This window comes from Theropithecus gelada, chromosome 6 (genome assembly GCF_003255815.1).
Source record: "Theropithecus gelada isolate Dixy chromosome 6, Tgel_1.0, whole genome shotgun sequence".
NCBI classification, from domain to species: domain Eukaryota; kingdom Metazoa; phylum Chordata; class Mammalia; order Primates; family Cercopithecidae; genus Theropithecus; species Theropithecus gelada.
In genome coordinates, this window is record NC_037673.1 from 176,698,914 (window position 1) to 176,828,379 (window position 129,466).

Here is a 129,466-nt window from a genome sequence, read left to right on the forward strand (position 1 = left end):
TTGGGAGGCCGAAGCAGGCATATCACCTGAGGTCAGAGGTTCAAGACCAGCCTGGCCTAGATGGCGAAACCCTGTCTCTACCAAAAATACAAAACTTAGCTAGACATGGTAGCGGGTGCCTGTAATCCAGCTACTTGGGAAGCTGAGGCAGAGAATTGCTTGGACCCGGGAGGAAGAGTTTGCAGTGAGTCGAGATTGTGCTACTGCATTCCAGCTTGGGTGACAGAGTGAGACTCTGTCTCAAAATAATAAATAAATAAAATTAAAACTTAGCTGGGTGTGGTGGTGCACACCTGTAGTCCCAGTGATTCAGGAGGCTGAGGTGGGAGGGCCACTTGAGCCTGGGAGGTCAAGGCTACAGTGAGCCATGACTGCAGCCACTGTACTCCAGTCTGGGTGTGAGACCCTGAAAAAAAAAGGAAAGAAAGAAAGAAATACAAAAGTAGCATCCATAAATGAGTGCTTTCTAAAATGCCAACAAAATACACCAGCAAAATACTCATGTTAAGGAAAGCTCTGGCTGGGCACGGTGGCGCACACCTGTAATCCTGGCACTTTGGGAGGCTGAGGTGGGAGGATTACTTGAGGCCAGGAGTTCAGGACCAACCTGGCCAACACAGCGAGACCTCGTCTCCATTAAAAAAAACAAAAATTTAAGAGATAAGAATTTTTTAAAGCTATTTAAAAGGATATAGTAACATAGACAAAACTCCGCCAAGTCTAACTTTAAGGGGAAAAATAAGCAACAGATATGGGCAATGTTAGGAATGAGGAAAGAGATATAACCACAGATATACAAGAAATTAAAAACTGTAAGAAAGAACTGTTTAATATGACATATTATCTATAGCCTCTCATCCCGAAAACTCCACGAAAACTACAGTAAAGGAGTGGGGATGCGCAAAGAAACCCACAAAACAAACTAGGGAGAACAGAGAGAGGGAATGACAATAAAGTTTTGGAAGATTTGAAAAGTGGATATTTGAGTCATAACTGACTTAGAGTTCAGACAACGTAAACTAATCCAGAAGAGAGGAAAGCTGAGAAACAGGATGAAAATCTCAAAACCCAGCCCCTGCCCCACAGCGTGGGCCCTACGATCCATCAGGATCAGCAAAGCAGCAGTCCTGGCCACCCAGCCCTCACCCCACACACAGTCCCGGCCACCCAGCCCTCACCCCACACACAGTCCCGGCCACCCCGCCCTCACCCCACACACAGGCCCTGGCCACCCGGCCCTCACTCCACACACCCTAGCACGGTGCCACCTGCCCTGGGCAGCAGCAAATCCTGGGAGAGTCCCACACCCTGCTTTACCACCAAAGCTCTGGTGGGCTGTGCAGTGGCAGCATGTGCAAAGCCTCATGTGTCCCTGCCCCTATCCAGTGGCGTCTGCCCCTTTTTCCCATGCAAGTCATCTAGCAACACCAGGCCAACCAGCAGGGACCGAAAGGGTACCCCAGTGGCACCAGAACAAAGCACAGGAGACTAACATTGCGAGGGCTCAGAAAACTAAACTGCCGTCAGAACTGAAGCCCACAAGTAGACAGAACCTACATGCTAACCCGGGCAACTGCCCACTGGAACAGAAGACTGAAACAGGATTGAGGATCCCAGATCCCGCACAGTGGCTCAGGCCTGTAGTCCCAGCGCTTTAGAAGGCCAAGGCGGGCAGATCATGTGAGCCCAGGAATTTGAGACCAGCTTGGGTCACATAGCAAAAACCCCATCTCTACAAAAAAATACAAAAACAGGCTGGGCATTGTGGCCTGCGCCTGTAGTCCCAGCTACTTGGGAGGCTGAGGTGGGAGAATCCCTTGAGCTTGGGAGGCAAAGGTTGCAGTGAGCCAAGATCATGCTACTGCACTCCAGCCTGGGCAAGAGAGCCAGACCCTGTCTCAAAAACAAAAACGAAAACAAACAAACAAGAAAACGAACAAACAAAAAAACCAGCCATGCGCGGTGGCTCACTCCTGCAATCCCAGCACTTTGGGAGGCCAAGGCGGGTGGATTACAAGGTCAGAAATTCGAGACCAGCCTGGCCAACATGGTGAAACCCTGTCTCTACTCAAGATACAAAAATTAGCTGGGCGTGGTGGGGTGCACCTGTATTCCAGCTACTCAGGAGTCTGAGGCAGGAGAATCGCTTGAACCCAGAGGTGGAGGTTGCGGTGAGCCAAGATCGCACCACTGCACTCCAGCCTGGCGACAGAGTGAGGCTCCGTCTCAAAAAAAAAAAAAAGAAAAAAAAAAAACGTATTCAAAGAAATCGTGGCTGAAAATTTTTCGTACCTGGCAAAAGACATAAACCTACAGATTCCAAAATTGGGGCGACCACAAAGATATTATTATTAATTGTTATTACTATATTATTATAGTTTTCAGAAGTTTAATTATGATGTGTCTTGGCGTGGATTTCTTTGGAGAAAGGATCCCACAGTGCTGGGATTACAGATGTGAGCCACCATGCCCAGCTGGTTTTTTTTGTTGTTGTCTGTTTGTTTTTGAGATGGATTCTCACCTTGTCGCCCAGGCTGGAGTGCAGTGGTGCGATCTCAGCTCACTGCAATCTCCACCTCCTGCGATTCTCCTTCCTCAGCCTCCTGAGTAACTGAGATTACAGGCGTGTGCCACTATGACTGGCTAATTTTTTGTATCTTTAGTAGAGACAGGGTTTCAACATGTCGGCCAGGCTGGTCTTGAACTCCTGACCTCGTGATCCACCTGCTTTGGCCTCCCAGAGTGCTGGGATTACAGGCGTGAGCCACCGCACCTGGCCGCTTGTATCTTTTTGAGAGTGGCTCAGCATAATGTTCTTGCAGTTCGTCCCCGTTGCTGTGTGTCTTGATAGCTCCTTTCTCTTTACTTGCTGAGTGTGCTTCACGGTTTGGATGCATCACAGTCTGTTTAAACATTTGTCTGTTGAAAGATATCTGAGTAGTTTCTAGTTTAGGGATATTATGAATGAAACTGCTATAAACATTCATGTACAATTTTCTCCACGAAAATAAGTTTTCATTTCTCTGTGACAAAGGCCAAAGAATATAATTACTGAGTTTTATGGTAACTCCATTCTTAGTTTCGAAAGCAATTGCCAACCTGTTTTCCAGATTGGCTGTATCCTTTTACATTCTCACTGGCAATGTATGAGTTAAACTGTTTCTTTGCATCCTTGCCAGCATTTGGTGTCATCGCTATTGTTTATTTTGGTCATCCTAATAGGTATATAGTGATACCTCATTGTGTTTTTTTTGTTGTTGTTGAGACGGAGTGTCGCTCTGTCGCCCAGGCTGGAGTGCTGTGGCTGGATCTCAGCTCACTGCAAGCTCCGCCTCCCGGGTTTACGCCATTCTCCTGCCTCAGCCTCCCAAGCAGCTGGGACTACAGGCACCCGCCACCTCGCCCGGCTAGTTTTTTTTTTTTTGTATGTTTTTAGTAGAGACAGGGTTTCAATGTGTTTGCCAGGATGGTCTCGATCTCCTGACCTCGTGATCCGCCCATCTCGGCCTCCCAAAGTGCTGGGATTACAGGCTTGAGCCACCGCGCCCGGCCCATTGTGGTTTTAATTGGTATTTTTCTACTGACTAATGATGCTGAACCTTTTTTTTTTTTTGAGACGGAGTCTCGCTCTGTCGCCCAGGCTGGAGTGCAGTGGCGCGATCTCAGCTCACTGTAAGCTCCGCCTCCCGGGTTCCCGCCATTCTCCTGCCTCAGCCTCCCGAGTAGCTGGGACTACAGGCGTCCGCCACATCGCCCGGCTAATTTTTTGTATTTTTAGTAGAGACGGGGTTTCACCGGGTTAGCCAGGATGGTCTCGATCTCCTGACCTTGTGATCCGCCTGCCTTGGCCTCCCAAAGTGCTGGGATTACAGACGTGAACCACTGTGCCCGGCTGACGCTGAATTTCTTTTCTTTATTCTTTTTTTTTTCCTTTAAGAGAGTCACCAACCTCTGCCTCCCAGGTTCAAGCGATTCTCCTGCCTCAGCCTCCCAAGTAGCTGGGACTACAGGTGCATGCCAAAAAAAAATTTTTGTGTGTGTGTATTTTTAGTAGAGACAGGGTTCCACCATGTTGGCCAGGATGGTCTCCATCTCTTGACCTCATGATCTACCTGCCTCGGCCTCCCAAAGTGCTGGGATTACAGGCGTGAGCCACTGTGCCCAGCCAACATCAAACTTTTTTTAGGTGTTTATTTGGCATCTGTATGCCCTCTTTGATGAAATTCCTGTACATACCTTTTGCATATTTTCTGATTAGATTGTTGGTGTTTTTAATGCTGAGGTCGAGGTCTAAGAGTTCTTTATTTTATTTATTTGAAATGGAGTCTCGCTCTGTTGCCCAGGCTGGAATGCAGTGGCACGATCTTGGTTCTCTGCAACCTCCGCCTCCCGGGTTCAAGCAATTCTCCCTCCTCAGCCTCCTGAGTAGCTGGGATGATAGGCACGCACCACTATACCTGGATAATTTTTGTATTTTTAGTAGAGATGGAGTTTCGCCATGTTGGCCAGGCTGGTGTTAAACTCCCAACCTCAGGCGATCCGCCCACCACAGCTTCACAAAGCATTGGGATTACAGAGTCGTTTATATATTTTAGATACAATTCCTTTGTCAGATATGTGACTTGCAAACATCAACTCCCAGTCTATAATTTGTCTTTTCAGACTCCTAACAGTCTTTCATTGAGCAAAAGTTAATTTTGATGAAGTCCAATTAATTGACGTTTCCTTTTATGGATGGTGCTTCTGGTGTCAAGTCTAAGAACTCTGCCTAGACTGGGTCCTCAAGATTTTCTCCTATTTTTTTTTTCTAGATGTCCTGTAATTTTACATTTAAGTCCAAGGTCCATTATAAGTTAAAAACTGTAGAAGATGGGAAGATTAGTTCAGGATTTTTTTTGTGGGATTTTTGCAAGATGAATGTATAATTGCTCCAGCACCATCTATCGAAAAGGTGACCCCTTTCTCCATTGAATTACTTTCTCCCTTCATCAAAAATTAATTGAGTAGGCCGGGTGAGGTGGGTTATGCCTGTAATCCGAGCACTTTGGGAGGTTGAGGCAAGACAATTGCTTGAGGCCACGAGTTTGAGACCAGCCTGGCCCACATGGCAAAACTCCATCCCTACTAAAAACACAAATTAGCTGGGCATGGTGGCACGTGCTGGTAGTCCCAGCTACTGCAGCTGGGGAAGGGAGGCTGAGGTGGGAGGTTCGCTTGAGCTTCCCCAGAAGGTGGAGGTTGTAGTGAGCCAAGACTGCACTCCAGCCTGGGCGACAGAGCGATATCCTGTCTCAACAACAACAAAAAATGAATTGGGTATATTTGTATAAATCTGTTTCTGGGTTCTCTGTCTCACTGATCAATGTGACGCATCTCTCCTCCAGTACCACACTGTTTTAATTACCGCGGCTAACAGTAAAGACTTGGCATCTGCAAGAGTGATGACCCCCACTTTATTCTGTTTAAATATTGTTTGGCTATTCTAGAGCCTTTCCTTTCCCATAGAAATTTTGGAACAAGCTTTTATCTATTTAGAAAATCTTGCTGAGATTTTAATAGAAATTTTGGTACATCTATAGACCAATTTTGGGGAGAATTTACGTCTTTACTATGTTAAGTGTTTAGTCTTTCAAATTTTGTTGCTGCTGTTGTTGAGACGAGGTCTCCCTATGTTGCTCAGGCTGGCCTCGAACTCCTGGGCTCAGGCAATCATCCTGCCTTAGCCTCCTGAGTAGCAGGGTTACAGGTGCGCACCACCTTGCCCCAAATCTTTGCTTAAGCCCAATAGTTTGGGACCAGCCTGGGCAACATAGCAAGACTTCACCTCTACAAAAAAATAAAAATAGGCTGGGCGCAGTGGCTCATGCCCATAATCCCAGCACTTTGGGAAGCTGAGGCGGGCGGATCATGAGGTCAGGAGTTCGAGACCAGCCTGACCAATATGGTGAAACCCCGTCTTTACTAAAATACAAACATTAGCTGGGAGTGGTGGCATGTGCCTGTAGACCCAGCTACTCGGGAGGCTGAGGTGGGAGAATCGCTTGAACCCAGGAGGCAGAGGTTGCAATGAGCCAAGATTGCACCACTGCGCTCCAGACTGGGCGACAGAGGGAGACTCTGTCTAAAAATAAGTAAATAAAAATATAAAAATAAATTAGGTGGATGTGGTGGTGCACACCTTTAGTCCCAGCTACTTAGGAGGCTGAGGGGGGAAGATCGCTTGAACCTGGGAGGTGGAGGCTGCAGTAAGCCATAATTGCACCACTGCATTCCAGCCAAGGCAACAGAGCGAGACCCTGTCTCAAACAAACAAACAAAAAAAACCGTTGTTATGTTGTTAAATAAATAAAGTTTAATGAAAAAAAATAAATGAAAGAAATTTAAAGAGCAATTGACCAGAGCTAGAGATGGGTGGGGGAGGGGTGGGTGTGGCTATAAACGTTGGGGTGATGACACAGGTATCTTTTCTTTCTTTTTGAGGCAGTGTCTCGCTCTGTCACCCAGGCTGGAGTGCAGTGGCGTGATCATGGGTCACTGCAGCCTCAACCTCATGGGCTCAAGTGATTCTCCCACCTCAGCCTTCCGAGTAACTGGGACTGTCGGTGCCACCGCACCCAGCTAGTCCTCAGCCTCCCGAGTGACTGGGACTGTCGGTGCCACCGCGCTCAGCTAGTCCTCAGCCTCCCGAGTAACCGGGACTGTCGGTGCCACCGCGCCCAGCTTGTCCTCAGCCTCCCGAATAACTGGGACTACAGGTGCCACCGCGCCCAGCTTGTCCTCAGCCTCCCGAGTAACTGGGACTATCGGTGCCACCATGCTCAGCCAGTCCTCAGCCTCCCGAGTAACTGGGACTAGCCCTCGGCCTCCTGAGTAACTGGGACTACCGGTGCCACCGCGCTCAGCTAGTCCTCGGCCTCCCAAGTAACTGGGACTGTTGGTGCCACCGCGCTCAGCTAGTATTTTTTATAGTGATAGGGACTCACTGTGATGCCCAGGTTGGTCTTCAACTCCCAGGCTCAAGTGATCCTCCTGTCTCCGCCTCCAAAGTGTTGGAATTACAGGTGTGAGTCACTGTGTCCGGCCCAGGGAAGTATCTTTTTTTTTTGAGATAGAGTTTCGCTCTGTCGCCCAGGCTGGAGTGCAGTGGCGCGATCTCGGCTCACTGCAAGCTCTGCCTCCTGAGTTCACGTCATTCTCCTGCCTCAGCCTCCCGAGTAGTTGGGATTACAGGCGCCCGCCACCACGCCCGGCTAATTTTTTTTTTTTTTTGTATTTTTACAAATACAAACAGTTTTGGCCTCCACTAAATTTGTATTTTTAGTAGAGATGTGTTAGCCAGGATGGTCTCGATTTCCTAATCTTGTGATCCACCCGCCTCGGCCTCCCAAAATGCTGGGATTACAGGCATGAGCCACTGCGCCCGGCCCCAGGGAAGTATCTTGATTGTGGTGGTGGACACCTGAAGCTACATGTAACAAAGTTGCACAGAGAGCCCCTCTCCCCCACACACATGAATGAGTGCATGTGTAACTGGTAAAATCTGAATAAACTCTCTGACTTGAACCAATGTCAACTTTCTGGGTTTGAGATTGTATTATAGTGGCCAAGTGCAGTGGTTCATGCCTGTAATCCCAGCACCTTTGGGGGCTGAGGCTGGTGGATCACTTGAGCTCGGGAGTTCAAGACTAGCCTGGGCAACACAGTGAAACCCCACCTATACAAAAAAAAGAAAAACCAAGAGGCCATGCGTGGTGGCTCACACCTGTAATCCCAACACTTTGGGAGGCCAAGGCCAGTGGATCACCTAAGGTCAGGAGTTTGAGACCAGTTTGGCCAACATGGTGAAACCCTGTCTGAACTAAAAATACAAAAATTAGCTGGGTGTAGTGGTGTGTGCCTGTAGACCCAGCAACTCGGGAGGTTGAGGCAGGAGAATAGCTTGAACCTGGGAGGCAAAAATTGCAGTGAGCCGAGATCGCGCTACTGCACTCCAGCCTGGGCGGCAGAGCAAGACTTTGTCTCAAAAAGAAAAAAAAAAAGAGAGAGAGAGAGATTGTATTATAGTTATGTAAGATGTTAATTTTGAGCGAGGCACACCCTTTTTTCATATATTATCCCATTCTCACACTTTCTCCAAGGGGGTAACCCGAAGGCCTACATCCCAGTATGGCTTCTGTGGTCTAGAGCCTATGAACTAAAAGACTGATTCGTGTGGGGAATAGAACAGTTGCAGCAAACAAATAAGCAACGTAAACTCAGAAGGCGGGAGGATGGTGGAGTCACAGCGGGGCTGCTCCCTGCCCGTCTGCTTTTCCTCTCCTCGGCAGCCCCTCTGCTCTGGAGGTAGAGTGAGTTACAGCTCAGCCCATCTGGGAACCCTCTGCCCACTGACCGAAAATGATCTTGTCCCTGCTTTCTAGGTTTATTTTCTTTCATGGTCACGCTGCACTTGGGAATTTCAGCACCTGCTTCTTGCTGGTGTAGGCTTAGGGGGTTGGGTGTTGCCTTTGAGGTTAATTATGTAATTACAGGCCATATTTGTGGTTTCTTTGGCAATACCTTTCCCTCCCAAACCTAGTAGGTGTCTGGTCTGTTCTCAACCTATTAGTTCCACGTGAAAGTACTCATTGCTGGCTGGGTGCGGTGGCTCACGCCTGTAATCCCAGCACTTTGGGAGGCTGAGGTGGGTGAATCACCTGAGGTTGGGAGTTCGAGACCAGCCTAACCAACGTGGAGAAACTCTGTCTCTACTGAAAATACAAAATTAGCCGGGTGTGGTGCCGCGCGCCTGTAATACCAGCTACTCCGAAGGCTGAGACAGGACAATCGCTTGAACCCGGGAGGTGGAGGTTGTGGTGAGCCAAGATGGCACCATTGCACTCCAGCCTGGGTAACAAGAGCGAAACTCCTATGCAACAACAAAAAAGAAAGCACTCACTGCCAAAGATCTTGTCTGGACACAGCTTTTAAACGTTAAGACTCAAGTCCTTTACCTATTTGCTTTTGTGTTCTGCTTGGTTTTTTTTTTGGTTTTTTTTTTTGTTTTTTTGAGCCGGAGTCTCACTCTGTAGCCCAGGCTGGAGTGCGGTTACCGGATCTCAGCTCACTGCAAGCTCCGCCTCCCGAGTTCAGGCCATTCTCCTGCCTCAGCTTCCCGAGTAGCTGGGAATACAGGCGCCCACCACCTCGCCCGGCTAGTTTTTTGTATTTTTTTTTTTTTAGTAGAGATGGGGTTTCACCGTGTTAGCCAGGATGGTCTCGATCTCCTGACCTCGTGATCCGCCCATCTCGGCCTCCCAAAGTGCTGGGATTACAGGCGTGAGCCACTGCGCCTGGCCTGTGTTCTGCTTGTTATCCAGTTTCACAATTTAACGAATCTGAGGCCATTTTTGAAATCATCCACTTGGTTTAGAAGCCAACACCCTCAGTCCACTTTTGGCCAGCAGGCTCTGTCTCTGTCTCTGCACGGCAGAGCATCAGCCTTGTCTTCCGTCACACATCCACCACTGGATTCTGGTGGCATCAGCCTACAGCTACTGTGCCATCCCTGCTTCACAAGACGCTCAGGACCCCACCAGCCTTCCTGCAGCTCCCGTTCTTTTTTTTTTTTTTTGAGACGGAGTCTCGCTCTGTCGCCCAGGCTGGAGTGCAGTGGCGCGATCTCAGCTCACTGCAAGCTCCGCCTCCCAGGTTCAAGCCATTCTCCTGCCTCAGCCTCCTGAGCAGCTGGGACTACAGGCGCCGCCACCACGCCCGGCTAGTTTTTTGTATTTTTTAGTGGAGACGGGGTTTCACCATGTTAGCCCATGTTGGGATGGTCTCGATCTCCTGACCTCGTGATCCGCCCGTCTCGGCCTCCCAAAGTGCTGGGATTACAGGCTTGAGCCACCGCGCCCGGCCGCAGCTCCCGTTCTTACTCTGACCTCGTGGCCCTCATTCTCATGGTCCCAGATGCCAGCTCCCCGCTCCAAGCAGCAGGGTGGAAGACAGGCTCAGGAGGAGGCGGCAGTAAGTGTGGCCTCCCTTGGGTATGGGAAGAGTAGGTTCCACTCATCGGAAGAGGTGTGAACGTGGATATCTGGCGATCAGGTATTTGGACCGTGTCAGAAATGTTTGTCTGTTCAACAAAATTCATGCCCTCTCTTCCACCGTACAGATTTATTGCCGGAAGCAGGTGCTCAGACAGAATTGAGCACGTGATTTCCAGGCTTGTGGAAATCTTCCCAAATCTTCTTTGCTTTTGGCGGGGAGGTATGACTGGTTTTTGCGAATGGGCCGGGAGACGAAGTGATGTGGGTGGCTTCGGGCTGAGCTGGTTAGGAAGCACTTAGGCTTTCTTTTTTTTTTTTTGAGACGGAGTCTCCCTGTCACCCAGGGTGGAGTGCAGTGGTGGGATCTTGGCTTACTCCAAGCTCTGCCTCCTGGGTTTATGCCATTCTCCCTGCCTCAGCCTCTCTAGTAGCTGGGAATACAGGTGCCCGCCACCACGTCCGGCTAATTTCTTTGTCTATATAGTAGAGATGGGGTTTCACCGTGTTAGTGAGGATGGTCTCGATCTCCTGACCTTGTGATCCACCTGCCTCAGCCTCCCAAAGTGCTGCGATTTCAGGAGTGAGCCACTGCACCTGGCCCATATTTCAGGATACCCCAACATTTTTTTTTATACGGTGTCTCGCTCTGTCGCCGACTGGAGTGCAGTGGCGCGATCTCAGCTCACTGCAAGCTCTGCCTCCAGGGTTCACGCCATTCTCCTGCCTCAGCCTCCCGAGTAGCTGGGACTATAGGCGCCCGCCACCACGCCCAGCTAATGTTTTGTATTTTTAGTAGAGATGGGGTTTCACCATGTTAACCAGGATCGTCTCGATCTCCTGACCTCGTGATCCACCCGCCTCGGCCTCCCAAAGTGCTGGGATTACAGGCGTGAGCCACTGCACCCGGCCCCCAACATTTTTTTAGGGTGATGAAAATGTTTTAGAGCTAGAGAGAGGTGGTGGTTGCACGCCATTGTGAGTGTACTAAATAGTACTGAATAGTATACTTTACAATGGTTCATTTTATATAATGTGAATTTCATCTCAAAAAAAGGAACTGGGGGTGGGGAGATCTTCCCACAACTGTGATAGGGTACAGAAGTATCTGGCTGGGGCTTCTACTAGTGATAGACAAGGGGACTGCTCATCCCACTGGGATCTGTTACCTATACTCAAAATGACAGTGCTAAATTTCTTCTCAATTGAGTTCACAGGTCCCTTTGCCTGAATTCTATCCACAGATTCCTTGGTGGTACATGGACCCCAGAGTAAGAATCCCTGCCTTAGGGGATGACAGGACCATAAGAGGAAGGGATCTGGGTCCCTGAATCACACAGGGGAAGTCACCTGCGGAATCGGAACGCCTCAATGGATAGCTAGCCCAGAAATAAACTGAGAGTGTAGCAACCCACAGATTTTGTTTGTATCTGTTTATTAGAGCAGCTAGCATTACCCTGAGCCAATAAATTCTCATTTCTGCTTAAATCACTTTAAATCAGTTTCTACTATAGAAACTGAGTGAGTCCTAATAAATTCAGACAGTGGCCTATGAATCAAGTTCTGCATGAAGAAACCTGGGACTCCTGTCCCCGGGCTCCCAGATAAAACCCTGTGGCCCCCTCCATCTCTGGGGGCACCCACATCCTCTGCATCTCTTCAGATTTTTGCCTTCGGCTCCGCTGATGTTCCTCTTGGAGACCCCGCACAGGGGTTCTAGACTAACCCACTGCCTGCAGAGGCAGGGGAGTAGATGTGGGGCCACCGTTCAGTGCACAATACCCCTTTGGGTATCCTTGAGACAAACACCATTCCTCAGCTGGCATGTTGTGGCGTCCTGGGGACAGTCAGATCAGTTTTGGGAAACTTTGTGTTAACTTTTGGAAGCCTTGTATTAACCTGCCAGGAACAAAAGTCAAGTCACCATGCCCTCAACTTTCCAAGGGCAATATCCATAATAAATGCCTGTCCAGGCCAGGTACGGTGGTGCACATCTGTAATCCCAGCACTTTGGGAGGCCAAGGCGGGCAAATCATCTGAGGTCAGGAGTTCAAGAGCAGCCTGGCCAACATGGCAAAACCAAAAAACACAAAAAATTTATCTGGGTATGGTAGCGCGTGCCTGTAATCCCAGCTACTTGGGAGGCTGAGGCGGGAGAATCACCTGAACCCAGGCAGCAGAGGTTGCAATGAGCTGAGATTGCACCACTGCACTCCAGCCTGGGTGACAGAGCAAAACTCCATCTAAAATAAATAAATAATAAAAAACAAACAAAAAAGGCCAGGCATGGTGGCTCATGCCTGTGATCCCAGCACTTTGGGAGGCTGAGGCTGGTGGATCACGAGGTCACGGAGATCGAGACCATCCTGGCTAACACGGTGAAACGGTCTCTACTAAAAATACAAAAAATTAGCCGGGCGTGGTGGGGGGCGCCTGTAGTCCCAGCTACTCGGGAGGCTGAGGCAGGAGAATGGCGTCAACCTGGGAGGCGGAGCTTGCAGTGAGCCAAGTTCGTGCCACTGCACTCCAGCCTGGGTGACAGAGCGAGATTCTGTCTCAAAAAAAAAAAAAGCCTGTCCTAGGTCAGGCTTCTGCTCTCAGGCCAATACGTCATATCCCATAATAAGTAGCAGGGCAACTCAAAATGTTTTTCTCCCAGGGGAGTATCAGTGATTAATCTGCCGGCAGGCGTTGGCATCTTGGGACATCTCCCTGGAACTCCACCCTGGCCAGGCGCTGCAGCCAAACAGACCCACCCTCCAGCCCTCAGGCCCAAGTCCGGTGGTGCCCAGCGCCCCCTGCCTCTCACACCAGACACCCGACCACCAGAAACTCCTGTGGGGAGTATAATCAATACAATACAGACTGTCTAAACCGCCTAGAGTTTTGTTTGGTTCTTTTTTTTTCCCCCAATTGACAATAGAACCCACTGGTTTAAATTTAGAGGTTAATTCATCTGAAACAGTGTCCAACAGTTGAAGAAAAACATAGAACGTATTATTTGAAATGTGCTCAACATGCTGTTTAAAAACAAATTTGTCCTGTTTCTAGGCCTTTTAGACACCCATATCAAGCCTCAAGTCAAACAGCTCTAAAGGCTGCCTGTATCTGGAGTTCTCATCACAGGAGTCAGTAAGTGCAACGGGTTTGTTTTTCAAGAGGCCAGCGCATGGTAATCAATTCAAATGCTTGTCTCTGGGGAGTGTGGCTGGAATAGGGATAGGGATGAGATATCCACTTCCTTTTTCATGCCTTTCTGCTTTTTAAGTTTTACTATTTTTTATTTTATTATTTGAGACGGAGTCTCACTCTGTCGCCCAGGCTAGGGTGCAGTGGCCACACATGGTGGGTCACGCCTGTAATCCCAGCACTCTGGAAGGCCAAGGCAGGCGGATTCCACCGCATTCCAGCCCGGGTGGCAGAGTAAGACTCCATCTCTTCAAAAAACAAAAAGTGTCAGTTTAGTTATGATGCTGTGTTAAAGAATAAGGAAAAAGAAGTTAAGAGAGAGAAAACAAAAAGCAAAACCAGAAACAAAACCAGATGGGCTGCCTCTTCCCCTTCCCATCAATTCTCTAAGGTAAGTTTGGGGAGTGCATCTGAGCTCTGCATGGGAAGCCCATCTCCCACATTCTGAGGCCTCAAGGCATCTTCTCAGCTCCACATACTGAGTGTGAGGCCAGGAAGACAGGTGCCCAAGGAAGCAGCAGGCAGGAGGCCTGTGCCATGAAGGTGGACGCTTGGCAGAACGTGGACCGCAGGCCTCTGCCTCTTTCTTCCTTGCTGCTTCTATTCCTCTTTCTTCCAGCAACAGCATCCCTGATTTTCCTGACTACCCCACATCTTTTTTTTTTTTTTTTTTTTTTTTTTTTGAGAGTTTCGCTCTTGTCGCCCAGGCTGGAGTGCAACGGCGTGATCTTGGCTCACTGCAACCTCTGCCTCCCAGGTTCGACAATTCTCCTGCTTCAGCCTCCCAAGTAGCTGAGATTACAAGCATGTGCTACCACGCCTGGCTAATTTTTGTATTTTTAGTAGAGACAGGGTTTTACCACGTGGGCCAGGCTGATCTCGAACTCCTGGCGTCAAGTGATCTGCCTGCCACAGCCTCCCAAAGTGCTGGGATTACAGGCATGAGCCACTGCACCCGGCCCCCATCAACTCTTTCCACATATGCTCGAGTGCAGCTGAAGACGATCTGCCTCCACAAGTAGGGCCACGTGACTTCTTCCTGACTGGTGTATGACACACCCCAGAACACGGTGTTCGATTCAGAGGTGGAAATGAGTCAGGCCTAGGACCTCTGTTCGACCATTCTGGGGACGTTCTCTTTCCTGCCAGGCTTGAACCTTGAAGGAGCTGGTATCCCCTTTTCTTGAATATGGCACCTGATGATAAAGTCACCATGGAGGTGAACAGAACTGAGTGGCGTTAGCTCCCAGATCAAGCCACACCTGCAGCCAGTGGACTCTTCCTGGTCTTCTAATGCTATCTGAGCCAACTCATTCTTTTGTCTCCCTCTTAAAGCTGTTTGAGTTAGGTTTTCAACCAATTGCGGGCTAATACAATGGACTCAGGGACAAAAGATAATATGGGTAAGATATGATTGGGATCCGAAACTTCATCTACGATACCAAGCCCTATCTAAGGAGAACTGTGGCCTGCAAGCCTCAAGTCCACAGAAGGGGAGACAGATGTCCAGGGTGTGTCCATGTCCCTGGCACTGCATGGCAGTGGGAAATTTTTGTCACCAGTGCTGATCTTTGGCCAGCAAGCCTGCAACCCTAGAGAGGAGGTGTCAGACTGTGAAGAGCTGAATGGCTCCACAGGACTGTATTTCAGACTCACCAAACAACCTCTGAATGGCTTTGCTTCCCTCTAGAATGTGCTTTCCTACTAGAAGAGGGTTTGTCACACGGCTGTTCAAGTTTTTGTTGCAAATAAACCTTGGGACCTGCTTCATTCATCAGTCTCCTGTGAATTTTGGTTCTTGTGGTCAGTCTGTAATCAACACTGCGTTTCTCTGGGGGCCCTGGCAAATCCAATTGCTGGACTCATGTAGTTATGGTGCACACTTGTCTTCATTTGTTTTCTTTTGCCTGTAACAGAATATCTTAAATTGGGTAATTTACATAGAAAAGGAATTTATGTCTTACAGTTCTGGAGGCTGAGAAGTCCAAGGTCAAGGGGCCACATCTGGTGGGGACTCCCTACAGTCCCAAACCAGCACAGGGCATCACACAGCAACAGGGCTGGGTGTGCGAAGATGTTAGCTCGGGTCTGTCTCCTCTTCCTACAAAGCCACCAGTTCCTTTCCCATGATAGCCCATTAATTAATCCATGAATGAATTCATTCATTCATGTGGGTTGAACTTTACCTCAGTTAAAGAAAATAGGGTAACCTACCCTTGAGAACATCATCAAAGAAGCTTTGAGGAATTATTTAGCTTCACATATACATACTGTGAAATTCAAATACTTATTTCCCTTAGACTCTTATTCATGTCAGAGACAGAGAGAAACAGAGTCAGAGACGGAGTTTTAGTTGACTTGAAAAACAGAGCTTTATACACTGTTGGTGGAAACATAAACTGGTACAGCCTTTTCAATGAGCCATTTGGCAATATCTACCAAAACCCGGCCCACTTTTTTGTATTTATTGTAGAGATGCGGTTTTGCTATGTTGCTCAGGCTGGCCTCAACCTCCTGAGCGTAAGTGATCTGCCAGCCTGGGAGAGTCCCGATGGCCCAATTACCTCTTAAAGACCCCACCTTCCAATACTGGGCCATCCCCTGAAACCATTCTGCCCTCTAGGCCTCAGAGCCTGTGACAGCAATGGCGGCCTCAAAGACCTCCAAAATGCCCTAGAGGTCTTTCTTCCGTTTTTTTTTTTTTTTTTTTTTTTTGAGACGAAGTTTCACTCTTGTTGCCCAGGCTGGAGTACAATGGCATGATCTTGGCTCACTGCAACCTCTGCCTTCCGGGTTCAAGCGATTCTCCTGCCTCAGCCTCTCGAGTAGCTGGGATTACAGGCGACTGCCATCATGCCCGACTAATTTTTTGTATTTTTAGTAGAGACGGTGTTTCACCGTGTTGGCCAGGCTGGTCGTGAACTCCTGACCTCAGGGGATCCACCCACCTCGGCCTCCCAAAGTGTTGGGATTACAGGTGTGAGCCACCACACCCGGCTCCATTCTCTTTGATGATCCTTTTTCTCTGTACTTATCTTAGTGAAAGACTACCGGGCCACTCTTGGTTTCTGCTTTTGAACACGCTTTTTCACTCTACGTGGCCAGGCTGAGTTTTCCAAATTTGTCTGCTTTTCTTCTCTTTTGATTGTTAATTCTGTCTTCATGAGTGCTGGAGGAGACATATATTCAAACCACAGAACGTTCTCCACCAGTCCCGGGTTGGAATTCCAATGCTCCAGTCATGTTTGAGTGACAGACACCACAGCAACATCAACCACCATGGCCATCACCTAGGTGTCCGTTTTCATTATTCAACCACCCACCTGAGGCCCCGCTCTGAGAGTTAACAGGAATCCTGGACAGAAATACAGTTATAATTAAGCATTGATCAGGTGGCACTTAGACCCACTTCCTTGTAACAGAAAGTCATGTAGCTCCCAGACACTGACCATTGTGCACCCCCGCTGTTACTACAGACGGGATTTCTGACATTAGAGTCCTAAGGCTTTTGTTTAAAAATTACTTAAGCAGCTTGGCACAGTGGTGCACGCCTGTAATCCGAGCACTTTGGGAAGCCGAGGCGGGTAGATTGCTTGAGGGCAGGAGCTGGAGACCAGCCTGGGCAACATGGTGAAATCCCATCTCAACAACAACAATTAACTGGGTGTGGTGTGTGCCTGTAGTCCCAGCCACTCCAGAGGCTGAGGTGGGAGGATCACCTGAGCCCAAGAAGGTTGAGACTGCAGTGAGCTGTGATCATGCCACTGCACTGCAGTCTGGGGGACAGAGTGAGACCCTGTCTCAAAAATACAGTACAATAAATAAATATAGGCTGGGTGCAGTGGCTCACGCCTGTAATCCCAGCACTTTGGGAAGCCGAGGCGGGTGAATCACAAAGTCAGGAGTTTGAGGCCAGCCTGGCCAACATAGTGAAACTCTGTCTCTACTTAAAAATACAAAAATCAGCCGGGTGTGGTGGTGTGCCTCTGTAATCCCAGCTACTTGGGAAACTGAGGCAGGACAATTGCTTGAACCTGGGAGGCGGAGCTTGCAGCAAGCAGAGATTGTGCCACTGCACTCCAGCCTGGGCGACAGAGCAAGACTCTGTCTCAGAGGTAAAAATAAAAAATAAATATAAGTAAATAAATATAAAAGAAGTGCTCAAGCAGATCCTGAATTCCAGTCGAACAGCTGATGCCAACCAGTCTGAAGACCCCCCAACCCTCATCCAAAGGAACCAAATCAGCATGAGAACACAGCTGCATCCTGCTCTCCTTGACAAACCAACAAGCTCCACTCTGTAGCCCACTCCAAAACCCTTGAAATTCCTAGCCCCAGACTCATCAGGGAGGCAGATTTGGTTTCTCCCTGTCCCCACATCCCGTGGGCCTAGGATTAAAACTGTTCCTGTGCTGCAGCCTGGGGTCTTGGCGCGCTAACTTGCTGTGTACGTCGGATGAGGACCCTATTCTGGTGACGCATCCATCTGTGCAACGCATTGACTGGTCAAATTAGAATTATTTTGGTTGTAAGCTACAGAAGCCAAACTCAAACTACATTAAGCAAAAAAAAAAAAAAGTCTTGTATACCTGAAATAGGTTCTGGTATAGGTCACAGGCTAAAGGAAAAAACCACTGAAATCAAACTGTCAGGCCCTTGCTCTGAGACTCCACATCTTCATCACTGTCTCATCTCTCCACGTGGTGGGAAGATGGTGCTGGTTGCCACCAATTCATGCTGTCCTAGCTTCACACATAACAATCCCAGATTGGTCCTGCTTTGGTACTGCCTGGCTGCAGCAGAAACAGGGCCCAGGCCAGGCCAGTGAGAGCCCGCCCTGGGTCTTTGGCCATTAGGAAAGAAGCACCTTCTCTGAGTGGAGAAGCTGGTAGAATCTAAGCCTGCAGGTGTCGGTGGCATCTTTCCCACCTGTGTGAGGCCAGCAGAGAGGAGAGTAGGGTGGAAGGTATGAGGTGAGATTGATTCTTGATGCCACCTTACAATGCTTGAATGGGTCCGCATTCCCTCTTTCAATTCAATTCCCTCTTTCTTGCAAAGAAATACTGAGTTGTGAGTTTTATAACTTGCAACGGGAGGTCTGGCCTAACGTGAGCGGCACTTTGATCTGGATCTGAAAGGTGAGTGGGTGTTTTCCAGGGTTCTCTTCAGATATGTAGAAAGAACAGGGCATGCACAGCAGAGCCACTATTGTACCCTCCTGGCGGTAGCAAGTCTCCCCAGAGGGCTCCAATAAGTCCACCCCGCCCTGTATGTGTGCGCAGCTCCTCTACAGCTTATGTCCTCTCCTCTTGAATCTGGCTTGGGCTTGTGCCTGCTTTAATTAATGGAATATTGAGGAAGTGGCCTTCTTCAGAAGCCCTGGCGGCTTTGCTTTCCTCTTGGGGCCCCCGGTTGTCATGTAAGAAGCGCAGGATCACCTCCGGCTGGAGAAAGGGGCCACACACAAAGGCTGAAGGATGAGACACTGCAGAGGGAGGCCTCGTCAGGGGACACCGAGGTGCCAGATATTCAACACCCAGCTGCCACCTTTGGCAGAGGCATGCGGCCCCAAGGGCGAGCATCAGAATCATGAGATACAGTAAAATTGTTGCTTTATGCTACCAAGATTTTGTGCAACAAGACCTCCCCACCTCCATACAATCCTGCCAGTCACGAGGGGATGGCTCCCTCTGGGTTTTGTTTGTTTTCTGAGACAGTCTCGCTCTGTCGCCCAGGCTGGAGTGCCATGGCGCAACCTTAGCTCACTGCAACCTCTGCCTCCTGGATTCAAGCGATTCTCACGCCTCAGCCTCCCAAGTAGCTGGGATTACAGGCGCCCGCCACCATACCCAGCTGATTTTTTTTGGGTCTTTTTAGTGGAGATGGGGTTTTGCCACGTTGGCCAGGCTGGTCTCGAACTCCTGGCTTCAAGTGATCTGCGTGCCTCAGCCTCCCAAAGTGCTGGGATTACAGGCGTGAGTCCTTGCACCGGGCTGAGAGTAGCTGCCTCTGGCCATACAAATTACAAAAAGGCACCCAGGCTGGAGCACAGATGGCCAGGGCACTCACACAGGGAGGAGAGGCCCTGCAGGGTGTCTGTGCCATTGGCCTCTCAGCCTGGGATGCTCTGTACAACACAGGGCTGCACGACTCCCTGCCTGGGGTGGGAGGAGGTTGTGGAGGGATGGCCACAGGCAGCCTGCTGGTCGGTCTCCATGTGTTCTTCCTGACTTCTGGGCTTTTGCACTGCCATCATTGCCCAGTGTCCTATGGCCCTAGAGGCCTGGGCGTCACTACTGATGTCATGGCAGTGCTAAGCAATGACCATCCCAAGGCCATGCTGGGGAGAGGGAGATCATCTTGATCTCTGAACAGCTTTTCCCTCATCCTTTCCTTGCCCTTCCAGCCAGGTCTCCTCCACCCCAGGCAACAGTAACCCATTTCCCACATCCCCAGCTCTCAACAGCCTTCAGTGACGCAGAAGCCTTGGTTTGCTGCTACGGTTAGTTCCTGGAACCTGTCTCACTCCCATTTCTTCAGGGTTGATTTTCCAGGAAGCAGTTAGCAGCCTATCCTACTTTGCCACATGGGTGGGCAGGCAGCTATTCCTTTTCCTTCACACCATACCCTTCAGCATATACTTCGAATTTTTTTTTTTTTTTTTTTTTTTGAGACAGAGTTTCGCTCTTGTTGCCCAGGCCTGAGTGCCATGGTGCGATCTCGGCTCACCACAACCTCCGCCTCCCAGGTTCAAGCGATTCTCCTGTCTCAGCCTCCCCAGTAGCTGGGATTACAGGTGCACACCACCACACCCGGCTAATTTTTTGAATTTTCAGTAGGGAGGGGGTTTCGCCATGTTGGTCAGGCTGTTTTCAAACTCCCGACCTCAGCTGCTCTGCCCCCCTCGGCCTCCCAAAGTGCTGGGATTACAGGCGTGAACCACCGCGCCAGACCAATATATCTCCAATATTAAGTCTGTTGAGTGTTCTTCTTGCCCCTAGACTGTGAGCTTACTCAGGGCTGGGTGGGGTCTGATTCATCTCTGTGCCCTGACCATCAGTCAACTAATATTTCCTGATGTAAGCATCATGAATCAGCCCAGTCATTTCTCTGCTCACCTTCAACTACCAGAGTTTGCCCCGAACACCTTTCGATCTTTGAGCACAGCAGCTGTTGTCCGTTACTCAGGCTAGGAGCCCAGCACCGTACTGTCCATTAATGTACTGGAATGAATTACCATTCATGGACTGAAACGGTATGTTAACTTACTCTTTTTCTGCGTCATTGAGGAAGGAATAACATTCGCCTGCTCACGACTGATTGTCTTGTCTTTAGGCAGATCAAGATACTGGCTCCGGGCAAATACCTGTGTTTCGACGTGAATGACAGGCGAAGGCTTAAGGAAAAGGAAAAGGAGAAAAAAGGGAGGAGGATCAAGGAAGAGGGAAGAGAAGAGATAAAAGCGGACAACCCGGCCGGGCGCGGTGGCTCACGCCTGTAATCCCTGCATCTGGAGGCCGAGGCGGGCGGATCACGAGGTCAGGAGATCGAGACCATCTTGACTAACATGCGGAAACCCCGTCTCTACTAAAAATACAAAAAAAAATTAGCCGGGCGCGGTGGCGGGCACCTGTGGTCCCAGCTACTCGGGAGGCTGAGGCAGGAGAATGGCGTAAACCCGGGAGGCGGAGCTTGCAGTGAGCCGAGATCGCGCCCCTGCACTGCAGCCTGGACGACAGAGCGAGACTCCGTCTCAAAAAAAAAAAAAAAAAAAAAAAAGTGGACCACCCGAGGCGGAAAAAGAAGTAGATGAGAAATGGAGGAGCGCTACAGAGAGGAGAAAACAGAAGTGCCAAGGCAGGAACGGAGCGGGGAGAGCGGGAACAGAAGGAGACCAAGGATGGACGGAAAGAGGACGGGGGAGGCCGGGAGCAGGGCCCGCAGCGCGCCGGGCCGGACCACCGTTCCTCAGCGCGGGGGTGAGGGGCGGGGCCTAGGCCGCGGCAGGCCGCAGCGACCCCCGCGCCGAAGGCCGGATGGTTGCGCCCAGCGACGGCGGCCAATGAGCGGCCGGGATGTTGGCGTGCCGGCGGCGGTCCGGGCGCTCGCTGGCTGAGGGACGGCGGCCGCCGCCATGATGCTTGTTTGCTTTCAATGAAAACGAGGGGGGCGCGGAGGAGGAGGCGTCGGCGTCGGTGGCGGCGGCGTCGGCGGCGTGGAGGCGAAGGCAGCGGCGGGCGCAGCGAGGAGGGCGAGGCCGGGGGCCGAGAGGGCGGGAGGGCGTAGTGGCGGCCCGCCGGGGCGGCTGAGGCGGGCGGCTGAAGCGGCGGCTCTCGGACGGGGAACAAAGAGCAGCGACTGAGGCGGAGAGGAGCGGCGGCGGCGGCGCTGCAGCAGCGGGCGGGACTGGTATGGTGGTTCCACAGGTCAGACCCCGCTGCGCTCACAGGGAGGAGGCGGCGGCAGCGGCGGAGGAAGGCGGCGCACCCCGAGAGGTGAGCGAGGCAGGCCCGAGGCCCGGCCGGGGCGCCGCTTCTCTCTGCGGCCGCGCACGGACCGCCCCGTCGGCCGGCCTCGGTCGCGGCAACTTGAGTTTCGTGGGCGGCGGGCTCGCCGCTCCCCGGGCTGGCGGCTGTGGGGGGCCCTCGACGCGCCGCGATCCCGCCCCGCCCCGGGCCGCGCCCCCGAGCCGAGTCCCTGCCGGGGGGCGTTGATTGACGGCGGCGGCGGCGGGCGGAGGGGAGGGGAGGGGCCGGCGCCGGGCTCTGGGGTCCCGGCTGGTCCCGGCTGCCGTCGCCGGAGGAGCGAGTCCGTGTCCCGGGACTCGGGGCCAAGACGGTGGCAACTTCGGAGGAGCGGCTCTGTGGGTGGTTCGCGTGTGGAACTTCGCACTCCGTGGCCGCAGTTACTGTCGAGCGGGAAACCCGCTGCTTACCCGTCCCCTAAAATGTTCTTAAAATGCCGTTTAACGCAGATTTTGGGGGAGAGGACGGGGTGGATTACAGGTTAAAGAAGCACTTAGCATGCAGTGAAGAGACTTGTTTTATAGTGTTGCTAAGGACTCGGAGATCGCGCTGGTTGCTAGTAGCAGTTTTCTCTGGGAACCCAATTGCACCCCTCCTTTTTGTTTTTCAACACTAATCGTTGTTTTCTTTGGAAACTTCCTTCCACTCTTTACCTCCTTCGCCTTCCGCGAGGAGCCTGCTAACCAACACCTGTAGCCTTCTGTTTTTAACTGTTACTGCCATCGACAACATTGTGAATGGTCGTCTCGCTTGACCTTCTTGGATTTGCTGTTACTGTGTTAAGCTGATGTGTTTTAGATAATCTGCTTGAATTTGAGTTCCCATACTTACCTGTTTTCCAGGTGGATTGTCTCATTGTTAGTGCTGAATCTTCTTGCCTACTTGTATCTGGGAATTTAACTTTGAAGAGGAAGAGAGTGAATGTGCATAACTGAAAAAATAAAATGGTGTGTAGTAGCACTTTGTATTTTTTACAATGTACTAGAATTTACCACTCCAGAACAGATTTGTAGGCTGTAGGAGTAGATGTGGGCCATTGATCAAAAGGGTGGCTTTTTTGGAGAATTGCTGTTAAGACATTTATCACAGTCTTTATTTAATTTATTTATTGTTTTTGAGACAGGATCTCACTCTGTCACCCAGGCTGGAGTGCAGTGGCACAGTTCTTGGCTCACTGCAGCCTTTGCCTCCTGGGTTCAAGCGATCCTTCTGCCTCACCCTCCTGACTAGCTGGGACTACCGGCAGACACCACCACGGCTGATTTCTAAAGTTTTTGTAGAGTCTTGCTTTGTTGCCCAGGCAGGTCTCCAACTCCAGAACTCAAGCGATCTTCCTTCCTTGGCCTCCCAAAGTGCTGCAATTACAGGCATGAGCCAACATGCCTGGCCATCACAGTCTTTAGAATGTTGTGACTTTTAGAGTAAAATTAGAATAAAAATGGCTTAATATCTTTAGATCTGTGATCTACTCCAGGTGGTTTGTTTTAAACAAAATATTTGAACAGCTGCTAATGAGAAAACAGACCTAGAAAGGTGGAGGTGACTTGCCCATGATACTGTAATTACGAGGGGAAAGACTGGGTTTGTGTGCATGTGAGAGCACACGAGTGTGTGACCTCATTACTAGAGGTTTGTTCTTTTGGGAGGGTAGAGGGTATTTTAATGGTTAGAAGTTATTTCAGGTCACTTCTCAGTAGGTGAACGAGATGCTTAATGAAATGGTCAAAGAAGATTATGTAATTGCCAAGCATGATGGCTCACCATGTAATCCCAGCACTTTGGGAGGCTGAGGAAGGAGGATGGCTTGAGCCCAGGTGTTTTTGAGACCAGCAAGACCCTGTCTCAGAAAAATATAAAATATTTAAAGCTTGTGATAACTGTCACAACGTAGTGAGACCCTGTCTTGATCAGTTTTTAAAAATGGTGACAAAAGACATAGATATTCTTGTGAGACTGAAGATTTTCTCTGAAAGGCAATTATTAATTTCCATAGTGTCTTGATAGTGGTGATGCAGCCTAGGCAGCTCCTTTTGAATATGCCTGTTCAATTTGTAGGTATTTTCAGGTTTCTTAAATGTTGTTGGCAAAGTAAAACTACAATTATTGGGAAATTTCAAACTGTTTTCTTTTGAGCAGAGGTAAGGTTGGTTTATAGAATTTGGTCCTAACTACAAATGTGTAAAGGCATTGTAGGAATTTGCCCACTGTACCTGTAGTTTAAAAGTATGCATTTTATGCCAGGTGCGGTGACTCACACCTGTAATCCCAGCACTTTCGGAGGCCAAGATGGGTGTATCACCTGAGGTCAGGAGTTCGAGACCAGCTTGGCCAATACGGTGAAACCCTGTCTCTACTAAGAATACAAAATTAGCCAGGTGTGGTGGCGCATGCCTGTAATCCCAGGTATTCAGTAGGCTGAGGCAGGAGAATTGCTTGAACCCGGGAGGCAGAGATTGCCACTGCACTCCACCCTGGGTGACAAGAGTGAAACTCAGTCTCAAAAAAAAAAAAAATATGCATTTTGGTTAATGCTTAGACATTCCAGTACCCATATTTGCCTTCTTATATTCTTTAAAGCGTAAACCTTTTTCGTGGTGCAACAGAAAAGGATAATATATGTAAGACATACTGAAATAAATGTTAAGGCAGCTCACAGCTATATTCGTTGGGCCATTAGGGGTGAGGGATCAATATGTTCAGCACATTTAGAACCCATTCCCATATGTAAGTAAGGTCCACTGGTTTGGGAAGCTGTGCTTTATATTTATCACTTTGGAAAAGTCCTAATAGGCTCAGCTAAAAATGTATGTTTTACTGGGAAAACCAGAGTTGGATTTGTAGATATCTTTATACCCATTACTCAAGGTAGTCATTTTACAACAAAGTGTGATTAATAAAACACTATGTATCTGAAATTAAGAATTGCTGAGGCTGCGCGTGGTGGCTCATGCCTTTAATCCCAGCACTTTGGGGAGGCCAAGACAGGCGGATCACCTGAGGTTAGGAGTTCGAGACTAGCCTGACCAACATGGAGAAACCCTATCTCTACTAAAAATACAAAATTATCTGGGCGTGGTGGCACATGCCTGTGATCCCAGCTACTCGGGAGGCTGAGGCAGGAGAATTGCTTGAACATGAGAGGCGGAGCCGAGAGCACACCATTGCACTCCAACCTGGGCAAAAAGAGTGAAACTCCGTCTCAAAAAAAAAATTGTGAATAAACTGTAAACATATACTGTATGCATAGCTGGGGTGCATTAGAGTATAATGGAATGTACTGTATTTTGGTACTTGAATAAGTAGTGAGGTTGGGGGTTATTTGATCCAAGATGGGGACTCATTTAGGCTGTCTTCACTTTACCCTTCTCTGGTCTTTATCTCTCCTTCGTCCATTTATATTTTCTTGGTAATTTAAGTTACATGTTAAGGTATGTACTGGTCACAGTGTTTGTTGTTGTTGTTGTTGTTGTTGAGACGGAGTCTCGCTCTGTCGCCTAGGCTGGAGTGCAGTGGCGCCACCTCCACTCACTGCAAGCTCCGCCTCCCAGGTTCAAGCCATTCTCCTGCCTCAGCCTCCCATATAGCTGGGACTACAGGCGCCCGCCACCACAACCAGCTAATTTTTCTATTTGTTTAGTAGAGACGGGGTTTCACCGTGTTAGCCAGGATGGTCTCGATCTCCTGACCTCGTGATCCGCCCGTCTCGGCCTCCCAAAGTGCTGGGATTACAGGCGTGAGCCACCGCGCCCGGCCAGTCACAGTGTTTTAACACTGAGAATTCAAAGACAAATAATACTCTGATTTTGCCCTCTCATAGCGTATAGGCTTAATAGGTGCACAGAGTGCTGTGGGAGAACGCAATAGAGAATGATTAAACTTGCGGAGGGTGTGGGGGCAGTTTACGGAAAATAACACTGAATAGGATTTACCAAACTGGGGAGAGGGAGTCACGTTAAACAGAAGAAACTGTGGGTACACTGAGGTGTCAAGTGTTAGGGTAAGACTAGTGATAAGGTGTTATTGGAACAGTGGGCATGACTCGAGTGTGCATGCAAAGGTGTGTCTGGTCTAGATTTTGAAGGACCATGCTTGCTAAGCTAAAAGTGAAGTTTCTACCTGTATCTTACAGCAGAAGAGAGAGCCAAAATATTTTTAGCAGGGGAGCAAGGTGATTTAGAGATCACTTTGGCATCCCTGTGGAGAATAGAGTGGAAGCCGTACAAGTATATATTTGAGGTATTATGGAGTTAGTGACTTTGGATCTATTTTTTCTTTTGGTTTTTCTTTTTTTTTTTTTTTTTTTTTTTTGAGATGAAGGCTCTCTCTGTCACCCAGGCTGGAGTGCAGTGGCATGATCTCGGCCCACTGCAACCTCCGCCTCCTGGGTTCAAGCCATTCTCTTGCCTCAGCCTCCCGAGTAGGTGGGATTACAGGCTCCTGCCACCATGCTGACTAATTTTTTTGTATTTTTAGTAAAGACAGGGTTTCACCATGTTGGCCAGGCTGGTTTCAAACTCCTGACCTCAAGTGATCTGCCCGCCTTGGCCTCCCAAAGTGCTAGGATTACAGGCGTGAGCCACCGTGCTTGGCTTGGATCTGTTTTTAACTTGGATATGGTGTCTCCTGAGTCTGTGGTCCCTTATGGGACTTTAGGGCTATGCCCAGTTGCTGTATAATACAGGGTCATTTAAAATCAAAATGTCAGTATGTTTTGGAAGAAGTTAAAAACAGTCAAAGCAATGAAAATCATAAAATAGTACTCATGAAAGTTCAGGTGTTGAGAACACTTGTCTTCTGAGTTAGGCTTAGGCAGGCTATAAACCTTAAGCTGGAAGATTCAACCCTATGCCCAGTTGAAATCAAAGCCACCAAGCTTAAAAAGTTATCAGTATCCTGATGGTTTGCTAGAATATGCGTTGTAAAAATTTTGTGAAATTTTGGGATGACAGTTTCCTCTTTAGTAAATTATTGGAATTGGAATAGTGAGACTAACTTAAGGTCTAAGAAGTTCTCATACAACTGTTAATTTATACAGTCAGTTTGCTGTAAAGCAACATACAGGTTCCTAAAAAATCACTCCTTTGCAGAATTGTACAGTAGAAATGACTGACAAATGGGGTTGTCAGTGACACATTTAAAAAAGGAAGCTTTATCAGTGACACATTTAAAAAAGGAACCTGGTAAAAATGATAGAACAGTTTTACACGTGTTGAATGGTTAAGAAATATATAGATACTGTAATAAATGTGGCATTTTGGCTTGAAAAGGCCTGGTTTGCTTGTGGAAAGGGATGTCAGAAAGGTTGCTGCTTGTGAGTTACTGTGTGAAGTGCTACTTGTGAAGTGGTAGAAGAATTACGTATAATCAGATGGAAGGTTGTAACACCAGAAGCGAATAGGTGTGGCCCTTAACACGTAGTGAACTGACTTAGCTGGTAGGTGTTTGAAGGGTGTTTCAGGTATTTCTACACAGTTCAGTTCGACTGGGTGCAAACTTTCTCCCTTCATCTAGTGTTTACGTGACAAAATAGCACCTAAATAAACAGGAGGTACGGCTTGTGCTCAAATTGTTCTCTAATTTGTGTATCAGTTACACTGGAACAAGTTCACCTTTTCCTTTCTTTTTTTTTCCTTTTTCTTTCTTTTCCTTTTCCTTTTCTTTATTGACAGGGTCTCACTCTGTCACCCAAGCTGGAGTGATGATGACTTGCTGCAGCTTTGACCTCCCAGGTTCATGCGAGCCTCCTGAGTACCTGGTATCACAGGTGTGTGCCACCATACCTGGCTGATTTTTCTTATTTTTAGTAGAGATGAGGTCTCTCTACGTTGCCCAGTTTGGTCTCACACTCTTGGGCTCAAGCAGTCCTTCCGCCTTGGCCTCCCAAAGTGCTAGGATTATAGGTGTGAGCTCCTGTACCTGGCCAAATTCACGTTTTGTTTCTCTTTCCTTTTTTTTTTTTTTTTTTTTTGAGACAGAGTCTCGCACTGTGGCCCAGGCTGGAGTGCAGTGGCACCATCTAGGCTCACTGCAAGCCTCACCTCCTTGGTTGACACCGTTCTCCTGCCTCAGCCTCCCTAGTAACTGGGACTACAGGCACCCGCCATCACGCCCAGCTAATTCAAGTTCACGTTTTCAAAGCAAGTTTTATAGTTGATTATACTTCTTTAATACCATTTTTAAATAGTACTAAAACTCAGTTTCAAAAATCCTTGTTGAACAACCTATGTGTCAGGTCCCATGCTACCTTTGTGGGGCTTACAGTCTTTTGTCCCAAGGAGGTTTATAGTGTTGTAGAGAAAGACAAACGAACCAACAGAATACTCATCGGATTATATAGTAATTAAGAAAGCACAAAACATTTTGGGCATGCTAAGGAAAGAGAAACTCATTCTGCTTGGAAAACCCAGGGAGTCATCTCAGAGGTCTTTAAGCTGGGTTTTAAAGGATGAATAGGGATTTGTTAGGTTGAGTAGGACAGGGAGAAGGAACAGCTTGTTGGGAACAACTTGGGCGGTGGAGCATAGGACACAGGGATGAGAGGGACAGGAAGAGTGGTCAGAAACAGCTTGTGAATAGTTGTAGGCTTTTTCATAAAGTGTTGGGATTTCCTGTATAGATAGAAATCCAGTGAGAGTTTAGCTGGATATGGGTGAGCAAATGGTTCATGTAACATACTTTTTCAGGAGGCACATAATGAAAATGTAGAAGCTGGATTAAAGGAGTTAGAGTTCATTTACATCCTGTGAGAGCTCAAGTACATCGGCATAGGGGATAGAAAAGCACAGGATACCAGAATTAGGGACAGAGAAGCCATAAGCTATTAAAAAAAAAAAATAGGAAAGAGTTGAGTATGATTCAGAACTTGTTTAGCTTGGAGAACTGTTGGTATGATTTAACTTGGGAAATAGAAGAACAGATTTGGGGCTGGGCACAGTGGCTCAAGCCTGTAATTCCAGCACTTTGGGAGGCCGAGACAGGCGGATCACGAGGTCAGGAGATCGAGACCATCCTGGCTAACACGGTGAAACCCTGTCTCTACTAAAAAATACAAAAAACTAGCCAGGCGAGGTGGCGGTGCCTGTAGTCCCAGCTACTTGGGAGGCTGAGGCAGGAGAATGGCGTAAACCCGGGAGGCGGAGCTTGCAGTGAGCTGAGATCTGGCCACTGCACTCCAGCCTGGGAGACAGAGACTCTGTCTCAAAAAAAAAAAAAAAAAAAAAAAGAAGTACAGATTTGGACAAGGAAAGTAAAATAGTTTGATTTTTGATCTGGTTAAGTTTGACATACCTTCTGGATACTTAGGGGATATGTCTAATGGGTATCTGGACCAGACAGCGGTTGGGGGTTTGATAGATTTGGTCATTGTATAGTTGGCGTTGGAAGTTAGGGGATTAATCAGAAGAATGTGTGAACAAATGTTTTTCACCTTTTTGGCAGAGGTAAGATCCCCATTTGAGAATCAGTTAAGAATTATGGACTGTGCTGAACAGAATGAAAGTATGCACATATGCAAGTGTGAAACTTAACTCATGGACCACAAGAGGAGAGGACTAAGGGAACCCTAAGGAACAACTGATATTTTGTTTTGGACAGGACTGAAATGGTTAAAGAGATCAGGGCAGAACAGGAGAGAGTAATGCTGCAGATGCCAAGAGCGGTCATAGTGCCAAGAAAGAGGGAGTTTTCAGTAGTGATCATTGTACCTAGGTTTAGGGTGGGATGAGGAGATCTGGAAATGGGTTGATAGGATTTGGCAGGTGGGGGAATGAACGCAGGGAAAATCTTTATGGGACCAGGGGATATGTAAGTCAGATAGTAGATTCGGCGGAGGAGCAAATGGCAGGTTAAGATGAAGAAGGTTATAGACTACTATTTGGAAAAATTTAAACTAGAAGAGAAGGAAAGAAGGGTAATAGTTTAAAGAGGAGACAGGGTCGAGAGAAGGTAGGCACCTGTGTTAGTCACCAGCCTTGTTTCCTTAAGTCCAAAACTTAGGAATTAACTTTATAATACATATTGCATGTATGTTTTTCAAACGTTCCCCTGATCTGTTGGTTGAAATGATTGCATTTTTATTTGGTCACACAAAATTGTTTTGCCTGTGGAATTTTGTGTGATTTCAAAAACAATAAATTTTTTTCCTCATTAGAGGTAGAGATTATCTGATGTAAAATCATAATTACAATTTTCAGCCTTCAGTTACTAGAAGAATAAGATTTGCTTTCCTATGCCCTGTGCTAGATTTGCACTTATGTTGTGCTCCATTGCCTAAACTTTGGTTAAATATTTGATGCAGTTTTAAGTGTAAAATACTAGCAAAGAGGAAATCATTAGACACGGTCATTTTCTTCCCAAGTTATTGCTACGAACACATAGAGACTTAATAAAACAAATTAGCCCGTGGCTCTGTATATCCAAATACAGAGCATTACTGGTGATTCTCTAGGTGCATTGAGTGACTGTATATAGTTTTATTAGGCAGATTTTGATTATAGGGAGATAGATGTATTAGCAATCTCTCCTAATTAAAGACCAAACAGAGATGAAGATATGACTTGACTACATTAAATCAAAAATTGTATTACACTCAGCCTTTTGGGAGGCAAGTATTTTTGCTCTGTAAGATTATGTATTGTTGCTAAGTAAACACTTCAGCATCATAAAACAATGTTTGATGAAGCTAACTGCCATGTTTTAGACCAGTAGTTTCCTTTGTTAATCTAAAATTATGACAATGATAACTATAGTTTATTTGAGACTTAAAAAATTGTCATTTGGTTTTTAGTTTTGTGGAAACTATAGAAACTCAAAAGATACAGGGGTTCGTAACCACTGAAGAAAAAAAATAGTGTTGAATGCCAGTGGTGCAGTGGGCTCTGCTGCTGTACATGTATCTCATTTAATCCTCACACCAAAATTGTGACATAGATATCACCAATTTATAAGTGAGGAAATTTAGGCAATAAGATGATAGTAAGCCCATCATTTCAAGCCAGTACTTGATACAGGTCTGATTCCAGTTTGTTTTTTTTTTTTTTTGAGATGGAGTTTTCACTCTTGTCACCCAGGCTGGAATGCAGTGGAACAATCTCGGCTCACTGCAACCTCTGCCTCCTGGGTTCAAGTGATTCTCCAGCCTCAGGTTCCCGAGTAGCTGGGATTAGAGGTGTGCGCCACCATGCCCGGCTAATTTTTTTTATTTTTAGTAGAGACGGGGGTTTGCCATGTTGGCCAGGCTGGTCTCGAACTCCTGACCTGAAGTGATCTGCCCAACTTGGCACCCCAACGTGCTGGGATTACAGGTGTGAACTACTGCGCCCGGCCCCAGTTTGTATTCTTACTAACACTGTGCCCTCCTTCCTTTTTCTTTTTTTTTTTTGAGACAGAGTTTCACTCTGTCAGCCAGACTGGAGTGCAGTGGTGCCATCCTAGCTCACTGTAACCTCCGCATCCTGGGTTCAAGCGATTCCCCTGCGTCTGCCTCCCGAGTAGCTGGGACTACAGGTGTGCGCCACCACACCCGGCTACTTTTTTGTGTTTTAGTAGAGACAGAGTTTCACCATGTTGGTCAGGATGGTTTTGATCTCTTGGACCTTGTGGTCTGCCCGCCTCAGCCTCCCAAAGTGCTGGGATTACAGGCATGAGCCACCGCGCCTGGCCCCTTTTTCCTCTTAACACACTCTCATGGTTTTATGACTGGATTGGTCCTTTGAGGTTAATTTGATAATACAGGAAGACCCAATTGTTGACCCAAATTTATAACCCTTTACACTTGTAGTTGATCATGTTGACATAATAGAGCTAAGTGGCAGAGTCTGTGTTAATATTTATGATTCTCTTGGTTATGGATCAAAAACCTCCCGAGAGTCCACGTAAGAGTACTTTTCATGCTCGTCAAAAATTCAGTTATAAAGCCTTTCATTATTTTGGAAAAGGCAGTCTAGTCAAAAAGCGGTGTGTAGCTTTCATGTTTTCTGAAACATTATCAGTGGCCTTAGAGTAAGATTCTAGTGTTAAAGGCTTCTTGATGCTTTGTAAGGTCAACATTTTATGAATAATTTTCTTTCTTAGTTTTAAGGGGAAAAAACTAGTGGATCAAAACTGATTGCTTATACATTACAACCTCCCAAGTCATTGTGTATCTGAATTAGCAGCTAGAATAAATATTGAATGGCTCAAAAGACCAAAATTCCCACTAGATAGTAGTACTTAGAATATTATGGTTCATTGTAAGAGCAGGGACAGTAAATAGATTTTGGAAAGTCTGGCAAAAGGTAAGAAAAATGCAAAGATTCACGTTGGCATAAATATTACGGTGCTGAAGCAATAAACTAAATGGCTTGTCTCATGGTACGAGAACAGATTTAGGATTGATGACTTCCTCACTGCTTACCTTTTTAATCTTGGTGAGATTTTACTACACAAATCATGGTTTTGACTTAATACCTTACATTAGTGGGCAGACTTTAAAGGGATTTGCAAAACTGTGAGACAGTGTCAGTGTCACTCTTCTCACTAAATTTTACTTTGTTTTTTAAAATAGTTTTCATTAAAATGCCATTTAACATGTAATAGGTTTATTACTGTTACAGAGTTCATATTTTTAAAGGTCTGTTTTAATTTGATTTTTATTGATTATTGATAACTATAACCCACATCAACGAAAGTTCTGAGGTACTAGTTAATTTTTAAGAGTGCAAAAGGGCCCTGAGAAGGGTCCTGAGATCTGCTCAGAACACTTTGAGTGTCTTAGTGTGTTGTGGAGAGTTTGGGACTATAAAGTACAGATGAGGAGGTTAATTTGGGAAAGATAATGCATCTGAGACATAAACGAGGGGCTCATGGTCCCAGCAACATAATATTTGGATAATGAACAGAAGATTTTGGTCTTGCAAATGATAAAATTCTTGAGAATGAGGCTGTGGTAGAATAGAAAGACTAGCTTTGGAGTTAGATTGTCCCTGGTTCAAATCCCAGCTCTACAACTCAGTTACTTAGAGCGTGCAATCTGGGGCAAATTACATAAATTCTGGGTCTCAGTTTCCCCTTCTATAAGATGGAGGTAGAATCTACCTCGTGGGGTGCTGTGAGAATTAAATTGAGGTCATACAGGTAAATTATTGCGTAGTGGTTGAAAGCACAAACTTGAATCAGACTTGGGTTAAAAATAACAGTTGTGCCATTTAGTATCCTCGTGACCTCAGGAAAGTTATTTATTCTCCGGACCTTTTCTCTTTATACAAAGACTATAATAGTGTCTGCTTATAAGAGTACTGACGGTTAGATGAGACAATGCATGTAAAGTGCTGGATAGACCTGGCAGGTAATGAGCGCTCACAGAATAGTGGCTACTCTATGCCTAGTGCAGTGCATGGCAGACAGGTGCTCAACACCCTTTTGCCATTACACCTATCTGTTTAATGTTTGCTCTTATTGTGCCATTGTGTCCCTAAGATAGATTTTATATAGTTTAACCTTTAAGTTTGCCCCCTTACTTCTTACCTCAGGCTATCCCAGAACCAGTATTCTTAGTTCCCTTGGATATTGAAGTCCTTTCTGTTTTCTCTAGATTTTGCCTTTTAGATAATAGTTTTTCTTATTCCTAGTAAGATAGGCACTGCTTTTAAGGCTTTTTTTGCACTCTTAACAAAATGTTTGCTTTTATACTATCATGGTTTCTCCCTTTGAATTCATATAAGCATTACCTGAATATTTGACAAGTTCTGGAGTTATAAAAATATTTAAGATATGTAAGTGGAAGGAGCCTGTGTTACAGAATGTGAGATAAAAAAATACTAAGACAGGGTTAATGAATATAACAGTAGACATGTTTTCAAGGTTTAGCATAGCTCAGAGCTGGAAACAGTAAACTTCTGTGTTTGGGAGGGATATGGAGGAAGGTTGTAATGGACCTTTTGAAGTTGAATGTCTGACTTGGCATTTGAAGGATGACTAGGGGCCTTTTGGTGTCTGGGGCATTTCAGACCGAAGACATAGCATTGCTAAGGCATGAAAGTTTGTGAAGGGTAAGTGGGAATTAGGGAGATCCCAGATGATACTAAGGAGGTTTACAGAGATCAAGTCATACTCAACTTACTTGTTTTGTAAATGAGCCTGGGTTTCCTGTTTCCAAGGGTGTTGAGATGAACAAGATATAGTTTTAGGGGCCCAGTGTGGTGGCTCACACCTGTAATCCCAACATGTTGGGAGGCTCAAGCGGGCAGATCACCTAAGGTCAGAAGTTCGAGACCAGCCTGGCCAACATGGTGAAACCCCATCTCTACTAAAAATACAAAACAATTAGCCAGGCGTGGTGGTGGGTGCCTGTAATCACAGCTACTCTGGAGACTGAGGCAGGAGAATCACTTGAACGTAGGAGGCGGAGGTTGCAGTGAATTGAGGTCATGCCACTGCACTCCCACCTGGGCAACAAGAGCGAGACTCTGTTTTAAAAACAAAACAAAACAAAAGATAACAGTTTTAGGAACATGATGTACTTGTGTTTCTAGGACTGTCACTTTGGACAGTGTATTTAGTACATTTTTGCACTGCTATAAAGAAATGCTTGAGATTAGGTAATTTTTGAAAAAAGGTTTAATTGGCTTATGGTTCCACAGGCTGTGCAGGAAACGTGGCTGGGGAGGCCTCAGAAAACTTAAAACCGTGGAGGAAGGTGAAAGGGAAGCAGGTAGTCTTCACAGGGCCAGAGCTGGAGGAAGTTGGGGCGGAGATGCTACACAGTTTTAAACAACCAGATCTTGCAATAACTCACTTTCTGAGACAGCACCAAAGTGGAAAAGCTACCCCTGTAATCCAGTCACCTTCCACTAGGACCCACCTCCAACGGTGGGAATACAATTTGACATGAAGTTTGGGTAGGAACACAGACCCAGACCATATCAGACAGTATCTAGGATGGATGAGAGACAGGGAGAGTGGTGGAAGAAAGAACATGGGTCTGAGACTGAATAGCCCAGGTAAGAGCTGAGGGGATTAAGGCAGAGTGGATGGGAGATTTAGGAAGTAAAATGGGTTAGAGTTGGAGACTGAATATGAAGCCTGTGATTAGGTGAGGAGGGGTCAAGGATATACTCATATTTTTGGCTTGGAAAACTGGGTAGTAAGCATAGGAGAAAGGGCAGGGTTGAAGACCAAGATGATAATTTGTTTTTTTAGTTTGAGACGGAGTCTTGCTCTGTCACCCAGGCTGGAATGCAGTGGTGCGATCTTTGCTCACTGCAACCTCTGCTACCCAGGCTCAAGCGATTTACCTGCCTCAGCCTCCTGAGTAGCTGGGACTACAGGCGCACACCACCATGCCCAGCTAATTTTTGTATTTTTGGTAGAGACGGGATTTCACCATGTTGGCCAGGATGGTTTCGATCTCCTGACCTTGTGATCCACCTGCCTCAGCCTCCCAAAGTGCTGGGATTACAAGTGTGAGCCACCACGCCCAGGCTAGTAAATTTTTTTATGTTTTTATTTTTTCAAGGCAAGGTCTCACGGTCACCCAGGCTAGAGTGCACAGGTGCCATCATGGCTCACTGCACCCTCAATCTCTAGAGCTCAAGCAGTCCTTCCACCTCATTCTCCCAAATAGCTGAGACTACGTGTGTGCCAACATGCCAAGCTAATGTATCTTATTTTAATTAATTAATTTTATTTATTTATTTATTTATTTGAGAGGGAGTCTCGATCTGTCGCCCAGGCTGGAGTGCAGTGGCGCGATCTTGGCTCGATGCAACCCCTGCCTCCCGTGTTCAAGCGATTCTCCTGCCTCAGCCTCCCAAGTAGCTGAGACTGCAGGCACGTACCACCATGCTCGGCTAAGTTTTGTATTTTTAGTAGAGACGGGGTTTCACCATATTGATCAGGCCGGTCTCAAACTCCTGACCTCGTGATCCACCTGCATTGGCCTCCCAAAGTGCTGTGATTACAGGCTTGAGCCACCATGCCCGGACTATTTTATTTTATTTTTATTTTTTTGAGACGTGGTCTGGTTCTGTCACCCAGGCTGGAATGCAGTGGTGCGATCTCGGCTCACTGCAACCTCTGCCTCCTGGGCTCAAGCCATCCTCCTACCTCAGGCTCCCAAGTAGCTGGAACTGTAGGGGCACGCCACCACACCTGGCTGATTTTGGTATTTTTTCTACAGACCAGGTTTTGCCATGTCACTGGTCTTGAACTCCTGGCCTCAAGTGATCCTCCAGCCTTGGCTTCCCAAAATGCTGGGATCACAACTTGTGAGCCACTATGCCTGATTTTTTTTGTTTTTGCTTTTCTTTTTTTGAGATGGAGTTTCGCTCTTGTTTCCCTGCCTGGAGTGTGATGGCAGATTCTTGTCTCACTGCAACCTCTGCCTCCGGGTTCAAGTGATTCTCCTGCCTCAGCCTCCCAAGTAGTTGAGATTACAGGCATGTGTTACCACGGCCAGCTAATTTTTTTTGTGTGTGTTTAGTAGAGACGGGGTTTCACCATGTTGGTCTAACTCCTGACCTCAGGTGATCCACTCGCCTCGGCCTCCCAAGGTGCTGGGATTACAGGCGTGAGCTGCCACACCCAGCCTGATTTTTTACTTTTATGTAGAGACAGGATCTCCCTACACTGCCCAGTCTTGAACTCCTGGGCTCAAGTGATCCTCCTATCATGGCTTAGTAAGACCTTTTTGATATCTTGGTTTTTTGGGGTTTTGTTTTCACTAGCTTCTCTTTGTTAAATTCCTCCTATGCAACTCATATAGTTGGCTTTGGGAGATTATCACAGGGTTCTAATACCAAGATACCTGCCATAGTATCATCACCAGTTTGTAGAAGTAGTCTCAAAATGTGTAGTTATGATTTAAGTTTTGCCTGTTGGACAAGAGTAGTTATCTTTTGCAGAAGCTTTCTGTTGTTGCTGTTTTTGTTTGTTTGTTTTCCCACAAGGAAAGACTGATGATAGACATTTGCCACTAAGGATAGCTTCTAAATGGGGTTTATCATCTGTAAACTTTTTTTTTTTTAAGAGCTGTCGTTTTACTGTGTTGCCCAGGCTGGAGTGCAGTGGCTGTTCACAGGTGCAGTCATAGCATGCCATAGCCTCAAACTCCTGGACTCACCCTATCCGCCTGCCTCAGCCTTCCGAGTAGCCAGGACTTCTATCCGTAAATTTTAACTGGCCAATATGTGAAGGAAACCTGACTAGAAAGAGAAGGAAACAAATGTGATGACATTGGGAGGCAGCAGATTTTGGGTTTGAAGTGAGAGTAGAAGTGCCTTAACTGAATTGAGGCTGTGAGAAATGCTTATGACTGTAGTCTAATGGAGCCAGGTGGGTTTATTTATACTAGAGGCACATAATTTTAATTTGTAGAATTCAAATAATATACTCGTCAAAAACAGCAGGCGAATATATTAAAGAATGTGGTAGGCCTGCCATCTCAGTCATAATTGTAATTTGAAATTCCAGAGTATGGGTATTAAAAAAATAGCATTTATTAAATTATTGTCTTTATATGATATTTTAAAGGTTCATTATCTAAAAGTTTTTAATGTACCTATACATGAATTGTCATTTAGATTGTATTCATAGAGGGATTAATTTTTGGGTGAGTGTCTTTTGAGTAGTGACTTGGGGCTTTTTGTTTTATAATAATGGAAAATAGGACAGTTACTTTTTTTTTTTTTTTGGAGACAGAGTCTCACTCTTGTCACCCAGGTTGGAGTGCAATGGTGCCATCTCAGCTTACTGCAACCTCCACCTCCTGGGTTCAAGCTGTTCTCCTGCCTCAGCCTCCTGAGTAACTGGAACTACAGGCACCTGCCACCATGCCCGGCTAATTTTTATGCTTTTAGTAGAGATGGGGTTTCACCATGTTGGCCAGGCTGGTCTCGAACTCCTGACGTCAGGTGATCTGCCTGCCTTGGCCTTCCAAAGTGTTGGAATTACAGGAGTGAGCCACCGCGTCCGGACAGGAAGGTTATTTTTTTGGCATATGTTTGTAATTTGATTTCCTTTCTTTTGATAATTCTTTTTCCATTTTTAAATATAATTAAATTTGGGGGGGGCCAGGCACAGTGACTCACGTCTGTAATCCCACCACTTTGGGAGGCTGAGGCGGGGAAATCGCTTGAATCCAGGAGTTCAAGACCAGCCTGGGCAACATGGCAAAACCTTGTCTCTACAAAATACAAAAAAAAAAGGCCAGGCGTGGTGGCTCACGCTTGCAATCCAGTACTTTGGGAGGCCGAGGCGGGTGGATCACGAGGTCGGAAGATCGAGACCATCCTGGCAAACATGGTGAAACCCCATTTCTACTGAAAATACAAAAAATTAGCCGGGTATGGTGGCGGGCACCTGTAGTCCTAGCTGCTGGGGAGGCTGAGGCAGGAGAATCGCTTGAACCTGGAAGGCAGAGGTTGCAGTGAGCCAAGATCACACTACTGCACTCCAGTCTGAGTGACAGAGCAAGACTCTGTCTCAAAAAAAAAAAAAAAATTAGCTGGGTCTGCACCTGTAGTTCAGCTACTTGGGAGGCTGAGATGGGAGGATCGCTTGAGCCTGAGGAGGTTGAGGCTTCAGTGAGGCATAATTGTGTTACTATGCTCCAGCCTGGGCAACAGAGTGAGACCCTGTATCTGAAAAAAATAAACAATTTTAAAATTAAAATTTTTTTTTTTTGCTCAACAAGGTGTCTCTCTGTTGCCCAGGCTGGCCTTGAACTCCTGGGCTCAAGGAATCTTCCCACCTCAGCCTGCTGAGTAACTCGGATTACAGGCGTATGCCACTACTGGCTCCATTTTTAACATATCACTCTTTTCCTTCTTCCCTTTCCACCAAAAGCATGGCTTGGAACTCATTGCTCTTAATCGGTTTAGAAATTTGTAGAGTTTCATTCAGCTCTCTTCTCATTGTAATGTGTGAAAATAATGGACTGTAATAAAGACAGGATCTTTGGAAAGATGAGTTGTATTTTAGTCTTCTGAAAGCTGTGGATTTCAGAATGGTCTTTGAAGAATACTTAGCAAAATTTCGTTTTTGTTTTGTCTAATCTTGCTTTGTGTAAGGCATTCATGGTTCTGGTTTTATGAGAAAACAGCTTGTGAGCAGACCCACTGTGGAGGCTAGGTGGGAAGGATAGAGTAACATTTAACTTAACCTGGAATTACGGGTAGAATTTCAGTGTGAAAATGGTATCACTAAATGCTTGGAGATAGGGAAGAGTGGAGCATATCTGAAGGATGGCAGTTTGTCTGCCAGTTGCATCAAAAGATATAGAAGGAAGTATTGGGACAAATTTGGAAAGGTAGAATATTTTGAATTCTCGATGAATTTTTCTCAGCAGTAGAGATCTTAAAGGGAAAGAGAAGGGATGATAGAGAATCATCATTTTAAGTGGGTATAGGACCAGAAATCATTCCAGCTAAACATTCAAATTTTGTTATTTTATTTATTTATTTATTTTTGAGACAGAGTCTCAATCTGTTGTCAGGCTGGAGCGCAGTGGCGCAGTCTCGGTTCACTGCAACCTCTGCCTCCCGGGTTCAAGCGATTCTCCTGCCTCAGCCTCCCAAGTAACTGGGATTACAGGCATGCACCACCATGCCCGGCTAATCTTTGTATTTTTTAGTAGAGACGGGATTTCTCCATATTCGTCAGGCTGGTCTCGAACTCCCGACCTCAGGTGATCAGTCCGCCTCGGCCTCCCAAAGTGCTGGGATTACAGGCGTAAGCCACTGCGCCCGGCCATTTATTTATTTATTTATTTGAGACGGAGTCTTGCTCTGTCGCCCAGGCTGGAGTGCGGTGGCGCAGTCTCAGCTCACTGCAAGCTCTGCCTCCTGGGTTCACGCCATTCTCCTGCCTCAGCCTCTCGAGTAGCTGGGACTACAGGAGCTCGCCACCAATGCCCGGCTAATTTTTTTGTATTTTTAGTAGAGACGGCATGTCACCGTGTTAGCTAGGATGGTCTCAATCTTCTGTCCTTGTGCTCCACCCACCTTGGCCTCCCAAAGTGCTGGGATTACAGGCTTGAGCCACCGCACCTGACCATTTATTTATTTTTTGAGACAGGGTCTCTGTCGCTCAAGCTGGAGTGCAGTGGCACAATCAAGGCTCACTGCAGCCTTCTCCCCAGGCTCCAGTGATTTTCCCGCTTTGGCCTCCTGAGTAGCTGGGACCATAGGCATGTCCCACCACACCTGGCTTTTTTTTAATTTTTAATTTTTATTTTTTATTATTATTTTGAGACAGAGTCTTGCTCTGTCGCCCAGGCTGTAGTCAGTGGCACAGTCTCAGCTCACTGCAAGCTCCACCTCCCAAGTTCAAGCGATTCTCCTGCCTCAGCCTCCCTACTCTCAGAGTAGCTGGGATACAGGTACGTACCACCATGCCCAGCTAATTTTTGTACTTTAGAGACGGGGTTTCACCATATTGCCCAGGCTGGTCTTGAACTCCTGACCTCGTGATCCACCCGCCTCCGCCTCCCAAAGTGCTGGGATTACAGTTATGAGCCACCACGCCTGGCCCTTTTTTTAATTTTTAGTTTTTGTAGAGACGGGGGTTTCCCTGTGTTGCCCAGGCTGGTTTCCTCCCGCCTCGGCCTCCAAATATGCTGGGCTTACAGATTTGAGCCACACTATATGTCTGAAACTTCTCGATTTTATAGTCGGAAGTCAGCTTCACTATAATCACAGCACTTTGGGAGGCCTAGGTAGGTGGATCATGAGGTCAGGAGTTCGAGACCAGCCTGGCCAACATGGTGAAACCCCATCTCCACTAAAAATACAAAAATTAGCCGCGCGTATTGGCGGGCGCCTGTAATCCCAGCTGCTCGCGAGGCTGAGGCAGGAGAATCGCTTGAACCTAGAAGGCAGAGCTTGCAGTGAACCGAGATAGCGCCACTGCCTCCAGCCTGGGTGAAAGAGCGAAACTCCATCTCAAGAAAAAAAAAAGTCTGCTTCACAAAGAGCTTGTTTTACTGAATTTTGCAGTGTAATTAGGACTTGGCTTTAGGTAGAATAATCTAAGTGGTATTTAGGTTAGTTGTAATCCTAAAAGCATAAGTACCAATTAGAAGAGGCCATTGTAATGGTTGAGGAAACAATTAAAGTCCTAAATTCGAGTGGTGGTAACAAAAATAAGAGAATGGTAGTGTGAGTGCATGGTTGTGAGGTTTTTGTTGCTTTCTAGTTGCTTAAGCTGTAAGATCATGCATTTATTATTCTTTATTCATAGTACCTGGCAGAGTGCTTGTCACTTTGAAGGTGCTCAGTGAATATTTGTTGAATAAATGATTCTGTAAAGAAAACTTCCTTAAGAAAGCATGGTTCCACTGTATTGAATGGCTTTTGGATTTTTTTCCTATGGAAACCTGATTTTGGTCATGAAGGAAAAAATAGAACAGTTCATTAGTGTAATTTGCTAGGTATTACACAAGACATTGGGAGATACAAACTGTTTGGAGGTGACATATGCTGTGGTAAATGTATGGTGTGCATGCAGAGTGGGGAGTACTGAACTTGTTCCCGTGTTGAGGAGGGCTTACAGAGGCTGTAATATGTCGTCTGAGTTCCTGTGAAGAGAAAGTAGGAGTTTAGGATGAAGGTTGTCTTTAGTAAAGAGATTAGCATGTGTTGAAAGACTTACATTTTAGGCTGGGTGCAGTGGCTCACATCTATAAACCCAGCACTTTGGGAGGCTGAGGCAGGAGGATCCCTTGAGGCCAGGAGTTCAAGACCAGCCTGGGCAATGTAGTGATGCCCCCCCATCTCTACAAAAAACTGGAAAATACTAGCTGGGTGTGGTGGTGCCTGAGCCCAGGAGCCTGTGATTGCACCACTGCACTCTGGCGTAGGTGACAGCGAGACCTTGTGTCAAAAAAAGTCTTAGAACTAGGTTTCCTCTAATTAGGACATTATAGGGTAGCATGTGTCAAAGGGCTGTAGATAAGTGAGAAAATAGCTAAGTTGAGGTAGTAGAGGACTTTGAGGTTTGAACTTTATGTAGGCAGGCAGGCAGGGCCATTTAAAGTTTTAATAGGAGAGTGGCATGAGCAGGTGCATATGAGGAAGGTAATCAATGGCAGTGTGGGGAGGATGTGTAATATTTGAAGTTGAGAAATGAGGAGGGTCTGTATTAACTTCAGTGGAAGTAGATTGGCATGAAGGTTAGTGTCACTGCCTTTTCAGATGTGCCCTAACTTACAGTAGCTCTAAGGAGCCTGATTACTCAAAAAAAGGGTCTTTCTGCACATGAGTTTATTTCTTCCTGCTTACCTCCCTTCCTTTCCTCTGTTGCCCTTTGTTTTCTCCTTTATGGTTGGGAAAAGAAGTAAAGCACAAAGAATGGAGAAGAAGAAAATGTGAAAAGCATAGTAAAAGAAAAGAGAGATGTCAAATTCAATATTAAAAAAATTTTTTTTTCTGAGATCAGGGTCTCACTGTGTTACCCAGGCTGGTGGAGTGCGGTGGCTTGATCTCATCTCACTGCAGCCTCCACTTCTGGGCTCAAGCCATTCTCCCACTTCAGCCTCTCATGTAGCTGGGACTATAGGCACACACCGCCACGCCTGGCTAATTTTTGAATAGACGGGATCTTCCATGTTGCCCAGGTTGGTCTTAAACTCCTGGGCTCAAGTGATTGGCCTGCCTAGACCTCCCAAAGAGCTGGGAAAATTCAGGAATATATATATATATATATATATATATATTTTTTTTTTTTAGACGGAGTCTTGCTCTGTCGCCAGGCTGGAGTGCAGTGGCACCATCTTGGCTCACTGAAACCTCCGACTCCCTGGTTCAAGCAATTCTCCTGCCTCAGCCTCCGGAGTAGCTGAGACTACAAGCACGTGCCACCATGCCCAGCTAATTTTTGTATTTTTAGTAGAGGCGGGGTTTCACCATGTTGGCGAGGATGGTCTCGATCTCCTGACCTTGTGATCCGACTGCCTTGACCTCCCAAAGTGCTGGGATTACAGACGTGAGCTACCACACCCGGCCCCAAAGTGCTGGGAAAATTCAGAATTTTATCTTGTCAACTAAGATTGCCTGTAACTCAGTCTCATTTCCCTTGAAGAAAATCTGGCCCACTAAAATAAATGGTTTAACATCTGAGAGCCTTTTAACAAAAAACCACATTTTTATACCTGGTCAGAGTAACATCACGCAAATCATTAATGTAAACATGAACTAGGTATTACATGTCTTCTCTCACTGTCCATAAAATTTTTTTTAGTGCTGGTTTATGGGTCCAACGTAGGGACTGTTCATTGCATCTGAATATATTCCTTAAGTCTCTTCAAATCCAGAATAGTGCTGACACCAGTTTGTTGAAGGCAACAGGCCGGTTTACCTGCAGAAAGTCCCACATTCTCTCATGTCTGATTTCTCCTTTGATGTCATTTGGCCAGTTCCTCTAGTTTTCAAATCAAGGTGTAAACATTACTGACGTGTATTTCATACTGCACCACAGCAAGAGACCCCAATACCTGGTTCTTCCTCCATAGTGTTGGTAAGACTGGTGAAGGGAGTAACAATTTATTCCTCCATTAAACGTTTTCTACCTTATAATCAGAAAGTAGTCTGTGTAGAATCTGTGTACTGGTGGCTTTTAGCATTTCATTAGTGCCAGTATTCATCTAATGCTTTTAACCCAGTATAATGCTTTTTTTTTCCCCTAAGGGTTTCACTCCTTTTGCCCAGGCTGGAGTAGAGTGGCATGATCACTGCCCACTGTTGCCCCATTCCTGGCTCAGGTGATTCTCCCATCTCAGCCTCCCGAGTAGCTGCGATGTACCACCATGCCCAGCTAATTTTTGTATTTTTACTAGAGACAGGGTTTTGCTGTGTTTCCCAGGCTGATCTTGAACTCGTGGGCTCAAGCTATCTGCTCATCTCAGCCTCCTACAGTGCTGAGATCACAGGCATGAGCCACTGCACCCGGCTGTTTTTATAATCCTTGATTAATGTCAAATAGGAATTATAAAATGATGTCGTCTTAAAAAATTCTTTCATCATTTATTAGCTGTCATTGTTTTGTAAAGTGGAGCTTTTCTTTTCTTTCTTTTTTGGAGACAAGGTCTCTCTCTGTCGCCAGGCTGGAGTGCAGTGGTGCAATCTCGGCTCACTGCAACCTCTGCCTCCCGGGTTCAAGTGATTCTTCTGCCTCAGCCTCCCGAGTAGCTGCGACTACAGGCACGTAGTTCTGTAGAGGGGTACAGGCACCACGCCCAGCTAGTTTTTGTATTTTTAGTGGAGATGGGATTTCACCATGCTGACCAGGCTGGTCTTGATCTCTTGACCTCATGATCTGCCCACCTCGGCCTCCCAAAGTGCTGGGATTACAGGCGCGAGCCACTGCGCCTGGCCAGGTAGGGCTTTTCTTAAACTGGGGCTGTTTGATTACTCTGAATCCAGTTCCTGCTGAGGCGTGACCACTTACATCTTTCTCTTTAGTTACCTATCTCCATATTGTAATAGCTGCCTCAGATAGTGGCTGACTTGCAGTCCATGTCCCATCTCTTCCCCCATCTCCCCGTCTCTCCTCCTTGCCTTGATTACTATAGTAGTTTCATCTTTTACATCACTGCCAGCTCTTTTTTTGCAGCACAGAAAGGATTATGTTATCTCTCTTTTGTTTTGGCTTTGTTTATTGAGGTTCTCATAGATTTGTATTATTCAGTGTGTTTCATTCCATTGTAATTATGATTCTTACTGCTCAAATGGTCATAGTTTGTCCAGTGACGACCCCTTCTAGCTGGCTTCTGTATCATGTTGACTTGATGACTCCATTAGACTTTAGCTTTTTGGCACTGAAAGATGTCCCAGGCTTGTTTTATACATTTCTTGCCCATCTTTTAATTGACCATTTTACGAAGAACTTTGCTTTCTTGGTATTAGAGCTCGAAATTGAGAATTTAGGAGTGCCATTATTTCAGAGGTAATATTGCTTCTACAACACTTCAGTAGATAGAAATAAATTAAATCATAAGTTTATATTGATATTCTCAAGCCAGTTTTAGTATTTGTGTGTGTTGGGGCGGGGTGGTGGTGGTGATGGCAGGGGAGAGACAAGGTCTTACTCTGTCACCCAGGCTGGAGTGCAGTGGTGTGATCATAGCTCTCTGTAGACTTGACCTTCCAGGCTCAGGCAGTCCTCCTGCCTCTGCAGGCATGTGCCACCACACCTGGGTGATTTCTTTTTAGTTTTTGTATAGATGAGGGATCTCCCTTTGTTGCTCAGTCTGGTCTCGAACTTCTGGGCTCAAGCAGGCCTCCCGCCTTGGCCTCCCAAAGTGCTGGGATTACTGGTATGAGCCTGGCCAGTGTTTCCATTTAATTTCCTTGATTTATAAATACACCCTTTCTCTGAAAATCTTGGTTCTTTTTAATTTAACTTAATTTAGCTGTTTAAAAAAATTTTTTGTAGAGACGTCTCATCACGTTGCCAAGGCTGATTTTGAACTCCTGGGCTGAAGTGATCTGCCTACCTTGGCCTACCAAAGTTCTGGGATTATAGGCATGAGCCACCTTGTCCAGGTTATCTTGGGTTCCTAAGATGAAGCTAAAGTGAGCTACTGAGAGACCAACTTTCCAGAGTTTATTCGGGAATAGCAAGGGATTATAATCAGGGACACGTGCTTTAAGGAATCTTAGGTGCATCCAAAGAGGTTGGGGTAAGAGGAAACTTTTAAAGACAAAGAGGAAGTCCAAGTAAGTTGTTTTGAAACAAAGACTGTTGGTTACAAGGGCTTATTTTAGGAGTTGGTGTTGTTTCATTGGTTCATCGGTAGAGACAGCTGTGTCAGGCAGTTGTACAAGCAGGTTATCTGGGACACTGCCATTTTGAGGAATTCCTTGCATAGTAAGGTCTCCATTTGGTTAGAGCTTGACATTAGTCACTCCATTTTGATACTGATAACTTTCGCACTAATGTCATTAACAATGTCGTAATGAGTAGTTACTTAGCAAAAGTTTGTGGGTTGTTTGTTTCCTTAGTAATTGCTCATCTGGAAAAAGTCTTTTCACCTGGCCAAGTGTTAGAATATAGAATATTTTTTAGTTCAGGTAAAATTTACATAAAATGCAATGTACATGTAGACCTTAACTGTATAATTTGAGTCTTGATAAATATATATATCCATATAAACCATGCACCAATTAATATATTGAATATTTCCATCACTGTAGAGGCAAAATGTTCTGATTTTTATCGCCACAAATTCATATAAATGGAATCTCTTGGGTCTCTTATTTAATGTTTGAGATTGATTCGTATTTGTGTGTATCAGTTCATCGATTCATTGTTTTTTATTGTTCAGTAGTATTTAGTGGTGTCAGTATGTTAAAATTTGGTTATCCATTTTTTTTTTTTTTTTTTTGAGACGGAGTCTCGCTGTGTCTCCCAGGCTGGAGTGCAGTGGCGTGATCTCGGCTCACTGCAAGCTCCGCCTCCCGGGTTCACGCCATTCTCCCGCCTCAGCCTCCCAAGTAGCTGAGACTACAGGCGCCCGCCACCACGCCCGGCTAGTTTTTTGTATTTTTAGTAGAGACGGGGTTTCACCATGTTAGCCAGGATAGTCTCGATCTCCTGACCTCGTGATCCACCCGCCTCGGCCTCCCAAAGTGCTGGGATTACAGGCTTGAGCCACCGCGCCCGGCCTTTTTTTTTTTTTCCTGAAAAGGAATCTCGCTCTATTGCCTAGCTGGAGTACAGTGGCTCAATCTCGGCTCACCACAACCTCCACCTCCTGGGTTCGAGGGATTCTCCTGCCTCAGCCCCCCGAGTAGCTGGACTTATAGGCATGTGCCACCACACCCAGCTAATTTTTGTGTTTTTGGTAGAGATGGGGTTTCACCCTGTTGACCAGGCTGGTCTTGAACTCCTGATCTCCAGTAATCTGCCCGCCTCGGCCTCCCAAAGTGTTGGGATTACAGGCATGAGCCACCACGTCCAGCCTATCCATTTACTATTATTGAACATTTGGGTTTTCAGTTTTTGGAAATTATGAATAAAGCTGTGATGAACAACTGTATTGTCAACCTGAAATAATTGAAATGAGCAGAATCCGGTTTCAAAGAGTTTTTAAATACGAGTTTTAAGTGAAAATCTGGGAATGACTATCTGGGGAATATGGACTCCATAGCACTGGGATCTGGGCTTCAAAGTTAAACGTTAAGGGCCTGGGCCGGGCATGGTGGCTCACACCTGTAGTCCCAGCACTTTGAGAGGCCAAGGTGGGCGGATCACGAGGTCAGGAGATCGAGACCATCCTGGCCAACATGGTAAAACCCCCGTCTCTACTAAAAATACAAAAATTAGCCGGGCGTGGTGGCGCCTGCCTGTAGTCCCAGCTACTCAGGAGGCTGGGGCAGGAGAATCACTTGAACCAGGGAGTCAGAGGTTGCAGTGAGCCAAGATTGCGCCACTGTACTCCAGCCTGGCAACAGAGTGTGACTCCATCTCAAAAATAAAATAAAATACATAAAAAAGTTAAGGTGCTGCTTGTATAGGCAGGAAACAAAGACATTTAACAGGATTACAATATTTTCTCTGCAAGGTTCGTTTATGAGTTACAACAGTTTAGTTATAGATTGTTTTCTTTTCCATATAACTTGTTTTTAAATTTTTTTTCTTTCGAAGAGTGTGTTTAACATTCCATCTTTTTTTTTTTTTTTTTTTGAGATGGAGTCTCGCTCTGTTGCCCAGGCTGGAGTGCAGTGGCGTAATATCAGCACTGCAACTTCTGCCCCTTGAGTTCAAGCAGTTCTCCTGCCTCAGCCTCCCGAGTAATTGGGACCACAAGCGCATACCACCGCGCCCAGCTAATTTTTGTGTTTTTAGTACAGACGGAGTTTCATCGTGTTGCTGGTCACGAACTCCTGAACTCAGACAGTCTGCACGCCTTGGCCTCCTGAAGTGTTCAGATTACAGGTGTAAGACACTGCGCCCTTCCACATTCCATCTTGAATGATGTGGTGGTCATGAAGTCTGTGTGTGAGAGAGGAAAGAGGGAAATTAATCTGTAATGAATATCAGCAGCTAATAGGAAGAGGCACGACATCTTCCCTGGCACTCATTGGTTAGTCATTTACAACAGTTTACAGAACAATGTAGGTAAGAAATAAGGCTAACGTATAATCAGAGAAACAAAAGCTACAGCTTCCTAGGTTCCAGTTGCCTGTTTAAGCGACTCAGGTTTCATAATCACATTCTTTCAAGGCTCAAAATATTTAACAAGTTCCAACAACCTAGATTTTTGAATTACTTATTTTTGCAATATACATATCTTTTGGGGTATGTATATTTTCATTTCTTTTGGGTAAATACTCAAAGGTGTATGTGCTGAGTTACAGATTGAGTAATAATTTTTTTTAAATAATTTCAGGTTTTATTGTAGATCCAAGGGGTACATGTGCAGGTTTGTTACATGGGTATATTGTGTGACATTGAGGTTTGGGACATAAATGATCCCATCACACAGGTAGTCAGTCGATTTTTAGCCCTTACAGTCCTTCCCCTCTCCTTCTAATAGTCCCAGTTTTATTGTTCCCATGTTTATGTCCGTATGTACCCAGTGTTTAGCTCCCGCTTATACAGTATTTGGTTTTCTTTTCCTACATTAATTCACTTAGGATAATGGCCTCCAGCTACATCCATGTTGCTGCAAAGGATATGATTTCTTTCTTTTTTGTGGCCATGTAGTATTCCATGATGTATATGTGCCACATTTTCTTTATCCAGCCCACTGTTGATGGCAGCTAGGTTGATTCCATGTTTTTACTATTGTGAATAGTGCTGCAGTGAATATACCAGTGCGTGTACCTTTTTTGTAGAAAGATTTATTTTCCTTTGGGTATAGAACCAGTAATGGAATTGCTGGGTCAAACGGGTGGTTCTGTTTGTTATTTATTTATTTATATCTATCTATCAATCAATTTATCTCTCAAGACAGAGTTTGACTCTTATCACCCAGGCTGGAGTGCAGTGATGTGATCTCAGCTCCCTGCAAACTCCACGTCCTAGGCTCAGACGATCCTCCCACCTCAGCCTCCCAAGTAACTGGGACCATAGGTACATGCCACCATGCTGGCTAATTTTTGTATGCTTTTTTTTGTAGAGATGGGGTTTTGTGGTCTCGATTTCTAATTTTTGTATTTTTTTTGTAGAGATGGGGTTTTACCTTGTTGCCCAGGCTGGTCTTCAATTCTTGGCTCAGATGATCCGCCCTCCTCAGCGCCCCAGAATGCTGGGATTATAGGTATGAGCCACTGGGCCTGGTTTAGTTCTATTTTTAGTTCTTTGAGAAATCTCCCAACTGCTTTTCACAATGGCTGAACTAATTACATTCCCACCAACAGTGTATAAGTATTCCCTTTTTTGGGCAGCCTCGCCAGCATCTGTTAGTTTTTGTCTTTTTAGTAATAGCCATTCTGAGTGGTGTGAGATGGTATCTCATTGTGGTTTTGATTTGCATTTTTCTGTTTCGTTATGTTGAGTATTTTTTCGTGTTTGTTGGCAGCTTGTATGTCTTGTTTTTTGAGACAGGGTCTCACTCTTGCCCAGGCTGGAGTGCAGTGATGCTATCTCTGCTCACTGTGGCCTCAACCTCCTGGAGCTCAGGTGATCCTTCCGCCTCACGTCCCAAAGTAGGCTGAGGTGGGAGAGGGCATGGAAGCTCTGCCCCCCTACGCTGTTCCTCACCCTGTATACAACTTCATCTGTCTGTTCATCCGTGTACTTTACCATATCCTTATAACGAACCAGTTAATGTGTTTGCCCGTGTTCTGTGAGTCCTTCTAGCAAATTAATCCAGCTCCAGGAGGGAGTGTTGGGAACCCAGCCTTATAGCCGGTCATCAGAAGTGTGGGTGATGACCTTACTTGTGTCTGAAGAAGACAGGGACAGTATTGTAGGACTAAGCCCATAATCTCAGTGGGATCTAACTCCGGGTAGATAGTGTCAGGATTGAATTGACCTATAGGACACTCAGTGGGTATATGCTAGAGAATTGCTTGGTGTGTGGGGGAAAACCTTCACACATCTGGTCATAGAAGCATTCGTGTTAAGTGTGAGCGTGGAGGAAAAACGGTTTGCGTTTTCTTTCACAGTAGATTCTCAGGCACCCCTATTATTTTCCCCTTAGATGTTCACTTTGAAGGTTAAGTATAGATGGCTTTTTTTTTTTTTTTTTTTTTTGCTTACTGTGGTTGGTGAGGAGGGGGAGGTTGTGACATATCTGCTGGCTAGGGACTATTAGGATGGGTAGATTTCGGCTCTGGTTTTTATTATTTTGTAACTACCAATCCTTTTCCCAGGGGGAACACTCAAATGTTTGATTGTCCCTAATTTTCACTGGACATGTTTGATTCCTGACTGAAAAATAGACCAGAGGCTCTCCCCCTTTCTTAGGTTTCTCTTTTCAGCAGCTATTTCTTTTCACCTCTCTCCTCACCAGAGGAGGTTCAAATATATTTAAGTGCTTTAAATGTAACTTTTTCTACTTTGCCTTTGTGGGTATCTTCATTCCAGTTGGTTTTCTTAACTTTTATTTCTTTTCACTTTACTTCATATTCTGCTAAGTCTCTTATAACCCCTCACTGTGATTCCTATCCCCAGCTCCCCCTAGGCCCCAGCATTTCTGAAAGTGTGAAGTAGACTGGATTCCTGAAGGTTTTTTTTCTCCCTCTAGAGTCTGGCAGACATTCAAAGTTTATGGTGTACACGTAGGCCGCTCTTTAAATGTTTCTGGATAGTCTTTTAATGGTTTGTAATTCTTCTTTGCACCACTAACTTTCCGTAGTTAGATGACCGTAGGTTTTGTATGTTTAAGCTGTTTCATAAACAAATATGAAAGCATATCTTTCTAATGTTTTGTGTTTGAGTGAAGTAATTATTCTAAGATCATGAAAAAGTGCTCTGAGATCTGAAACAGGTAGAGACTTTTGTTTGATTATGCCAGGATCAGTAGCGATGTCTGGCATTTAATTGGTAAGATGTTAACTACTTAGGTGCTATATGCCTGCTGACTCTGACTCTGGCCTAGCTATTAAAAAAAAAATTCTTTTGTAATTCTCCTTGAAAGTTTTCAGGTGTTTTTTGGAATACTTTTGTTATTTTAGGTAGTAATCTTTGGTGACATACTGTACTTTTTAGAGAGCAAGAACTACTTGTTGATTTCAGAGCCTTGGGAAAGATCCTAAACTGCATGTATTCCTATATCCTTTCCTTTACCTAGTCTTCAGTGCTATACTTTGTCAGACTCCCAGAAAAATGGATTGGGTTTTTCAGTGCCTTGGGACTTAGAATGATGAGTACCTTAAATTTTAAGACTGCCAATCTCAAAATACGAAAAACCAAGAAAGGCAATGGTTGGCTGCCTAGGCAGAAATCAAGACTGTTTGGCCACAGGTACAGGGCATGGTTTTCAGATGCCTTAGTCCAGTAACACTTCCTCAAGTGTGATCAAACTGAACATTGATTCACACTAAGCTTACATGACATTGATAAATCAGACTTCTGAACTTTCATCAATAATTCAAATGATTAATAGGACTAAAATACTAATCTCAGCTGGTCAAAGCAATTTCTTACCATTATAAAATTCTATTTGGGAAAGCTGATGAAGATCAGATAGTTACTTTGTAAGTGGAATCTGGTCAGAATAGTGCCATTTAGGTGATCTTAAGGGATGCTGTCATCAAGCTCTGGTAGCACAGAACAGAGCATTATACTGATACATGCATGTCATTCAGAAAGAGCACTTTCCTTACCACCTTGTCCTCTAGACAGAATGAACACTTCTTCATGTTTGTTCTTTTGTATTGGGTATTTTGTATCAGTCTAAAAACAGCAGTTATTATATTTCTATATTGAATAAACTAAGGTATAAGACCAGTTTATTTTATCTCACCATTTATATTCTAAAGCAGCTTTTTAGGATTGCTTACCTCCTGTGCTTTGAGTAAACAGTCAAAACCCATTTCTGTGTTTGAAAAGTAGGCTGGGTGCAGTGGCTTATGCCTCTAATCTCAGCACTTTGGGAGGCTGAGGCAGGTGGATCGCATGGGCCCAGGAGTTCAAGACCAGCTTTGGCAACATGGCGAAAATCTATCCCTACAAAAAAACACAAAGATTGGCCTGGCGTGTTGGCGCATGCCTGTAGTCCCAACTACACGGGAGGCTGAGGGGAGGATGGCTTTTGAGCCTGGGAGGTGAAGGCTGCAGTGAGCAGAGATCGCACCATCGCACTCCAGCCTGGGTGACAAAGTAAGACCCTATCTCAAAAAAAAAAAAAAAAAAAAAAGTAGGTCTACTTCCTGTCAGCAGGGAGGCGGCATAGCGTAAAGTAGCTTTAGCTTTTAATCAGACTCATTCAGACCTGACTCTGCTGTTTCCCAGCCTGGTAACACCGGGCAAATTGCTTATACTATTTTGAGTTTCTGTTTTCCGGTAAAATGGAGATAATTGCAACTCTGCAGAAAGAACTAGTAAAAAACTAAATCTAGAGAGAGAGGAGGAAAACCAAGAAAACAGATATTCTGGAAGGCAAGCAGTGTGTTTCCAGGAGGGGTGATCATCTATATCAAATACTGATCATAAGCAAAAAGAGGTCAGAGAAATGACCATTGGAAATAAGAATATAAGATCACTGGGTTTCTTCTTTAAAAAAAAAAAATTTAAAAGAGTGTTTTTAGAGACAGGGTTGTGCTTTGTTACCCAGACTGTAGTGCAGTGGCATGATTGTGGTTCACTGCAGCTTTGAACTCCTGGGCTCAAGTGATCCTCAGTCTGCAGCATCTCAGAGCCGTTGGTGTTATAGGCATGAGCCATTGTGCCTGGCTACTGGGTTTCTTCTTGATAGTTTTTGATGAAAGGTTGAAAACACTTACTAACTTGAATGGGTTTAACTGGGAAGAGGAGAATAGAAGACAGAGAACATACACAATTCCTGAGGATTGTTTTTGCTATAGAGAGAATGAGAGAAGGGAAGTAGCTGGAGCAAGAAATGAAGTTAAGCCTTTTTTTTTAATAGAGGAAGGAATAGCATGTATATGTGTGCTGAAAGTAAAGATCCAGGAGGGAGGCAGAATGTGACGAGAGGAAGGAAGGGATTGCCAGAGTCCTATCCTTGAATAGGCAGAATGAAGGGGTGGATCGAATTGCACAAATGGCTTACGTGCTAAGGGCAGGGATAGATGGGCATAGATGGGAGATCTTAGAAAGGGCCCTTCTGACATTCTGTTTCATTGTGAAAATAGAAGTAAGGTCATCAGGCTGGGCACGGTGGCTCACGCCTGTAATCCCAGCACTTTGGGAGGCCGAGGTGGGCGGATCACAAAGTCAGGAGATCGAGACCATCCTGGCTAACACGGTGAAACCCCATCTCTACTATAAATGCAAAAAAATTAGCCGGGGGTGGCAGCGGACGCCTGTAGTCCCAGCTGCTTGGGAGGCTGAGGCAGGAGAATGGCGTGAACCCGGGAGGCGGAGCTTGCAGTAAGCCAACATCTACTGAGCGAGACTCTGTCTCAAAAAAAAAAAAGTAAGGTCATCAGCTGAGAGGGAGGATGGAGGAGCAGGTGTTAAGAGGTTTGAAGACGGAAGACAACTAGGAGAAGGGGATAGACTAGGAATTTACGTATTATTTCTGGGCAGTGTACAGAGTCTGAGAAATAATTGCTGACTGACTCTTTAAACTTACATGGTCATAGGTTTTTCTCCAGCTATGTTTAGCTGCATGGGTATACAGAGTAGGTGAACAATTGGTTAAACCAGGGTTATGATTTATCCAAAAGAATAAAAGCAAGACAAGAACAAGGGCTTTGAGGGAATGTACGTGGGAGTGATGTTTTATTTCACCTAAATAGTTTAGAATGTATCTGTAATCGACAAGAATTTTTAAAAATCACATACAACCAGAATACTTTTTTTTTTTTTTTTTTTGAGACAGGGTTCACTGTGGCCCAGGCTGGAGTGCAGGGGCACAGTCACATGTTACTGCAGCCTCAACCTCCTGGGTTCAAGCGATCCTCCCACCTCAGCCTCCTAAGTTGCTGGGACTATAGGTGTATACCACCATGCTTGGCTAATTTTTAATTTTTTTGAGAAGAGATGGGGCCCAGGCTGGTGCTGGTCTGGAACTCCTGGGCCCAAGCCTCACAAAAGTGCTGGGATTACAGGCATGAGCCACTGTGCCTGAATCACAATACTTCTTTAATATTAACTAATATTTAGTCTATCTTCAGGTTTCTCTGATTTTCAAAATCAGAAAACCAGATTTGTTCAAGTTGGGACTAAAGGTCTGTACATTGCATTTGATTGCTGTGCCTCTTAAGTCATTTATTCCATATGTTTCTGCTTACTCCTCTTTTTCAGACCATTGATGTGTTCAAGAAATTTGGTCTTTTGTCATCTAGAACTTTTATATTCTGCATCTGACTAGCTGTCTGTATTCTTGTATTATTTTTACTTTAAAAATTTTTAATTGTGGTAAAATTCACAACGTGGTAGTTACTATCATAACCAAGTGTACCGTTTTGTAGTATTAAATATATTCACATGGTTTTGTCCTGTGGTGTTATTTTAAACATGTTCCTCTAGATCCCTTACTTTGTGTAAACTAATATCAGATCTAGAGAGGCTTGATTCAGGTTCAGTTTTTAACTTTGTTGGTGAGGGGTCAAGGACATAGATGGTTTGTGTGTACTTCTCATAGTGTCTTATTGGGAAGCAAGTAATGTCTGGTTGTCCTAACAATGAGATTGATCATTGGGTTTAGGTTTTGTAGCCCAGGGGTCCTCAACCCTGGTACTTGTCCATGTCCTGTTAGGAACCAGGCCGCACAGCAGGAGGTGAGTGGCAGGTGAGCAAGTGGCAGATCAGCAGCAGCGTTAGATTCTCACGGGAGCACCAGCCCTTTTGTGAACTGCGCATGCGAGGAATCTAGGCTGTGTGCTCTCCATGGTGCGATCTAACTAATGCATGATGAAACCACCAGGCTCTCCAAATCCATGGAAAAGTGTCTTCCATGAAACTGGTCCATGGTGCCAAAAAGGTTGGGAATCACTGTTGTAGCCTGATCTATCCATTTAAAAATTTTCCATTGATATTTTTTTCCACTTAATGGTTTTATTAACCATTGATGATCATTGCCTAGATCCATCGTTTACTTAGAGATGGTAAACTATTTTCTAATTACGTAACTCTTTTTGGATTTATTAGCTAGAATTCTGTTAAAAACAGTCACCTAGTTTCTGCCAGAAATGCAGGATAAATGTTTGTGTCTTTTATTATTTATTTATTTATTTATTTATTTTTCAAGACGAAGTCTTGCTCTGTTGCCCAGGCTGGAGTGCAGTAGCACGGTCTTGGCTCACCACAAGCTCCGCCTCCTGGGGTCACATCATTCTCCTGCCTCAGCCTCCCAAGTAGCTGGGATTACAGGCACCCGCCACCACGCCCGGCTAATTTTTTTGTGTTTTTGAGTAGAGACGGGGGTTCACCGTGTTAGCCTGGATGGTCTCGATCGCCTGACCTCGAGATCCACCTGCCTTGGCCTCCCAAAGGGCTGGGATTACAGGCATGAGCCACCATGCCCTGCCAATTTTTTTATTTTCTAATTTCTGGTGACTGAGTTTTTTGATTTTTAGATAAAAGTATGAACTCATGAAGTTCATAATGACTCAGTTGCAGTCATTCTTCTGATGTTCAGATTGTCTCATATTTGGTCAGTGGAAGCTTCTTCAAGCTGGCTCCTGTGTCCCCCACAGCTGCTGCAGCCTTGGTAGCCTCACAGCTTGTTTGTATCTGTCTTGTCCTGCACTTGAAATAATCATTTTCTGCAAGAAGCTCCTAGTTTCTTTCAGTGGGAAATGGTAGAGATTGTAATATGGATGTCCACTTTTAAAAGGTGTGGGTCGGGCGTGCTGGCTCACTCCTGTAATCCCAGCACTTTGGGAGGCCGAGGCGGGCGGATCATGAGGTCAGGAGTTAGAGATCAGCCCAGCCTATATGGTGAAACCCCATCTCTATTAAAAATACAAAAATGAGCCTGGCATGGTGGTGCGTGCCTATAGTCCCAGCTACTTGGGAGGCTGAGGCAGAAGAATTGCTTGAAGAGGTTGGAGTGAGCCAAGATTGTGCCACCGCACTCCAGCCTGGGTGACAGAGTCAGACTTTGTCTCAAAAAAAAGAGGTGTTGTGGCTTTTGTTTATTTGATTTGTTTAGAGTACTGATTGGTTTCTTTTTTTAACAGGCATGCCCAAAGAACAGTACGAGCCCCCTGACCCTCGGAGGATGTATACAATTATGTCTTCTGAGGAAGCAGCAAATGGAAAGAAATCCCATTGGGCAGAGCTTGAAATAAGTGGTAAGACATGGAAGCATGAATTTATGGTATGGAAATTAAGATATGGTAGTAAACGGAGTTTTCTAATGCCAATACAGGAAAGAAACGATTATATTTTACAAATATAATATGTTTATAAATGATTGTATTTTAGTAGCTTATCTTAGAAGCAGGAAGGTTCAATGAAAATATGATTGAGTCAAAGTTCAAAACCCATTCATTGTATATTTTCTCAGTATCAGTGTCCTCTTACAAAATACATAAATGTAAAATAATAACAAGGATGAAATGAAAATAACACATGTTAAATACTAGTGCCTAGTCAAGTATTTGTTCTGGTATTTGATTCTCTGATAAAGTAGGATTGAGCTTTTACATTAGCAATGATGGATTTCTAGTGGGGTAGGAATGGCTGATCTCTATAGGTTTTGGGGCAGATTTGTTTCTCCTTATTTTCTTCATTGGCTTCTGAGTCTGAGTCACTGAGGACAGCCCTATTCAGAAACACAAAATCTTAGGAGTTTGAAGCGGACCTCAAATTTTCCTTCCCCTTTTAATGCAATCTGGACATACTCAAAGAAATATATGACCCCTCAGATGTGAAGGATATCCTTTCCCCAGCATCTCTGCCAGTGGGCACACAGCCTTTTTTTAAATATTTTGAAGATGGTGAAGGGACATTACTTCTCAGGGCAACCAGTGCTAGTGAAGTTTGGTGTTACTGTTGGCCTAATATGCTTCCCCTTTCCTTTCAGTTTGTTCTGATTTTTGCCTTCTGAAATAGTACAAAACAAATTTTGTCTTGTTTCTTGTGACTGTCCTTGATTTTTAAAAATTTAATGCAGCAGACATACTGAGCATATGCTGTGTGTAAAACGTTTTACCTGGCGCTGGCCCACGTGCATGAAAGATATATAAAGTCCCTCTTTTTATGGAGCTTATGACACTAGGGAGTGAGAGGAAGGGACTGCACAAGTATAAATAACAGACAAAACATAACAAATCTAGGTATAAAAGTGCTATATAACAGTAAGTAAAAAGGAAATAAGGATAATATCATTCCTCCTTTGTCAGCTCAAAATTTCTGGTTAACCTGTTGAGTAAACTGAAATGCCTGCCTTTGCAGACATAGTAGAGGTCAGTGCACACATGGGTCTCTCCTGTTTTCCTCCTTCTGATTTCTAGAGTGCTGGACTTTACGAAACCAAGTTCAGCTCAGTAAGTAGGTGTGGTCATGGAGAGTGAGATTTCTCTTCCTCTCTCCTGTCAGATTTGGCTTTCTGTGCCAGGGGAGCCCAAAGAGAAATATGCACTCTCATTTTGTAGTTATTCTCAAAGCACAGGCTGTCACCACTCCTAGTTTTCCCTTTTAATTTTTTCAGGATTGGCATTTAACTATATTTACCTCTCCTTTTTTCAGCCCTTATTAGCAGTTTTTGAATTACAGTTCCTTTGCTTGTAAGGAAGTTCCCCCTATCTTACAGCATTAGGATATGCTAGAAAGCACTCAGGTCATTGAGATACATCTCTGAGGCTAAGGAGAGGAGAATCTCCTCCGCCTTCTCCTCCTTTCACCACATATTGTGAACTCCTTGGTGATTCTGAGTCACTGTTGTCTGCTTACCCTGAACTTTGGGAAGAAGCTCTGGATACACATATAGGGAAAAACTCTCAAACCATGTTTTTTCTTTGCTCTCACACCACCACAATCATCAACACAAAGGAAGACTTGTGTGACCAAAGGTGTGGGTTTCTTTTCCCCACACACCAAGCAGCAGACACCAGTTCTGTGCCCTCCAATTCAATTCCAACGCTGTCTACCTGGAGGGAGCGTCACATCCCACAGTTTATGGACTCAGTCCCCAAGACTGCCCTCTCCCCCTTCTATCACCAGTCCCGTGTTTGGGCCTCTAGAACTTTGACCAGCTTCAAGTTTGGGTTCCCACGACCCCCTCTTTGAGTTCAATTAATTTGCTTCAGTGGTTCACAGAACTCAGAGAAACATCTGCTTACATTTACCAGTTTATTATAAAGGATGTTACAAAGGATACAGATGAAAAGATGTACAAGGCAAGGTGTAGAGGAAAAAGTGCAGTGTCCATGCCCTCCCTGGGCACACCACGCTTCAGGAGGAATCTCCTGCATTCAGCTCTCTAGAAGCTCTCTGAACCCTGTTCTTTTGGGTTTTTATGGAGGCTTCATTACATAGGCATGGTTGAAAGCTGTAGAAATGTGATTATTGGACAAGCGAGGCACATCTGCTCAGACTTCTCTTGGGCTCTCTGGGTAGCATTCCTTCCTCTAAGGTATGGGGCAGGACCCTCTCCGGAATGAGGGTCTTCTGACCCCCTAGTGAGATTAGAGTCCTGCCTTGGGCAGGGGAAAGAAGGATAGGAGAAGGTCATAGAGAGATCCTGTTTCCCGAGGCCTTAAGCACTCCAACATTATAACAAAGACTATGGGAGTTAGGAACCAGGAACCATGGATGAAAACATGAATATATTATACCGTAATACAACATAGGAAGGAAGAGGGGATACTCCTCTAAAGTAACTTTTCTTCATTTATTATTATTATTTAGAGATGAGGTCTTGTAATTCATGTTAGTGAATTATTAGAAGGCCAAAAGCCTTGTAATCACCAGTCAAAAATTAGAACTTTTTCACTTTCCCCCGAACCCTCTCTATATGCCCCAGCCAGTCACAGCCCCCACCCTGCTCCCAAAATTAACCATTATCCTGACTTCTATAGTTGTTACTTCCTTGTCTACAAGGAAGTAGCTTTAGCACCAAATTATGTATACAGGGAAGATACTTGGGGGTGACAAAACTTAACTACATATTTTAATTGTGGTGGTTATGTAACTATGCATTTGTAAAGGAATCATAAGACAATAAGAGTGAATTTTACCATATGTAGATTATACTTTGACATTTTTTTAAAAAGAAGTTTTTTTTAAAGATTCAAGGGAGAGTGACAAATAAGCAGCATGCAGAGAAATAAGCCTCTGAAGCAAATCAATGCACGTGATCAGAACGAATACTAAAAATGATAATTCAAGGAAACTTTCCTGAATTAAAAAAAAAGTCAAACTACCGACTGAAAGAACACACAGTATACCTGAGAATATCAATGTAGAAAAACCAACACCAGGATATATTCTGATGAAATTACTGAGTTTACGGAAACAGCATATGTTTTGGGCATCTAGCAAAAAGAGCAAGTGACTAGTAAGAAAATCAGAGTGTCATTAGACCTGCAGCAAGGCTCTATGCCATACCAAAACAATTTTTTGGAGTAACATATTGAAGATACTTTAAGATTGTGTGAGCCGAGGATCTAGAATTTAGCAAAACTGGCTTTGAAATATAAAGGGCACAAACTATGACCAAAATACAGGAAACATAGGACATGCTGTTGCTGTGAACACTTTTTAAAGAATCATCTAGAGGACAAGCTTCTAGACAAAGTGATTGGCGTATGAACTAGTAGGGGGCATTTAATATACAGTGACTTGAAAAACTAAGTCTGAAAATAGGAGTGTATGCAGGTTAAATGGGAAAGCTGATAGTATGTAGTGGGTACGTACTCTGACAATGTAGACCGACCACAGTTATGTAAAGGGGGGCAGGGCGGGTAAATGATATGCACACACAGTTTTATCTGCTCTCAGTAATCATATTGGTGGGATGAAGCAAATAAATAAATATTCTATCATCCCATGTCCCTGAAGAACCAGGACTGTCAGTATTAAAGAAGATGCAGATATAATTATAAAAGAGGGGAACTAAAAGCCCTGTTATCCTGAATTTGAATTAAAAGTTCAGTATGTTTTCATAAGATTTTAGCTTGCATATTTGATATTTTGTCATACATCATATAAAACTTAAATATATTCATACCTTGTATTTATAAATGCATATGGTTACAAATATATGTCCTAGATCTGTCCATTGAAACCTTAGAAATAATGACTGACTCTAGCTAGAAATATCCCTAGCCCTGGCTAATTTTTATTTTTCATAGAGATGAGGTCTCATTATATTGCTCAGGCTGGTCTTGAACTCCTGGCCTCAAGCAGTCCTCCAGTGTTGGCCTCCCAAAGTGCTGGGCTTGCAGACATAAGCCAACTCGGCCCAGACTGGCTTCTTTATTTGTTTCATTTTCACAGATTTAGGAGGTATAAGTACAGTTTTCTTTTTTATATTTTAACAGTCTGTTTATTATTTATTTATCCCTCCATAGAACCACCACCCACACCAAGGAGATTATTTGGAGTGGATCACCTCCTAGAGCCTGGACTCTGACATCTAAGGCTTCCCACTCCCTAATTTTATGGCTTAGGTGGGGGATATGGTTCAGGCAAAACTGGTGTCTCCTTTTGGATACTGCAGAAGCAGGACCTAAGCATACCCATAAAGGTGGCCACACCCATCAAGAGTTGATTGGCAGGCTGGAAGACAATATTCTCCCAATGAAGGCACTTTTACTTCTATAGGGGGATGGGAATTGGTTCGCTGGGAGTGTTGTTGTTGGGACAGGGAAGAGTTATTTCCATGGAAAACTTACTTGCAGGTTACAGAGAGAAATGAGGGGAGTTTGCCTACACTGACCATCTGTGGGGCCAGTGGGGGCTGCAGTATATCTTTGCTTCTGAAAGAGGAAGGTTGACGTAGGCATTAAAGCCAAAGAGGCCCTTAGCAATTAGGCCCAGTACCCCTGCGATGGTTTTGGAGTGGTTTCCTCTCTCAGCAAGGTCGATAATGGAGGTGATTAGGTAGAGGATCACTGTTAAGAGGGTTTGGAAGAAATTACTCCAGGGCCAATTGATGAATGGTATTTTGGTGTGCAGATCACACATGTAGCTGACAAAATAGCAGCAAGGATCATTTCAGCCACCAACAGGGAGGAATACTCTGGTGTGGAGGCACTTGAAGCAGATCAGGATCACCAGGCACAATGTAATCTTAGCAAACCTGGAGGATTCCCTTTTGGGTGCACAAGAAGTTGGCCTCAGCAGCGGGGGAGCTGAGAGGCACTCCGAATCCACCATGGCATGGGCTGGAGTCCCTGGGGACGCAGAAGATGTGCTCACTTGTTCATGGGGTCGAGGACACTGCGCACCCAGCCATCTGGCTAGGAAGGGGGCCCCTGGTGCTCAGGGAGTCACAAGTACAGTTTTCTTACCTGGATATATTGTGTAGTGGTGAAGTCTGTCCTTCTAGTGTACTCATTGCTCTAATAGTGAACATTGTACCCAAAAGGTAACTTTTTCACCTTCTTCGCCTTCCCATGTTTTGGAGAAAGAACGTCGGTATTTGACTGTTTCTGAGTTGTTTTGCTTAGGATAACAGCCTGCAGTTCTCTTCAGGTTGCTGCCCAAGATGTGCTTTCATTCTTTTTTATAGCTGAGTAGTATTCCTTGGTGTATAGATACACTACATTTTGTTTATCCAGTCATCCATTGTTGGACACTTAGGTTGATGCTGTATCTTTGCTATTGTGAATAGTGCTACAATACATGAGTGCAGGTTATCTTTTTGACTGGATGATTTCTTTCCCTTTGGGTATACCCAGTAGTGGGATTGCTGGATAGAATGGCAGTTCTATTTTTTGTTCTGTGAGAAATCTCCATACAGTTTTCCATACAGGTTGTACTAATTTACATTCCCACCAACAGTGTTTAATTAAGCATTCCTTTTTCTTCACATCCTTGCCAGCATCTGTTGATTTTGACTTTTTAATAGTAGCCTTTCTGAGTGGTGTAAGGTGATATTTCATTGTGGTTTTAATTTGCATTTCTCTGATGATTATTGATGTTGAACATTTTTTTCATCTTTGTTGGCAATTTGTATGTCTTTTGAAAAATATCATTTCATGTTCTTTGCCCACTTATTATTAGGGTTTTTTTTTTCATGTTGAGTTGAGTTTCTTGTAGATTCTGTATATTAACCCCTTGTCAGATGCGTAGTTTGCCAATATTTTCTCTCATTCTCTAGACTGTTAATTATCATTATTTTTGCGGTGCAGAAAATTCTTAATGTAATTAAGTCTCATTTATCTATTTGTTTTGAGATAGTATATCATTGTTCTGTGGCCCAGGCTGGATGGAGTAGTGTAATCTCAACTTCTGAGCTCTAGTGATCCTCCTGCCTCAGCCTCCCGAGTAGCTAGGTGCACACAACCATGCCTGGCTTTTTTTTTTGGAAATAGGATCTCACTTTGTCACCCAGGCTGGAGTGCAGTGATGCCATCTCGGCTTCACTGCAGCCTCGACCTCCTGGGTTCAAGCGATCTTCCTGCCTCAGCCCCTCAAGTAGCTGTGATGATTGGGAAGGCGCACGTCATGGTGAGTTCTTCGGTGCTGCTCTGTGGCCTTCTGGCATGCATTGTTTCTAAGGAAAGGTCATACTTATCCTTGTTTCTTTTATGTATGTCTGTTTTCTGTGGCTGCTTTAAGAGTCTCTCCTCATTACTCATTTTATGCAGTGTGATAATGATGTGTCTTGTTGTAGTTTTGTTTCGTTCTTTCGTTTTTCTTGTGCTGCTTAGGTTTTCTTGAGCTTGTTGGCTCTAGGTTTCTGGTTTAGGCTACCATTTTTTCAAGTAATTTTTTCTGCCTCCCTGCCTTCCCTCCTTGGGGAGTACAGTTGCCTGTATTTTAGGCTACTTGAAGTTGTCTTACAGCTAACTAATGCTATGTTTAATTTATTCTTGCCTTTATTTTCTTTTTTAAAAATATTTTAGGCAGTTTTTATTGCCATTTCTTAAGTTTTACTAATATTTTTATTTGCAGTATCTAATCTGCCATTAATTCCATCTAGTAATAGTATAGTTTTCATCACAAGTTGAGCCATGGATGTTTTTTATATCATTCATGCTGTTACTGAACATTTTCCCTACTTTTTTACGTATATTTAATACAAGTACCTTTTAATGCCCTTATCTGCTGATTCATCTTTTTCATTTCTGGGTTGGTTTTAATTTATTTCTGTCTTCTACTTTGTGTACCTGGTAATGTTTTATGGGACACAGTGTACTGTGCATTTTACCTTCTTTGGTGGCCAGATATTGTATCCCTAGAAGTACTCTTGAGCTTTCTTCTGAGATACAGTAGACTATTTGGAAACAGTTTGATTCACTTAAAGCTCACTTTAAAGTAATACTTTCCCGAATACTCTGTGAATAGGTTTCCCATGCCGACTGGTGGAATACAAATTGTTCCTGACCCGCATGATCTCCAAGGATTGTTCCCTCGGACTGCTTCGGAGTTTTGCTCTTGTCGCCCAGGCTGGAGTGCACTGGTGCAGTCTCGGCTCACTGCAACCTCCGCCTCCCGATTCAAGTGATTCTCCTGCCTCAGCCTCCTGAGTAGCTGGGAGTACAGGCACCCGCCACCATGCCCAGCTCATATTTTGTATTTTTAGCAGTGACGGGGTTTTACTATGGTGGCCAGGCTTTTCTTGAACTCCTCTCCTCCGGTGATCCGACTGCCTCGGCCTCTCCAAGTGCTGGGATTACAGGCATGAGCTACCGCACCCAGCCCGCTCTGCTGTTTTCAATTTTTCTGCACCCCATCCTTGGTCCCTGGCCTCAGGTTATTTCTCACATGTATTTGCTGATGATTGTGCAGTCGAAGACTCAGGGGCCAGGGCCCCATCCTTTTCAGATCTCCAGAGCTTTGTATCTGTGTAGCTCGCTCCTCTTTGGCAGTCTGTCCTGTGGACTCGAGCCACCTTGGCCTCTCCAGACTCCTAGCTTCATTTCCTCAACTTGTGTATTACATAGACTACCTGCGTTCTGTCCCTTGGCACTACTATCAGGAAAGTTCCAGTAAGCTGGAACTGTGATAACTGCTCACTTTTTGGTTTCCTATCTATTACTCATCACTGTCCTGTGCTGTGTGGTATCTAGTGTCTAAAAAATGATTTTCTAATATATTTTGTCTGGTTTCTTTGTTGTAGGTAGGAGGATAAATTCAGTTCCTGTTACTCTATCTTATCCAAAAGTTTAGTAAGCCTATCATATATATATTTTTAAAAGACCGTGTCTGATAACTTCAGTATCTGAATCTTCTGGGGGTTCCTTTGGTCTGTAAATTTGTTGAATGCTGGAAATAGTAGAATGTCTTGATGGTATTTTCTTCCTTAGGAGTGAATTTACTTTTGTGTTTTCCAGGCAGTTGTAGAGGGGTAGATGGCCTTAATCTTACTAGGGTTTTGGCAGGACACAATGGCTCATGCCTGTAATTCCAGCACTTTAGGAGGTCTTGGCGGGCAGATCACCTGAGATCAGGAGTTCGAGACCAGCCTGGCCATCACGGTGAAACCCCGTCTCTACTAAAAATACAAAAAATTAGCTGGGCGTGGTGGCGGGCACCTCTCAGCTACTTGGGAGGCTGAGGCAGGAGAATCACTTGAACCTGGGAGGCAGCGGTTACAGTGAGCCAAGATCATGCCATTGCACTCCAGCCTGGGTGACAGAGCGAGACTCCGTCTCAAAAAAAAATAAAAAAGAAAAAGAAAAAAGTAATAATAATTACAGTTTCATTGAATTTGAATCAGATGTTCAGTGCTTGTGAGGGTTGGCCTATTGCTGGGTCACCTTATTCCATTTGTAGCTCCCAGCTGAAATTCAGTGGGTTTTCTTGTTTGTTTGTTTGTTTGAATCAGAGTCTCTGTCACCCAGACTCCAGTGCAGTGGCGCAATCTTGGCTCACTGCAACCTCTGCCTCCCGGGTTCAAGCAATTCTTCTGACTGAGCCTTCTGAGTACCTGGGACTACAGACGCCTGTCACCACTCTCGGCAAATTTTTATATTTTTAGTAGAGACAGGGTTTCACTATATTGGCCAGGCTGGTCTCGAACTTCTGACCTTGTGATCCACCCGACTCAGCCTCCCAAGTGTAATCCCAAAGTACTGGGATTACTGGTGTGAGCCACTGCACCCAGCCAACTTGGTGGTTTAAGAGAGTCTTCTTCCCAGCTGTGTAAGATGACTAGTTCTGCTGAGTGCCTCATTCTCTCATTTCCAGCTTTTGGCTCATTGGCTTGCCTCTTAACTGCTGCTTGTGATTCTGTTCCTCTAGAGAGGTAAAGTGGTGGGACATGTCCTCCTGTTACCTGTCGGTACTTCCCTTCTCTCCAGGTTCTTTGTCACACCTTTGCTGCCGTTGTAGTTCTCCTGTGCTTTTGAAGTTGTGCTTTTGTGGAGTTTTTTAAAATCTAGTTTTTCTTTCCCTCAGTGGGATGGTTGGTCAACACAAACTACTCTTGTTACAGGAAGCTGAAATCAGACATGAACAAACTTTAAAATACTGCCTGAAGATCTGAAAATACCAAACAATTCTTATGTTTGTTTTGTTTCTATTACATGGGTACGGCACTGTGGTTGCCTGCTCTTGAGGGACACCTGCAGCCCACAACAGCTGTACTTGTCCTAGGCCCTTGAGATGGCAGTGCAGGGCAGAGAAATGTACTAACCAGAGCCACACTCAGGAAGCTTCCAGAAAATACACTTGGGTCTGAACTCCTCGTAGTCACTAAATGATCTTTGAGTCAGATGCCTACAGTCCCCACCTTCACCTTGGTTTACTTTATGGCATTCTCCAACATTTTGAAGCCTTGAAACAGCGAGAATGTTGGCTCTATTCATACTTATTTTTCCATGAAGGAATGATAGACCATATCTCTCAAATTCTAGATTATGCTCTTCCGAGGTTGTGGTTTGTTGTTTTGTTTTGTTTTTGAGACAGAGTCTCACTCTGTTGCCCAGACTGGAGTTCAGTGGCGCGATCTCTGCTCACTGCAAGCTCCGCCTCCCCGTTCACACCATTCTCCTGCCTCAGCCTCCCGAGTAGCTGGGACTACAGGCGCCCACCACCACGCCCGGCTACTTTCTTTTGTATTTTTAATAGAGACAGGGTTTCACTGTGTTAGCCAGGATGGTCTCAATCTCCTGACCTCATGATCCGCCCACCTCGGCCTCCCAAAGTGCTGGGATTACAGGCGTGAGCCATTGCACCCAGCTGCTTGTTAGTTTTTTTCTATATCTGCAAATGCATAGTTATTTTGATTTCCTGGTAGGTCTACTAATTACATCTAGTTCTTTTAGTGTTTACTGATCACCCGCCTGATTTCAGAACACACAAATTGATTTCTCTTGTCTCTTGGCATTTAGCAATAAATGGTGCTGGGTATTTTAGAATGAAATCACTTATCGAAACAGGGCTCTTAACGTAGGTCAGGATAATCCCAGCCTTCCTCCAGTCACTAAACTGCTTAAAAGTAAATGCAAGTTTTGGGGTACTTATGAGTATGTATAATTTTGTGGTGAAGTTTTGTGGTGAAGAAGTAGATAAGTATCATGAGATGATCAAACGGTGACTTCCTTTTTGTTCATTGACCTCTTCCAGAAAATTAGGATCCTTAATTTCTTGTATTGCATAGTTCCGTGGTAGAGATTTATCTTTCTCCAGTACATTATGTTCTTTTACTTCTGTTACTAATCTTTTAAACACTGAATTTTCTTTTTTTTTTTTGAGACGGAGTCTCGCTCTGTCGCCCAGGCTGGAGTGCAGTGGCGCGATCTCCCCTCACTGCAAGCTCCGCCTCCTGGGTTCACGCCATTCTCCTGCTTCAGCCTCCCAAGTAGCTGGGACTACAGGCGCCCGCCACCACGGCCAGCTAATATTTTTTGTATTTTTAGTAGAGACGGAGTTTCACCGTGTTAGCCAGATGGTCTTCTCGATCTCCTGACCTTGTGATCTGCCTGTCTCGGCCTCCCAAAGTGCTGGGATTACAGGCGTGAGCCCCCGCACCCGGCGTAAACTCTGATTTTTTAAACGAAAATGAAGTACCACATTTTGAAATTTGTTTTTTTTTGCTTCATTTGTTGTGAACCTATTTCCACATCAGTGTACATAACTATTTCATTCTAAAAGAGAATGGCTAAGGAATATTATATGAATGAAACATAATTAAGTATGCTCTATTAATGATCATTTGTATTTCTCATTTTCCCCAACTACCAACAATATTATTATCTTAGCATACCTGAACAAGTGTTTTCATAAGGTAAATCACAAATTGTGGAATTGATGGGGCAAAGAATACTCAGGTTTAACATTTCAGTAGATATTACCAGACTGGCTTCCAAATAGTTGCATCTTTCCCATAATGAAAGAATGTGTCTGTTTCCCCTTTCGCCTTGTCAGTATTGGATATTAGTCTTTTTAATTTTGCTATCATAAACATTTTTTATTACTGAGTATGAAGATTTGTTTTTAATATGCTTTGTTTTTTTTAGTGGCCTATTCTTACCCGTTGTTCATTTTCCTGTTGATTTCTTCGTCTGTTTGTTTTCTTTTCTCTCATTATACAACTCACAGGAAATCATAAGGGCAGGGACATGATATTATTTACCATTCTGTCCCCATACCAGCATGGTGGATACTGAAAATTGACTAATGGTTAGCTTCCGAACACGTTGGTGTCTTCCCCATGTAGAAAGAAGTTTTACATTTTAATGAATTCAAACCTGACAACTGTTTTCATGTTTGGATTCTAGGATTTGAGTTATGCTGAGAACTATTCTGTTTCATTTCTTTTCTGGTTTTTTGGTACTTAGAAATTTATTCCAAAGTTATGTGTGTGTGTGGTAGAGATCTGAGTTCTCCTTGTCTTCCTGCCTTTACCTCATATAGGATTTATGCTTTTACTTGACTTTTTTCCTTTCCCTTATTCACAGACTTTGTGGTTTTCTTTCTGGCTACCTTCTGCCTTCTTGAAATGTCAGCTTATTTTTCTGACAGATAGAATTATGATCACCCTCTATGGGAAAATGAGGTATACAAGTTGGCAGACTTTTAAAATGAACCTCCATAAATCCATAGAAGTTGTATGTCTCCATTCAGGAGCTCTGTTTGCTGCTTTAGGCAAACCCTTCCCCTCTCTTGAGTGAAGCAAAGACCCAGAAAACATGGCAGGGAACCAGGCACAGGGGCTCACGCCTCTAGTTCCAGCTACTTGGGAAGCTGAGGCAGGAGGATCATGTGAGCCCAGGAGTTAAAGGCTGCAGTGAGCTATGAGCAAGCACAACACTGCACTCCAGCCTGGGTGATGGAATGAGACCCTGTCTCAAAAAAACAACAAATTGTTTTATATTAAATGCCTTATTCATATTGACTGTCAGCTGTGTGTTTTCAGTTTGTGGTATGGTGTCTCTTCTGTTTACAGCAAAGTAAGGGAAATACCTTCTTGGATTAAGATAGATTTTTTTATACAGTTTTACTGAAGTATAGTTGACATTCAGAAATTGGCATGCATAAAGTGAATAATGTGTATATTTTGACTGTGTACACCTGTGAAACCATCACCACAATCAAGAATGATCGTATTCATTGATCCTGGAAGTTTGTGATCCTTCCTTCCCCACCTCTCCTGTTTCTCCATTCCTTCCCCCATTTCTTTTTTTTTTTTTTAATCTGACTCTGTCGTCCAGGCTGGAGTGCAGTGGCCAGATCTCAGCTCACTGTAAGCTCCGCCTCCCGGGTTTACGCCATTCTCCTGCCTCAGCCTCCCGAGTAGCTGGGACTACGGGCACCCGCCACCTCGCCTGGCTAGTTTTTTGTATTTTTTAGTAGAGATGGGGTTTCACCATGTTAGCCAGGATGGTCTCAATCTCCTGACCTCGTGATTCGCCCGTCTCGGCCTCCCAAAGTGCTGGGATTACAGGCTTGAGCCACCGCGCCCGGCGTCCTTCCCCCATTTCTAAGCAACCGCTGTTCTGCTTTCTATAACCTTAGATTAGTTTGCATTTTTTGGAATTTTTGTATAAATGATGTTTTTTAGCATGTACACATTTTTCTTTTTTTCATGCAAATGGACACCTTGCATTTTTTTGTTGTTGTTTTTGGTGATTTTGTTCTGCTCTTACCCTCTGTACTTACTCAGTAGTTCGTCCATAGTGTTTTGCTGGTCTTTAGTAGTGCATTCTTTTTTATTACTGAATAGTAGTTCATTGTATGGCTATGCCAGCATTTATTTGTTCTCCTGTTGAACACACTTGGATTGTTTCCAATATTTGACTATTACAAATAAAGCTGCCATGAACATTCCCCTTTGTGTGGGCATAACTTTTATTTCCTAAAAATGGAATTGATCATATAGTAAGCGTATGTTTAACTTTCTAAAAAACTGAAACTGGTTTGCAAAGACGTTTTGTTTTATATTCCTACTAGATGTCTTTGATCCATGCCCTCACCAACACAAGTCTTAAATTTAGCCATTCTTCTGGGTATGTAGTACTATCTCAGAGTGGTTTAAATTTGCATTTCCCTAATGACTCCCAATTTTGAGCATCTTTTCATGTGATTATTTGCCATCTGTTTATATCTTCTTTGGTGAAGTATCTGTTAGATCTTTCACTTGGTTTGAAAATTATGTTTTATTTCTTTCTCTCCTTTTTTTTTGACAGAGTCTCGCTCGGCTAATTTTTGTATTTTTGTTAGAGATGGGAGTTTCACCATCTTGGCCAGGCTGGTCTTGAATCACCCTGACCTTCAGTGATCCGCCTGTCTCGGCCACCCAAAGTGCCGGGATTACAGGCGTGAGCCACCGCACCTGGCCCCTCTTTTTCTGTCTCTGTCACTCTTTCTCTTTCTCTCCCTTTTTCTTTCTTTCTCTCTTTTTCTTTTCTTTCTGTTTTTCTTTTGACACGGGGTCTTGCTCTCTCATCCAGGGTGGAGTACAGTGGCACAGCCTTAGCTCACTGTAACCTTGAACTCCTGGGCTCAAGTGAGCCTCACTCCTCAGCCTTCTGAGTAGCTTGGGACTATGGGTGTGTGCCACCATGTCTGGCTAATTTAAATCTTTTTTTAGAGACTGAAATCAGCCTAGGCAACATAGTGAGACCCAAACTCCTGGCTTCCCGCGATCCTCCCGCCTCGGCATTCCAAAGTGCTAGGATTAAAGGTGTGAGCCACCATGCCCTGCTTTGTTTTCTTAATATTGAATTTTGAGAGTTTTATATAATAAGCCCTGAAATTAGGTAATGTTAGCCCTATAGCTGTGTTCTTTTTCAACATTGTTTAGATGTTTTCTTTTTTTTTTGGAAACAGAGTCTTATTCTGTCGCCCAGGCTGGAGTGCAGTGGCTCAGTCTCGGCTCACTGCAAGCTCCTCCCCCCTGATTCACCATTCTCCTGCCTCAGCCTCCCAAGTAGCTGGGACTACAGGCGCCCACCACCACGCCCAGCTAATTTTTTGTATTTTAAGTAGAGACAGGGTTTCACTGTGTTAGCCAGGATGGTCTGGATGGTCTCAGTCTCCTGACCTCGTGATCCACCCACCTCGGCTTCCCAAAGTGCTGGGGTTACAGGCGTGAGCCACCGCACCTGGCCTCAACATTGTTTAGATGTTTTCTAAGTCCTTTGAATTTCCATATGAATTGTAGGATCGGTTTACAAATTTCAAACTTGGCATTTTTGGGGGAATTGTGTGTTAACTCTGTAGACCAGTTTGGGGAGAGCTAACCTCTTGATACTGAGTTTTCTCACCTGTGAACTCCATGTATCTCTTCATTTATTTTGGACTTCCTTACTTTCTGTTAGCATTGTTTTGTAGTTTTGACTGTACATTTTTTTGGTCAGATAGTTTTGATGCTGTTGTAAATTGTGTCATTTTAAATTTCAGTTTCTGATTGTTCATTATACAGAAATATACACTTTTTTGGTATATTGACCTTGCTAAATTTTCTTGTTAGTGACATTTTTGTAAATACCATAGGATTAGTTGCATAAATATGTATATAGATACATGGGATTAGTTACATACATATGCTGTTTGTAAATAAAGACAGTTTTACTTCTGCCTTCCAAATGCTTTGTTTTTCTTGCTTTATCGTATTGGCTAGAACCTCCAGTATAACGCTGAATGGGCGTAGTGAGAGTGGACATTCTTGCTTTGTTTCTCATGTTAGGAGGAAACCATTAATTCCTTTACCACTAAGCTTTTTGTAGATGTCTTTTAACAGGGTTAAGAAGTTCTATATTTATTTATTTATTTATTTATTATTTTTTTTTTTGAGATGGAGTTTCACTCTTGTTGCCCAGGCTAGAGTGCAGTGGCATGATTTCGGCTCACTGTAACCTCCACCTTCCAGATTCAAGGGATTCACCTCCCGAGTAATTGGAACTACAGGTGTGCCCCACCACGCCTGGCTAAGTTTTTGTATTTTTAGTAGAGACGGGGTTTCGCTGTGTTGGCCAGGCTGGTCTTGAACTCCTGACCTCAGGTGATTCCCCACACCTCGGCCTCCCACAGTGCTGGGATTACAGGCGTGAGCCACTGTGCCCAGCCAAGAAGTTCTGTTTTTAATTTAGTGCATTCTCTTTTTTTAAAATCAGGAATGGATATTATATTTTCATCAGTCTTTTTTTTTGTTTTTTAAAGTGCATCTATTTAGATGATTCTGAGGCTTTAATTTTTTAGTCTGCTAAGATAATGAATTTACATTGATTTTGGAATGTTAAACCTTTAATTTCTGAAATAACCTTGGTTGTTATCTTTTCAGTATACTGCTGGATTTGATTTGCTAAGATTTTGTTAAGAATTTTTGCATTTATATTCATAAGGTTTTTTTGTGCTTTTCTTGTACTGTTTTTGCCTGGGTAGTATCAGGGTGATACTTCAGAACAATGTAGAAAGTGCCTTCTCATCTTTAGTTTTGTGGACGGAGTTGAGTAGAATCGGCGTTATGTTGTCTTCAAATGTTTGCTGGTGGTTACCAGTGAACCGGTGTGGTTGTAGAATTTTGTGTAGGCAGGTTTTTCAGTATAAATTCAATTTTTGTAATGTATTATTGGTCTATTTAGGTTCCTGTTTCTTTTTTTGAGTGTAGTTTGGTACCCTCTGTGTATGAAATTGTCCATTTCATGTGGTTTGTTGTTATTTATTGGAATAATATTCAAAATATTTTTATAATCTTTTAATAATTTATTAAGGTATAGTTACCTATAGGCAACTTCACCCTTTTTAGTGTATAGTTATAGAAGTTTTGGCAAACCTACAGTTGTGTAACTAGCACTAAAATCAAGATAGAAGCCAGGCCCAGTGGCTCACACCTGTAATCCTGCCACTTTGGGAGGCTGAGGCAGACGGATTGCCTGAGCTCAGGAGTTCGAGACCACTCTGGGCAACACAGTAAAACCCTGTCTCTACTAAAATACAAAAGAATTATCCAGGCATAGCAGTGTGCTCCTGTAGTCACAGCTACTCGGGAGGCTGAGGCAGGAGAATTGCTTGAACCCCGGAAGCGGAGGTTACAGTGAGCTGAGATCACATCACTGCACTCCAGCCTGGGCAACAGAGGAAGACTCTGCCTCCAAAAAAAAAAAGAGAGAGAATAGTTCTGTTGTCCCTAGTCCCAACCACTAGGGAGGCTGAGGTGGGAGTGTCACTTAAGCCTATGAGTTCAAGTGCAGCTTGGTCAACATTGTGAGACCTTGTCTGTATTTTAAAAAAAAAAAAAAAAAAAAAAAGTTCTGTTGTTTCCCCAAATCTCCAGTGACTGTAGTCAGCCTCCCTCCTTCACCCAGAGCCTCTGATCTTTTTTCTATTCTTACAGTTTTTTTCTTTGTAAGAATGCCATATATATGGCACAATAGAGTATGTAGCCTTTTACATTTCATAGAAGTTGTATGAGTGAGTAGCTCATTACTCAGTAGCATTTTATTGTTTTCATGTATCATTATGTGTTCCTTTCCCAGTTGAAGAATTTTTTTTGAGTTGTTTACTATTTCTGGAAATCATGAATAAAGCCACTGTAAACATTTGAACAGATTTTTATGACCTGTATCTTTTTAATACTTAAAAATATATAGTGGTGCCGGGCGCGGTGGCTCACGCCTGTAATCCCAGCACTTTGGGAGGCCGAGGCGGGCGGATCACAAGGTCAGGAGATCGAGACCACGGTGAAACCCCGTCTCTACTAAAAATAGAAAAAATTAGCCGGACGCGGTAGTGGGCGCCTGTAGTCCCAGCTACTCAGGAGGCTGAGGCAGGAGAATGGCGTGAACCCGGGAGGCAAAGCTCGCAGTGAGCTGAGATCGCGCCACTGTATTCCAGCCTGGGGGACACAGCGAGACTCCGTCTCAAAAAAAAAAAAAATATATATATATATATATATATAGTGGTTTTGATCTTTCATTCCAGATCATAGTAATTTGTATCTTTTCTCTTTTTCTCCTGATCAGTGTGGCTAGAGGTTTATCAGTTTTACTCTACCTCTCAAAGAACCAGCTTTTGGGTTATTGGATTAGTTGGTTTTCCCTTACATATTTCATTGATCTCTGATCTTAGACTTATCTCCTTTCTTCTGCTTAGTTTGCATTTAATTTTTTTCCCCCTAGTTTGTTAAGATAGAAGCCAAGGTCATTGATTTGAGACTTTACTTCTTTTTTTTTTTTTTTTTTTTGAGACGGAGTCTCGCTCTGTAGCCCAGGCTGGAGTGCAGTGGCCGGATCTCAGCTCACTGCAAGCTCCGCCTCCCGGGTTCACGCCATTCTCCTGCCTCAGCCTCCCGAGTAGCTGGGACTACAGGCGCCCGCCATCTCGCCCGGCTATTTTTTGTATTTCTTAGTAGAGACGGGGTTTCACTGTGTTCGCCAGGATGGTCTCGATCTCCTGACCTCGTGATCCGCCCATCTCGGCCTCCCAAAGTGCTGGGATTACAGGCTTGAGCCACCGCGCCCGGCCGAGACTTTACTTCTTTTCTACTGCTTTAGCTACATCCCACAAAATGTGGTGTCTTTTTATGTTTTCCTTTTCTTTCAGTTCAAAATACTTCTCATTACTCTTTTGATTGCTTCTGACCAGGGAGTTATTTAATTTCCAATATTTGGGTATTCTTCAGATATCTTTGTTGATTTCTAATTTAATTCCAACATATTTTTGTCAGAAAATGTACTGTTTGGCCGGGCGCGGTGGCTCAAGCCTGTAATCCCAGCACTTTGGGAGGCCGAGAGGGGTGGATCACGAGGTCAGGAGATCGAGACCATCCTGGCTAACACGGTGAAACCCCGTCTCTACTAAAAAAATAACAAAAAAAACTAGCCGGGCGATGTGGCGGACGCCTGTAGTCCCAGCTACTCGGGAGGCTGAGGCAGGAGAATGGCGTGAACCCGGGAGGCGGAGCTTGCAGTGAGCTGAGATCCGGCCACTGCACTCCAGCCTGGGCGACAGAGCGAGACTCCGTCTCAAAAAAAAAAAAAAAAAAAAGAAAATGTACTGTTTGATATTTTAATCTTTCCATTTTTCAGCTTGTTTAATGACCCAGCATGGGATTTGTCTTGGTAAATATTCTTTGTGTACTTGAAAAGAATGTGTATTCTGGCCTGGCGCAGCCGCTCACACCTGTAATCCTGGCACTTTGGGAGGCCGAGGTGGGTGTACCACAAGGTCAGGGGTTCGAGACCAGCCTGGCCAATAATGGTGAAACCCAGTGTCTAGTAAAAATACAAAAATTAGCGGGGCGTAGTTGTGGGCGCCTGTAATGCCAGCTACTCGGGAGGCTGAGGCAGGAGAGTCGCTTGAACTCAGGAGGTGGAGGACGTCGTGAGCCGAGATCACGCCACTGCACAGAGTGAGCCTTTGTCTCAAAAAAAAAAAAAAAAGTGTATCCTACTGTTATTGGGTAGAGTATTATAGAAATATTAATGAGGTCAAGTTTACTGATAGTTTTGTTGAGGTCTTCTATATCCCTTCTGATTTTCTTTCTTGTTAATTGAAAGGTTCTGAAATCTCGTGGATTTGTCTGTTTCTTCCTGCAGTTCTGTCATGTTTTGCTCATACTTTGTTACTAGTTGCATAAACATTTAGGATTGTATGTCCTTTTGATGAGCTGACTGATTTATCATTATGACTCATCATTATGAAGTGACCTTCTTTCTCCCTGGGAATATTCTTTGCTCTAAAATCTACTTTGCTATTAGTATAGCTGTTTCTTGTTTTTGTTTTTTTTTTTTTTACTAATATTAGCATTATGTATATTTATTCATACTCAGATTCTATTTGTCTTTATATTTGAAGTGTGTTTCTTGCAGGCATTGCAGAATTTGGTCTTTTTTAAAAATGCTGATTGACAGTCCATTTTATGTGGGTTCTTTCAACTTTTTTTTTTTTTTTTTTTTTTTTAAGATGGAGTCTTGCTCTGTCGCCCAGGCTGGAGTGCAGTGGCGCGATCTCAGCTCACGGCAAGCTCCGCCTCCCGGGTTCACGCCATTCTCCTGCCTCAGCCTTTCAAGTAGCTGGGACTACAGGCGTCCGCCACCATGCCCGGCTAATTTTTTGTATTTTTAGTAAAGATGGGGTTTCACCGTGTTAGCCAGGATAGTCTCGATCTCCTGATCTCGTGATCCACCCGCCTCAGCCTCCCAAAGTGCTGGGATTACAGGCGTGAGCCACCGCGCCCAGTCCAACCATTTGATTTTAATATGGTTATTCCTATCATTAGATTTAAAATTCCCCATCTTGCTATTTGTTTTTTATTCATATCATTTATTCTTTGTTCTATTTTTTCTTCACTGTCTTGTTTTGAAATAATAAAGCTTCTTTGTTTTTTCTTAACGTCTTGCTTTGAAATAATAGAGCTTTTTTAAAATCATTCCATTTTACCTCCTTTGTTTGGCTTTTTTGGCTGTAACGCTTTATTAGTTAGGGCTCATGGTGTCTCCTGTCAGGTAGATGAGCTGGCAGTGAATCATTTCACCTTTTCTTTACAGGTTGGATATCTCTTAACTAGAATATCCCTTGGGATCAAAAGTGATTTGGATTTCAGATTTTTTTTTTTAATTTTTGAATATTTACATGTATGTGTGTAATGAGATATCTTGGGGATGGAACCCAAGTCTAAAACTTGAAATTCATTTATGGTTCATATATACTTATACATAGCCTGAAGGTAATTTTATCCAATATTTTAAATTTTGTACATGAAACCAAGCTTATCTACATTGAACCATGAGAAAGCAAGGAAGTCTCTATTTCATGTCATTGTTCCAAAAGTTGCAGGTTTTGGAGCATTTTGGATTTTAGATTAGGGATGCTCAGGCTTTGTCAGAAGTTAATGTGCCTTCATTTTTGGAAGCTATTTTTGGTAGTTTGCTAGGTTGACAGGATTCTTTTTTCCTTAGAGTACATTAAAGTTTTTACTCCTGGCCGGACGCCGTGGCTCACACCTGTAATCCCAGCACTTTGGGAAGCCAAAGTGGGCAAATCACCTGAGGTCAGGTGCTCGAGACCAGCCTGGCCAACATGGTGAAATCCCGTCTTTCCTAAAAATACAAAACTTAGCTGGGCGTGGTGGTGTGGGCCTGTAATCTCAGCTACCCAGGAGGCTGAGGCAGGAGAATCGCTGGAACCTGGGAGGCAGAGGCTGCAGTGAGCTGAGATCCTGCCATTGCACTCCAGCCTGGGCGACAGAGCGAGACTCCGTCAAAAAAAAAAAAAGATTTTGCTCATCTGTCAGTCTCTCTTACTGTTTACAGCTGGGAGTCTGCTGCATTTTATCTTTGCTCCTCCTATATGAAATGTTTTTCCCCTCCTCTGGTGGCTTTTTAGATTTTCTCTTTTAAGCCATTTGATTAAGATGTACATGTAATTTTCTTTTCTTGCTTTTTATGAAAATTTCATATGTTTCATATGTTACGGAGTTGTCTGTCTGTTTTGAGCTGGAGTCTCACTCTGTCGCCCAGACTGGAGTGCAGTGGCGCCAGCTCAGCCCACTGCAACCTCCACCTCCCGGGTTCAAGTGATTCCCCTGCGTCAGTCTCCCTAGAAGCTGGGATTACAGGCGCCCACCAGCATACCTGGCTAATTTTTGTGTTTTTACCATGTTGGCCAGGCTGGTCTTGAACTCCTGACTTCAGGTGATCTACCCATCTCAGCTTCCCAAAGTGCTGGGATTACAGGCATGAGCCACTGCATCCTGCCCTCATTGAGCTTTTTGTATCTGTGAGTTTAGAGTTTTCGTCAAACATAGACATTTTCTGCTGTTTTTTCTCTTGTGTAACAACTTGAGATACAATTCACACATTGTACAGTTCACCCATTTAAAGTGCAAATCTAGTGGGTTTTATATATTCTCAGAGTTGTGCCACATTTGCCACAATCAGAACATTTTCATCATCCCAAAAAGGAACCCTGCACCCGTTAGCAGTCCTTCCTCTGACATTGAGGAACAAAGTCTAGCCTCAGTTCCGTGTGAACTTGGGAGTTGCTGCCTCCACAATCCTTTCAGGTGTTTTTTTCCCTCTGGCTCAGGCAGTTTCTTACATGCATGTGCCGATCAATACTCTGTTGACAACAAGCCAGGGAGTTGGGGGCCCCTTCAGATCTCTGGACTTCTCTCTGTTCTCTTCTCTTCTCTCTAATGTTCTGCCTCTTGATTTCTAATTACCTTGACTTCCCTGGACTCTCTGTCTCTGGAACTCAGGGAGGATCACTATTCTCTACCTGGGATTTCCCTCCTTGGGCTGCCTCCTGTAAGTGCTGTCCAAGGAGTAAGCTGAGACAGTTATAGGGTCTACCTTGTTTGCTTCCCACCCTTCAGGAATGACTCTCCTGCACTGGTTGGTGTCTCATCTTAGAAATTTGCTGATTCATGTATATTGTCTGATATGATAGTTGTCACAGGTGGCATGGTAAATTTAATTCTTGTTACTCTATCTTGGTAAGAAGTCTCAAGGTTGCATTTTCTTCAACCAATAGAAAATTAATCAGTTCTGAAAGATTGGTATGTTTTCGTTACATTTGTTTCATTCTCTCTCAGATTAGATCCTGAACCAGTAAGGAGATTATGGGGAACATTCTTAGATTGTAGAAACCATTGACAATTTATCAAGAAGTACCAAAGTACAGATTTATTATTGCATTGAAAGATTTTATCATTCTATTCTTAGTCACTGAATCTTATGCCTACTACATTTGATTAGAAAGGTCTGACTTAATATTTGAAGTGTTTCTGGGCAAGTGTTTTTACTTGCTAACACGTAATACAAATGCTGCTTGGCTCTGTGGTTCTTCATGCAGTTATCACTTGGGTACTCTGGTCTTAAAACTCAACTAAGAATACCTTGTGTTCCTTTTTGTTTTTAGGCAACATTCTTGTTTTCTGGAGATAATGAACAGCCTCTGAGATAGTAGAATTTGTGTTATTTTGCATAAGTCCAAACCAGTCATGATGTTCAGATATTGGATTTATCATTACTATAAATTAATCATATTTCCCTCTCATATCTGAGATAATTTTAAAGGATAAATTCTTTTTGTGCTCCAAAGATGCAATCTAAGTAGTGTTGGCACATTAACTTTTTATTTTAACCTGCTAAGTGAGGAGCATATAACTTAATCATAGCAATGAATTGTTGTAGAATAGGTAAGATTTCCTGTTAACCCCCTTCTCACAAGTTTTTTGGATAAAATTTAAGTTACTCATAACAACATCTAAATCTTACTGAATCTACAGAACAAATTGTAGAGAAAACTATATAATCCGTTCCTGTATTTTTTTCTCTTACAGGAAAAGTAAGAAGCTTAAGTGCATCTTTGTGGTCACTGACTCACCTGACAGCTTTGCATTTGAGTGACAATTCCCTGTCCCGAATTCCTTCAGACATTGCCAAGCTTCACAATCTGGTGTATTTGGACCTGTCATCTAATAAAATTCGTAGCTTACCCGCAGAACTCGGAAACATGGTATCACTCAGGTATGCAGATACAACTTAATACATACTAACTATATGACCCCTAAAACAAAATATAGGCCGGACATGGTGGCTCACACCTGTAATCCCAGCATTTTGGGAGGCTGTGGTGGGAGGATCATGAGGTCAGGAGATCGAGACCATTCTGGCCAACATGGTGAAACCCCATCTCTACTAAAAATACAAAAAATTAGCCAGGCGTGGTGGTGGGCGCCTGTAGTCCCAGCTACTCAGGAGGCTGAGGCAGGAGAATGGCGTGAACCCGGGAGGCGGAGCTTGCAGTGAGCTGAGATCACGCCAGTGCACTCCAGCCTGGGTGATAGCGCAAGACTCCATCTCAAAAAAAAAAAACAAAAAAACGTTGTGTTAGGAACCAAAACTATTTAATGGTATTTGAATAAAAGGAAACATAACTATATCCTTTATAACTTTATAGTTTTATTTTTGGGAAAACTGAATGTCAGCTAATAATAAATTACGTAGATGATTGGCTGAATTTTTTAATTACTGTATTTTGTGTAATATACTTTAGTTTTGAATGAAAAAGTTTGGACAGAGAGGGGCTGGACTGCAAGGCACTTACGGTATCCCACATACTTCCCCATGACAAACAGGGCACCATCCTTAACACAGGGTCCAGGAAACCATTGCCAATTGGTAAAACCTTTTTTGCCATCCCAGGGCTTGTATGTTTGATGGTAGTAAAGCCTGGACTTGAAAGAGCTAGAATTAATTATTAAATTTGGGGGCGTATAGCATGAAATATGTAGCATTTGGAGTCACATGTGTAAGTTCAGGTTGGAATCTTAACTTTTCCATTTATGAGTTGTGTGATCTTGGACAACCTTCGTGACCCAGGATAAGGGATATTTGAGATAATGGGTAAAAAAACATTAGTATGTTGCCTGGCATAGACTGTATTGCAAGAAATGGTAATTGCAGGCTGCATGCGGTGGTTCACATCTCTAATCCCAGTACTTTGTGGGGCTGAGGCAGGCTGATTGCTTAAGCCCAGGTGTTTCAGACCAGTCTTGTCAACATAGTGAGAATCTGGTCTCTAAAAAAAAAAAATCCCCAGATAATTAGCTGGGCGTGCACCTGTAGTCCCTGCTACCCGGGAGGCTGAGGCGCAAGGATGACTTGAGCCCAGGAGGTCAAGGTTGCAGTGAGCAGAGATCATGCCACTGCACTCCTTCCTGGGTGACAGAGCAAGACAGACCCTGTCTCCACCCTCCTGCCCTCTAGAAAAAAAGAAAGAGAAGAAATGCTCATTGCTGTTTTTATTTTGATAGAGATGAGGGTCTCACTGTGTTGCCCAGGCAGGTCTTAAACTCCTAACCTCAAAAGATCCTCCCATGTTGGTCTCCCAGAAAACTGGGATTTCAGGCATGAGCCACTGTGGCTGGCCCATTATTATTATTATTACTATTTTACTTCTGTTTTATAAGGTAGATAAGATCTAACGAAGTTAAATATAAGGCTAAATTCCAGGTATTACGTTAACCCCAATGGAATAGTTTGTACTATTTCATATTAACTGACTTCTTGACATGGTTCCACTGGCTTTTCTACTGCCTTCTGCCATTAGCCATGTAGTAAAAAGGAATAAGGACCTTTTGAAAGGTCTTTGCCTCTGTTGCTCCTACTCCAGCCTTTTGACTTTTTTTTAGGCTTAATTATTGAGTTTATTCTATGACTGTTTTTAGTCCTCTGAAACAAATTTACTTGAAGGACCTCCTTTTTTTTTATTGGAGACAGAGGAAGGGCCTCCTTTTTTTTTGGAGATGGAGTTTCACTCTTGTCGCCCAGGCTGGAGTGCAATAGTGTGACCTCAGCTCACTGCAACCTCTGACTCTGGGTTCAAGCATTTCTCCTGCCTCGGCCTTTTGAGTAGCTAGGATTATAGGTGTGTGCCACCATGCCCGGCTAATTTTTGTATTTTTAGTGGAGACAGGGTTTCACCATGTTGACCAGGCTGGTCTCGAACTCATGACCTCAAGTGATCTGCCTGCCTCAGCCTCCCAAAGTGCTGGGATTACAGGCGTGGGCCACTGCGGCCAGCCGAGGGACCTCCTTTTTTCTGTGTGTTGTGTTTGGAAATAGGAGCCAGATATCAGAACTAGCTCTTCTTGTTCAGTTTACAGCCACACAGACCTTCTGGCTTGCTCAGTAACCAAGATTCATTTAAATGTCAAAAACCAAAGATTATAGAAATATATATCCTGCACACTTAAGAATTGACAAATAGGGCTGGGCGCGGTGGCTCACGCCTGTAATCCCAGCACTTTGGGAGGCTGAGGCGGGCGGATCACGAGGTCAGGAGATGGAAACCATCCTGGCTAACATGGTGAAATCCCGTCTCTACTAAAAATACAAAAAATTATTCGGACATGGTGATGGGCACCTGTAGTCCCAGCTACTTGGGAGGCTGAGGCAGGAGAATGGCATGAACCCAGGAGGCGGAGCTTGCAGTGAGGGGAGATCGCGCCACTGCACTCCAGCCTGGGCGACAGAGCGAGACTCTGTCTCAAAAAAAAAAAAAAAAAAAGACAAATAAAACTGCCGCTGTATCAGTATTGGGTCTCTGGTGGTTCTTTCCCCGAATGTTCCCCCCTCTCTGCCGCAACCCTTGAAGATTCCTTTGATATTTATATTATGGTTATCTCTGCAAAACAAATTATTAAGAATAATAATGAATAGTTAATACAGCTACTGTTATTTTTTAAACGCAACTTTAGTTAATAGCAATCATCAGCTTAATTGTGCAGCTGTTATAAGCTCTTTTGAGTCATAAATGATTATTTTAGTTCTCTTTTAAGAATTCACATGGTAGGCTAGTTTATCATTTCCACTTTCTTAAACGTGTAGTAGACCCCACGTGTGCTAGACCAGTGATACTCGGTGTGGTGTGTGACCTGGGGCCAGTTTGCAAACTGTCTTGCCGGTCTGCAGTGAGATTAATATAGCAATTGAGTAATTTTATATGTCTGTTAAATCTAATACTTCTTAAAAATTGGGGCTTGTATTTTGTCCTTTTCCCCCATTATTTCATTTTTCTAGTAATTTGTTTCTTGTATTCTCTGGCAGTTTTTTTTTTTTTTTTTTTTTTTTAACCACATGTAGTTTAAGAAATGCTGTACTGGACATTGAAATATAATGTAACATTTTTTCATTGTTAGGTGCTTATATTCCTAGAAACTATGTTGTTGATTTTAACTGTTAAAGGCTAACATATTTTTCTGACTTCCTGGAATTTTTACATCAACAGGGAGCTCCATTTAAATAACAACCTGTTACGAGTTCTACCTTTTGAGCTGGGAAAACTGTTTCAGTTGCAGACTTTAGGCCTGAAAGGTATGACTTCCATATTTGTACTTCTTATGGTTTGTATATGTGTCTTTGAATCTAAAGAAGGCAAGAATCTTTCTGCTAGGGGATTCTTTAAAGACTCATTTTCCCCCAGACTTCATCAGTTTCTTAGCTATATCGCAATGGTTTTATTCTTCTCTGCTCAGCTGTAGACTATCTACTAGTCTTTGTTTTCTTTTTTTTGCTCCGGGCCCAGCCCTTCTTTTCTAGACTCTGTTTTAGTGAACCCTGTGTTCTGGGGATATTTCCCTGAGGCTATACTGTCTTTATTTCATCATGTTATAAACAGCTGTTTTTCTTAGATTCAAATCTCAAAAAAATAGAGCCTCTCATATAGTACAGAAAACAGTAAGTAGAAAATTTTGACCGTTTGAACCTGCTGATGATCAAGATTTAAGCATATTTTTCTTGATTTATGAGGACTTGATTATAGAGCCATAACTGATCCAGCAAGAACTATTAGAAAATAAATATTTTTAAGCCAACAATATTAAAAGTTATATTTTGACAATACATCAATGCCTGTAAATTTTTTATCATGTTAAGCGGCTCTTCACCTGCCTTAGGTAGGTGTGTCTAGCCTACTGTACAGTTGCTTCTTCAAAAAAGTCACTGGATGAAGGCTTCAAGATTTGCAGCCGTAAGCCGGCCTCAGTCGCTCACACCTGTAATCACAACACTTTGGGAGGCTCAGGTGGGCGGGTATCTTGAGGCCAGGAGTTCAAGACCAGCATGAGCCACATGGCAAAACCCCATCTCTACCAAAACTACAAAAGTCAGCTGGGCATGGTGGTTCCCACCTATAGTACCACCTACTTGGGAGGCTGAGGCATGAGAATTGCTTGAACCTGGGAAGCAGAGGTTGAAGTGAGCTGACATTGTGGCACTGCACTCCAGCCTGCACGACAGAGTGAGACTCTGTCTTTAAAAAAAAGGAATTGCACTCTTAGTTTATTAAAAATAGTTATATAAAAGGTTTTAGTCCTATAAATATTTTATATATCATAACAGTTTAAAAAAAATAAAAAATACAAATATATGTTTTAAAATGTATGGAAAGTCATACTCAACAAACATCAGCATTGTAAATGGTTTGGAATTTTTTTTCTGTGTGGGCTGCACTAGCTAAGGCTCCTAAAAATAAAGGCCAGTGAAATGCAAGATGAAGATGCCCTTTTCTGTTATATTTCCCAGTCTAGCTGTTTCTAAATTTGAAGAACAGAAAAGTACTGTGTGGCAAAGTGTCCATATACTGACTGCCAGAATTAACAGTGAATACTTTATCATTTTTATGTATAATTTTTTTAATGCAAAAGAAATGGAACATTACAGAATGTTGAGACCCTCTTTGTTTTTCCAGTCTTCCTCATGGCAGAGGTATGTTTCTCCAATTCAAGGTTTTTATCATCTGACAGTATATGTTTTACAAACTGTAATTCGTACTCACTAAGGATTTTCACAAACTTTATTTGAAGTTAGGGTCACCAGTCACAAATTTGCTTTTCTTTTTTTTTTTTTGAGATGGAGTCTCTGTCACCCAGGCTGGATTGCAGTGGCACAATCTCGGCTCACTGCAACCTCCTCCTCCCAGGTTCAAGCGATTCTTCTGCTTCAGCCTCCTGAGTAGCTGAGATTACAGGCACCCACCACCATGCCCAGCTAAGTTTTTGTATTTTTAGCAGAGACGAGGTTTCACCATGTTGGCTAGGCTGGTCTCAAACTCCTGACCTCAAGTGATTCACCCTCCTCGGCCTCCCAAATTGCTGGGATTACAGGTGTGAGCCACTTCACCCGGCCGTAAATTTTCATACTGATTTAATGTATACGAAAGCCTCTAAGTGTAAATGCCTGCAGCGGTAGGGGCAGTTCTTTATGCCTCCTTCATTTTTGATGATCCCTTGCTTTTCTGTTTTAGATGCTTTACTTTATCACCTCTAGACGTCTGTGTTTCTTTCTTGGAAGTGTAGTTTCAAAGAGACATTTGTTTATCTCACATATCCTGTTGGACAGCATTACGCATCCGTAATAGCAGTCTTCTTTTACTGGTTTATACCTCCTTTGGACAAATCCTTTTATTTTTCTGAGCTTTTGCAGTTTACGCTTTAATTCTAATGTTGTGTTGGAACATTGGGTGGAATGATCCGTTTTGGGGTAGATCTGCTGCTTTACTTCTTAAAGCAATTGTGTCATCTTTGCCTTCTGAAAACTATCATTGATTTCTCCTGGCATCCGCTTGGAAGAGAGAAAACATATCACTTAGTTCAGAGTCATGTTAGTTTGCTATTATACGTCATACATTCTTGCAGAACCAAAGTATTTCTGCCTCATGAATCAGTTCATACCATTTTCTTTGAAGTTGTTGCAGGATGGCTGGCAGCCTTCACCTTTTCCTCTACATTTTTAAATGCTCTTCAAAATTGTGCTACAGTGCTACAGTGAAAGGCAGGACTGTGACCTTAGGTGCCCATTCACTTTTTTTTTTCTTTTCTTAAACTGTTTATTTTGAGATACTTGTAGATTCACATGCACTTACAAGAAATAATGCAGAACAATCCTATCCCCTTTACCCAACTCCCTCCAATAGTAGCATCTTTCAAAACTATAGTTTCACATCATCGTACACAGAATAGTCGAGATACAGAATATTTTGTGAAATAGGCCAGACACAGACAAAAACAAACATGATCTCATTTATGTGTGAAGTCTTTAGAAGTCAGACTCATAGAAGTAGCGTGTAGAATGGTTGTTCCCAGAGGCTTGGGGACAGGGGACGGAGTGGAAAGGAGCGAGGTTGGTCAGAGAGTGCGCAGTTTCATTTACACAGGAGTAATAGGTCTGGTGATCTGTTGCATAGCATAGTGACTGTAGTTAATAATAATTTGTATTTTTAAACAGCTAAAAGAATGGATATTAAATGTTTTCACCACAGAGAAATAAGTATTTGAGGTGATGGATATGTGGATTAGTCTGATTTGATCATTCCACAATGAATAACTGTGTGGAAACACCACACCGGGTTCCCCATAAACATATACAATTATATGTCCATTTAGAAAAGGATTGTAGAACATTTCTATCACCAGAAGATCCTTTTGTTGCACTCTTATAGCCATACCTACTTTGTTCCTGCCCCAGCTCACTCCTAAGTTTTGCTCTTTTAAGAATGCTACTGGGCCGGACGCAGTGGCTGACGTCTATAATCCCAGCACTTTGGGAGGCCGAGGCAGGCAGCTCATGAGGTCAGGAGATCGAGACCATCCTGGCCAACATGGTGAAACCCCATCACTACTAAAAATACAAAAACAAAATTAGCCGGGCGTGGTGGCAGGCTCCTGTAGTCCTAGCTACTTGGGAGGCTGAGGGAGGAGAATGGCATGAACCCGGAGGCAGAGGTTGCAGTGAGCCGAGATCGCGCCACTGCACTCCAGCCTGGGCGACAGAGCGAGACTCTGTCTCAAAAAAAAGAATGCCACTGAATGGAATCATACTGTATGCAGTCTTTTGAGATGGGCTTTTCCACTCAGGTTAATTATTTGGATATTTGTCCTGGTTGCATGTATTGACAATTTGTTCCTTTAAATAGACAAGAGTAGTATTCTATGATAGAAATGTCTCGTGGTTAGTTTAACCATTTACCTGCTGAAGGAAATCTGGATGACTTCTTATTTGGAGCTGTTACAAATAAGAGCTGCTGTGAACATTCAGTGTGCAGGTTATTGTGTGAGTTACTCAGTTCTCTAGGGTAAATGTCCCGGAGGGCAGTGGCTGGGTCATTTGAGGGTTGTGTATTTCATTTTTTAAGAAATTGCTAAATGGTTTTCTGTAGTGTCAGCACTGTTTTACATTCTAACCAGCAGTGCACGGGTGATTCACTTTCTCTGCATCCTCACCAGCATTTGGTGTTGTCACTATTTTTGTGTTAGCCTTTCTGGTAGGTGTGTAGTCATCTCATGGTTTTGATTTACATTTCCCCAATGACTAAAGATATTCAGCATCTTTATAGGTGCTTATTTGTCATCTGTAATGTTTTTCTTCGGTGACATTTCTTCTTGTCATTGTCCGTGTTCTAATTAGATTGTTTGCTTTTTTACTGGGAGTCCTTTATATATTCGAGATACTAGTCGTTGGTGGAATATGTGGTTTGCACATATTTCTCTCAGTATGTAGCTTTTTACAAGGTCATTGCACAGCAGAAGTTTTTAATTTTAATGAAGCCCAGTTTATCAGTTTTTTCTTCTATGGATCCTGATTTTTGTTTCGAGTCTAAGAACTCTGAATAGCTCTAAGTCCCAAAGATTTTTCCCTTAGGTTTTCTTTTAAAAGCTTTGTGGTCTTATGTTTTTCATTTAAGTCTATGATCCATTTTGACTTAAGGTTGAGTTAAAAGATGTGAGGAGTAGCTCAAGGTTCTTTTTGTGTGCGTCTGTGGCCTGTGGATGTCCAGTTGCTCCAGCAGCGTTATTGAAAGATGATCTTACCTCCACTGAATTGTTTTGCACCTTTGGCAAAAATCAGTTGAGCATATCTGTGTGAATCTGTTTCTGGATTTTTTAATTCTGTTTCATCGATCTAAGTGTCCATCCTTCCGCCAACATCTGCAGAACCAGTTCTGAAGCCCCAGGAAGGAACTGGCTCTTGGACTCAGCCTCACAACGGTGCAGCTGTGTGTGGCCACAGGGAACACACTCCAGGCTTCTGGGGTCTAGTGACCTGGCACTTTTATCAGGACATAGTCCACAGAGAGGAGAAAAGTGTTCTTTAGTCTCAGAGGCCAAGACAGACGCATGGGAGGAGAGGGAGATGGCAAGGACCTGGATAACTGGAGACGTGATGAGTGGAGAGCCTGGGGCAGGATCCATGCCATGGGAGGAGGGCCCTGTGGAGAGTGAGACCTTGGGCGGTTGGGGCTGGCCGGGCTGGGCCCCCTGCTCCTCACAGTGTGACCTAAAGCCGGCCTGGTAGCCGGTGCTTTCCAGCGTGGCCCAGGAAGGCGCGCCCTCCTTCGGCAGAAGCAACTTTAAAAAAAAAAAAACTGCTATTGCTTTTTAGATAAAAACAATATGGAGACTTTTATTTCATTGAGTTCTGCTCTTTAGTATTTCCTTCCTTCTTGCATTTGCTCTTTTTTTTTTTTCTAGCTTCTTGAGGCGATAGCTTAGATTATTGAATTGAGACTTCTGTCTTTATTTAGACTTTTGTCTTTATGCATTTTCCTCCCAACCCTGCTTTAGAAGCTATGTCCAGCAACAAATTTTGATATTTGTATTTTCGTTTTCACTAGCTCAGTATATTTTATTTGTTTGTTTATTATTTTGGGACGAGGTCTGGCTGTGTTACCCAGGTTGGCTTCCGACTCTTGAGGCCCAAGCAATCCCCCCCACCTCAGCCTCTGAAGTAGGTGGGACTACAAGCACTTTACTCCCAGCTCGGTTATTGATTTTTGATATGATTTCATTGTGGTCTGAAATTGAACATTCTGTATGATTTCAGTTCTTTTTAACTTGTTGAAGTTTGTTTGATGGCCTAGGATGTGGTCCATCCTGGCATATGTTTCTTGAGTACTGGAAAAGAATGTGTTTTCTGTTTTTGGATGGAATGTTCTATAAATATCTATTAGCTCCTATATATTAACTGAATGTCTTTTAGGTCGATGGTAGTGGGGTTTTTGTCATGTTCTGTCAGTTGTGGAGAGACAGGTGTTAAAGTCTCCAACTGTAATTGTAGACTCTGTTTTCCTTTCAGTTCTGTCAGTTTTTGCATAAAAGATTTTGCACTTCTCTTGTTTGGAAGCACACTTAGAATTGCTGTGTCATCTTAAGGGATTGACCCTTTGTTATTACATAATGGGATCTTCTGTCTCTGGCAGTTTTATTTCCTCTGAAGTCCACTTTATCTGGTACTAATATAACCACTCCTGCTTTCCTTTGATCAGCTTTTGCATTATATTATGTATCTCTTACCATTCCTTTCCTGCCTCTCTTACTACATTTGAAGTGAGTTTCTGTGGACAGTATATAGTTGGGTCATATTTTTAAATCCATTCTACCAGTCTTTTAATTGGTATATTTAGACCATTTACATTTAAAGTTAGTTAAGTTAGGGTGTAAGTCTGCCATTTTATTTTTTTGCTTTCTGTTTCTTCATCTTTTGTCTTTTTCTCTTTGCTTCTGCCTGCCTATGGGTTAAACAGTTTTTAGATTCCATTTTGATTCTTCTGTAGTGTTTTTGAGTGTGTCTATTTGTATAGATGTTTCATGGTTCCTCTAGGTATCACACTATATGTATAACTTACCACAGTCTAAGTGGGTGTTATTTTACCAGTTCAAGGGAAGTATCAAACCTTAACTCTCTTTACATCCTTTTATTCACTTTCATTCACTGCCATTGATAACAGTTCAGAATATTTTCTTTTTTTTTTTTTTTGAGACAGAGTCTGGCTCTGTCGCCCAGGCTGGAGTGCAGTGGCGCAATCTCGGCTCACTGCAAGCTCCGCCTCCCGGGTTCACGCCATTCTCCTGCCTCAGCCTCCCGAGGAGCTGGGACTACAGGCGCCCGCCACTGCGCCCGGCTAATTTTTTCTATTTTTAGTAGAGACGGGGTTTCACCATGTTAGCCAGGATGGTCTCGATCTCCTGACCTTGTGATCCGCCCGCCTCGGCCTCCCAAAGTGCTGGGATTACAGGCGTGAGCCACCGCGCCCGGCCTTATTTTCTTTACATAAATTTAGAATCACATTAGTTTTATGATTTTTTTTTTTTTTTTTTTTTTTTTTTTTGAGACGGAGTCTCGCTCTGTCACCCATGCTGGAGTGCAGTGGCACGATCTCAGCTCACTGCAACTTCTGCCTCCCGGGTTCAGACTATTCTTCTGCCTCAGCCTCCCAAGTAACTGGAATTACAGGCACGTGCCACCATACCTAGCTGATTTTTCAATTTTAATAGAGACGAGGTTTCACCATGTTGGTCAGGCTGGTCTCGAACTCCTGACCTCATGATTCACCCACCTCGGCCTCCCAAAGTGCTGGGATTACAGGTGTGAGCCACCGTGTTGGGCCAGAGTTTTTTAAACTGTCAAACATGACTTAGAAAACTTAAGGAAATCTCGTATTTGCCCATGTTTTTTTGTTTACCTATATTGTTTTCTTTCCTAATGTTCCAAAGTTCTTCTTTTATCATTTCCTTTGTATTTAGAGAAATTTTTTTAGTGGTTCCCTTTGGGTAGATCTGCTGGCAACAGATTCTTAGTTTTTTTGTGATCTGAGATTGTCTTTATTTCCCCTTCATTCCTGAAGGATATTTTCACTGGATATAAGATTCTGGATTTGACAGTTCTTTCAACACTTGAAAAATACTTTGCTACTTCCTCTGGTCTCCATGACTTATGATGAGAAATCTGTTGTCAGTCAGATTTGTTTTTCTCCTGCAGGTAAGGTGTTGTTGTTCTCCGGCTGCTTTCAAGATGTTTTTTCTTTGTCTTTAGTTTTCAGAAGTTTAATTATGATGTGTCTTGCTGTGGATTCCTTTGGGTTTTTCCTGTTTAGGGGTTCACTGTGCTTCTTAAATCTGTTGGTTTATATTTATTGCCATATTGTGAGAATCTTCAGCCATTATTTCTTTGAGTACTTTTTCAGCCCTGTCCTTCGTGTCCTCAGCATCCAAGCCTCTGATGACATGAATGTTAGATCCTTTGTTATAGTCCTGCAAGTCCCAGAGACTTTGTTCTTTTTATTGTGGTTGGTCTGTGTTCTGATCAGTCAGTCAGTCAACTAGGAGCTCGGGTCTTGGGCTGGAGTGCAGTGGCACTGTCTTTGGCTCACTGCAGCCTTGACCTCCCAGGCTCAAGCAGCCCTCCCACCTCAGCCTCCCAAGCAGCTGGGGCCACAGGCACGCGCCACCGTGCATGGCTAGTTTGGTTTGTTTGTTTGTAGAGACGAGGTTTTGCCGTGTTAACAAGGCTGGTCTCGAACTCCTGGCCTCACGTGATCCTCCTGCCTCAGCCTCCAAAGTGCTGAGATTACGGGCATGAGCCACCATGCCTAGCCTTCATTTATTTTATTTTCAATTCTAACATTTCCATTTGGTTTTACATGTTTTATTTGCCTGAACTTTCTTTTTCTTTGCTCAGTCTTCCTGGTTTTTTTTTATTATTTGAAGCATGTTTGTAATTTCTCACTGAAGCATTTTTGTCGTGATTCCTTTGTCTTGGTTGGGTAATTCTGTTTCTGTCATCTCAGGGTTGGAAGCTGTTTATCGTTTGCATTTGGTATCTTGGTGTATTGGTGTGATTAGCTATTTTCATTTGAAACTGGACTCACTCATATTATGAGACTCTAGATCTCATTAAACTCTTTAGTTTGGTTTTCTTTCCCTGGCACTGCCGTGGCAAGGGAACCAGGGCATTGTCTCCTTCCTGCCAGTGAAGGTAGAAGTTCAGGTCCCACTTAGCTTTCCTTGACACCTGGGAGTAGGGACTCCTCGTTACTGCTGGTGGAGGTGGTAGTTTTGGCTCCTCATGCGGTCTCCACAGACACCGCATTGGCGTGTCCTCTTTATTGCAGAGAGATGGTGAAAGTCTTGACTCTACTTGGCCTCCTCTGACCCCACCTCAGAGGGAGGAGGGGGAGCTCCATGTCACCTCCTTTCTTTCTCTTGCAGCAGAAGCCTGCCAGGCTGTCTCCTTGGCTCATGCTGGTGTGGGTAGAGATGGGACCACATTTTTTCCTTAGTGTTAAGCTTGAGTAGAGTGGTTCTTCTCTAAAACTTTTGTTTTTTTAGGCAGCCCTTCCCCTGGTCCTTGGACTTTTGTTGGGATTTTTTTGGGTCTGTACCCACTGGTGTTTCCATGTTACTGACTTCTTAGCTGCATGTCTCGAATATCTGAGGCAAAAAGTAAACGCGGGAACTCACCCCCGTGCCATTCGTCAGGTCCTGCAGTCTCTGGCTATTCTGCCTTCTCTCCTTGTTTCAGAGTTTTATGTTTGTTTTACACATAATATACAGTGCTTTTAGGTGTACCTACCGGGATGAATAGGGAAAAGTGTTTTTACTCCATCTACCCTAACTTCTCATTTACTTTTGTTTCTTTCTCAGGACTCAGTATAATGTTTTAATTCCAGAATTTTATTGTTGTTGACTTTATTCATGTATATTGTTTTCTTTTTCCAGGTAGTGAAGAGCAGATTAATTTTCAATTTAAAAGAAGTCCCGGCCGGGCGCAGTGGTTCAGGCCTGTAATCCCAGCACTTTGGGAGGCCGAGGCGGGAGGATCACGAGGTCAGGAGATCAGACCATCCTGGCTAACATGGTGAAACCCCGTCTCTACTAAAAATACAAAAAATTAGCCGGGCGTGGTGGCGGCGCCTGTACTCCCAGCTACTCGGGAGGCTGAGGCAGGAGAACGGCGCGAACCTGGGAAGTGGAGCTTGCAGTGAGCCGCCTCCAGCCTGGGTAGTAGAGCGAGACTCCGTCTCAAAAAAAAAAAAAAATTCCCAAAAGCAAGCAGATGTAGGTGACATCCACCACACCATTGGGCTTCAATGTGCATTTATTAGAGTCAAGTAGGTCTTTGTATTTGGGGATGCTTTTTAGTTTATAAAGCAAGATCTTACAAGGGGGATCACATAGGTAGAAGCAGTCACCTGTCAATATTCTTTGCACTAGAAAGTAATATAAAGACAGCATCGGCCAGGCGCGGTGGCTCACGCCTGTAATCCCAGCACTTTGGGAGGCCAAGACGGGCAGATGAGAAGGTCAGGACGTTGACACCGTCCTGGCTAACACGGTGAAACCCCGTCTCTACTAAAAATACAAAAAAAAAAAAAAAAAAATTAGCTGGACATGGTGTCGGTCGCCTGTATTCCCAGCTACTCCGGAGGCTGAGGCAGGAGAATGGCGTGAACCCGGGAGGCAGAGCTTGCAGTGAGCCGAGATCGCACCACTGCACTCCAACCTGGGCGACACAGCGAGATTCCGTCTCAAAAAAAAAAAAAAAAAAAAAAACCAGCATCACTGTAGGTCTGGTTAGAATGAGTTGTTTACCTGATACTGAGAAGTTTTCGGTTGACTTCGTTTTCTCAAGATGTGTTTCACACAGGGTCCTGGTAAGCTTCAGGTTGTAGCTGCCTATCTCACAGGATTGTGACTCAGTGAAAACATGAAAAGACTAATGGTATAAAGAACCACACATGTGAGAGATTGGTGCTCTTGTAATTGTATTCCTGCAAATACCTACTTTGCACTTAGAGCAGCACATTTTTACTTTTTATAATTCTTAGAATCCTAGAATTTTCAAACTGAAAGAGATCTTAAAGGTAAATGAACTTTGCCATTTTTCCCATCCATGCAACTCAGCTTCTTTGAAGGATACTCCACTGCCTCACAGCACAGGGCGTTTCAAATAGCTAACAGTGTTTGCCAACCTCTTCTATTCTGCCTTGGCCTTTCCTGTTAGATCTTCTCTCTCAGTCTTCCTTCTGCTCTTTGAGTCCAATCTTTTATGAGAGAATAGGAAAAAACACTTCCTTTAGGTTGTGATCATTCTTATCTACCATATCCTTTAGTTTGTCTTCATTTGGTATGGTTAAGATCTTTGACCATTTTATCTGCCGCCTTCAAACTGCAGAATTTGTCTGGTTTTCTTAAAATGGCGCTGTGGCATCCAGAATAATACACAACGCTTGTGTAGAATGGATAGGAACTTTGCTCCATGAAACCCTGCACTGTACTGTTGTTATTTGTACTTTTGTTTCTCATTTGCATAAGAAACCCTTCTGAGAGGATTTGAGGCTCTTGTAGGTATATGTAAATCATTGTATTTGCTCTCATTTTGGTACAAAGCAGTTATTGAATTTACAGATGGCTCATGGCCCTGGGATTTTTTTCCCGCTCCTTAGTGAGTTAATTCTTAAGCCAAGTCAGCCCCATGTTGTTGCTTTATTCAGTATGACTTTAAAAGATCTAAGTGCAAGTGTATATTTGTCATTAGGATGTTTTGTTGTTAGCTTTGTGACATTGTAGAGTTTTGATTCTCTGATGCATTACGCTGGCTTTCATCCTTCCCTTCACTGTTTCCTCTGCCCACCCACTCCCCCAGTCACCTGGCTGCCCTGTTCCTGTTTTACTCGCTCTTGTTTGTTATAACCGTCTGTGTTATTGAAAATGTTGGCAAGGCAGGTCAGATACAGAGCACTGCTAGAGCATTTCTGATTGACATCAGCCCATTAATATTATGTTTTGAATGTGTATGTAGAACATGGTATGAATCATTTTTACTCTTATATCAAAAACTGAAAAAACATTTTCTGTAGTTTGACATCTTACTAGTAACTATAACATTGTTATAGATGATCTGATAATTTTGGTACATAATGAAATTTTGAAACATTTTAGTGCTTAGTTTCATTTTACTTTTTTAAAATTATTTCCAGGAAATCCCCTTACCCAGGATATATTGAACCTTTATCAGGAACCAGATGGAACAAGACGGCTGCTGAACTATTTGCTTGATAATTTGTCAGGTACTGCAAAAAGAAGTAAGTGGTTATTTGTTTAAACCTTTTTATTAGGAAGATGTGTAAGAATATTGCTTAATTCTGTATTTTCTATTCAACTAGTTACAACAGAACAACCACCTCCAAGGTCTTGGATTATGTTACAAGAACCAGATAGAACAAGGCCAACTGGTTGGTAGTCTTTTATTTTTTAACTGTTATTTTTGCTCAGTCTCTATTATAAGCCTAACAGTATTGTCGGCATGCTTAGATTACAGGTAGCATTAAGATAGAATGTTTAAGGTTGATTTGGTTTGAGAGGTAATGAAAAAGAATTCTTGCTCACATGACCTCTATGTATATTACATTGTGCTATATAGAAAGTGTACTATAAAGCAGTGCTTTTCAAATGGGCCGTTTATCCCCCAGAGGGCATTTGGCAATGTCTGGAGACAACTTTGATGGTCATAACCGGGGAGAAGTGCTGCTGGCATCTAGTGGATGGAGGCCAGGGATGCTGCTCAGCATTCTGTAGTACATGGCACAGGCCCCCGCAACAGACTTCACCTAAATGTCAGTAGTGCCACTCTTGTTGAGAAACCCTTCTGTAATGTACTGATGAAATTCACTTAAAATGAATACACCCAAATCTTGCTCTGTTAGAAGTTTCCAAATCCTAGCATGTTCCAAATGGATTTGACACTACCAAGTTATAAGAGAGCTAAACCCTTACTTAAGAGGAAAGTGGAACTAATGACTGCTCATCTCCTTTTAACCTAAATTGTATGAAAATAGTTTGGGAGCTTTCATGGCGCGTGTAACAAAATTTGGTCTATGGTACCGTTTTCATTTTGCATGAAATAATAATAGTTGTGCTGTAGAAGAAAATGAGGCATGCCTATTTAGGACTACCTATCCAGTTTCCATGTCATACATGAACAATTGGTAGCATGGTAGGAGTATAAAAATGAGGAATGTTAGACTCAGAGACCGAAGGGCTCACAAGCTTAGACTTTTTACTTCCAAACCTCTGTGCCTGCCTCTGTAGCAGGTAGTACATTGTATTCTAACTTGTTCACTTATCTGTCCTGCTTGTGATACCCGTCTTTTATTTATCCCCCATGTGTGGCATATGGTAGCTTTTCAGTGACTATAGATTGAATGAATACAGTCAAACTTAACATTTAAGTGAAAACCATTACTGAAATTAATTATATATTTTTTTTCTGCCACGTGTGTGAATAAGTAAAGTTATCTTTCCTACAGCCTTGTTTTCTGTCATGTGCTATAATGTTCTTTGTGATAAATATGCGACCCGGCAGTTATACGGCTACTGTCCATCATGGGCACTAAACTGGGACTACAGGAAAAAGGCCATTATTCAAGAAATCTTGAGCTGCAATGCTGATATCGTAAGTCTTCAGGTAAGTCAGAAGAGAGTCGACCTAGCATTGATAAAGCAAGGAGCAAACTAGGAATACATTACGCTGACACATTTGAAGTTTCAGCTTCGGTAGTTCTTCAAGTACTGCTTTTTGCTGTTATCAGTGAATGCTGGGAGTACTGCCTGCCTTGCTTTGCAGTGCTGTGTTGCAAAATAAGCAAATGAGCTAAGCTGGGTTTTATGCATTTGCCATGACCGCTAAATACTCACCTTCCTCCTTCCTCCTTCCTCCAGTGTCCCTGCACTATTTTTGAATTGGGTGGCAAAGTTACTGAAGTTCTGGCATGGTCAAGCTATAACTTTGCATTGCTGACCATGTTACTAGAACAATTAAGGCACCGTGTAAAAAGGACTGACCTGGTGCACGATCATTTTGGGTTCCCAGTCCAGCTGTCATAGTCACTTGCGTGATCTTGGACATGTTACTTTCTCCCCACGGGTCTGAAGTTATGATTTGTAAAGTTCTTCCACCTCTGTGATTCTTGTTCCACATCAGTTCTAAGACATAAGGAAATATACATGCATAGAAGTATGTGTCTTTCATTCATTGTTCCTAAATAACAATGAATTGTCCTTGGCACCTGGTACCTGTAAAATGACAAGTAGGTGTTCCAGTTGGTTTCAGATAAAGAGCGTTGAAAAGATGTTACCTTTTTTTTTTTTTTCTTTTTCTTTTTCTTTTTTGGTTGGGGAGACAGGTTCTTGCTCTGTCCCCCAGGCTGGAGTGGAGTGGCATGATCTCAGCTCACTGCAACCTCCGCCTCCTGGGTTCAAGTAATTCTCAGCCTCCCTAGTAGCTGGGATTACAGGCATGCACCACCACGCCTGGCTAATTTTTATATTTTTAGCAGAGATGGGGTTTCGCCATGTTGGCCAGTCTTGTTCTGGAACTCCTGGCCTCAAGTGATCCGCCCGCCTCAGCCTCCCAAAGTGCTGGGATTACAGACATGAGCCACCAAGCCTGGTGTGAAAAGATGTTACATTCTTTAATCTTCAGACGAGTCCTTTGAAATTATTTCAAGCTCTCAAACTGTACATGAAAGTTAATATGCAGACTAATTTTTTTCTTATGAAATGACTGTGCTGTTTACAATTTTTCAGGAGGTTGAAACGGAACAGTATTACAGTTTTTTTCTGGTAGAACTGAAAGAACGTGGCTATAATGGATTCTTCAGTCCTAAGTCTAGAGCTAGGACAATGTCAGAACAAGAAAGGAAACATGTTGATGGCTGTGCAATATTCTTCAAGACAGAAAAGTAAGTCATCTTATTTTTGAAAAAGAACATTTTCTCAGTATTTGCAGGGTGGGGGCCAAGGGTGTGGAAATGAATTGGCAAATGAGAGAATGAGGCACTATGTTATTACTCAAGAAAATAATACTGTTTGACCTAGGGGATTGTTTGTTTGTTTTTAATCATCAGAAATAACCTTGTTTTGGAGACATGCTTAAAGTACTGCTGTTTCTTCAGGTGTTTACTAGGGTTTAACTCCAATTGTTAATTGAAATACCAGGTACTTAAAATTCCCTCTAGGACGGTACAGGGATTCTTAAACCCATACTTAAGAAAAGAATTGTTTAAAAAATTACAAGGTAGAATATTCCAACATAAAACCTAAACAGAAGATTACTACATTTTCTTCAGTTGTAAAAGTATTTCAAGTTGTTATTTGTATCAATAACAGACTGAGAGCAACTTTAAATGGATGTGGGAACCTTGGTGCTAACCGTGGAGGATTTTCCATAATGTAATTTAAGTGCCATCGTATCTGTGAAGGAAGTTTGGGAAAACTACATTTCCCACAAAGCTAACCTCTTGGTATTCCCAACTCTGTGTGTGTTGTGTGTTGTTTTTGTTTTAGATTTACTTTGGTTCAGAAACACACTGTTGAATTTAATCAGCTAGCCATGGCAAATTCTGAGGGGTCTGAAGCTATGCTGAACAGAGTCATGACAAAAGATAACATTGGGGTTGCAGTACTGCTAGAACTTCGGAAGGAATCGATTGAAATGCCGTGTGAGTGCCCTTCACTTCCTGTAAAATTGACTAGCTCTGACTAGAAATCTTCAAAAGAGTAGAAAACAGAAATTTCATTGTGTATTCATGGTCTTGTCTAACACCTGAAGAAACTCAGTGAGAAGTTGTCTTTCCTGAAATGTATCTCTTTTTCTCTACCACAAAACAACATGAGAAAGCATTGCCCGTTAAAGTATTAGAAGCCTTGAAAAGCATTAAGAAACATTTTTTTTGTGTGCTTAAGAATTTTTCATATAAAAAAGAAATGTTGAAGTAAATATAAATTAAAATAACTGCTCAGGGGTAAGAACTCCATACACGTTTATAATTTTTTGGCAGCAAGGATGTCCTGTAAGCTGACTTCTTTTCCTGATCTGTTTAAAATAATCATTTTATTAGCTGGCTGTGGTGGTAGGCGCCTGTAATCCCAGCTACTTGGGAGGCTGAGGGAGAGAATTGCTTGAACCTGGGAGGCAGAGGTTGCAGTGAGCTGAGATTGCCCCACTGCACTCCAGCCTGGGTGACAGAGTGAGACTGCTTCTCAAAAAAATAAATAAAGAAAAATATAAAATAAAATAATTATTTTAAAGGTCTTGAGTTTGGGATAAATGGACCACTTCAAATTGAAAGTATATTTCAAGTGACCATTATGCTGGGAGCTGAAACTTGTGTCCCTTGAGGAACAGTTGGAACTGGAGATATTTAATGTGAAGTATAGAAAAAATGGAAATAGGACTTACATCTAAGAAAGCGGGTTTAGATGTAATTTTGTGAGGCTTGATTTAGGACATCCAAACTAAGACCAAAAGTTTCAAGGAGACAGAATTTTAAAAATCAAGCTGTCCCAAATAGGGCTGTTTTTGCACAAGTAGTGAATGCTCTGTGCTGGAAGCATCAACCCAGGTTTAGGCGTGTATTTCTCAGATTTGTTGTAGGGCACGTTCAGTCATCCGATGGAAATTTTAGGTGTCTTTTCTATTCTGGGACTCTGAGAGATTATATGCTTTCAGACGCTGAAGAATATATGGGCTGATGGGTGGGTTTTGTCTCTTTCTTTGTTTCGTTTTTATCTAATGTAGCTGGAAAGCCACATCTTGGAACAGAAAAACAGCTCATTCTCGTGGCCAATGCGCACATGCATTGGGACCCTGAGTACTCTGATGTGAAGTTGGTGCAGACTATGATGTTCCTCTCAGAAGTGAAGAACATTATTGATAAAGCCTCTCGCAACCTCAAATCCAGTGTTTTGGGAGAGTTTGGAACTATTCCACTTGTGTTATGTGCAGATCTTAATTCTTTGCCAGACTCTGGTAAGAAAATAATGTGATTTTATGTAGAATATTTTTTGACATAAAATGATTTAGTAATGTTTTGTTTCTGATCATTCCAAATTAAGTCCAAATAAAAATTCAGTTTGTAATGGCAGCTATGAGCAGGTTTTAAACGTCACGTTGGGGTGGAGGGGCCATTTTGAAGATGAAACGATATTGTGGAAGCTTGAGGAGAAGGATGTTAATCATTTTGAATAAACACATAACCAATAACGTGAAATAACTCTTTAAAGAACGTATGTAGTTCCGTTTTATTACCCCCAAGTCAGAGATAATTATGGTTATTGAGACAACCCCTTTGGGATTCCAGCATCTGGTAATATAATCATAGTTTAAATTTGAGTTAAAATTATGGAATCTCAATTTTGCACGTATTTGTAACTTGATTAGAAAAATACACCTCAAGTAGAAATTGAGCTCCTTTATTTACACACACATCAGTCAAGCGATTTTTTTTTTTTTTTTTTTTTTTTTTTTTTGAGACGGAGTCTCGCTGTGTCACCCAGGCTGGAGTGCAGTGGTGCGATCTCGGCTCACTGCAAGCTCCGCCTCCCGGGTTCATGCCATTCTCCTGCCTCAGCCTCCGAGTAGCTGGGACTACAGGCGCCCGCCACCGCGCCCGGCTAGTTTTTTGTATTTTTAGTAGAGACGGGGTTTCACGGTGTTAGCCAGGATGGTCTCGATCTCCTGACCTCGTGATCCACCCGCCTCGGCCTCCCAAAGTGCTGGGATTACAGGCTTGAGCCACCGCGCCCGGCCAAGCGATTTTAACAAAGAGCAAGGATCTTGATTATTAAAATGTAGAATACGGAAAGCCTGATCTGGAATGCTCTTTCCATAGATAGTATGCAATAAACAGTAGCCCTTGTAATAACAAACTGTTTCTTCCTTTTCGTGTTTCCACTCACTTGTACACACAGGAATACTTCTCCTTGGACTTGAGTGTATGCGTGAACACACACACATGCGCATTGGGAAACACATTATTGACATCACAATAGATAGAGCCGTTAGGAAGAAAGAAAACCCCAGCACGTTGGGGAGCCGAGGTGGGCGGATCACTTGAGGCCAGCAGTTCAAGACCAGGCTGGCCAACATGGTGAAACCCCGTCTCTGCTGGAAATACAAAAATTAGGCAGGCGTGGTGGTGCAGGCCTGTAATCCCAGCTACCCGAAGGTTGAGGCACAAGAATGACTGGAACCCCAGAGGCAGAAGTTGCAGTGAGCCAAGATTGTCCCACTGCACTCCAGCCTGGGTGACAGTGAGACTGTCTCCAAAAAAAAAGAAGAAAAGAAAGAAAGAAACTGAGTTAAAATTCGATTTCAGGCCGGGCGCGGTGGCTCACGCCTGTAATCCCAGCACTTTGGGAGGCCGAGACGGGCGGATCACGAGGTCAGAAGATCGAGACCATCCTGGCTAACACAATGAAACCCCGTCTCTACTAAAAATACAAAAAATTAGCCAGGCGAGGTGGCGGCGCCTGTAGTCCCAGCTGCTCGGGAGGCTGAGGCAGGAGAATGGCATGAACCTGGGAGGCGGAGCTTGCAGTGAGCCAAGATCACGCCACTGCACTCCAGCCTGGGAGACAGAGCGAGACTCCGTTTCAAAAAAAAAAAAATTCGATTTCAGGGAAAATCAAAGCTATCTAAAATCTGTAATTATTTCATTTCATCAGGTAGGGGATTACTGCTGCTGAAGCAGTTGAGTAGTAGTCTCTGACAATTTCTCTACATGCTTTCTACTTTCTGTGTAGCTACAAAGTATCTGAGGGGTAAAGAGAAAATCTAGTCACACATTAATACCCAAGACCCATTTCAGCATTGAGAAATACGATATTGTAATAGCAGGCAGGTCAGAAAATGTCCAGCCTTGCTAATTTGTGAATAAAATGCAAATGGAAGTTTATTTTCAGAGCCCATCTATGCTTAGTAAATTGGGAAAGTACTTGACTAGGGATGTGGACGCTTGCTCTGTAACTAGCTGGTGGTATTCTGTTCCATAGCTGGCAGTATCGTAAAATGGCACCTTCAGTCCTAATCTTGGGATTTTATACCAAGTAAATAATTGAGCATAAGCAGGAAGTCTGCATACTAAGATGTTGATTGTGGTGTTATCTTTAATTCTTTGTAAAAAGTGGAAACTACCTGCGTTTTACAAAATAAGTAACCATAAATATTATCCACCAGCCCAGTTGCATTGTGCATTAAAGAATGATAATTGGGAAGACACATGTTCATAAAGCAAAGTATAAACTATTCAGTATTCTGTGATTACAGCTGTGTAAAAATAGATTTGGACAAGTCCTGGCAAATGTAAAAGGAAACATTTTGGAACGTGGGAATATGTAGTTTAAAACTTTTTACTATTGCATGATCTTTTAAAATTACTTTTTGTTTATATTATATTTGACAGTAAAAAAATTTGTCTTCATTGTAGGTGTTGTAGAATATTTGAGCACGGGTGGAGTAGAAACAAATCACAAAGACTTTAAGGAGTTGAGGTATAATGAAAGTCTTACCAACTTCAGCTGTCACGGGAAGAATGGAACCACCAATGGAAGGATCACTCATGGTTTCAAGTTAAAGAGTGCCTATGAGAGTGGCCTGATGCCTTACACAAATTACACGTTTGATTTCAAGGTGTGTCTTGAGACTGATAAGTTTTTTAAACCTCTGTTTTACTGGCAAGTCTTCTGATGCATCATTATGTCTTTAAAAATGTGGATGTGTGTTCAGACTGGAATGAAGCAATCTTGAATTGATTGACAGCAATATTCTTTGTTTTTGGTTTGAGACAAGGTCTCACTCTGTTACCCAGGCTGGAGTGCAGTGGTATAATGATGGCTCACTGCAGCTTCAACCATGTGGACTCCAATGATCCTCTCACCTCGGCCTCACTAGTAGCTGGGACTACAGGCGCCTACTACCATGCCTGGCTAATTCTTGTGTTTTTTGTAGAGATGGGGGTCTCACTATGCCCAGGCTGGTCTTGAACTCCTGGCCTGAAATGATTCTTGCACATCAGCCTCCCAGCGTGCTGGGATTACAGGCATGAACCACTGTGCTCAGCCAGTAATATTCTTTTATTACCTTCTTTAGAAGTCCACGTGATTGCTGTTGTATCCTTACTTTGTAGATATTTATTCTAATATTTTTCAGGATAAGAAGTCAGATGAAATAATCTGTAAAATTCCTGAGTTGACTTTTTCACCTTTTGGGGACAATTATGTTTTTGGTTTTTTTGAGACGGAGTCTTGCTCTGTCGCCCAGGCTGGGGTGCAGTGGCCGGATCTCAGCTTACTGCAAGCTCCGCCTCCCGGGTTCATGCCATTCTCCTGCCTCAGCCTCCCGAGTAGCTGGAACTACGGGCGCCTGCCACCTTGCCCGGCTACTTTTTTGTATTTTTTAGTAGAGACGGGATTTCACCGTGTTAGCCAGGATGGTCTCAATCTCCTGACCTCGTGATCCGCCTGTCTCGACCTCCCAAAGTGCTGGGATTACAGGCGTGAGCCACCACGCCCGGCCGCAGTTATGTTTCTTATATTCTCCTTACTAAAAGCTAGATATACAGCACCATAGTAACTAATTTGGGTGACATTTGGGGTAAGACGTTCCGTCTCTTAACATTTTAATTGAAACTAAACTCTTGCGTGCCAAAATGTGGTTTATGTTAGCCATTTATAAGTGTTTCTAAGATACATCTTTTTTTACCCCCCAGAGAATCTTACTCTGTTGCCCAGGCTGGAGTGCAGTGGCACGATCTCAGCTCAGTGCAACCTCCACCCAGGTTCAAGTGATTATTATACCTCAGCCTCCCAAGTAGCTGAGATTACAGGCGCCTGCCACCACACCTGGCTAATTTTTGTGTTTTTAGTAGAGACGGAGTTTCACCATGTTGGCCAGGCTGGTCTCGAACTCCTGGCCTCATGCGATCCACCCATCTTAGTCTCCCAAAGTGCTGAGATTACAGGCGTGAGCCACCGCCCCTGATCAGACTATCATCACTTTTAACATTAGCGATTGTTCAGGGCTGTCACTTTCTTGTGTTCAGCTGTCCTTCTTCTGAAAAGAGATGTCTCACTCTGTTGCCTAGGCTGAAGTACAGTAATGTGATGATAACACACTGCAGCCTCGAACTCCTGGGCTCAGGCAACCCTCTTGCCTCAGCTTCCCCACTAACTAGGACTACAGGTGTGCGCCACCATACCCAAATCATTTTTTTGGGGTAATTTTTTGTAAAGACAGGGTCTTGCTATATTGCCCAGCCTGATCTTGAACCCCTGGCCTCAAGCAATCCTCCTGCCTTAGCCTCCCAAAGTGCTGGGATTATAGACGGGAGCTACCGCATCTGACTCAGCTGCCTTTTAAACTACTTGTTGCATTTCTGCTTTCTCAACTCCCAGCTTTCTGTTTCTAAGCTGCTGGAAAAGTAGTCATTTAGATTAGATTGTCAGAGTGTAAATAAGAGTTTAGACAGTATCTCAGGAGCTCTTGCACCTTAGAGCATAGAAAGTAAACCCCTGTTTATCCTCAAGTGCCCCTTCCTTTCAGATTCTTCAGGAGACATTGAAGAGAAGGCATGGGTAGTAACCAGAGGGTGGGAAAGCTTAGGGTTTTCTTTCTCTTTCTGTTGCTGATACAGAGGCAGGAAGAAGATACTTGATAGTCCTTCAGGACATTTGGCCAAGAGCATGTCGAGGAGAGGAGCAGAACCATCAGATGGGAACAGTTTATTAGATGCCATGGCGGGGTGCTGCTGAGAGAAAAGGGGGTCAGGTAGAGACAGTCCTGCCCTCGTGGAACTGAGGTGTGATGAGAGACAAGTCTCAACCACACAAATGAATAGATAATTACACCTTGAGATGGCCATTAGCAAGGGAAGTGAATCAGTGGTGGGAGGTAGGGTGGCTAAGTAGGTAGGAGCAGGACTCAGGAAGGTCTTTGGAAAGCAGTTGAACTTGACATTGAAAGATTAAGAAGGAATTGACCTCATAACAAGTAGAAGAAAGTGTTCCAGGCAGAATGGCGGCGGGGGAGAGAGAGAGAGTGTGTGTGTGTCTGTCCTGGGGCAGGAAAGAGCTGGGTGGAGCACATGTGGGGTGTGTGTGTGTGTCCTGGGGCAGGAAAGAACTTGGTACCTATAGGTTCCCCTCCCATCCTCACCCCTTTCTAACTCCAAAGGCTAGTGTGGCAGCAGGGAAAGTGGCACAAATTAGTCTAGGAAAGAGAAGCAGAGGCTGCATCCTGAAGGGTCTTTTAGGTCTTATTAAAGGTCCAGATAAGAAGAATGCTTCATTCTGGCTCGATTTGACATTTTGCAAGGGAACCATTTGGTATATGTAGTACACACCTCATCCTATAAGCTAGTAAGTTTCACTTGTTTTGTTCTGTTCACCAAACATGACAGTAAAGACATGTCTTGAAAGCACTCAGGATTTTAGTGTTGTCTTATGTGTTGCTTATCTTTTTTTCTGTTGTTTTTCAGGGTATAATCGACTACATTTTCTATTCTAAACCTCAGCTGAACACCTTAGGCATCCTGGGCCCTCTGGACCACCACTGGCTGGTTGAGAATAACATCAGTGGCTGCCCGCACCCCCTCATTCCCTCTGACCACTTCTCACTTTTTGCACAACTGGAGCTCTTACTGCCTTTCCTGCCCCAAGTCAACGGCATCCACCTTCCTGGCAGGAGGTAGTCAAGCACCTTCAGAGGACAGCCTTGATTCACTTGTAAACTTGTGAAAATCTGAACATAGGGGAGTGAGGTATGGCCACTGAGGATTTTTGTTTGCTTAAGAATGATTTGGATTTTCAATCTGATTATTTGATAAGGATATAGTATGAAAGCCAGGTGCTAACAACAGACAAATTCTGAGCCCAATATGCTTTATACTGCTAGACAGGGATTGGTGTGTTTGCACCTATCTTTAATTTGTTATAAGAAATTTTCCTATTTCTTCTATCCAATATAATATTTTCATGCCTTGAAATAGGAAAATGTTTGAACAGCATATTCTCTTTGCACAGAAATCTGTAGCACTACTTTTTTGAGGCCAGTAGTAACATCCAGAGACCATTCTTCCATACTTTACTCCCTCCTTTTTCAGACTTGTTTGTAAAATATAGAATCTGAATTTAGCCTTTATGATTGTATATGATCCACAGAAGACCTGATTTATGAAATTTTGTACTAAAAAAAAAAATCATTTGGAAATGATTGTATTGTAAACTAAGGCTAAATTTTTTTTAAAGAAAAAGAACCTGTTTCATGTGTTACAAAGGCCAGCTTGTAAAAGAAGCTGCAACAGACTTTCTCTGCTCGTGGTTTGCACTCTTAGGGTTTTGTTAGCCCTTTTGTACTACTTTATTTTTAAATTGAGAACATGGTTCTTTACATACAAATCTGCTTAAACCTTAGGATGTTTTCAGACCAGAGGCAACTTAGTCATGAATTTTTATGAAAACTATCTACCAGGACAGATAAGCTGAACAGTGATGATCTGTAGACATTTATGGACTGAATGTAATGGTTGATATATGTACATTCTGATATTTTTAAATCTAACTTTTTTAAGTTAAAAAACTACAGCTGCTTAGGTACAGCTTCTTAACTCTTTTTTGAGACACTTCCTGTCCAATCTCCACTGTGCCTGCCTAAATTTGTTCTCACCAAGCACTGCCTGTGCATGCAGAGAAAATCTGTGCATCCTCTTTTATATTTTTAAAATACTGTTTAACATTTGTGAGAATTTTATGAAAATGCTTTTGTATGAGCTGTGGCTTTTTCCCATTGTGAAGCATTGAATATCACATTTTGGAACATGTTATAGGGTGAGTCCCTGGATCTTTGCTCACCAGATCCAAGCACTGCTTCTCGGTGTCATTGCAGTGTGCTGCTTGTCACCCGGAATACTACTATCATGTGAATTCTTTTTGTTGTCCGTGTATTCCTTAGTCTTTTTGTTATTTTTTTTTTAATCCTTTTTTAAGAAGAAGTAATTTTCCATTTATAAAGCAGTATGAATTAGATGTATTTTCAAAACAGGTCCCTAAGACAATTCTTCAGATCATTTTTTAAATGACTAAGTCATTTTAGTGTGTCAACCAAGATAAAAGTTACATCACACGCTCTATTTTGCCCGTAGTGCCATTAGTAGAATAGAGATGAAAACCAGCTTTAACTTTGCAAAGTGAACATGTACATGGTCTGTTCTCATTTATTAATTCTTCTCTCAAAAGTCAAATGAATTCCGAGGGAGTTTGGTCAAACTGCTTTTGTTTCAACTGCAGGCAGGGGAGCAAAAGGACGCCATGTGAGCATTAGGAAAAAAAAATATTGACTGTTACTAACAATTTTTATATAGAGAATGAGTTGTTTGGGAAATGATTGATTTTTTTTTTTTTTTTTTCCTTTTAGAAAATTCTCCAAAAGGTTTTGATGTTGAATCTTTGTCTTGGACCTGTTTTTTTCCTTTGAGGGTTTTTCGTTTTTTGTTTTTTCTAGGATTTCATTGTGATGTTTTGGTTTTGTTTTTTGCTTTTTGTTTAAGTTGTGCTGACACCAAACACATCCAGTTTATAATCAGAACATTGGAAAGCTCGTATTGATGTAGAACCAGTGCATAACTTTGTATGGGGTTTTGTTATTGGTTTTTTTGTAGAGTGTGAATAAAAGGTATGTTTACTCATTTTTCCTGAACACTGTGTTGGTAATGTGCATCATGACAATTTCCAGTTAAGGTGAGCTGGAGCTGGTTGGACTAATGAGGCTGAGGAAGCAGCTTTTCCTACGATCTGCATTATGTAATCACAGGTCCAGAGAGCTTTACGGAAGCGGGAGAGGAGGAGCACTTACTCATTTTGTGTTTGTTAACGGAGGACGTCATCTTTTCATAGATGCTGGAACTAGAGTGCCCTTGTTAGATGCTAAAGGTTTGAGCTTTACACAAAATGTATTCATCTGTATTTGTTACTGTCTACAATATATTTGAATTTGGGGCAGCATATTAAGATATAATGGCCTGTTATGTCTTGAAAATACTTGTTTTGCCTCTTCCAGGCATACTGCATTCTGTGGATCAGTTTGAACAGCTTCTCCACCTTATTTGGACAGTGATAAATTGAACCAAGAGTGTAGATTTACAACTGTAACCTTCAAAAGAGGAAGAAATATTTGGGGTCTGTAGGGAATAAACAGTCACACCGAAATAGACAATGATGCTTTTGTTAAGAAAGGTTTCATGTTTTAGGCATTTTCTGTGTCCTAAATAATTTTCAATAATCTATACTCCCTAAAATGCAATAAAAACTAGTATGTTTTCATGGTGTAGATTTTTTTTTCAAAAATTCTGTAACAAATATATTTAATGTGTTGCCATAATGTAATTTCAGTGTTTTTGCTGGATAAATCCATTTTAGAAATGTTTTACAAAAAATTTAGGACATGTTTTCTGTTTTAAAGATCAGAAGTTTGGAGGCACTCAAGTCCTTGTTGCAAATCTCTTGAAGTACAGCTTCACCATATTAATGGTAATTATTTATACTTTGAGAATTTAAATTAATTTATGGCATAATTTAAGCTAAAGTTGTAGAAATGAATTGTTGAGTGCAACTTTAATAGTCCCAAAGATAGGCAGAGAACATCTCCAAAAATGTGGGGTTTTTTTGTGTGTGTGTGTTTTTTTAATATGATTTAGTGACAACCAGGAAAACTTACTTGGGGTTATTAGCACTTTCAAACTTAGGGACGTTATTAAATTGGATGGAATGCACTTCTAAATGTTTAAATTAAAATTTCAAAGCTCTTTTGAGATTCAGGTTCTCAATAATAACATTCAAGTTTTAGAGTTTCACTTTGTACTATTTAAATTTATGGAACTAGTTTCCATACTGACTTCTAAGGTTTTGGGGTCATGTATAAGGACTAAAACCAAGCTAGGCAAAACAATTACAGCATTGTTTTTTTAATAAAGCTATCAGAATATCCAGTACAAATGTTGCAGATAATTCCAAGAACTCCTTTAGCAGATGTTCTTCACCATTCATAAACAGTATTTTAAGATGTTCACTTTGCTCTTCTTTTTGGTTACATAAATTTTAGTAACTGGTATGTTGAAGTAGTGTCTAAAATAAAGTATCTAGTCTTTATTCACAGTACATTATATTGTGTAATGCACTGGACTAACTCTTGTTTACCATTCATGTAACAAAACCCAGCACATTATCTGCACTATAAGCTCAAAGAATGTCCCATTCGCCCAGGCAGCTCTTTGATGAGGGTGGTGGGAAACTGAATATACCATATGGACTGGCGGTAACAAGGGCTTGTACTGTTCTTTTCAGTGGAACCTTCTTGGTCAAATTGTAACTAGCTAGTATTATATTTATATACAGGGTCTTTTTTCTTTACCGATGTATTTTCCTACTCATAGCCAACCAATAAATTCAATATCTGTTTCAAATATTTTAGAAGTGTAATTTGTATAGCTGTAGTACTGAGGTTTGAGGAAAAATAGAGGTTAAACAGCAGACCACGTATTTAAAATTCTGAATCATCTGGGACAGGGTTGTAACTCACCCTTCCAAAGGGAAGAATGCAGGGGGACAGGGCCATGATATGGGGAAATGGTGTAAACTAATGTATTTCTTTATTGGCTGTTATTCTGTATAACACTTATATCTTTGCCAAAGTTCAATTTTATATTTAGGCAACTGATGGTCCTTTTGCATTTAGGATTTTCGTTGTTGTTACCTTATACCTCATGATATAAGAAATGGGCTCATGTGTCTTCCGTCTTTTGGAAGGAGGTTGACATATTTTAAATAAATGCTTTTAAATACAGTAGCAAACGTGTTGGGGTTATAATAATTCATTAAATGTTTTACTTGTTGCCTCTATTTTGTTGTATATGTAAACTTTAAAAACGTGTGACTTCGTAAGTCTTCAGATGTCAGCTTACAATTGAGAAAATATGAGTTCCTTTGCTTTTAGAAACTACTTCTATAGCAAATGTAAATTTTTATGTACATGTGGGAAAAATTCAAAATCTGGACAGTTTAGATAAAAATGAATATTTGCTTTGATCTCCAATTTTTAAAGTAGGCATGTTCTACTTAATCCTTAATACAGTGATGCACATTAGGGGGATATATTCTGAGAAATGCATCCTTAGGTGATTTTGCCATTGTGTGAACATCAGATTGTATTTACACAAACCTAAATGGTGTAGCCTGTTACATATCTCGGCTTTGTGGTTTAGCCTGTTGCTCCTAGGCTGGAAACCTGTACAGCATGGTACTGTAGTGAACATTGTAAGCAGTTGTAAGACAATGGTAAAGACAGAGTAGGCCGGGAAACATGGAAAAGACACGAACATGGAAAAGACAGAGTAGACTGGGCGCGGCGGCTCACGCCTGTAATCCCAACACTTTGGGAGGCCAAGACCATCCTGGCTAACTTGGTGAAACCCCGTCTCTACTAAAAAATAATAAAAATTTTTAAAAAGTTAGGCATGGTGGTGGGCGCCTGTAGTCCCAGCTACTCAGGAGACTGACGCAGGAGAATGGCGTGAACCCGGGAGGCAGAACTTGCAGTGAGCCGAGATCACACCACTGCACTCCAGCCTGGGCAACAAAGTCAAAAAAATTGTATGTCTGAGGCTGGGTGCAGTGGATCATGCCTGTAATCTCATTTTGGGAGGCTGAGGTGGGCGGATCACTTGAGGCCAGGAGTTCAAGACCAGACTGGGCAACATGGTGAAACCCCATCTCTATAAAACAGAAAAATTAGCTGGGCATGGTGGCATGTGCCTGTGGTCACAGCTGCTTAAGAGGCTGAGGTGGGAGAATTGCTTGAGCCCAGGAGGTGGAGGTTTCAGTGAGGAGATTGTGGCACTATACTCCGCCTCAGTGACAAAGTGAGACTCTCAAAAAAAAAATCTGAATAGGCAGCTCTGTTATATCTTATGGACCATCCTCATATATGTGGTCAGTCTTTGACCAAAATGTCATTATGCACGGTGCATGACTATGCAATTTTACCACTATGGTGAGTTTTGGTTCCTCCATATAATTGTCAAAAAATAAGTATAAAAATGTTAATAGGTTGGGTGCAGTAGCTCATGCCTATAATCCCAGCACTTTCAGAGGCCGAGGTGGGCAGATCACTTGAGCCCAGAGGTTCAAGACCAGCCTGGGCAATATGGTAAAACCCCACCTCTACAAAAAACATAAAAATTGGCCGGGCATGGTGGTGCGTGCCTATTGTTCCAGCCACTCGGGAAGCTGAGACAGGAGGATTGCTTGAGCCTGGGAGGCTAAGGTTGCAGTGAGCCCAGATGGCACCACTGCACCCCATGGGTGACAGAGCAAGACCCTGTCTTAAAAAAAACAAAAAAGTTAATGAAGTGTGTGCCATGTTACTTGATAAATTCCAGTTAATGTTCTTTAAAGGAACAAGTACCTAAAGAAACATGAACTGAAATATATTTAGAATAAAGTTTTTAGGTTTTAGATAACAATGTTATATACTGAGAGTTTTATTCCCTTTTTAGACTATTATTTAGGTATTCAAATTGATTTTAAAATAAGCTTTTACAGGTATTATAATTTTAACATAATGAGTGGTTATGTATTAGAAGAAACTTGTAGAAGATAGTTTTCTACTAGAATTTTATGAGAATTTGAGAAATGTTTTTGTAAGTAGGTTTCCCCTGAATAATATTTTAAATAGATTGTTACATAAATGAGTCTAACCAGCTAGTCTAGCTAGGGGTTGGGAGGACAGCTGGATTGCAAAGTAGCATGAAAACCAGTTTCCGCACTTTTAGCACATTTAACATTTTTAATCAAATGAACGAGGAGATGTCAGTTTTCTCATTTTCTTTGAATCACAAACTTGAGATCACTGTAATCTCCCCAAAAGCTGTTAAAGGAGTTTGGGTCTGTTACAGGAAACTTGGCTTGCTCTGTCAAGCCTGACCTGAGGCCAGCTTCAAGAGCTTTAATTGCTGGATACCTTCCAGCTTACCAGCAAAGTGAATCAAAGCTTCTGGGCTTACGGAGTTACCCGGTAGTAAGTTGCCTAAGCTTACTTAAAATTGAGAGATTTGCAATTGTCAGACTCTGTGCTTAGTTTGGAAATAAAGATTTACAGGCATCATCCTTCCAGTTGTTCGTTGACCATAAATCTATTGCACTGGGTGCTGCAGATGCGATAGGTGTGGAGGAAGAAACGGGCCCAGTGGCGTTGTGCAGGGTGCGTTAAAAGGGGAGACGGATACGTGGTGTCAGACTAGTTAGCTGGTTTCTGGTGTGGTCCAGTTGACAGCTAAGCCGAGGCGGGCTTGCAGAGCAGTAAGCCTAGAAAGGAAAGGAAATTTTGAAATATTTAGGAAAGGGAAGTAATAATCTCAATTCCTGCCTCACATGTGGGTGAAAAGACGGATAAATGAGTTTTGTCCAGGCATTGTTGTCATTATGTAAACCCTGACTCAAAATCTATGTCTGCCACCAAGGCCCCCATTTTTCCTTTACCCATCTGACAGAAGTATTTAGTTGAAGAATCTTGTTTTCTCAAGCTGGATTTTACTTCATTCCCCATTATCATTTATTCAGATTTTAGTCTGCAAGAGAAATCCGTGGTGCCGCTACTAAACAGCTTAGTAATTCCAGAAAATGATGAAAGGTAGCATTTGATGCTAAATTAATTCTTTTAGCCTGTTTCCCTTTGACTTTTTGTATTCCTGAAAATAGTTTAAATGTAAAAAGACTGCCTTTCCGAGGTTGCTGGTAAGACCCAGCATTGGAAGATGTGTAGGCAGAGCAGCGCACAGCCAGTGAAGGGAGGGATCCAAGAATCCTCAGCTCTGCGAAACTCCGCTCATGTGCGTTGTTCAGCGTGGTGGCCTCTAGCCATGCGTGGCTTCTGGGCATTTGAAATATGGCTGTTGTGACTGGTACTGAAAAACAGTCCTTTTTGTTAAGCAAAATGATTTTTATAGGATCACATGTTTATAGGATCACATTTATCTTTTAATTGTTGCATTGTTTAAGATAGAGAACCGTTGCATTGCTTGTTTGTATGACACATAAACACATTGCCAGATGGTATCAAAGAATTGACTTCATTCTAACAGCATTTTACTACTAACCAAAGTAACATTATAGTGTATTTATCTAAATGTTATATGCAGACAGTTACTGTGCCTATGTAAATCCTAATTAGTAGTTAAAGTGAGATGTATGTTCATATTTTTCTAGTTTAAAAAATATACATGAGGCCAGGTGTGGTGGCTCACGCCTGTAATCCCAGCACTTTGGGAGGCTGAGGCAGGCAGATCATGAGGCCAGGAGATCGAGACCATCCTGCCCAACATGGTGAAACCCCATCTCTACTAAAAATACAAAAATTAGCCAGGCATGGTGGTGTGTGCCTGTCGTCCCAGCTACTCGGGAGGCTGAGGCAGGAGAATCACGTGAACCTAAGAGGCAGAGGTTGCAGTGAGCCAATACCACGCCAGTGCCCTCCAGACTGGCAACAGAGGGAGACTCCGTCTCAAATATTTATATATACACACACACACACACACATAGAGATATATACATGTACACACATATATACACACAAATATATATACATAGAAATTATTAAATTTAAAATCAGTGGTGGCTCACGCCTGTAATCCCAGCACTTTGGGAGGCTGAGGTGAGTGGATCTCCTGAGGTCAGCAGTTCAAGACCAGCCTGGCCAACCTGGTGAAACCCCGTCTCTACTAAAACTACAAAATTAGCCGGGCATGCTGGCAGGCACCTGTAATCCCAGCTGCTTGGGAGACGGAGGCAGGAGAATTGCTTGAATCCGGGAGGCGGAGGTTGCGGTGAGCCGGGATCATGCCACTGCACTCCAGCCTGGGCAACAAGAGTGAGACTTTATCTCAAAAAATATAATAATAAGTTTAAAGATCATGTCTTTGCTAATTATTATTTGCTGAATTGTGAAGGAGTTTTAGTGATTCATTGTTCTCTTGATTCCAATTTAAGATTCTTTTGCAACAAAAGGAATGCTATCATGTATGCAATAATCTAAAGCAAAATACGTCAGTCTATGGTGCAGATTTTCTCACCAATATCACACTGACAATGAATGAACTAAAGGTGAAGCTCCAAGGAAAGGAAAAGCTTATTTGTGATGTTCACAGACAGGTACAAGAATTTATGTTGAAATTGAAACTTTATAATGCAAATCAAGAATATGAATTTGATGCATTTTCTGACATTTAAAATTTTAATTGTAATTTAACATTTTATAAGTTGCAAAAACTATAAAATTTGAAGCAAACACTGTTGATGCATTTACTTAGAGTAGCTGCCAAGCATGGTGGCTCACATCTGTAATCCCAGCACTCGGGAAGGTCAAGGCAGAAGGACTGCTCGAGGTTGGGAGTTTAAGACCAGCCTGAGGCCGGGCGCGGTGGCTCAAGCCTGTAATCCCAGCACTTTGGGAGGCCGAGACGGGCGGATCATGAGGTCAGGAGATCGAGACCATCTTGGCTAACACAGTGAAACCCCGTCTCTACTAAAAAATACAAAAAACTAGCCGGGCGAGGTGGCGGGCACCTGTAGTCCCAGCTACTCGGGAGGCTGAGGCAGGAGAATGGCGCAAACCCGGGAGGCGGAGCTTGCAGTGAGCTGAGATCCGGCCACTGCACTCCAGCCCGGGCGACAGCGCGAGACTCCATCTCAAAAAAAAAAAAAAGCCAGCCTGAGCAATACAGGGAGACCCTGTCTCAAAAAAATAAAATTTAGAGTTTTTTAAATTATGCATTACTGCTTTGAATTTGATGTTCATATTCTAGAGTCAACGCAAGAATTCGTGAGTACTTAGAAACAAATACTTTTGCTACAAAGTTCAATAGATTCCCATAAAACGGAAATAGCAGGTTGGTTGATGTGGGTCCAAAAAAAATTTTTTAATGATTTTGGGGATTTGGTTCAGTTATAAAACAAGTATATTTGGTACAACTTTGGTATGTGAATCAATTTTTAAGATTCAGCTCTATGATATTTATAGGAGAGGCACTTTAGGTGTAAAGGTTACACATAGGCTGAGAGTACAAGGATGGAAGAAGATGTCATGCAAACAGGAACTATAAAAATTAGAGCTATACTAATGTCAGGCAAAATAGACCAGGAAACAAAATGTTCCTAGAGATAAAGAAGGATATCTTCTAATGATAAGCAACAACAAACAACAAAGCCCCAAACTACAGGAAGCAAAGGCTGACAGAATGGAAGGGAGAAGTTGACAATTCGGCAATAATAAATGGAAATTTCAGTACCTTTCTCTCAATAGAACAGCTAGGCATTAATTGATGTGAATAGGAAACACCAACTGAACCTGATAGACAAGTAAAACAATACCAGAATATACATTTCTCCCGGGTGTACATGGAATATTCTCTAGGACAGATCATATGCGATGCTATAAAACAAGCCATAATAAGCTCAAAAGGATTGAAATCATACCAAATATATTATCCAATCGAAGTGAAACCAGGGAAGTTTGAAAATACTTTGAAATAAATGAAAAGACAATATACAAAAACATGGGATGCAGTGAAAGCAATACTTAAATTTATAAACACATTTTAAAAGATTTTGGGGCCACGCACGGTGGCTCCCAGCACTTTGGGAGGCCGAGGCGGGCGGATCATGAGGTCAGGAGATCGAGACCATCCTGGCTAACACGGTGAAACCCCATCTCTACTAAAAATACAAAAAAAAAAAAAAAAATTAACCAGGTGTGGTGACAGGCACCTGTAGTCCCAGCTACTCGGGAGGCTGAGGCAGGAGAATGGTGTGAACCCGGGAGGCCGAGAGATCACACCACTGCACTCCATCCTGGGTGACAGAGGAAGACTCCATCTCAAAAATTGAAAAAAGATCTTAAATCTTCTTTTCAACTTAAGACACTGGAAAATGGTAAACCAAACCCAAAGCAAGCAGAAAGAAGGAAGTAATTAGAACTAGAGCAGAAAATCATGAAATAGAGAATAGAAAAACAGTATAGGGCCAGGCGTGGTGGCTCACGCCTATAATCCCAACACTTTGGGAGGCCAAGATGGGCAGATCGCGAGGTCGGGAGCTGGAGACCAGCCTGGCCAACATGGTGAAACCCCGTCTCTACTAAAAATAGAAAAATTAGCTGGGTGTGGTGGTGCACGCCTGTAGTCCCAGCTACTCAGGAAGCTAAGGCAGGAGAATTGCTTGAACTAGGGAGGCAGAGGTTGCAGTGAGCCGAGATCGGGCCACTGCACTCCAGCCTGGCGAGAGAGGGAGACTGTCTCAAACAAACAAACAAAAAACAGTAGAGAATCAAAGACTGATTCTTTGGAAAGATCAGCAAAATTGATGAGCCTTTAAGTAGTCTGAACATAAAAAACTGCTTAAATTACTAAAATCAGGAATGAAAGGGAGACATTACTACCAACCTTTTTAGAATAAAAAGGATTACTATGGAATGCTATGGACAATTGTATGCCAATGAATTAGACAATGTAGATGACATGGATAGATTCCTAGAAAGACACTACCAAAACTGACTCAAGAAGAAAAGAAAATCTGAATAGATGTACAGCAATAAAAAGATTGAATTAGTAATGGAAAAAACTACAAAATGAAAAGCATAGGCCCTGATGGCTTCACTGGTGAATGCTATCAAGTATTTAAGTTGATACCAATTCCTCACAAACTTCAAAAAGTAGAAGAGGGAACACTTTTTAACTCATTCTATGAGGTCAGTATTACCCTGATATCAACACCAGACAAAGATATCTCAAAGAAAACTACATACCAATCACTTAAATATAGATCCAAAAATCCTCAAAAACATACTAGCAAAATAGGATTCAGCAACATATAAAAAAGGATTTTGCACCATGACCAAGTGGGATTTATCCAATTAATGTGATGCATTGTATCAGTAAAATAAAGGACAAAAACATAGGATCATTGACGAAACTTACTCTCCATTCAAAAACAAAAAACCGAGAACTTCCTCAATCTGAACCTACAGTTGATATTACACTTAATGGTGAAAGACTAAGACTTTCTCCCAAGAAAGCAAGGAATTCATGTTCTTGGATTGGAGGATAATATTAAGATGGCAATGTTCCCTAAATTGATCTACAGATTCAATGCAGTCTCTATCAGAATCCCAGCTGACTTTTTGTTTATTGCAGAAATTTACAATCTAATCTTTAAAGTCATATGGAAATCCAAGGGACCTCCAAAATAGCCAAACAGTCTTGAAGAGGGTCAAAGTTGGAGGACTAAAACATCCTGATTTTAAAACTAATTACGAAGCTACAGTAATCAAGACAGTGTGGTTCTAGCATAAGGATAGCATATTGGTCAATAGAATAGAATTTAAATCCCAAGAAATAAGCCCTTACATTTCTGGTCAATTGATCTGTGACAAACTTGCCAAGATATCTCAATAGGGGAACGTGTAGCATCCTCAAAGAATAGTGCTGGGACAGCTGAATTCAGGCGTACCTCGGAGATATTGAGGGCTTTGTTTCTGGCCATTGCAGTAAAGCAAGTTGTGAACTTTTTGGTTTCTCAGTGCATGTAAAAGTTATGTTTACACGATAGTGTAGTCTATTCAGTATGCAATAGCATTATGTCTTAAGGAACATGCCTTAATTTTAAAATACTTTATTGCCTACAAATCTGAGCCTTCAGTGAGTGATAATCATTTTGCTGGTAGAGGATCTTGTCTCAATGTTGATGGCTGCTGACTGATCAGGGTGGTGGTTGCAGAAAGTTGGGGCGGCTGTGGCAACTTCTTAAAATAAGACAATGAAGTTTGCAGCATTGACTCTTCCTTTCACAAAAGATTTCTCTATGTTGCATGCAATGCTGTTTGATAGAATTTTACTCACAGTAGAACTTCTTTCAAAATTGGAGTTAATCCCCTCAAAACCGGCTGCTGCTTTGTCAACTAAGTTTGTGTACTCTTCTAAAAACATCCTATGTGGTCATTTCAGTGAGGTTCGCAGCCTCTTCACTGGGAGGAGATCCATCTCAATAAACCACTTTCTCTGCTCATCCATAAGGAGTAACTCCTCACTCCACTCCTCACCTGTTCAAGTTTTATCATGCGGTTGCAGCAGTGCAGCCACATCTTCAGTCAGGATTCACTTCTAATTCAAGTTCTCTTGTTATTTCTACCACATCTGCAGTTACTACCTGAAGCCTTGAACCCCTCGGTTATCCATTAGACTGGAATCAGCTTCTTCCAAACTCCTGTTAATGCTGGGGTGTTTTTTTGGGAGGGGGACAGGGGCTTGCTTTGTCACCCAGAGAAGGGGTCTCACTCTGTCACCCAGGCTGGAGTGCAGTGGCACAATCACAGCTCGCTTTCTGGGCTCAAGTGACCCTCTCACCTAAGCCTCCCAAGTAGCTGGGACTACAGACGTGCGCCACCACACCCAGCTAATTTTTAAACTATTCTGTACAAAGTCTTAACTTGTTGCCCTTGTTCAAGGGTGATCTTGAACTCCTGGGCTCAAGGGATCCTCCTGCCTCGACCTCCCAAAGTGCTGGGATTAGCCACCATGCCAGCCATAAATTAAAAAAAAAAAAAAGCTGGGTACAGTGGCTCACACCTATAGTACCAGCTACTTGGGAGGCTGAGGTGGGAGGATCACCTGAGCCCAGGAGTTCAAGGCTGCGATGAGCTGTGATCGCATCATTACACTCCAGCCTGGGTGACAGTGAGACTCCACGTCTAAAAACATCAGGCATTTACAATTATACTTCCAAGTGTGATCTTGAGCCTTAAGGTTTTACTTACTCTTACATCATCAGCATCTTCTTTTAATTTTGTCAGAAATCTGACTTCAATGACAGTAACTTGATTACACATCTGAGTTGTCACAGAATATGCACAGAAGGGCCTCAGTAGAGCAATGCCGCCAATAAGAGAAGTTTAAAATTATTTTCACAGTTCCTCTTGTCCTTGGGGTGGACCCATCCCAGGGCATAAATTAAATTACTACATTTTTACATTACTTAGAATAGTTCCTTGGTGGTTAGGCCCCCATTAGAAACCAAGTTAAGTTTATTTGTTGTCCTAACTTCCACTTTTAGAGGCTGCTTTAAAGAATTTGCATTTGGTCTTTTGTGGCAATATAAAATATTTTTCAAATAGTAACCATTTTAAAACATTTTATCCTTGGGCTGGGCGCCATGGGTCATGCCTCAGTCCCAGCACTTTGGCCACAGCACTCTTGCCTTTGAGGGGTCGACTTTCGTTGTCTCACACATCCCTGCTGAAGCATATGTACCTTTTCCCCGTGATACACACCCTGCGGCTGGGAGTCGACCGCGGGGGATGCACCACCGCAAGTCCACCCGAGACGTGGCTTCTGGTTTTAAGTCCCTATTAAATGTTTATTTATGAGAAACTGAACTTGTCAGACTCTTTCTTCAGCCCCTTAGCTCCCTCGGTCTCTGGGGGCAGGTCTGCGTATACCTGCTCACTGACGAACAGTATCTTTGGGACCAGCACGTCCAGGATTATGTTGGTCTCTCCTCCAGGGATCTACAGGAGGAAGGAAGCTAGACGTTGCGGCTGGTCTTGGAACTTCAACTGGTATTCGCAGCTTCCCTTTTTTACTAAGCACTTGGCTTTCGCCCTGTCGTTTTCCTGGAAAGATTCCAGGGGTGGAGGGTAGCAGGGCCATCTCGGGATAGTACCACAGCCCACCCACCGTCAGTTCCAACAAGCTCTACCGTGTTCCCATAATGATTTACCTGGATGTTTTAATCCAGTTAGTTAAGGAATTCTTAGCAGACAACCTGCAAAAAGCCTGGATATATAATACTGGGGGAGGTGGGCCTGGGGTCATGGTGGGGTCAGTGTCCCCATGACCTTGTGATTCTCACTCTTGGTTCACTGTTGTCCAGACCAAAGCCTTCCCCACCCCGTGAAGATTCACAGCCCTGCAGGGCCTTGGGGGCAATGCGTGGATGAGATTTCATGGCATCTGGATCCAGGTGGCTTCTTCCCTGTTGTGGTTTGCTTGTGAACTCATCAAAATGGCCAAACTTTTTATTTTACTGTATTATTTATGTATTTTGAGATGGGGTATCTCTCTGCTGACCAGGCTGGAGTGCAGTGGTGCAATCACAGCTCACTGCGGCCTGACCTCTCTGATTCAAGTGATCCTCCCGCCTCAGCCTCCCGAGTAGCTGGGATTCCAGGCACAGGCCACCATGCCCGGATAACTTTGGTATTTTTGTTTTGTTTTGTTTTGTTTTAGACGGAGTCTCACTCTGTCACCAGGCTGGAGTGCAGTGACACGATCTTGTTTTGCTTTTTTTTTTTTACACAGAGTTTCACTCTTGTTGCCCAGGCTGGAGTGCAGTGGCGCAATCTCCAGCTCACCGCAACCTCCACCTCCTGGGTTCAAGCAATTCTCCTGCCTCAGTCTCCCGAGCAGCTGGGATTACAGGCATGTGCCACCACACCCGGCTAATTTTGTATTTGTAGTAGAGATGGGGTTTTCCCATGTTGGTCAGGGTTGGTCTCAAACTCCCAACCTCAGGTGATCCGCCCACCTCGGCCTCCCAAAGTGCTGGGATTACAGGCGTGAGCCACTGCGCCCAGCTACCATCTTGGCTCACTACAATATCCGCCTCCCAGGTTCAAGCGATTCTTCTGCCTCTACCTCCTGAGTAGCTGGGACTACAGGCTCGAGCCACCATGCCTAGCTAATTTTTGTATTTTTAGTAGAGAGGAGGTTTCATCATTTTGGCTAGGATGGTCTCGATCTCTTGACCTCGTGACCCACCCTCCTCAGCCTCCCAAAGTGCTGGGATTACACGCATGAGCCACCGCGCCCCCCGAGTTTTTGTATTTTTTGTAGAGACGGAGTTTCCTCATGTTGCCCAGGCTGGTTTCAAACTCCTGGACTCAAGTGATCCACCTGCCTCGGCTTCTCAAAGTACTGGGATTACAGGTGTGTGCCACTGTGCCCAACCAAAAAATTTTTTAAATCTTGTGTGAATATTCACGATGGTAGGGGGGAGAAGCCCTGCTCAAGCCATCTGGGGCAGAGTCATTTTTCCCGGCAAGGAAGTTTACTGGGAAGCTTCCCCTGAAATGGACGTCGATGTCTGGGTTCCCTGGGCACCTTCCCAGCAGCACTCGGATCAGTGGACAGAAGGAGGTCTCTCTGGTACAGCAGAAGGAATCAAAGCCGCTGGGTGATGTGAACAAAACCAGCAGAAACCACAGGCAGAACAAGCCCTCATTCCTTCCCCATTTCCCAGGAAGAAATCTACAATTACAGAGGGAAACAAATAAAAACTTTCAAATTTTAGCAACAAATGGCTTTGGCGCGTTTGCATTCTCGCCAGTCTTCAAGCAGTAGATAATTTTTATGCTTCTTCCACAGTTACAGTTTACCTCTGATGCTGGCCCCCTCTCTCTGCGCCACCCGCAGACTCTCGCACCCTCCCTCTCTCCCTCCCTCACAATATCTGGGACTTGGCACCCTCGGTCCCCCACAGGCATCAGCATTTGGGTGAGAAAATATCAGGCTCAGGCTGCTCTTAACCACGTTTATTGAGAGGGGCCGGGGAAGGGGACGGGACGGTCCGCCTCACAGTGGGATTTTCAGCCCCCGCGGGTGGGCAGCGTCTTGTCCTCAGGTGTAGCTGCTCCAGTCTCGGCTCAGCCAAACATCGTCAGGACCCCCTGGAAAGCAGAGGCCGAGCTTGAGGGCCCCAACCCTGCCCCCAAGAACTCAGGCTCTGCCGGGAGTGGGAGCGGGGCGGGTCCGCTGGCGTCTCCGGGGACGCGCACCCGCGCGGGGCCACCTCCGCCTTCCCCGCCCCTGCAGCTCGGATGCGCCCCACCCAGTTCCCACCGGGAGACCCAGGCTTATCCCAGGGACAGGGCTGGGAGGGCCGGACAGGAAACAGCCGTGACTAGGGTCTGGACACCTCTGGTGCAATTTTGAGGCTGGCCGGGAAGGGACGCGGGTGCAGGAAGGTTCCCGGGGTGCCCACATTACCAGCAGGGTCTTCAGTGCCCCCATGGCCTCGGGGCCCAGCTCAGCCACACACTTCTGGGAGCCCTCTACGAGGTGGTTCACGGGGATGCCCAGGCTTGCCAGCAGGAGTTTCAGCAGGTTGAGGGTGCCGAGGGGGTTGAGGGTGCCGAGGGCGTTGAGGGTGCCGAGGGGGTCGGCCATGGTGCCGAGGGGCTTGGCCAGGGTCCCGGCCGCGGCCTCTGCTCCTGACTCCAGCTCAGTGACAGGCTGGGCCACATGCTTGGCCGAACCCACAAACAAAGCAGCAGCTGCAAGCAAACAGGGAGGGGTCACCGCCTGCGCGCGGGGGTCCCCAGAAGGCGGGCCCAGGACGCGCCCCCGCGGAGGGCGCCCAGGAACCGTCGCGCCCTGCCCGGCTCCCTGACCGCCTTCTCTGTCCTGCGCCGAGGCCGGGAGCGAGCCCCGGGACACAGGGGGCCTGGGGAGGCGGCCCCGCGCGGACACGCTGCAGGGACACCGGAGTGGCCTGAGGGTGGCGGGAGGACCGGTGAACTCTGTGCAGGCTCCAGGGCGGGCCCCCAAGGAGGGGACACTCGCGCTGCACCTTGCAGGATGAGGGGACGGTGGCCAGACAGGGGACAGACGGCCGTCCCCAGGCCACGGGCGGCCCCTGTCCTGGCTCGAGGCTGGAGAGAGCCCTGAGAGGAGGGAGGCCTGGGGCTGCAGGCGCGGGGCCTGGGACGGGCCGCGGGGTGGCGGAGCCCTCCGGGCGCTGGGCGAGGCTGGAAGGACCCTGGGATCCAGGATCGGCGCAGGCAGGGGCGGGGCACAGCGGGCGCCGAGGCCTCAGGCCACCGTGCGGGCCAGGAGCCCAGGGCGCTCACCGGAGCCGCAGGACAGGGCCACGCAGAGCCCCAGGAGGGCGGCGGCGAGCTTCATGGCGCAGGGGCTCGGGGCGCGCTGGGGACCTGCGGATGCCCGGGCCTGGCCACGAGGCTTCATATACCCGGTCCTCGCCCCTCCAGGGCCGGCCTCGCCCATGCTCCGGAGAAAGCCCTCCCTGCTCCGCTCATGGCCGAGCCCTGGCCAACTTCCTGCTGCGGCCGGCGGGCCCTGGGAAGCCAGTGACCCCTTCCCTGCCTGGGGTACTTCCTCTTGGCGGGGGCTGGGACCCACAGCTGGGCCTTCTGCGAGCAGGCGGGCCTGGCCTTTGTCTCCCCGAGGCCCACCCGGTCCGCACCTTCACTTTGCGGTCTAACCCCATGGGCCTCACTGCAGGGCTGGGCCCTGGTGAGGCGGAGGTTCCCTCAGGCCAGAGCAGGTGCACGGGCGGCGCAGGTCGGTGATCCCAGACCGTGGCAATGTCAGGCAATGGGGGTCCTCGTGGGCGCCTTCTGGGCTTGGGGAAGCCAAGGTGGAGGCGCCAGAGACGATCAGGCCTCACTCCTGGCCACCTCCCTGGCCGGGCCACAGGCAGCCATCGTGCAAACAGAAAGAGCTGGGGCGTTTTTCTGTCTTCGCAACTAGCCTGGACACTAGTGGATGGGCCTGGTTTGTTCCAGAGTCTCTCTAAATGTCCTCACTTGTCTGTCACTGCAGAAGTATGACAGATGGAGAGCAAAACACTTTTTGAAAAGTTTTGTAAATGATACATAAATTAATTTACTTTTAGCCCTTTTTTCCCCGTCTATTTTTTGACCCCAGGCATCGAGCATTGAATGACTCACTTTTTGGTTCATGGCTGATCTCAGCATTCGTTGGTGCAAAGCCTCTCTTTTATTTTGTAAAGTGTAGCTGGCATGCATGGTAAACCGGCTCCTGGGTGGGAAGACCTGACTCTTCAGGCAGTGTCCTGGGATTCCTTTGCCATGGCTGATAGCATGTCTTATCCCTCAGCCACCCGAAGCTACTGTGGCCTCCTCCGCACCTGCAGACAGTTGTGGCTTGCTAACTGTCACAAACAGGTGCACACATTCACATTGTTCTGTTCATTTACACTTGTTTTTTTTTTTTTTTCGAGACAGAGTCTTGCTCTGTCGCCCAGGCTGGAGTGCAGTGGCGTGATCTCAACTCACTGCAAGCTCCACCTTGCTGCTTCACGCCATTCTCCTGCCTCAGCCTCTCAAGTAGCTGGGACTACAGGCGCTGCCACCACGCCCAGCTAATTTTTTGTGTTTTTAGTAGAGACGGGGTTTCACCATGTTAGCCAGGATGGTCTTGATCTCCTGACCTTGTGATCTACCTGCCTCGGCCTCCCAAAGTGCTGGGATTACAGGCGTGTCGCTTACACTTTTTCTTGACTATTTTGTTTGGGGGATTTTTGTATTATAAATCTGGAGTTTGGTTGTGTTGTGTTTTGTTGGTCATCATGGAAGTAATTTTAATGGGAAATACATTTTCTTTTTAAAAAACATTTTGAAATTAATTCCTTTTTTGGTGCAGGTAAAGACACTGTCTTGCCATGTTGCCCAGGCTGGTCTCGAACTCCTGAGCTCACACAATCCTCCCACCTCAGACTCCCAAGCAGCTGGGATTAGAGGTGAGAGCCACCACACTCAGCGGATTTTGATTTTGTTTTTTGTTTGTTTGTTGAGACAGAGTCTCACTCTGTCGCCCAGGCTGGAGTGTAGTGATGTGATGTTGGTTCCCTGCAGCCTCCACCTCTCAGGCTCAAGCGCTTCTCCCACCTCCGCCTCCCAAGAAGCTAGGGCTCCAGGTGCACACCACTATATCCAGCTAATTTTCTTACTTTTTGAAGAGACAAAGTCTCACTATGTTGCCCAGACTGGTCTGGAACTCCTAGCCTCAAGCAATACTCTTGCCTCAACCTCCCAAAGTGCTGGGATTACAGGTGTGAACCACCACGCCTGGCTTGATTTATTTTTATTTTTTGTAGAGATGGGGTCTCGCTATATTGACCAAGTTGGTCTCAAAATCCGGGCCTGAAGCAATCCTCCCGCCTCAGACTCCCAAGGTGCTGCGATTACAGGTGTGAGCCACCCTGTGCAGCCCATCTTCACCATCTTAAGGGTACATTCCATTAGCATTAAGCAGATTCACAATGTTGTGCAAACGTCACCACAGTCCATTTCCAGAACTCTTTTCCTCCTGTAAAACTGAAACTCTGAGCCCATGAAACAACTCCCCACCCCCCTCCCCCAGCCCCTGGCACCACCATTCTGCTTTCTGTCTCTGAATTTGGCAACGCCCAGCACCTCGTGAGTGGAATCGGGCAGTGTTTGTCTTTTGTGTCTGGCATATTTCACTTAGCGTGATATCCTCAAGGTTCATTCACGACCTTCAGAGTTTCCTTCCTTTTTAGGGTAGGATACTACTCCGCTGCCTGGCTGTGCCACATTTTCTTCCCGCGTTCGCTTCACCTGTGGGTGGACGCATAGGCGCCTGCGTGTTTTAACTGCTGCTGTAACGCGGCCATGAACACGGCTGTACAAATGCCTCTCTGAGACCCTGCTGTTGGCTCTTCTGGATGGCTCCTGACAGGTAGAATGGCTGGAGCCTGTGGTACTTGCCTGTGTCATTTGGCGAGGATCTGCCATCTCTCCCGCAGCAGCGGCACCACGCGGCCTTCCCAGCAACAACGCACAGGGATCCCAGTGTCTCCACATCCTCATGAAGCTTGTTCTTCTCCTGAGCAGGGTCTGGCGCCTTGGCCCAAGCAACCACAGTGGACGCATCTTGGGAGCTGACTTTGGGGCCACCTCTCCCCGTGCCGCCTGGGGACCGGAGAACACTGACTGTGGGAAAGACCAGGTGATGCGGAGGCCAAGAGGAGGGGAGGCGGTCATCTGTGGGTCCCCAGCAGCGCTTGGGGTCCTGGCCACTCCAGCGGCCCCTTGCACCTGCCTCCAGGGATTCTTTGTCTTCAAAATAGTCTCGCTCCCCCTTCCGGCTTACGGTGCCTGGGGTGGATCTGTTCCTGTTTCCCACAAGCTGGCAGGGTGGTGACAGGCCCTCGTTCTCATGTGCCCCAAGATTTCGGATTCCAAAAATCCATCCCCCAGCTCCCCGGAGAAGTGTGTCCCCGTTTCACCACTGACAGGGCCAAAGGGTGGGCTCTCCTCTCCTGAGCTTCCGTGGTCACCCCAGGCTGGGCCAGCCCCTCACCCCACACTGGCTCTGGGGACCACGCCTGGAGAAGCCTCTGCAGCAGCTGGGGGTCAGGCAGGCCGAGGGTCTGGCCTGCGTCTAGACCTGCACAGCTGGGTCGGCGGCTGCCTCTGTATTCGTTTCCTGAGGCTGCTGTGACAAGTCACCCCATACCTGGTGGCTGAAAACAACACATTTACGCCGCTCACAGGTCTGGAGCCCAGAAGTGCGGTGTCACAGGGGTGAGGGCGAGGTGTCCGCAGGGCTGGAGGAGCTGATCCACTCCTGGCCTCGCCCTGCTTATGGGGGCTGCCGGGGCGCCTTGGCTGGTGACTGCATCACTCCAGTCTCTGCCTCCCTGCTCACATGGCCTCCTCCTCTTGTGTGTGTGTGGGTGTGTTTGAATGTGCATGGGAGTGTGAGTGTGTGTGTGTGTGAGTGTGAGTGTGCGTGTGTGAGAGATGGACAGTGAATGAGTATGAGAGTGTGCATGTGAAGGAGAGTGAGTGTGAGTGTGAGGGTGTTTGTGTGAATGTGAGTCTGTGTGTGGGAGGGAGAGTGTGGGAGGGAGGATAGGTGTGGATATACGTGTGTGTGTTTGAATTGTGTGCAAGTGTGTGTGAATGTGTGTGAGTATGGGTGGGTGTGAGTGTGAAACCTCTGCCGCCATCTTGTGAGTGTGTGTGGTGTTGCATTTAGGGCTCTCCTGGGTAATCCAGGACAGTCCTCTCATCTCACTATGATGCCCCCAGTCAGGCTGCTGAGACTGTCCCTGCTGAGCTCAACATTCTGAGGTCCCAGGAGTTGGGGAGTGGATGGACCCGGGGCCTGCCCTGCCCTCTAATCGCTGCCCCTTGAAGGCCAGGCCAGGTGTCAGAGTCCACCCAGCATGGGACGGGGCAGGTGCGCAGTGTCATCACATCAGCCTGGCCTTCCCTGCCACTCCTGCTTGCAGCCCCTGCGGGCGCAGCTCTGCCAAGACACTGGGAAAGTGCTTGGCACTGTCTGCAGATGACACGGTCAGCCTGTCCTGGGTGGTGTTTGCAGGGCATCTTTTGGTCCAAAACAAACACGCACACCTTGCTCGCTCCCACGAAATGCAGGAAGAGCTGGAAGGTAAACAAGCACTTTGCGGTTCTGGGAAAGGGGCCAGATACTGAATTCGGGGCCTACTGAAGGACCTCAGGGCCTTGGAGCAGGGTACTCAGCCCCTGGATGCTCCTGCTGGGGGAGCCTAGAGGCTCACGGTGCCTCCGCCTGGCCCACACTGTGGCGGTGCTTCCGCGGACACCTGTGGAGGGCTGTCCAGGCGGCAGATGCCCACTCTGATGACCCCCTCTCTGATGCCCCCCTCTCTGATGCCCCCTCTCTCTCTGAGGCCCCCACTCTCTGTGATGCCCCTCTCTGACATCCCTCTTTCTCTGGTGCCCTCTCTTCCTAATGCGTTGAGTACATAAATTATTAAGCAAACTGAACTCCGGACACCCATGCCTCTCTGATGTGCTCACCTGGGCAGGTGAGTGCGGCTTCCCCCCAGAGCAGGCATCTTGGTGACTGTTCACTGCTGTAGTTTTCTGGGGCCCCTCCATGCCCACCTCTGCTCTCCTGGGACAGCTGGCTGTCACGTGGTGTCCTGGCGGCTGGGTCCCAGTTAGGTTAGCCCTCCATGCTGTAATGATTTTGGGCTTTGTGAGGAGTCTGTGGTGCTGTTCCAGTGGAAACTGCTCTTTGTTCTATGTCTGCGGGCGCTGGACCCCGGCCCTGAGACTCCCCTCCTCACTCCTTCTGAGCAAACTTTCCTACCCGAAGGTGGGGGCCGAGGGGCAGCCCTGGTGTCATCAGCTGGCACCCTGTGTTTCCCGATGGTCCTGGGACCGTTTTTCAAGGGACTTGTGGGGGCTCCTGGCCATAGCCTGGTCTCGGCCCCCAGCCCCGGTCAGCACAACCCCCAAGTCCCCGCCAGGGAAGTCCTCCTGGCCAGGGTCACCACAGCGGCCGGCAGCAGACCCCCCTCACGCTGCCCTGAGCAGGCCCCAAGGACAGGCGGCCTGTTCCAGCGGGGACTGCGGGCTTCTCCTGTGCCAGTGGGAAGTGGTTTGGTGGGGAGCAGGCTGGGGTGTGGCAATGCCCGGCAGGTAAGGCCAGAGCAGGGAGTGCTGCTGGGCTCTCCCAGGCACCCTGGCTCACCTGCTGGGTACACAGAGGCGTGGAGCCCTGCCCAGGGTTGCCCCATGAATCCCTGCCAGCACCCCCTGCGCAACCCCCGTCCTCCTTCCTCATAGCTCGGCCCCGTGGGCCCTGGGATGCTGGGCAGTGTGGTGAGCACATCCTGAGTGCCCCGCTGTGGCACCGTGCCCGGGGTCAATACTGATCTGGCTCTCAACCACTTCCTTTTCCCCTTCCCTGTCCAGGGCCCTCCCACCCACAGGGCCCCCGCTGTGGGGAGGGGGAGCAGGTTCCTGCCTTGTGGGTTCAGGGCATTTGGTGAAAGTGACAGAAAAGCTGACCCACATGGCTTAAGCAAAGACTGAAATTCCAGGAATGGCTCCGCCTTCAGTCAAAGCTTGATCCAGCCTCAAAGGATGTCACCAGGACCTCATACCTCATTCTTCTCTGCCATCTCACAGCTCCCTTTTTTCTATTTTTATTTTTTCGACAGAGCTTTGCTCTGTCACCAGGTTGGAGTGCAATGGCGCAACCTTGGCTCACTGCCACCTCTGTCCCCTGGGTTCAAGCGTTTCTCCTGCCTCAGCCTCCCAAGTAGCTGGGACTACAGGCGTGTGCCACCATGCCCAGCTAATTTTTGTATTTTTAGTAGAGCCGGGGTTTCATCATGTTAGGAAGGATGGTCTCGATCTCCTGACCTCATGATCCGCCTGCCTTGACCTTCTAAAGTGCTGGGATTACAGGCATGAGCCACCGCGCCCGGCCTCTCAGCTCCCATTTTTTAGACAGTTGTCCTCCTTGGAGTGAGTGGCTGGCAGCCAGCAGTGCCAAACCTCCGATACTAATTTGGGCCCAGGCACACAAGCGCTGGTGCTATCCCCAAGGCCCTCCCGTAAGGCTTCACCCCACTGCGCCAGGGACCGAGCTGCCCACAGCAGCAGCAGCCGCCAAGGAAGCACGGTGTCTCATTACGTCCGGCTTCCCTGCTGCAGTCTGTTCAGTGAGGAAGGAGGCTGAGGAAGGGGTGCTGGTGGGGATTCATGGGATGACCCTGGGCAGGGCTCCACACCTCTGTGTACCCAGCAGGTGAGCCAGGGAGTCTGGGAGAGCCCAGCAGTACTCCTGCCCTCCCCACCCCAATACCATTCCACCGAGGAAAGCACTCCAGCCCACAGAGCCCCACCGAGTCCAGGGACTGAAGTGGTTTCCTGAATGGAGTGGTACTGGGGTGAGAAGGGCGTTATCACCCTCATGATTCAGAAGAAACACAGCTCAGAGAACATCAGTGACCTGCCTGCAGTCCCCTGGCAGTCTGAGATGGGTCTGCACGGTGCCCAGGCCATGCTCCTCACACGCCTAGTATCCCCAGGGGGTGGCAAGGCCCTCCCATTGACCTGGAAGGCACAGCGTCCTGTGCTGCCTCCATGTTCCAGGGCTCGGAGCAGCCAGGCAGGGGTGAGAGTTGGGGGATCAGAACCAGGGGAGGTCCCAGCCCAGACTCCAGGCCAAGATCCCACCGTGGCAGAGATGCATTCGCTGCCGTCCCAAAAGCAAGGCCCCGTCCAAGTATTCCCTTCCGTTACTGCTGCCGCTCCGCGGAGACTGGCTGCTGACTTCCAGGTACCTGGTTGTCCCTAGGGGAGGCCATGGCCTTCTCAGGGGAGCTGCCTCCTTCCAGGGCTGGGCAGTCCTGTGTGGCCCTGCTGCCCCAAAGCCAGCTGTGATGGAGCTCCTGGCAGTGCCTCAGCAGCCAGGGAAGGGAGGGACCCTGCGAGTTGCCCGGCTGACTCCACCCCTGTGTCCCACAGAGGGGCAGCCCAGGCTGCCAAGGATGCTGCCCCAGCATGTTCCAAATCCCGTAATCCTCTCTCTCTGTGGCTGCTCTGGGCTCCTCCTCAAGCCCCGGTTCAGCCCCCACACCCTCCAGCCTCCCTGCCCACCGTCAGGTCTGCGGCACACGTGGCCGCCCCTGCACACCCTCCAGCCTCCCTGCCCACCGTCAGGTCTACAGCACACGTGGCCGCCCCTGCACACCCTCCAGCCTCCCTGCCCACCGTCAGGTCTACGGCACACGTGGCCGCCCGTGCACACCCTCCAGCCTCCCTGCCCACCGTCAGGTTTACGGCACACGTGGCTGCCCGTGGCTCTGGTGGAAAGTTCGGGAGTTTCTGCTTCCCTCTCTGGATGCGCTCCTGAGGGGAAGGTGGTGTCCTCCCCTCGGCCCAGGAAGGGGAGATTGTCCCCTCTCCCCGCGGTGGCGGCTGCAGCCAGATACTCCTCCAGAGCAGAACAAGGGTGGGGGGAGGGGAGGCGCTTGCAGACCTCAGACACCTCCCAGTTCGCTCTCAGGAGGGACGCATTTCCCCTACGCACATTGCTTTGAGGCTGGGCTCACATTTCTTTCTGACGGTCCTGGAAGCTGGGAAGGCCAAGATGAAGGCGCAGGCAGGTCCGGGGTCTGGTGAGGGCCGATTCCTGGTTTCCTGACAGCTGACTTCTCACATGGTGGAAAGGGGGCTAGGGAGCTCCTCCTCTTGTAAGGACACTAATCCCATTCCCAGGGGCTCCACCCTCATGACCTACTCACCTGCCAAGGGCCCCGCCTCCTAACACCATCACACTGGGGGTAGGATTTCAACACGTGCT

At 44.6% G+C, this 129,466-nt stretch overlaps 2 protein-coding genes across 3 annotated transcripts; one reads left to right on the forward strand and one right to left on the reverse strand.

Moving 5' to 3' along the window:
- Positions 1 to 21,296: 21,296 nt before the first annotated feature.
- CNOT6 (CCR4-NOT transcription complex subunit 6) lies at positions 21,297 to 108,374 on the forward strand. 2 transcript variants are annotated; one of them, XM_025388576.1, is made up of 13 exons: positions 21,297 to 21,712; positions 55,978 to 56,091; positions 78,648 to 78,834; positions 82,100 to 82,185; positions 93,626 to 93,715; positions 93,812 to 93,880; positions 94,955 to 95,112; positions 96,234 to 96,388; positions 96,993 to 97,147; positions 98,227 to 98,457; positions 100,916 to 101,118; positions 103,964 to 104,172; positions 106,540 to 108,374. In XM_025388576.1, exons 2-13 carry the CDS (start codon positions 55,980 to 55,982, stop codon positions 106,565 to 106,567), a joined length of 1,683 nt encoding a protein of 560 aa, XP_025244361.1. In that variant the 5' UTR covers positions 21,297 to 21,712; positions 55,978 to 55,979; the 3' UTR covers positions 106,568 to 108,374. The 2 variants fall into 2 exon arrangements, with proteins under 2 accessions (XP_025244361.1, XP_025244362.1); XM_025388577.1 differs by lacking the exon at positions 21,297 to 21,712 and having other exon boundaries at positions 55,971 to 56,091; positions 103,964 to 108,329.
- An 11,725-nt stretch (positions 108,375 to 120,099) lies between these two features.
- SCGB3A1 (secretoglobin family 3A member 1) lies at positions 120,100 to 121,486 on the reverse strand. The gene is made up of 3 exons (XM_025389217.1): positions 121,432 to 121,486; positions 120,569 to 120,855; positions 120,100 to 120,249 (listed from the first exon to the last, which is right to left on the reverse strand). The coding sequence occupies exons 1-3, from the start codon at positions 121,484 to 121,486 to the stop codon at positions 120,226 to 120,228; spliced, it is 366 nt and encodes a 121-aa protein (XP_025245002.1). The 3' UTR covers positions 120,100 to 120,225.
- Between the last annotated feature and the right edge of the window lie 7,980 nt (positions 121,487 to 129,466).

Excerpts from the sequence above, each read along its gene's own strand:
- CNOT6 (XM_025388576.1), top strand. The coding sequence starts at position 55,980 with ATGCCCAAAGAACAGTACGAGCCCCCTGACCCTCGGAGGATGTATACA. Across the intron at positions 56,092-78,647 it reads GGCAGAGCTTGAAATAAGTG|GAAAAGTAAGAAGCTTAAGT; the intron begins GTAAGACATGGA and ends TTTCTCTTACAG. Across the intron at positions 97,148-98,226 it reads GGAATCGATTGAAATGCCGT|CTGGAAAGCCACATCTTGGA; the intron begins GTGAGTGCCCTT and ends TATCTAATGTAG.
- SCGB3A1 (XM_025389217.1), bottom strand. The coding sequence starts at position 121,486 with ATGAAGCTCGCCGCCGCCCTCCTGGGGCTCTGCGTGGCCCTGTCCTGC. Across the intron at positions 120,856-121,431 it reads GGCCCTGTCCTGCGGCTCCG|CTGCTGCTTTGTTTGTGGGT; the intron begins GTGAGCGCCCTG and ends GTTTGCTTGCAG. Across the intron at positions 120,250-120,568 it reads GGGCACTGAAGACCCTGCTG|GGGGTCCTGACGATGTTTGG; the intron begins GTAATGTGGGCA and ends TCTGCTTTCCAG.